The sequence below is a fragment of the Mercurialis annua genome, linkage group LG4 (genome assembly GCF_937616625.2).
Source record: "Mercurialis annua linkage group LG4, ddMerAnnu1.2, whole genome shotgun sequence".
NCBI lineage: Eukaryota > Viridiplantae > Streptophyta > Magnoliopsida > Malpighiales > Euphorbiaceae > Mercurialis > Mercurialis annua.
Window position 1 is genome coordinate 19,004,698 of NC_065573.1, and position 144,179 is coordinate 19,148,876.

Below are 144,179 nucleotides of genomic sequence, written 5' to 3' on the forward strand. Positions count from 1 at the left end.
ATTAATACCGTTAGTAACTTGCAAGCTCACTCAGTATTTCCCAAAATACTGACCCCCTCACAGTGTTTCCTTTCAGGTGACCGGAATCGGATCAGACAGACCATCTCCTTTGTGTTGGCAGCCTTTTGGCTTACACAAAGTACAAGTTTTATAGAGCTGCAGTAGTCAGTAGGTGTCAGTATAAGGTGTATGATTTAATTTCAAACGGTATTTGAAAAGTAAACTCTGATATAATTATATAAGTAAGTTGTTTATAAAGATGGCGTTTTATTCGTTTGAATTGTGTACCAATTGCCTTAAGAGGAATTGGTTATGTCTGTGGTCAGAAACAGGGCGGTGCTGGATATGAGATATCGCTCGGTAAGACCCTGGTTTCTAAGAATTTGTTCGCGAATGTTTTCAGAAAAGAAATCCGATGTTTTAATAATTGAATTATATTATTTAAAGAAGATTTCTGAAAACGTATTGTATATAGTAATATGTTTTAATCGCGAAAAATTTATAACGGTTTTAGGCTTGCTACGGGTTTCGGAGCAACCACTCCCATTCCCTAGCGCCGGTCTCGGCTCAATAATTTGGGTCGTGACACTACTGTATAGGTTGGGTTTTCCTTTATTCGATCTCTGTAAACTCCGTTTTTTTTAATATATTTGCTAATTTCTGGAAAAAAAATTAAGAAAAATAATCATAATTGATGTCTTTTAAATGAGTACTATTATGGAATCCCTTTGTAAACGGGTCGGAAAAAATAGTTAATCAAATTTGTCGCATGTTACTTGATTAATGTATTGATGGATACGCAGTTGACCCCAGTACATATAGTCAAACAAGCACAGCAGACAGCAGATACCAAACGGCTGTCATTAGTCAGTAGACGCAGATCCTAACTTATATGATCTTTGGAATCCGGAAAGATTGGGATTGACCTAATCCCTATTTTCCAGCATGAGTCCGAATTAAACACAATCACAAGAAGATGACCTTGAGTCGATTACTTGGAGAGGATTCTATATAAATAGAACGAAGACCAAAGGTAAAACCCTAATTCATTCTCTTAAAGCTACGTCATTTATCTTTAAACCTTACAAGGTATCTGACTTAGGCATCTGAGTGTGGTCGGACACAACGTCCGACTCATTCTAACATGTGTTTGTGATCTCAGGTTGACAAGAGAAGATCCTACCATTCGCAGAACCATCATTTGGCGCCGTCTGTGGGAAACTATTGTTCTTTCCTAAATAAATCAATTTTGGTTCTACGAACTAAAACAAATTCATGGACAACCATGATGAACCACCACCACCTGGAGTCGGAGTTAGAGATAGAGAGATGGCCGGAGGTAACAATCCAACTCTGCTAGCAAGAACAGACGGGATAGTCTTTCCCCTTCGCCCACCTCCGGTGGGGACTGCGGGAACGACAGGTCCTTTGAGGACAAGCTCTGGAATCCCAGTGGGAACTGGAGCCACAAGTGCGGGCATCACACCACCGGTTTCCATACCCGGATCAACAGCAGGATTAATGGGCAGAGGAGCGCAACTACCCGGAACTAGTCAGGTATTTCCTCCTTGGAATTATTATACACCTGTCACGACCCAAATTATTGAGCCGAGACCGGCGCTAGGGAATGGGAGTGGTAGCTCCGAAACCCGTAGCAAGCCTAAAAGCCACTAATAATTTTTCGCAATTAAAACATAATATAATATATAAAACATTTTCGGAAAAACTCTTTTGAATAATATAATTATAGATATTAAAATATTATATTAGAGTTTACATTCAAAACTAATTATTTGAAATCAATTCATCCATCTTATATTGACACCTACTGACTACTGCAGCTCTAGAAACTCATACTTGTGCAAGTCCGACGACTTCTGGCACAATGGAGGTGGTTTGTCTGATCCGACTTCTAATACCTGCAAACATCAGAGTGAGGGGTCAATATTTGGGAAAATACTGAGTGAGTATGCAACTTATTATCGGTATTATCAAAATACACATCGCATACTTAACATATATAAATTTGTCTCAATATAATATGAAAATAACATAATATTCACAAAAAGCAGATCCGACCGAAACCCTAATCTTAAATTCTTAACTTATCTTATTCCAAATATTCGAATCAAACTGATCCAAATGGTCCGACTCGGGAGTGTTCACACTCAACCACGTCAGCCGCGACCAATCTCTTAATCTCAAAGTGTGAGTCCAACTCACTGGTGGGTCCAATCCACTAGATACGGGGCTCAGGTTACACCGTAACCGAGTTCTCACTCGTATCACATGCATATCGTATGCGCATTTCATAATCTCATAGACAATCTAGACACGCTAGACTGACTCAAATACTTGTGATCACACAGCCTATTGACACCCAATAGGTAGTTGGTTTCTTCGGATCGCACACTAGATATTCATATTCAGAACAATGAATATAACAGCATTCATATAATCAAATTTATCGAACATAACATCTTATACGAACAAATCATATAAATGCGATGTATTGATAATAATATTCATAATATATGAAAATAACTTTAATAATAATAATACGCGAAAGTAAATTGCCACTCACAGTGACTGCTATCCCAAATTGCATTATCGTCCGATCACGTAGGTTCCATGCGTCATTCGATTACGTAGCTATTCCAGCTCGTCGGCCCGACATCTTGTCGGTATGTCAATTACCTATTCAAGTCACGCGTTCACAAACGTAACTTAGTATCAACATCCTAATCATACTCTTTATGTTCTAAGTCTAAATTTCACGTTTTCGGAGTCCGTAGGTAAAAATCAAGTTGAAACACTTCGTGTCGGAACTCGGGACACCATTTCCACTTCAAAACAGGCTTGGCATACCTTGCCAAGCCTTCCTCACGTGGTGAGGGGTCCCCTCACGTCGTGAGGCTTTCCCTCACGTCGCGAGGCACTCCCTCACGTCGCGAGGCACTCCCTCACGTCGTGAGGGAGCTCCTCACGTCGTGAGGAGCATTCTCACGTAGTGAGGATGTGTTTTCCGACTCCAAATACAATACCGACGTGTTCTCGACGTGTTTCCGACCTCCTAACACATATCCATTATCATAACAATACTCCAAACAACCAAAAACGTGATAAAAATATTCAAAATGAATCGAATACGCGAATTCAATAAAACCGCTCGATTCAAAACCTAGGCAGAAACTAAAACCTTATTTTCAGCAACCAAATATTGATTCTTACATTCATTTGATGCTCTAGGGTAATAGACAATCCTCTCCTCTTTCCAATGCAACGAGAATCGCTCAATTCAGAGTCCAAACGAAGGAGTTATGTCGCTTTTAAGTTTGATCACGTCGCGGAACTATGTCTCACGTCGTGAGACATTGTCTCACGTCGTGAGACTCCTGCCTACAGCTCTAAATCACATCTCGACATGCTTCCGACATCCCAAACTCACCTCGACATGATTCTACATCAATAATACACAAAACTCAACTCAATAACCATCAAAAACGTCACTAGAAACGCGATTACGATTCGTTCGATTCGTTAAAAAACAAAACATCGCTTATTCTCTAATTTCAGCAACAAAAACGTCGAGGTTACCTTAATTTGAAGCTCGAAGATGATAGAGAATCGAATTCTGAACAAAACGATATATAGAACGCTCGATTTGGACGAGAAACGGCGAAACGGCGGCGGAACGAAGTGATCGTCACTTTTCCTTCTATCTGCTTCCTTTCTTCTTCTCTCGATTCTTCTTTTCACTTCCTGATTCATATATATACTTTGGCCAAAAGGTCATTTTGATCCCTCACTTCTTTAACTTAACCCATTTCTCTTTTAAACTTTCTAATTTAACCAAACGGTTAAATTATCCTTTTAACTCAACTACTTACGTATTATTTATATCCAAATAAATAATACTAATTCATAATTATTATTTTCCGTCAATAATCTTCTAATTGTTATTCTCATGGCTTAATTGGCTAATTTGCACTTTGATCCTTGAACTTTTCAAAAATTGCAATTTAGCCTAAAACGCATCCGCGTCCAAATTTTAAAAGGTCTCCGATTGACCCGAAACTTTTACCACATATACTATAAAACATTTCGCGGACCTTGGCGAAATAATATCCCTTCGGGTTTTATATGGTTAAATTACCATTTTAGTCCATGTACTTTATTTTGCGACTTTCTTAACATTTTTCTTTTCTAATTTCAATTCCAACTTTAGAACTGGAATATGATATTAAATTTCCCGCGATAATCTTTTCAAAACCGTCCTGCTAAAATTTCAACATTTATCTTAATTTCTCGGAAATCTTTCCGATATCGCCACTCCGGCGACTTAACACTGGACACGTGGTCCCATTTACATACTTAAATATTTTGGGGTATTACAACACCACAGAACATGCACTATCCATCGCCCATGTATAATCAAAACGCGACGAGCTGGCCGCAGACTTATAGCCCGTGGGGCAGCCAGTATCACCAGGGATATCAAAGACCGACCGCACCAATTCCTTTTCCGTCCCTAGACGTAGAAGGAACTGTCACCGCTGCAACAGCTGGATACATTCCACCATATGTACCACCAGGAACCCAGCTACCACCGCTCTACCATGAGGCGGTGATGAAGAGTTTTAACGAGTTCCAAGATAGGCTGATTAGGATCGCGAAAGAGAAGACAGTAGAGGCAAATAAAGCACCGGCTCGGAGAAGGCAACAATCTGAACCAATCCCAAGAGGACGAGATAAAGATGCGCGGAAAGATAAAGAAACGGCTCCCCGGCGTGTTTTCACTGCACCATTCCCAAGAGACGCAGGAAAGGAAAAAGGAGATGACGCCGCACAGCAAGGCGAAAAAGCAAGAGACGAAGTCGCGAAGAAGCAGAGAGAATACGTAGATCTGGAGAAGGAAGAAGGGGGAAGCAGACGGAAGGAACGAGACGCAGAAAGCCACTCTTCAAACAGAAGAAGAGCGGCAGGGGAAAAGAACACTCTGGATGAGAAGATTAAACATGCGATGAGAAAATACCAGAAGGATAGCTACGAAGACGATGAAGGAGGGGACGATTTTTCACCACTGAAGAGGGAGGTATTAGACGTGAAATTCTCTTCTCGTTTTAAATTACCAACGTTCAAACCCTTTGATGGAACCGGAGACCCAAAAAGCCACATCTCAAAATTCAAAACGATGATGATGCTTCAAGATGTTTCGGATCCGATGCTGTGCAGAGTATTTCCTGCCACACTCAAGGGATCGGCACAGAAGTGGTACCTCGGACTGAAGTCCAATACCATCGGAACGTTTGCGGAACTGGCGACGGCATTCAAAGGGCGTTTCCGCACAAACATCCCTCTGCAGAAGAACTCAAGTGATCTCCGGAAGTGCCGACAAGGTGAAAGCGAGACGTTGAAGAACTTCGTGGACAGGTTCAATAAAGAAGCCGTCCAGATAGAACACCTAAACCACGATACAGCCATAGAAGCTATGAAGATGGGAACAAGGTTTGAACGACTGAGAGACAAGATCCTAATGAAAAAGCCTTCCACTTTCCAAGAGTTAATGGCAATAGCTCATAAGTATGTAGAACTGGATGAAGCAAAAAGAACGCTAGCAAAACAATACGAGGAAGGCAAACCGGAGAGATACCGCAGTAGAGGAGGAGATGATAGAACGCAGAGATTTGGAAGAGGAAATAAGCCGTTTGACTTTACGCCTTTGAACAGAGCACCAGTAGAAATATTCAGCTGGATGAAGAACAATAGAGTCATGTACAACGCACCCAGAAAGCTACACCCAGACAAAGAGAGAGACAAGAGCAAGTATTGTAGATTTCATGAAGGATATGGCCATGACACAGATAGATGCTGGGACTTGAAACGGGAGATAGAACACCTGATCCAGTCAGGAGTATTGAAGAAGTTCGTACACACGGAAGGAAATGCAGAAAAAAGGAAACCCGAGCATGTGGAAAAAGAAGAGGCGAATAAAAGATTCAAAGAACCTATGGGTGTGATCAACATGATAGAAGGGGGGGAACCCTATTTAAAGTCACAGAAGAAGAAGATTCGTAAGGGCGTATACTCGATAAGTACTAGAGCATCCGTGGAGGAGCTACCACTAGTTACCTTCGGACCAGAAGATGGGAGGCATGTACAGGAACCGCACAACGACGCGCTAGTAATCAAAGCATTGATTAACAATTTCAGAGTAATGAGGATCCTGGTGGACGAAGGAAGCGCAGTTAATCTCCTCACCTTGCAAGTCTTTAAGGGGATAAGGGGATCGGTAACGGATCTCAGGCAGGTTTCCGTTCCTTTGGTAGGCTTAGGAGGAAAGCCTATTAGACCAGAAGAAATGGTAGAGCTGGAGATAATTTTGGGAGAAGCAGAAGAAGGGCCACTGAAGACCATGACAGCAGTTTTCAACGTAGTGGATATTCCTTTGGTGTACAATGCCATTTTGGGAAGGCCTTTCCTGTACCAGTGTGGCGCGGTTACCAACATCAGATGGCTGACACTCAAGATTCCTGACGAAGAAGGGATAGTAACCGTGAAAGGGAGCCAGCTAGCTTCACGAGAATGCAATTTGATAACTGAAGAAAAAGGCGAAATTTTGAACATTGAGGCATTCCCTGAAGATCCAGAAGAAGAAGAAGGAGATAGGAATGCCTCAGTGGGTAACATGGTAGAATTCCAGATCACCCAGAAGAAGGCAGTAATGATTGGAACAGAAATACCAGAGGTTGTGGCGGTAGAGATCAAGAGCGTATTACAGAAGAATGGAGACACCTTTGCCGCAGATGCCTCAGAAGTTATGGGAATAGACCCAACAATAGCATCCAATAAACTGACTGTTTATAAAGATGCCAACCAGTAGTGCAGAAGAAGAGGCGGTTCGCAGAGGACCGAAGAAAGGTCATAGAAGAAGAGGTCAGGAAGTTGGAGGCAGCCAAGTTCATAAGGGAGGTAATGTACCCGGAGTGGGTCGCTAACATCCTCTTGGTGAAAAAAGCAAGTGGAGGATATCGTATGTGCGTAGATTTCACGGACTTAAACAAAGCGTGCCCGAAGGACAGCTATCCGCTACCGAATATTGATCAGCTAGTAGATTCAACAGCCTGCTACCAGCTGTATAGTCTCGCAGACGCAAAGCAAGGTTATCATCGGATACCAATGAACGAAGCAGATCAGGTGAAGACAGCCTTCACTACTGACTTGGGAACATATTGTTACAACGTCATGCCATTTGGGCTGAAAAACGCAGGAGCAACTTACCAACGGCTGGTGAACTTCATGTTTAAAGACCAATTGGGAAGGAACATAGAGGTCTATGTGGACGATTTGATCATAAAAAGCAGTACACCTGAAGAGCACGCCAAGGACTTGGAAGAAACCTTTGCGGTATTGAACAAATTTAACATGAAGTTAAATCTGGAGAAGTGCGCGTTTGGCATTAAAGCCGGAAAGTTCCTGGGGTACTTAGTGAGTCAGAGAGGCATAGAGGCGAACCCAGAAAAGATTCAAGCCATCCTAGACATGGTGGCACCGCGAAGCATCAGAGAAGTCCAGAAATTGAACGGAAGGGTGACAACGTTGGGACGATTTGTTTCTTCATCTGCAAAGAGATGTCTCCCCTTTTTCAAACAACTGCGCAACATGAAAAAATTCGAATGGAATGAGGAATGTCAGAAAGCGTTTGAGGAATTGAAGATCTTTTTGACCAGCCCGCCGTTACTCAGTCGGCCAAAGATAGGAGAAGTTCTGTACTTGTACCTATCAGCAGGTAAAGAAACGATCGCGTCGGTACTAGTAAGAGAAGAAGAAGAGCAGCTGCCCATTTACTACTCCAGCAGAACGTTGAAAGGCGCAGAACTAAATTACTCGACAATTGACAAGTTGGCATTAATGGTGGTAGTAGCAGCGAAGAAGTTAAGGCCATAATTTCAAGGGCATACGGTCATTATACGCACTAATTAACCTCTGAGGAAGGCATTGCAGAGGCCGGAAACTTCGGGAAGGATGGTTAGCTGGTCCGTCCAGTTGGGAGAGCATGATATAAGATATGAGCCAAGGAAAACATTGAAGGCGCAAGCACTTGCTTACTTTGTAGTAGAGATGACGGAGAAACCAGACACCGAAGAACCCAGAGAAGCAGTCACTTGGAATCTCTACGTAGACGGAGCGTCCAATGACCTCGGAGCCGGAGCAGGTGTTGTCTTGGAAGGACCGATGGGAATAACAATCGAGTATGCAGTACACTTGAAATTTAAAGCAACCAATAACGTGGCAGGTATGATATTAGTCCATCATTTAAATATAAATACAATTTATCGCAATAAACTAATAGTACTGCAGAGTATGAAGCTCTCATTACAGGATTGTCAATTGCGAAAGCAATGAAAACCGAAGTCCTACGAGTCCATAGCGATTCCCAGTTAGTCATAGGACAAATAGGAGGACATTTTCAAGCAAAAGAGGCGAAGATGGCAAGATATATGGGGAAAGCAAAAGAACTCTTGAATGACATAGAGAGATTCGGAGGTGAATGGGATATTTGCCCGATACCCAGAGAAGAGAATGCAGCCGCAGATGCAATCGCCAAAGCAGCAGCTGCGAAGAACCAGCATTTCATGGAGATGAAAATGAAAGAAGAACGCTCGACTTCTTCTGTAGACGCAGTGGAGGAAGTGTTACCTATAGAAGAAGTAGACACCTGGATGAAGAAACTATTGGCATACCTAACAGACGGCACTCTCCCAGAGCAAACAGCTGAAGAAGCAAAAGTAGTTCGACATTCGGCATCGTACTCAGTCTTAGAAGGAGTACTCTACAGGGCATCAGCTACGCACCCGTGGTCTCGATGCCTGACGAAGACAGAAGGCCTATATGTTCTGCAGGAAATTCACGAGGGATTCTGCGGGGCTCATGAGGCATCAGCAGCCTTGGTTAGGAAAGCATCCTTACAAGGTTTCTACTGGTTATCCATGAAGAAAGATGCAGAAGACCTGGTACTTAAATGTGACAAGTGTCAGAAGTTCGGCGCAGTGATACGAACACCCGCATCTGAGCAACACCCCATCGGTAGTCCATGGCCGTTTATGACTTGGGGCGTAGACATACTGGGACCTTTCCCCCCAGCGCGGGAACAAATAACGTTCATCGTGGTAGCCGTAGATCACTTTACCAAATGGGTGGAGGTAGAGCCAATGAAGACGATCACCACGGAGAAGATTCAAACTTGGCTATCAAGAGAAGTCATGGGAAGGTAAAACATTTTATTTTTTACCATATACTCATATAAAGTTGCATGTTACTAATATAAATGGACAGGTTTGGCATACCACATTCCTTAGTCACTGACAACGGGAAGCAGTTCGATTGCCGCAAGTTCAGAGCATACTGTGAAGGGTTGAACATAAGGCTGAAGTTCACCTCAGTAGCCCATCCGCAGACGAATGGACTTACAGAAGTCACAAACAGAACTATCCTCACAGGAATAAAAAAGAGACTTGATGATCTGAAGGTAAAATGGGTAGATGAGCTATACAAAGTCATCTGGGCGTATCGCACCACACCCAGAAAAGCCACTGGCGAAACTCCCTTCAGTCTGGTGTATGGCACAGAAGATGTGCTGCCAGTAGAAATCGGCATGCCTTCATTAAGAGTTCAAGTCTTTAACGAAGAGAAGAATGAAAAATCCATGCGATTATGCCTGGACCTGTTGGAAGAACGAAGACACCAGACTGCAGTAAGAGCAGAAGCGTATCGAAGTCAGATGGCTAAATACCACAATGCCAAGGTGAAGGGAAGAAGCTTTATGGTAGGAGATTTAGTACTCCGGAAAGAAGAAATTGGCAAGGGAGCAGCAGGAGTTGGCAAACTAGGAGCCAACTGGGATGGACCATTTCGAGTCGTAGAAGTAGTAGGAAAAGGGGCTTACAAAATCGCTCACTTAGAAGGGCAGATTCTCCCCCGAACCTGGAATGTCAATGACATGAAGAAGTATTTCCAGTAGATGTAATTGCTACCATTTTGAAATTTTAATAAAGCATCACATCTTTTTCTTTTAACATAGAAAGCATCAGTACTTAAGAAAAACAGTAGTTCTAAAAATAGTGGGCCAGCTCAAATAAAACATAAGTGCCCCGAATAAAAGAAAGAACTAAGAAGTTTTTGTCCCAAAGACAATTACAAAAAGAAAGCTAGCTTAACAGAACAAGTATAAAAAAGGCTTAAAAGCCTAAGCAACTTCATCTTCGGAAGGGGCAGTCTCTTTAGCAGAAACACCATCCTCTTCAGCAGACGGCACCTTCTCCGCAGCAGCTTCCACACGAGGAGTATCTTCTGGAACAGCATCAGCAGAACGCTCAATAGCAACATGAGAATCGGCGGTTGGAAGTTCTTCAGGGATCTCTCCTTCAATGTCATCTACGCCCTTAATAACCGCAGTCTCTGAGGGAAGAGGTTTGTCAAAAGCCAACCCATCTTCGGAAGTCGATGTAGCCCCAGACGCAGATCGGGGTGTAAGAGGCGCAGAAGAGGTCTTTTTATCCACAGAAGCTTCTCCAGACAGCTTCTTCTTAGCAACCGTCTTCGCCATAACACGTTGACCCAAGGCACGAAGGTAAATGGCCAAGAACTTCCCAATATCATAGTCGGGATAATCTTGACGAACCACCCCAACAGCAGTAGCACAAAAATCGGTTAAACAACCAGAAATATAGACATTCACATCCTTCCTATTTTCTTTTTGTTCAGACAACAACCTATCGCGAACCTTCTGCGCCTCCAAAAGAGAAGCGTCACGATCAGCAACTTTGCGCTCCAAAATCTTGCCTTTGTCAACATCAGCTTGCAAGGAATTTTTCAACTTCTGCGTCTCCGCTTGAGTAGACCGTCGCAGAGAGGCGAGCTCTTGTTCATGCTTTTCCAACAAGTGGTTCTTCTGCTGACGCAGAACAGAAACACCTTGAACCACCTAAATAAACGGTAGACAAGTCACGATGACAGAACAAGCAAAGTAAGAAGAAGTGGAAGAAATTAACAAAGCATACTTACATGCATCAAAGAGGCATCAAACTTGTCAAAAATATCATCAGCGGGTATTTGCCTCCAAGCATCCATATCACCGTTCAATTGAAGAAATTGGGAATACAGACCAGATACGTCCGCATCCTGAACTGACGCAGAACCAAGATGCTCTTCAATCCAAACACGAGGATCAGGACACAATTCCAGATCAAGTTTTCGACGCTTTGCAGACCCCTGTTTCAACCGAGGAGAAGGCTCAGACACCTTCTTAAAAGAAGCATCCCCTTTTCGCATAGGAGGCTTATTCGGCGTAGTCCGCGAAGCAGGCATCGTTTGAGAACCCCCAGAGACAGTAGGGGTAGAGGAAATAGGAGCAGACACAGAAGGCGTTACACCAGACAACTCCTCCACAACAATCTTGATATCATCCAGGTAGTTCATTTCTGTAAACACCACAAGAACAGATCAACATACGTAACAAAAATTACAAAAAAAGAGAAGTTAGCATACCCTTTTTAGAAGAACTTAGATCCATAAGTGAAGCAGATTCAGTAGGTTCATGGGAAAGAGATTGGCTACCCGCACTAGGATCTGTGGAGTCATCAGAGTCATCCGCAAGGGGAGCATACTCAGGAAACAGGCGAGTCAGATAATTATTAACTAAGTCTGGGGCATTGAAACATTTGATGCGCGCAGCACCAATGAGTTGTTCCAGGAGTAGCAGATCTTTCTTGGAGGGTTTAGTGACAGCAACCTTCAAAGGTTTTTCCAACCAGGCAAGGGGAAAAGAAGCAAAAGCATTTTCATGACCAACAAAGAAAAACAGATTTTGCCAGCCCTTGTTAAGTTTAGGGAGTCCAGCAAGCAGTCGTTTACCCCGGACAAAAGGAAGATACAGATAGAACTCATTGGCCCGTCTAGAAACATTAAACCTTCAGCCAATAAACCAAGGGTTGGAACAAGATTTTTGTTATGAATCAGTTCAGCAAAAGCGCACAACAATCGAATAGCATTTGGGTGAATTTGTCCTAGAGGAATTTTGTGGGTAATAATGAAATCACGAAGAAAAGTAGTTAGAGGAAAGCGAAGGCCGCCTCGAAGTTGTTCCTTATAGACGACGACACGATTGGTCTCAGGGCGGAAATTGGCACTAAACGAGGGATCACAAGAGTATAAAGTATAATCAAAAGGGATGTCGTACGTTTCGCGGATGCCAGAAAGCATACCGTCGTCGATCCTAGAAATAACTCAACCAAATCCCTACGATAGTCTACGGTGGTTCCAGAGGAAGGTGTAGCTACACTAGAACGAGTGCGAGTCATGATGCGAGGAAAATAAAATAAAAAGAGGCAAGAGAGTACCTGGTAAATATGGAGAGGAACGATCGCCAAGAAACAAAGAGAGGAGCAAGAAATTCGCACGAATACAAAGAGGTTTTAGAAAGAAGAAAGAAAGAAGTTTGCAAAAAACAAGAATAATTTGAACAAGAAGAAGGAAAGGAAGTTATAAATGCGTGAAAGGACACGTGGAAGAGAGAGGGTACGCATAGAAGAAACTGAAGAGACGGGTATTTCGATTTTCAAATTTTCGAAATTCAAATGCATGCCACGCGGCACGACATTAGATAATTACTTTGTAATTAAGGTTACCCTGCATTAGACTCATCCTGACAATACATAATGTTTTAAACAACCATAAATGATTGAACTGCGGAATAGAGAGAGGAGGGGCTAATGATGGATACGCAGTTGACCCCATTACATATAGTCAAACAAGCACAGCAGACAGCAGATACCAAACGGCTGTCATTAGTCAGTAGACGAAGATCCTAACTAATATGATCTTTGGAATCCGGAAAGATTGGGATTGACCTAATCCCTATTTTCCAGTATGAGTCCGAATTAAACACAATCACAAGAAGATGATTTTGAGTCGATTACTTGAAGAGGATTCTATATAAATAGAACGAAGACCAAAGGTAAGACCCTAATTCATTCTCTTAAAGCTACATCATTTATCTTTAAACCTTATAAGATATCTGACTTAGGCATCGGAGTGTGGTCGGACACAACGTCCGACTTATTCTAACCTGTGTTTGTGATCTCAGGTTGATAAGAGAAGATCCTATCATTCGCAGAACCATCATGTATAATTTATAATACGTGGAAGATTATAAGATTTTCTCATAAATAAGGCCAGGTGTTTATTAGATGCAATAATTTATATTTTGTTGTGACATTCATTAATTACTCTCTGAAATGAGTAGAATTGTCATTCATATCTATTCCTTAAAAGGCGCATTGATCATTGCACCTACTTCTCCTCTTCCATAGTGAAGACTAAAAATACATATTTTACTCCTCTTTTACCATAAAATTTGTTTTCAAATTACTGTTAAATTTGGAGATACAGTAACTTATAAAATTATTTGTATGGTTCAAAGCATGTATTTCGGTTTTTGTAAATCTATGAAATTGAAACAATTAACTAAATTTATACATCTGAATAAATTTAAGATGGAATTGTTAAATTATAATATTTTGCAAATTTGATAAAATTTAAAAATTTCATAAAAAAAAAATTCAACTTTTTTAACCAGTAGACCTTTAAGTGCAATCTTAAAATCGGTATTTTAACATCTAGGAGTTGGGATGGGTATTTGAACACAAATCCAATCATTTTTTTAAGAGACTATTATATACTTAGTAATTTTTTTGCCTAGTACGTTATAAATATTTTGATTTTCTTATTTATGTTTTGATTTTTAATTTTGTCAATTGTATTTTAATTTTAATTAGTATATTTCAATTGTAACCAACAAACTATATTAAAAAAATAATTATAGGCAAATCTAATTTTTTTCTAGTAAAACTATCCCTATTAAAATTAAGCTATAATTTACAAAATTAAAAAGATTTGATTCCAATAGGAAAAATGACTTGACGTTGTTTTGTAAATATATTTAGTTAACTTTAATTAGAAAATACTTACTGGAATTCAAAAGTGAAATGTTAGATATTTTTAAGTGACTAGCTTTTTTCAACAACTAGTCTCGCTTTGCGTGCTACGCACGTGGCTCGTAACGTGACTTGTCAATTCATGTATTATTATTTTAAAACAAAATTAAAAAATCAAATTAATTGTTTTTTGCAGTTTTATAAATAACTAACAAAAATTTGGACAATATTAATTATGTTGCTAGTGTAGTTAAATCAAAAGATTAATATTCCTATTAATTTGGAAAAGATTAGCTATTTTTTCTATACTCATTTGGTATTCCTCTGTCATGATACAATTTTATTTCAATTAAGACTCTAATTATAATATTTTTTTAGTAATTAATTAAATAACTAATTTGTTAATGACTATAAAACTGTTATTTAATATAAATTAAAAAGGATTATTCCGTAAATTTGCATGTCCCCCCCCCCCCATCCGTGCTTTTATATATAGTATAGATAGATATATGATGGAAACTAAATTTCAGAATAATATTATGAACTGAGTTACACAAGATTCACCCAGCAAAGTAAACCTAAAGACTCACCTAAACGAACTATAGCAGAATCACAAAGGATTCTCTCAATAAGGGTATAAGACCCGGATCTTTCGGATCTCGGATAATACTTTCCTATTTTGAATCATGTTCCTATTTACAAATTTCATTCTATTCAGGAGTCATCTCTAAATAGGACTCTAGCTAAATATAAATTATTTTTCTATTTGGACTCATCAGCTGAATAAGAATCACTTTTCTATTCCAACTCTACAAGATATTCCACCATACTCACCATAAATGGACTTGACGTATGTCTACACACAATACAATTACAATATTATGCATAATACTCCTTTAAGCTCATTCACTGATTTAATAATTGGAGAGCTCGTCGGACTACCACCGTCCGATCATCCACCTATCTTAACAAATTCTAAATTTTATATATTAATATAAAAAATTTATCCCTCTTAATTTTTATTTCTGACTAAACCCTTGAGACTATACGATCTAGTTATGAAGGTATTGATGAAGAAAGAATACGATTTATTAATATTATATCTCTAAGGAACTGAAATGTTATATCGTAATAATCAAAATTAATTTTATTTATTATTTGTTTTCTCTCAAATGTCTGCATGGGTCGATTCCCTCATGATGTTGGAGCCACAAAATTCCTTAGAGACACAACATTAACAAATTGTACTCTTCCTTAATTTGTAATTTTTTAGTGTTTTGTTGAATTGCTTTATTTTTTCTTAAATCCAAATTTCCTTGAAATTTTCATGAAAAAATTGTATTTATTTAATGACAATGATAAAAACTTTCTACTAATTCCGTCGGTATTACATTTCATTTTTCTACTATGTATAATTCTCATGTTTTCAAATGGGTATGCAGAATAGAGGTGTGTACCAAATTTCAGTCCATCACATAAATAAAACCAATTGATCAATGTAATTTATTTATTATAATTTTATTCTATTTTTTTAATAAATAGAGAGAAAAAAGTGCTTGTGAGAATAATTGAACATAACTGTCAAACGTTTATATCATTTTGAATTACAGCTAGTTGGTATTTATCATAAATATTTTAATTTTATTTATTTATTATTTTTAAAAGTCTAAAACTATTTATATATAGGCACATAGAGTAGGGTTAGGCGGGGCATGTGCCCTGCCTGAATTTGTTTAATTGTTTTTCTTTTACAGGAATGTTCAATCTCTAATTTTTAATAATTGTACTTTTTTTTTGTAAGCCCACCCGGTTTTCAAGGCTTCGCCTTGACTAATCCGGATCCGACCCGCGTCGCGCACGTGGCATGGTGGGTGAGTCTGCCTGTAATATCCCGTAAATTTTTAGCGTTTTTCCGGAAACTTTTCCGATCGTTTTGAAGTAAAATCGGTGTCATGGTCTGATTATTTTGGGTTGGGTTTGATTTGATTTTTATAGGTTCAACCATTCATTTTTTTTTTAATTAAAAAAAAAATATATGATTCCCGTTCGAGAAACAGGATTCTCGAACGGGAATCCTGTTTCAGGCCTGGTCTCGTTCGAGACCAGGTGGTTCTCGAACGAGAACCAAGCCCAAAAAGGCTGTTCTCGTTCGAGAACAAGTTGGCCCTTAGGACCCTTTCGCCAACCCCTTTTCGGACTCGATTACGGCCCGTCTCCACTCGTTATTTTAAGTCGTTTTCTAAATGGAAAACCTAGATCACGCTGCAAACAAACCCTAGCCGTCTTCCTTTATTTCTTTCGCTGAGAAATCGCTGTTCTTGATCGCTCTGAAGTTTTCAGAAAAATCTTGGGTAAGTTTGTATTGAATTTCAGATTTTTGCTTTTGAACGGCTTTCCGTATTTTGATTCGTTCTCCTTCGTTTCTTGGTCGAATCCAGTTCCGTTTCGTCGATGAGATTGTAGACACACGCCTCTTCAATTCCCATCTTTGTTTTCGTCAAAACGGTACGTAATTCTATGCGATATAGTCGCCGCCGTTTCATCGAAATTGTACGTGTATATTCTGTTCTTGATTGTCATGTTTCTGCCGATTGTTTTCCTTCCTCTTTAGCCATGATCTTGCTACTTTATGACCTTAATCTCTTGGCTTATGAATCTTTAAACATTTAACATTTAACTTGTGATATTTTAGATGAATCGATAAGGATGGAAACCGTGTTTCCTCGCCGTTCTTTCACCGTAATGAATGTGTTATGTGGCTGCCGTTCTTGTTCTTAATTGCTACTGTTTGGGTGATTTGAAAAATTAGGATTGTGAGTTGTTCATGAGTGTGTTGCATTAAATGATAGGAATCTTGACATGGGTTTTATGTTAGCTTGTTGATTAAGATATTGAATAAGAATTAGCTTGAGTTTATGTTTCTTCATGATTATGGTAGGCGGCAGTTTTTGAATCTGTTAAATGAGGAAGATGGTTTAATGTCCATTTTAATCACCATTTCATTTGATTTAAAACAAATAAGTTCCTAAGTTATTTCTACCTATGTTGTTGTTTGATAATAACTTTGGTAATTGTTTAAATTTTAAATTTATAACTTGAAGGCGAAAATTATTTTATAATCTAAATTAATATAATTACTCGGGTAATTATAGGTAATTTTTATTGAAATGTCTATTTTGGCTAATTGGCGATTTAGTCCCTAAAAGTTTCTAAAGCTATATTTTTGCTAAGTTATAACTTTTGGACTTCTAATTGATTTATTGTTTAGTAAATTAAGAACGGGAAATTAATTTGATTTTATAATTGACTAAAGTACCATTTAGTCCTTAATTGGCTAAAGTACAGTTTAGTCCCTATTTGGCTAAAGTACAATTTAGTCCCTAAACATTTATGACTTATCTAATTAAGTTTTTTGGTTGTAACTTGGGTTACTTGAATTATAAGATATTAAATTCTATTTTAATATAGATAATTGTTTTATCAAGTATTTTTAATTTATAAACTCGGGTTTATAAAATTTATAAGTTTCATTTGGGTTAGACTATGGTCACCCAACAAGTGGGAAGAAGTTTGGTAGTTTTTAATAACTCGGCTGACTCACTAATATGGATTTTAACTCGGATTTATTTAAATTAATTTATATACCATTTTAAATGTGATTATATGATTTGTACCTTATAACTTGGGTTATATTTTGGAATGCATTTAATATAAGTGTTTATTAAATGTGACTTGGTTTTGCATTATGCTAGTCCTATGTGGTGTCTAGTACTCTTTAGAGTTAGGGTCTGATTTTAATTATGATTTTAATATTTTATTTAGACCCGTCGACTGTTCGTACTTCAGAGGCGAACCAGAGTTAGATTGCTTGTCAGGATCACGTGGATTTAGCAAGCAGTGAGTTTATATCTCTATTTACCTCTTTATTAAGCAACTATTATATTTTGTATGTATATATATGTATAAACAGCTTTCGAACTGTTTTCCCGCATTGTGGATTTGATTTGGAACGTCCTACTCGATGGGCATCATCGGGACTGCGTGCGCACCGGTAATGATTATGGTAATGAGGTAGGTTTGAGATACGTCTCACCTTAGTGAGGGCACCGGTGGAAGATACGTCTCCTGGGCTCACTATTTATTAAGTGATAGTCGGGGATCGGTTATTGAGATACGTCTCACCGACACGACAATGGATTTAGAATTGTGGTTTAGGGTTTCATTGATAATCCATAATGAAAATGTTTTATTAAACGTTTTAAAGGTTTTTAACTTAATAAATGTAAATGGTTATATAAACTCTACTCAGTAAATCTGACCCCGTTGTTTTCCCAAATTTTCCAGGTTTATGATTTGAGCTTTGGTCGATCTCCGTTTCTTCATTCTCGGAGGTTCTTTATTTATTTCAGAAATAAAGTGTCGAACTATTTTAAACTCTTAGACCGCAGTAGTAGTTTCATATTATTCATGTCTTAGTCTTACATTTATATTTTAGACTATTGTTGTTGGATTGGTCCAACTATTACTTATCGCTTGTGGCATGATTACAGTGTTATGGCATTTATATTATATTGCCATGTTGGAGTTTATTTGAGATTAAGCGTACTTTAAATATATGCTGATTATCTGTACTGCTAGATTAGGCTGAAGTCTCGGTTGCCCCCGAGCATGTGATTTTCTGCAGGTACTTTGTTTTAAATGTATCTAAGTTGTTATCCGCAAGGCTTGCTACGGGTTTTGATACAACCATACCCATACCCTAGCGCCGGTCACGATTCATGAAAATGGGTCGTGACACTGCCAGTGGGAATTTTCTGCATTCACAAGGACTCGAAGCCGAGACATTGCTTAAGCGATACCAAACCGCTTACCACTTGGACCAACCCCCATTGGTTAATAATTGTACTTATTGGTGTGTCTTTTCTTAGTAAAATATGATATTTTCAATTTTTTTAGTTAAAATGTGTTTTGCCTTAGTAGCAAAGCCACGTATTGGAATATATCTCCTTCTCCTATTATGATTAAAGGTTCATATCTTTAGAAGTTCTTATTTGATTAGAACTATTCTAGTTATATATATATATATATATGCTTGTAATCAATCTATCATCATTCGATTCAATAATATATTTTCTCTTCTCTAATTATTTCACATGGTATCAGAGCAAAATTGATCCTTGATTTCCACACATATCTTACTATTTTAGGGAGGTGATTTTGGTTATTTTTTAACCAAAATCACCTCACACCTCTTTTAATTTTTCGTTTTTTTATTATATATTACTGTTTTGTATTCTTCTTCTTTTATTTTTCTACTCTATATGGACAAGAAAGATGTCGCCGCCGCCATACTTGCCGCCGCCACACTTCAAGTCTCCAATGATATTTTTTTATATGTTACTAGTTTATTGTTGTTTTCTATTTTTTTTCTTTTTTTCTACTTTATATGGAAAAGGAAGATGTCGCCGCCGCCGCCATACTCGCCGCCGCTGCCGCACTTCAAGTCTCCATGTTATCTTCACCCTTCGAATCACTCGGGTCTTAAAATTAGCCCGGTGGCTCAGAAAGGCAAAAACTACGAAGAATGTTCTTCGTCCAATTATTGATTGGGACCGACGCAAGTCCTTAAACTGCAAATATTGAAGGAAACCATCAAGTCTTAAAACTGAAATTGTTACTTGGGACCGACGCAAGTCCTTAAACTGCAAACATTAACGAAGACCATTAAGTCTTAAAACTGAAAATTATCGATTGGCCTAAACACAAGTTTAGTCTTATTGATGGTCGAATTGTTACTATGTTACTGTCCAAGTTGGGCATGATCGATCCTCATGCTCCAACTTGAGGGGGAGTATTGGAATATATCTCCTTCTCCTATTATGATTAAAGGTTCATATCTTTAGAAGTTCTTATTTGATTAGAACTATTCTAGTTATATATATATATATATATATATATATGCTTATAATCAATCTATCATCATTCGATCCAATAATATATTTTCTCTTCTCTAATTATTTCACACCACGTGTATTAGAAGGAGGGTATTTTCTCCACTTAATTTTAAAAAAATAAATTTGTTTAATTAAATTTAATTTAATTTGTACAAATTATTTACAAAAAGGCTTAATTGCTCCAAAAATCACCACTTTCGCATGTTTTTGGTATTTAACACGAACTTTTAATTTTGACATATAAATACACTTGAAATTGAACTGGACCCCCTACTTGAGGAAGAATCGGTAAGCCAAACAAATTCTAGAAATTGTGAACTATTCCCCACTATTTAGGTCAAGTAGACATACATAGTTTGGTACAGTTAAAATAGACATATACTGAATGCATTTAAAAGCTGCATGCACTCTCATTAAATGTACATAATAAATAATATTGGCCAAAAATTAAAAATCACACACTAGCTAGCTACCCACTATAAAAAAAACGCAAAATCTTGGGAGCTAGCTGAGAATGCCTATATAAAGAAAATCAATGGATATGGAAATTTATAAAAAAGAAGCAGAAGAAATGATTAGTTTGGTATGGGAAGATGTGTCAGTAATGCCTAGTAACTCGAAGAAGAAGAAGAAGAAGAAGTTTATTAATGGAGTTAGTGGGTATGTTTTGGCTGGTAGAATTATGGCTATTATGGGTCCTTCTGGCTCCGGTAAATCTACCTTGCTTGATGCTTTATCTGGTATTTCTCTCACTTCTTTCTCTCTCTAGATTTATATTTCTTCATATCTTCAACTTTTATTTCTTAAGTAATTGTGACAAGAAGAGCGTTTGCGGAAAATAGATATAGATATAGATAGTTATAGATAAATAGATAGATAGTATAAATAGATATAGATATAGATATAGATAGATAAACCAAAACAGAATCTACAAATTTCATATTTTTTTTTGTTCGAATTAACTGAATTTTATACTTCCAAAATCAAAACGAACCAAAAATACAAAATTTTATTATAATTACCTTGCTTGATGCTTTATCTGGTATTTCTCTCACTTCTTTCTCTCTCTAGATTTATATTTCTTCGTATCTTCAACTTTTGCTAATTTCTTTTATATGCTCATGTGAAAAAAAAAAATTATTGCAAAGATTTAAATGATTCATTTGGATGAATTGTAATGGGTTAGCTTAAAGTTAATTATTTGTAGCCAAGGTCTATAAAATTCAAGATTGAACAAAACAAACCAAAACCCCCATAGCTTATATTAGTGCATGCTATTTTATTTAAACCTATAATTTTAAATGTTAATTTTTCTATTATAATACTCCCTCTGTCTCAATAGAGTTGTCAACTTTATCTATCACACAGTTTAAAAAAAATTATGGTTTTATAAAATTTTTCTTACTTTTCTTGTCATACCCTTATTTAATATAGGGTCTACTTGTAATTTATTTTTAATTTACTCATTAGTGGATTTTAAATAGGGACAATATAAGAAAATTGAGTGAAAAAGTTAATTAATTTTTGAAAGTGAACAAGAGTTTTGGGACAAAAATATTTCTTAAAGTGGACAACTCTATTGAAACAGAGAGAATAATAAATAAACTACACCAAGTATCTTTACCTGGTTACTCATTAGATTTACATTATTTGTTAGTTTTTCAAGAGTATTTATTTCACCTAGCTAATGCTTGAGTCATATCATTGTCATAATTAGTCGATGAGCATTTGCAATAACGAAACATTTAATTATTGTTTATTCTTTTCATCATTAAATATAATCTCAACACTATGAACGTTTTATCAGTTTGTTGTATGATTAGTATAACGCAATTGTTTTTATTATATAATTATTAATTTTTCAATTAAAATCAAATGTTTTAATTTATACTCCCTCCATCCAATAAAAATAAATAAAATAGCTAGTTTCGGCATCTTAAAATATAGATAAAGTTGTTACATTTATAAGGAACTAGTAAAATATTTAGTGTTCAAAATGTTTAAAATAATAAATCAAAAAGTTTATATTTGTCTCCAATTGACATCGCCAAATATTTAGTGTTTAAAATGTTTAAAATAATAAATCAAAAAGTTTATATTTGTCTCCAACCGACATCGCCATGATTGAGTAGGTGTTGCAATGCATTAACTCCTCATGCTAAGTTGGTGGTTGTTTTTCTTGCTTCTGAAAAACATTTATTTTAGCTGTTATTAGGGGTGTAACTGAGTCAATCTCGCTCACGAGCTACTCGAAACCCGACTCGATAAAGCTTACTCGAACTCGAATTTTTAAGGCTCGTTTAATAAACGAGTCAATCTCAATCTCAGTGATACTCGACTCGAAAGCTCGCGAGTAAGCTCGTTTATATATTTCTATGCTAATTTGACATGATGTTATTTTAATTTTGAACCTTAAATATCTAATTCATATATCTTTCGTTAAGAAATATGCATAAAATAGGTAATATAAATTTATTTATATATAAAAAGAAATATAGTATTTAAATTTTTATTAAATTTTTATTTTTTATTGAAATTTATTAAATTTTTATTGAAATTTATTAAATAATAATAAGACTCGATTAAACTCGTTAAACTCGCGAGCTTTCGATAAACTCGATAAATACTCGATAAATTAACTCGAAACTCGACTCGAAACTAAACGAGTCAATCTCAATCTTCTCAGTACTCGACTCAGCTCGACTCGGTTACACCCCTAGCTGTTATCCTATTTTAAGTTGGAAAACTATAGTTGGAAAGAAAAAAAAAGCAATGGGAGCAATTACATACAATGATAGAAACGACAATAGGACGAGGTCAAATAAAATAAAATAAAAAAGGATTAATCCCATTTTAAGATTTCTAAAATATATAGTACATAGTAGTTTTTATTTAAAAAGTCCCACAGTCCTGACGGAAAATTTCCAACCAAAGTCTGGTGGTTAACAGTGGTCAATAGCACGGTCAACACGTACTATGTGCCCGGTATTTTTTTCGAATAGTTTTGTAAAAATTCAATCTTTTTGATTATTACAATTTATATCAATTTATTTTAATGAATCTAAATTAAATTTTAATTTGATTTGGCTCGATTATAGCTTATATTCTTACGTTCGATATTGACATAGAGGTGATAATATTTTTAGTACTATTTAATTTAATAATTTAATATAGTATTTAGTATTTTATTTACAATTTTGTTTAAATATATAATCAACTTGAAAAATAAAATTCAACAGTTTTATTATAATTGCTAAATTTATGGTAAACTTTAATTGTTATATAGTAAATTTTAATTTTTTTTTTAAATGAATTAATTTTCTGCGATATAATTTTAAAATCTATTTCTTTCATTAAATTTTAGTGTCAACCATGCAGCTCAATTAATGAATTTAATTGAAAAAAAAATAATTTAATTTACAAATATCAAGTACGTAAAAGTTTATTAAAACTATCATAATATTTTTAAAATAAATAATATTACGGATTATTAAATAAAACTTAAAAACTAAATAATTACAATTTTTGGTTTCCAATTTATTATATAACTATGTTAAAACCATTAATTCATAATAATTTTATAATAACTTATTTAATTAATTTGAGGACTTATTTGAAAATATAATAAAAATTTATTGAAATATCAACATTTTTCAAATTTCAATATAAAATATTTTAAAAATATAAATTTCATAAATATTTTTTAGTATTTGTTATTTTGATAATTGAGAGGGGAGCGCTTGTGAGGGAATTGAACCCACGACTTTGACAGTTTGCTATCTAGCGTGTATACCATTTGTTGCTTTGAAATTATATTTAATCATTTAATCTTTTGATAAAATAGTATAATATCTTTATTGACAGGAAGGCTTGCACCCTCTCTAATAATGACTGGAAATGTATTGCTGAATGGAAAGAAGAGAAGCACAAGCTGCAAAACTATTGTAAGTAGTTACTTAATTAAGCACAATCATCAATCTTGAACACAAACAAATACTAAGTCCAAATTAGTATTCTCCATTAATCTTCTGAAATCTCCTTATAAGAACTTAGTTTAAGGATAATTTATATTTATCCCTTAGTCTAGGTCTAAAATATAATTATTCTTATAATTTTTAAAAACACACTTGTTATTTTAGACGTTTGATCAAAGTCATTATTTTATTTGTCTGTCAGTTAAGTTTGTTAGTTGACTTGGTCAAAAGATTTGATTGTTAAAAATTAAGTTCAGTTTAATTCCAATTTTTCTTTTAAAAAAATCATAAAACTATTAAATTTTTTAAACAAAATTTAAAATTATTTATTAAATCATAACTTATTTATAATTATATATTTTCTTTTAAATTGGATTAATAAATTAAAATTAAATTTTAAAAAATGATCTATTATATTTTTATTAAGTTCCATTTTAAAATTAAATATTTCTATGTTATGATTCAATTTTGAATCAGAAAAAATGTAGAACTTAAAACCAAGTAGAAACATATTATAATTTATATTAATTAATAAATCAAAATATATTAGATTTTATTTTGAAATATTTTTAAAAATATTTTAAAGAAAAATTAAAAAAATAGCTATAGATATTTTTTAGTTTAATAATAATTTCACACTAATTTTAATATTTATTTGGATCTTTAATTATTTGTGAACTTTTTTTTTTTTGATAAAAGTAAATTTAGGAATAAATTAAACTTAACTTTTTAACAATAAGAACCTTTGACTAAATCATCTACTCCTTCCATCCCAAAAAATAGGGATCTTTCTTTTCTTTTTCTCCTTTCTTTTTCTTCCCTCCCACCACCGTCACCACTGTCTGACCACTGTCTGCCGCCACCCACTGCCCGAAAATCAAAACCGACAACCACCACCACTGGCCACCATCAAGGAGGATCTACTCCTCCAAAACGAGGAGTTGCAGATCTGTTCCCGAGGAGCAGATATGCTCCTCTAAAACGAGGAGTAGCAGCTCCTCCAAACGAGGAGATGTTGCTCCTCCGGCAAAGACCAGAGCTCCTTGTTTTGAAGGACCGCCAGTGGGGAAATCGGAACGAAGGGAGCTGATCGGAGAAGAAAGGAAAAAAAGAAAAAAAAAAGTCTCTCAATTTTTGTTTAAAAAACAAATTAATTTTTGAAGTTTTAAAATAAGGTGAATATTGAAATTTAAATATCATTAAGTGTTAACCAGAAAATGAGAAAAATACTGAGCACTATTTTGAATTTTTCACCATTCAAAACCGGAGAGTGTGTTTCACTCTCTGGGGAAGGTGCATGCTACGAAAGCGAGAAGTTGGAGGATTCGTTTGATCCAAAAGCATCGAAAATAACTTTTTTGATATTTTGTGTAAGTTGAGGGAGTGAATTTATCTTTTTTTTTCTTTTTTAAAATGCAGGAGAAAAAATATTAATTCTAAATAAATTTCAAGAGGGATATTAAAGTTAAAAAATATATTTTTTTTTCAACTGAAATTAATGTAAACAAAATACTTTAAAAAATAATAATCATGAGGGCGATAGTAATTAACATAAAAGAAAAAAATTAGGAATTAAAACAAAAAGAAAAGGCCTAATCACTCAAAAACCCCTCATCTTTAAAATTTTTTTCAATTCCACCCCGACGTTGAAAATTTGTCAATTTTACCCAATTTTGAATTTTCCGTTTTCAATTGTACCCCAATGTTTTAATTTTTGTTAATTTTTTTACTAAAATGATGAAATCATTCAATTAATTAAGTCTAAACATGAAATTAAATTCTTTTTTATTCAAAAAAGTACAAATAAGTCCTTTATTTTTACAAACTAACTAAAAACCATAATCAAATTAACACTAATTTAAATTCTTAATTAATTTAACTAAATTTAAATAAATTTTAAAAATATACAATTGATATATGCGAGACATGGAGAATGTTTTAAACAAATTTCCAAACGCAAAAGACGTTAATTTAATTTTTCAGGGTACAATTGAAACACAAAAATTCAAAATAGGGTAAAATTGACAAATTTTCAACGTCAGGATGTGATTGAAAAGGGGCTAAAAGGTCGGGGGTTTTTAATTAGGCCAAAAGAAAATACTACAAAAGTTTATTATTTGATTTGCATCTTCAATATGCAGATGACAGCATTTCATATGTTTTTCTTACTGAACTTTTGCAGTCATATGTTACTCAAGAAGATTATCTCTTAGGAAATCTTACAGTCAAAGAAACATTAACTTACTCAGCTCATTTAAGACTTCCTCGTACAATGACAAACCAAGAAATCAATTCTATAGTAGAAAATATAATCATGGAGATGGGACTCCAAGACTGTGCTGACAGTAAGATCGGAAACTGGCTTATAAGAGGAATCAGCGGCGGCGAAAAGCGGCGAGTTAGCATCAGTCTTGAGATGTTAACTCAGCCTCGTGTCATGTTTCTTGATGAACCAACTTCTGGTCTTGATAGCGCTTCGGCTTTCTTTGTTCTCAAAGCTCTTAAGAATATTGCGGTTGATGGAAGAATCGTTGTTTGTTCTGTTCATCAACCGAGTAGTTTTATCTTCGATTCGTTTGATGATTTATGCCTTCTTTCGGGTGGCGAAATGATTTATTTTGGAGAGGCGAAGACGGCTATTGAGGTAATTATACATCATTTGTATCAGTGGCGTAGTCAGAAAATATTGTCCAAGGCCGAATTGTAAAAAAGAATGTACAATATTTGTATCGGGATTTCTTTTCTTCGGAAATTTACATCTCCGATCACTGATTCGTACGATGCAATAAAATTTGACGGAAGGAATTCTGATTTGGTTTACTTGTACTACAGTTCTTCGCGGAGGCTGGATTTCCTTGTCCCACAAGAAAAAACCCTGCTGATCATTTTCTTCGATGTATCAATTCGGACTTTGACAAGTTATTTTCATTTCGAACACGGTCAGAAAATGATTATGTATGTAGTCTCACAAGCTCTATTTAGATCAAATTATAACGTTTCTACCATTAGACTATGTCTTCGGATACTCTATATTGTTTATTCTCATTTTTCATTATTTGTGTAACAGAGATCGTCAGATTCTGAAATGAAATTGAAAATAGAAGACATCAAAGCAATACTTGCCGAAAAATACAAGAACTCTGCATACTCGATACATACAAGGAAAAGGATCCGGGAGATTGCACTTGTTAGTGTAAGTAATCAAATTTAATCATATTTTAACTTGCATTATGTATTTGTCTTGGTACATAATTGATTTGAAGATGTTCAGGACGAGCATACGAGCGATATGAAGATGAGCAGAAGCAGTTGGTGGAAGCAGCTGAACGTATTGACGAAAAGATCATTTGTGAATATAATGAGAGATATGGCATACTATTGGATCAGGATATTGTTCAGTATTTTAGTATCGTTGGGCGCAGGAACAATGTTCTACGATATAGGCTTGTCATTCACATCGCTCTTATCAAGATCGAAATGTTACACTTTTTTTTACGACTTCATGCTTTGCTTATCGGTTGGAGGCTTGCCCTCGATCGCTGAGGAATGGAAGGTGTTGTCGTATGAAAGATTAAACGGGCATTACGGAGAAGGAGTGTTCGTGATAGCCAACTTCCTCTCGACGTTCCCTTTCATAGCGCTAACCGCTGTATCATCTGCGGGTATAATATATTACATGGTGAAATTTCATATGGGATTCTCCATTCTCTGTCATTTCTGTATCAACCTATTCGGATGTATCGCTATAATGGAAACTGTAGCTATGATTGCTGCATTGCTTCTACCCAACTTTCTGATGAGTGTAGGAGCTTCAGCTGCCATTATTGTAAGTAAAACATTCACGTTCATTCTAGTAATCTTTTTTCTAAATTCAAATTGTTCTTAAATATCCATAAATATAGTTCATTTGTCAAATATATCACGATTTTTGATCCATCATTTATTCAATGTGTCAATATACTCACGATTCCTTTGGAGTATCAAAACATTGCCGTTTGAAATGTCAAACGGCAACCTTTGATACTCTAAAAGAGCACTCGGTATATGTTTGGCACATGATAAATCAAACTGGCACGATTTTAAAATCGCGGTATATTTGACAAACAACCAATAGTTTAGTTGTGGGTATATATAAGAATATTTTGCCTTTTGTAAATGCATTGTCCTAACACAAACTAATATATATATGCAGATGTTTTTGACAATTCCAGCTGGACTTTATAGGCCAGCCATTTATCTTCCGAACTTCTTCTGGCGCTATCCCATGACCTACATCAGCTTTACTACTTGGTCTGTCCAGGTACATTCTGTTCAAACCGAACCGAATTGAAATTTTCATTTAACATTCATATTCCAACTAATCAAACCCCTCACATAAATGTTTTATAGGGCCAATTCAAAAACGACATGGTCGGACTTGAGTTCGACCCCATGGTGCCAGGAGACCCGAAGCTCCAAGGAGAGAAAGCGCTCGAAATGTATTACGGCATCGACTTAAAGTGGTCGAAATGGTGGGATTTGGGTGCAGTGTTATTGTTGCTGTTGATTCACAGGGTTTTCTTCTTTTTGGTACTAAAATACAGGGAAAAAATGGTATTACTATTGAGTAGAGTCCGTGTTAAGAAAAATATCAAACATTTGGCAGAGAAGTCTCCATCATTTAGAAGGGATAGTTTCTCTAAGAGACACCAACCTCTTCATTCATTGTCTTCTCAAGAAGGTCTTTCATCACCATTGCCTTAGCAATTTATTGTATGTATATTTCTTATATTTATTGTATGTTTGTATTATTAGTTACAGAGCAAATAATTGGCAAGATGCCTAGTTATTTGTTTTCCTGTATCTAATTAATTGTAATTACATTCATTAATATTGTATTGAGCCGGAAAACTGCAAATAATTTCCTTCAATTTTATCAAAGTCCAAGGCCTATCACATTTACTAAGAACTACTCTACCAATCAAGGAGTGTTGACAAAGATATAATCGTTTTTTATATAAATCTAAGTTGATCTTAACAGTCCGAGAAGCACCAGAAATATTAGATCGAGGAATATCTGAAATTGCTAAAATACCCGAAGCTTCTGGAAGGATGTTTGAAGTTCGTACAGCTTGGAAGATCTAGCCCGACATGTTAAAAACAGAACCACCATTGTTGAGAATACTTGCATATGTTTCTGGAAAACCGATATAAGGAATGGCACCGCTGTTTGTTGCAGCCGCCGAAACGGGTTGTTGAGCACTTACATGACCAGCGGCTGCAGTTGATTTTGCAGCTGCTGAAACAGATGGATCTGGTCAAAAACAACATGACTGGTGTTTGCTGATACACGACTGGCTTCTTCATTTGTTTTTGCAGCTGCTAAAACCGGACAGGCTGCCTCATAATTATTAGCAGCGTATTTTACTGCAGTAGCAGAAACAGATCTTTGATCACAAACCTGATGAGAGGAGGTGAACATATCTGCATGACCGTAAAAGGTCATCAATGCTCAGTTTTCTGTCAAAAAAGTATGCCATCAGCGGCACTTGAAGAGACATGCCGACTAGAGTTTCATCCAAAATCAGTCCAGTTTGGTTCTAGAACCACTGGTTTAAAACATAGAAACAAACAAGGAAATAATAATATGTTGACTATTTATGAGACAAGAAAATATTACAATAGACAAAGCTCATGTCAAATGTACAGATTGAAGGGAATACAAAGATTGGAGACTGAAACGAGTAAAATTTCCTTTGGAAGCTATGCATGTATAATCTACAATGTAATGGAACAATACAAGGTATCATTGTAAGAATTATAATGCATTATTGGGCTAACAAGTTTTTCTAGGAACAAAATTGAATTACAAAATGATGATGCATTGCCCCAACATCACCCTCATTTATTTGCATCAATGAATTCTCTGTACTCTTTCTTCATTTTAACTCCAGGTATATTCCTGTGCATAAACACACAAAAATTCAGCAGCTGAAAACAATCACCATTTCAATGTCCATCATTTGTAAACAGACTTTGAGAACTTATCAGCAGGTCTAAACAGGGGTGTGCAATATTCGGTCAAAACAGAATTTACCGACCAAATCAGACTCAATAAACTGAACCACGAATTTTAAAGCGCCTTCGTTATTATCTAAAGGTTATGGGTTTGAATCCTTACAATGCCACAAGAAGCCTTACTTTATCCGTTTTCCACTTAGACATGAAATCTTTGTGTTATATAAGGTACATATTTATTATTATGGTAAGCGATCAGTATTAACCGAACTGAACGAATTTTTCAGTTTGGTCAGGTTCGGTTAAATTTTTTAAAAGCTACTCCCAAACCGACAGATGCTCACCCCTAGGTCGAAAGACATTTACAGATAAGCAACATGGCAAACAACCAGCGGAGGGCGCACACACAACCAAAACAAAACAATACAAAATGAAGAATAGATGGCGGTGAAGCGCATAGTTACGAAAGAGGTTATAAGAATAATGCAAACCTGATCATCTCCTTGTTCTTGAAAAACTGCACGCATGGTGTACCCATAATTCCAGCTGCTTCTGCTATTTCTTGATCTTCCTCAATATCAATTTCAACAAAATGCACATTTTGATCATATTCATCAATTACCTGCCATAATGTCATCCAACAGTTCAAAACAAGGGTAACAGGCCAAAGAATTTTTTCAGCCCCAAATAGAAGTAAGAACCAATGGAATTTCATGAACATCTATGTGACAATACAAGATGTACTCAAAGTCAAGCAAAAGTAAGCATGACGAAAGGCACGATTCCAACAGTTTTTTGAACAGATTTTCTGTCACTGCAGTGTTGTGCGATTGAGATCCAAACAATGACTAACAAGTTGAAAACAACATACCTTGCTGAGGATTGGCTTCAAAGTCCTACATGGACCACAAGTTGGGGAGGTGTATAGTACACATATGAGCCTGGGACTCTCATGATACAACTTTCGTAGAGCATACTGTAGAATGATAACAAGAATAAATACGCTCAAGTTAAGAACTAAGAATACCTTGAATCATATAAATGAGAACTTGACTTAATGACATTTGAAATATGGAAAATAAATATTTGTAGCCGTTGCATAATTCAAATCATTAAGAACCATATTATTCTTTACTATTCAGTATAACAAGTATAACAAGTACCTGGCCCTTATGCTTTGTCAGTGTAATGTCGAAGCCCTCATTGACATCTCTATCAGTGAGTTCCTTCTTAACTTCTTCAGTAGGAGGCTGTCATATAGGATCATGAGCAAGATGTAAATTGAGCTGGGACTATAAGTAGACATATGACAGATATAAACGCAGACATAAAGAAAATTTCACAATCCAGTGTTCTGAAGCATAGGCTATGCGAAGAGAACTTAAACTTTTCAAATCAACCTCATGGAAGATTTTATCATTTCACGTACTGACTCCAACATCAGAGAAGAAATTTGTGTGTGAAATGTAAAAGATTTTACTGTTTATAATTGTAGCAGTCTATAAATATATGCAATAAGGAACAATTCCTTTCCTCTGTTGTTCTCTTGTTGCTCGTCTTGCACTTCTATTTTTTTACTCCAATTATATTTTGTTTTTACATTCATTCCTATTATTTATTTTTTCTAGATGTATGAAAAGAAAAATTACCTGATGAAACTCAACAAGTAGATCATTTCCAACAAGGTATCTCTCAACTGATAAAGCAGCAATACAACCGGATCCAGCAGCAGTTACAGCTTGTCTCCACTCATGGTCCTATTCAAAAAAGATATGATCAACTTACAATGTACAGAGGAATTACAGGGTTTTCCAAACAAATGACAATTACTGATTAAAGGTAACCAATAGTTAGGCAGTCACATAGGATAATTTATGTGGACAGGATGAGAAAATGTGATTAAACATTATTTTAAGCATCTGATTTGATTATAAAGCCAAAATATTTGGTATTTCATGAATATTTACTGAAGGAGCTGTACATAGAGAGAATAACAAAAGACTTCCGACTTGGATAAAATCTTACATAAGAGCATGAATGCAACTTGATCATTGTCACCAAATTCTTTAATATAAGAATATCAACAGTAGGAACTGTTCGAAAACCTAAGTAATCATATGGCATCTTAAGTTACAGCAGTAGCTCAAGAATCTTCAAAATAACAGGCCAGAAATCTTTCCAAAGAATTGCTGTCTGTTTCGTACCAAGAATTACCTTAATATCTTAATTAAACATTTGTATTTTCAGTTTTGCACCCTACATTTTGCTTAAATATTCTAACCTAGAACTAGATTCCTATTTGAGAAGTGCATGACTACACTAAAAAATGTCTGACCCATCAATTGGCTCTGCCTTAAAGCAGAGGTAATGTTTACTTGCAATTACAACTACTTCCAGCATATTCGCTGTGACCAGAATTTCCATCATAAATCTAATCTATGAAATTTTATCAAGATAAAGCAACAATGAAATAACCAAGATCAATCACAACAGAGTAATGATAATTACTTCAATAATTTACCTGCAAATCTCCAGCGGCAAAGACACCTTCCACGGACGTGTTTGCTGTACCTTCCTGAACTACCACATAACCTGAACTGTCAAGTTCAACTTGGCCTTCTACCAGTTGGCTATTTGGCGAATGACCAATGCCATAGAACAAGCCTTTTGCCTCGAGAACAGATTCCTCCCCAGTATCAAGTTTTCTGGTCAAAATACCAGACATCTGCCCTTTAGTATTGCTGACGACGTCCACAGTCTCTGTATTGTAGTGCACAGTGATATTTGGATTGTTGAACACTCTGAAACATTCGCGATAATGAACCTGTTAAACAAACATTCAGGGAGTTGAAAACTCAACATACAAATTTTTCATTAGTATTAGGGTATCAAGGCAGCCAATGACAGAGATTAAGATATATGGAATTTTACTATAATGTGATAGCGGAGTTTAATTACATATAGAGTTTCATACAGGTAGACGATCAAAATTTTCTAGATCCAAGTTCTAAATCAAAGCCTTTTCATGCAATTTACTTTCAAATTTATTATAGCGAAAATTTCAGAAAGGCATCTCAGAAAAATTTCAGTGAAGATTCAAGAATATTATAATGGAAAAGTTTATACATATATTCCAAATTTAGATGAATACAGAAAAATTAATGTTCAGCAACCTATTAACAGAGACAGAAGACTCCACGATATGTTCCCAAGTGCATTTCTAAAAGGAAAAAAAATTGACAAGTACAAGATACTATCGCTGAGTGCTAAAGATTTAGAGCAACCAGTATATGCCAAATGTAAAAGTGCATCGATTCAAACTCACCTATCTTGCATTGCTTTAGATGCCCTAAGTTGGTCCTTACGTACAAGCAAATGAACATGACGGGCGTATTTAGTCAAATAAATTGCTTCCTCCGTAGCTGTATCACCACCTCCAACAACAGCAAGAACTTGTCCTTTGAACAATGGAGATGCTCCATCACAAATTGCACAAGCACTAATTCCCCTACTCCAGAATTCATCTTCGCGAGGTAACTTGAGTCTTCTCGCAGTAGCTCCTGTGGCAAGAATGATGCTATGGCATTTAACCTGAAATAATAGTGCAACAGGAACTGATAACATGAGTATGATCTAGATCATTTTACCCTCTTTGAAGCATAAAATGATGAGAACCACAGCCTATTAAGGCGAACATAGAAAATCAGGAAACCAAATAAAAGAGACTGGAGATAAAACCAGACATGCTCATGGGTCCATGTCATATACCTGTACACACATACATGAAAGAACATATACAAAAGCATCCCTTAGCATGGGAGAAGAAAGCTCTATATTTTCGTGCCTGATTCCCACCCATACAACCCTCACTTTCTAACCAGCACAAAAAGATGAAAAGGAAAAGAAGTAATACAGAATCACATCATGCAGGTCATGAAAATTTATAGAATAACCAGAACAAGACAAAATTAAATTTTATTGTTCCAATGTAAGATGGAAATAGATAACAAACTTAATCAAGTTTGAAACTAGGCAAGGTCACTATTTATGCAGCTTTAAAAAACAAAGTCTTCAGCCGGCATTTATTCAAAATATGCGAACCTAAGATTACTGACGTAAATGGAGCTACATCACAAGTGCTTATTTAGCAGCATGACATGGAGAAAGAGTTTGACCGCTTAGAAACAGAAACTAATGTAACCATTCCATCAAATATTTACAAAAGTTTGCCTTAAAACCATATTATCACCTTACGTTCACTACTTTTCACAGTGAAAGGACTGTTGCTAACATCAACAGACTCAACATCTTCTTGATATAGTTCAGCTCCCCACCTTTCAGCTTGCCGCCGCATCCTAAGTACACAATACATAGATCAAAATTCCATCATACAAGTTTAGAAAGTTGTTCGTTTGTGTTAAAGATTACCTATCCATTAAATCTGGACCAGTAATTCCATCTGGAAAACCTGGAAAATTCTCAACTTCAGTAGTAGTCATCAACTGTCCACCAGGGACACCACCCATCTGATAACCTTCAAAGACTACAGGCTTCAAATTGGCACGCGCGGCATATATTGCTGCTGTGTAACCAGCAGGTCCTGAACCTATAATCACCACATTCTCAACTCCTTTGGCTGCAAGTATATATATAAACACAAACATCATCATCCAACAACTTCAAAACTCAAGTTTAAGATGGCCATCAATGCAAACAGAATAGCACATACTTTATGTAGGAACCTCAAAAAATTAAATCCTCAATAGCTTCAGACGATTTTGTTTGTTTCTCTATATCCCAAACAGATTGGAGGATTTTAACATATGATGTTTGTAGCGACTTAATCCTAAGGTTTAAAGTTACATATCAAATCCTAACATTTCGCGTTTTTACATTTTGTAGCCCAAATGGATGTTCCGGTAATTTTTCTCATACATGGCATACATCCATTAGATCATATAGCCATCTCTGGTATGCCAGATATGAGAAAAACTGACGGAGAAGGCATTTGGGCTACAAAATATAAAAACGCAAAAAGTCAGGATCTGATACCAACGTTTTAAACCATAAAATTAGATCGCTATATACATCATACGTTGGAATTTAATATGCCAATATTCTTTAAAAATGTCGAAATCTTCCCCAAAATTAAAATAAATCGAAATTCAATTCTTTTCAAGGACAAGTAGTAAAAGTAAAAACTAAAGTATTCTAAATTTCTAATCACTAAAAAAAACAGATGAGATACCTTCAATAAAGTAGTCAATCAAACCAACAAAAACCCAGAAAGAATTCAACTGATGTTCAGTTCTTGAAAAAAATTAAAAATAAAAACAAAATAACAACCATTTCAGTTGCAGCAGTAAGCATTTCTTAGAAGACGCCTTTAAAAAGTGCTTTATTTATTTAATTATCCATTTAAATTCAACATTGAAATAGTTGAATTCCAGCAACTAAACATAAAAATTGACCAAACCTTGAATTCTTGCATTTGCTCTAATTCTCTAAATATACAAGTATATGTAAAGAAAATCACAGGAAAAAAATCTTGCTCTTTAAAAATAGCTAATAAGCACGTGCTTAATTCGTATCTAGAGACCTGAAGAAGGCGGCGACTCGGCGGAAGAAGCTTTGACTCGGAGAGCTGAAGTAGAATGAGTAGCCGAGTTGAGAGGGAGCGCACGTCCGAAATTGGAGAAAACGGTGCCGTTTCGTTTAAGAAGTATAAGAGAGTGAGAGTAGTGAGGAGGAGGGAGAAGAGAGAGAGCGGCGGCTGCGGTAGTCATGGCGGTGAATCGGTGGTGAAGCGGAGTTGGAAAGGCGCCGATTCCGATACTTATCTTCGGACTCGTGGCCATAAATGGGTTTGAGAGTACCATACAATTGAAGAATATGGAGCAGTGAAGAGAACAAGTGTAGGCGTTGTCTTTTAGCGGTTAAAACGAAACCGTTTTTCTGTTCCGGCTATCTTTCTTTTCTTCCACACTCGCTAAAATTATCGACTGAACATCACCTTCCTCATTTATATTCTTTATTTTATTAACTAAATTTATTTTTCTCATTCTACTCTAAAATTCAAGTTTATATATTTAGAGTTTTAAAAAAAAATCAAAATGAAGAAGATATTAACTGTAATTGATTTGAAATAGCTCTTCTGATATATGTTATAAAGCATTATATTATAATTTATTGAAAAAAATTATTATAATTAATAACAAATATTTCTAGTTTTTATATAATCTATTATTATTTTAAATTTATTATAAATTTATCAGGCAACTGAAAAATAAATATTCAAATAGTATTGTTATCGAGCGAGTCAGTATAAATAAATACAATTTAATGTAAATTATATTTTATAATTTTATTGAATAATAAATGATGCTATAATAATAGTAAAAAAAATAAAGAGAAAATAAAGTATTTACGTAGAGATTTACGCTAAAATAAATTTAATTTAAATATATTATATATGTAAAAAAAATAAATTTATTTTAAAAAATAGCAAATTTTATTTTTATTGTGATTAGACATGGTCAAATTCGAAATTAATGTACTATTTTTATTGATTGTTTAAAATTTTATGCATTTTTAGAACTAAAACTATTATGGCGCGTTCAATCCACTAAAGCAGATTAGCAAGTATGATAGCACAGGGTCAAATTTCGTCGTTTTCCTCTTCAATGCCCCGTAAGACACTACGCTAGATAATTGCGATACATGTAATATACTGTATAAAAATAAAACGCATCGGTAAGTCCGGTATTAGTGAACTATACATCGTTAGATTAAATCAACGGTTATTAGTGGTCGTTGTACATCATTTTTGATTAATTCTCAAAAGAAAAATAATTCTTTCAGCTTTGATAGGCTGCGAGCACGTAATCTAATCTCCAGATAGGATAAAGCCGCAAGGAAATGTTTTCTATGGCCAATCATTGATTGCCACATCAGAAAAGAATGTCAATTTGCTTTTTATTTCCTGCTTTTTCTGACGGCTAAAGTAACTATTTTGCACCATGAACTTTGTGCTGACTGGCACAATAGTTCCCATTTAAAATTTTCAACAAATTCGAACAAGTGGTTATTAATATTAAAAATTATGGCGTGTACTGATTTTTGCAAATAAAAAATCCGAGTCGTATATTTGATAATACTTTTGAAATGTTAGTTATTTCTGTAAAAAGCCCGAAATAATGTGGAGTGTCATAAGAGGAGAATGTACGAATGTTATACTTGTACAATCTGTCATTATGTGATTTAGTGTTTCAGGCCAATGTGATCATTGTCAATTCAAAAATCAGCTCATAGATTATGATATTCAGTCATTGCTTGAGGTGCGAAAATTTAATATTCGATGATGGGTAAGTCTAAAAGTATATTTATAAATATGTTGAATATATATTAATTCAAACTGAGAAATTTAAACCTATGGATTTTACATTCCATGAATTTCAAATATCGTCAAATCCAAACGGTGCATATACTACAGGTAAAAGGTAATCTTTACATGGAAAGTCCCCAAAACCTCTGCCATAGATACAGATAAAGGACTTCAACAAGTACAGCAATTCAGTTGTTCATAAAAAAAAAGAAGCAAACATTGCAATGATGTTTGATCAAAATAATACCTCCGCTACTCGGCCTGGCATGAGTAGTAGCTTCTCGAAAGCATCGCAAGAACCCAATTCATCTGCTTTGTGACTGAGCTTTGCTCATCTTCTTGATTATGATGCCTGTAATTAGCTGTTAGTATACCCTATTGTTCCTTTTAGATGTATAAGAGTAATTATTTCTGCATCGAGAACACTCAGAACAGTCTCTTTGATCAACTCCTTGATTAACCTTGCTCGTGTAATTGAGCCCGACAAGAAGCTCAATAATTGCAGCCTCGGTTTTTGCTTGATCTGCATAATGAAGCGTTTGCACCAGAAGAATATTCGTCCTAGAAACTGCTTCTTCTCTCTCAAAATTCCGCTCAGATTGCCATTTTATCATGTTATGCGCCAGTGGAGACAGCCATTCCAATATGTTTGCTAGCGCCAGAATCCACTCTCGTCCAAGGGAAGCATCATATGTTGATGTAGATGGAGATCTTCCATAAGGCTCGAGTCTCTTTCTAAGAGCAGCTCTTATAGTTGTGGGTAACATACCGTAAAGGTCGTCTCGAGATTCACAGTCGATCATGTAAGGTGAAGAAACTAACTTCTCGATGAATATGATCAAATTTGCATAATGCAGAGCTAAAGCAGCATGACCAAGAGTAGAAGATGAGGCATTTAGCAACCCACACTTTGCACTGAATTGAGCTAATTTAGTATAAACTCTATTGCTACAAGTAAGAGACTTCACATTCAGGTTCTCCATTTTACCAACAATTTTCATATAGTCAAATGTGAACTTCGCTGAACCACCAATAGCTTGTTTTCCGTCCTGCAGAATAGGAGTTCCACTTCCAATTATCGCACAGTTTCTGAAAGGTCCAAAATGATTTAACGGGTTGATTTTCGAGTTAGGAAGAACGGATGACTGTTGAAGAAGTTGTTGCTGCTTCTTTTTTACTTTTTTCTTCGCAACTGCTCTTCCTGACTTTGAATCTAATCTACTAAGAGGTCCTGAAGAGATTCCACATAAGAAATTCTCTGAAGGATGTACCGCTGATTGCATGATAACAGAAACAGAATGGCTCCGTGCAAGACAAGCAGGATTCAAATGTTTCTTAACCATGTCGTCCTTCGGGAAAGGTAGCTGGCTAATCTCAAACACATTCATAATCCTTTGAAGTATTGTTAAAAGTGATCTTGCCAGAAGACGGACAATGTAATCATAATTTCTAATCCATGGAGACATTTCACGCATATTTCTCACTTCCTGACGTTGCCGCATCACCTTCTGCTGACTCTCGAGCAATTTTCTTCGACTAAAATCAGAATTTGCACGATTTCTCCTAAGTGTTTGCTCAAGTTCTGCAAGAACTTCAAGCTCTTGAGACAATTGCATTGTGACAGCAACAAATCTCTCCATTTTTTTCACTTTCCTTTCCATCTTCATTAATCTATAATCCCACCCAACCCATTCAACACTATACTCAAGCGGGTCATTAACAAAATGCTCAAAACGACGAAAAAGAGGATGCATGCACTTTTTCCCCAGCCGGGCAACAGATCTTGATACGAGTCCAAAATCCTCCATTATCTCACTTAGTGCAATATCCATAAGATAATTCTCGTCATCCGATACAAGCTTATGTATCCCGACAGAGTTCAAAATAACTTCTCTCAACCTAAACATTTCATCGTCTCTCAAAGAATGCCACAACCTAGAAACCTTGGACATCAAACCCGCAACTTCAAACGCCAAAACTCCAACTGCTGCCTTGTCAGGTTCTTGAGCATCCTTTTGAGAATTCCACCTAAAAGTACTAAACCATGACTGTGTTCCCATGTCTCTTCCAACCTAGGTGCATTCTACAAAATTAGACAGCAGCATGGTCAACAAACTGAAGTTGGGAAAGTATAAGAAATCAAATTTTATAACCTAAAATCTATTGAACCAATTAGGAACTCCATAAAAGCACCAGAAAGCTGATGATAAAATAACTGATTTATTTTCCCTTATCACTAAACAGCAAATTTTCAAATTTAATCTGAGTTTTTGTCAGCAACCAAATCAATTCTGTTTAATCCAAACTCAACATTTCCGAAACCGACAAAATTACCAACAATATATATAACATCATTAATATGCTCAGCAATTCCAAAAATACAAAATTCTTGAAGCAAACAGGCACTGCTCATAGTTTGAAGGATGTGAAAAAAACATCGAACTCTAGACCTAAAATACTAGAACCCCATAGATAATACCTATTAAAAAATACAAATGTAAGGTAGCACGGATGCAGGAAAAAAGGACGCTTGGACGCGAACATGGCGAAACAGTGTTAAAGTAAGGTTCCTATGTTAAAAATGAAGTCTGTGTTCAAAACACCAATTTTCCGACACGTTTGCAAAACAAAAAACGTTGATCGAATGAAGTGTCCGGACCACCTTAACTATAACAAGTAAAAAGGAAGTCCAAACAAAGTTTGTAGAATACTAATGACAAAACAAAAACAAAAACAAAATTTGAAGCTAAATATTCTACTTGTACGCAGATCCCAGATACAAAAACACATTAAAAATCACCAAAATTTTAACAATAATGCAGCAATTAATTACAATCATATAAAATACCCAGAAACCAAAACCTAACCTTTGAACCAGAAACGCACTTACAATTTTAGTGAAGCTTGTCTTGCAATTGGGCAATGGCACTGAAACTTAAGTTGAAACTAGACGGTGCCCACTCCATGCATCATATAGCAGACAGCAAAACGAAGCTGGACAAAAATGAAAACGTGGAGAAGTGAAACTCGGTGTGGCCGAGGTTAAGGAATTTTGGAATATAATGATTCCTATGGTGGGTTTATGCTTAAAAGTAGAGCGTTTTAACTTTGGACATCTCACCAGAGCAACGCCAACGATTTTCCACAGCTTTACCAGTTTTTGCAACTCTGATGGGTTTGATTGTCGGAAGGAAAATTACAAAAGATTTTCTTAGGAATTTCCCATCAGCCAGTACAGCAATAGCTGCGTATCCAACTCCCTTGTCCCATTTTATACGTAGGGATTTGAATAGAACTGAAAGTGTTTTTCAATTGAATCGAATTTGAATTCATAATTTTTCAAACTGAACTTCGTACTTGTTGGCTTGTTTTTGATTTTGGAACTTTTTATTATTAAAAATTAATTAAATTAAATTTTTTGATTCAGTTTTATTTTTGGGATTATTTGCGAAATATCTGTTTTTTTCAAAATATTTACACCATTTCTGGTTATCTATCCCTTATTTTCTACGCTATCTATTTTTGTAACTTATTTACAAAAATACCCACTATATATAATACCCTTATCTCATTTTAGGTTAAAATTTTACATAGTCACTCTTTTTTTCTCTTTCAGTTCTCTCTTCTTTTCTTCTTTTTTTCCTTTTGATTTTCAGTTTGTCTCTTCCGGTTACTTTTCCGTTCGTCTTTTTCATTCGCTTTTCCGTTCGCGCTTCTATTCGTCTACTTCCGATGGATTTCTCGTCGTTTTTCCATTCATCTCTTCCGTTCGCGCTAGTCCGTTCGTCTCTTTCGTTCGTGTTATGGATTTCTCGACATCGTTTTTAGATTTGTGTAATTTTTTATGTTTTTGTGATGATTTAAACATTTTGTAAATAGATTATTGTAGATCTATAAATTTTTTTATTAAATTGTTCTATTATTCATATAATTATTTTGTCTTTTTCTTATTCATATATTTGTTTATTACTACTGATTTTGTAAAGAACAAATTGATTTATGATGTATTTTTAGTCATTTTATAATATATTTACGTTATAGTGTATTTTGGGTATATTTATAATGTATTTTTGGTGTTTTTCGGGATATCTATGTTTTTTGGTGTATTTCTGCCGTTTTTTTAGTATATCTATGGTGCATTTGCAGTGTTTATGGTCTATATGCAGTGTTTATTGTGTATTTGCAGTGTTTCTATGGTATAGCCGCAAAAACACTACAAAAATGTCATAAATACACTATATATACATTATTCTTACACTATAAAAACATCATAAAAACACTAGATATATACTATTGTTACACAATAAAAACACGATAAAAAATAAAAAAAATCTAGGAAAAAAATCTATAAAAAGAGAATAAATTATTAAAAATTAAAGGGCTGTGCAATCGGTCGGTTTGGTCAACCGAATCGAAAAAAACCAAAAACCGAATTGGGTGAAAACCCAAAACCGAAAAAAGGTATTTGTGAAATTAAAAAAAGGTATTATTCGTAAATAAAAAAATCAGAAAATAAAAGTCAAAAACTGACATGTAAAAAGTGTAAATAAGTTACCGAAACATGTACTTTAGGAAATTACCACTTTATTCTTTTATTTTTATTCGATTTTTATATACTATTATAGGAGGTATTGTCATTTTTCCAATAATTTATTGGAGGTATGTGATATATTTTTTTTGAATCAAATAGAATTTTATTAATAATAAAAAGCAATTATATTTGTGAGAAATTTATGAAGGTGACTGACCACTACTGATGACTTGAATTAGAACGGAAATTCTGCGCTAAGACATGTGCTGTCTGATTCACAGATTGCCCCACGAACAAAAAAACAATGTTACTAAACTGCTTTACTAACTTCACACAATTAATCACCAACTATAGAATTTGTATCCATCAAACTTGAATTCCTAATCTCCAACACCGCCTCAATCGCATCTGATTCGATAACAAGATGTTGACAATCCTTTAGCCAACTTAACGCTTCTGTAATGCCTATTGCTTCCGTCAATCTCGGAGAAACATTACTAAGGAACATGATGTTTCTGGCTTGAACTAAGGCACCTATCTCATCCCTAACAACAATACCTATGTCATACCCATGACACCAGGAAAAAATCGCAACATCTACATTAACTTTTAACCAGCCATCTTACGGGGTACCTAATGGAGTTTCCAACCTTAAATGCACCACTCGGGATGAGCAATTTTCCAAGCCAATAGTTGTAAACAAGTTGCTTCCAAAATATCTCAACAGTACCTGATATCTTTTTTCAAACAACATTATTCCTATTCTGCCACAAGTTCCAGCAAATGAGGGCAATCAGATTTTTCTCGTCCTCCTCCATCGAAGAAATCCATCTAGACGTCCACTCTGAAACAGTTTCATCTTCCTCAAATTGTGGGACCTTCACCACTTTTCAACACGCAGCTGCTAACGAACAGAAGAACATCAAATGCCGAGAATTGTCAATACATGCTACGCACACTGAGCATTGATCGAAAACGAAGATTTTCGACTAGCAAGCACTTCCGCCATTGGAAGAAAACCTTTACACATACGCCACAAGAAATTATGAACATGTAATGTTGTTGCCAGTTTCCAGATTTTGTTCCAGAAAGCATTAAGTTGGCTACTCTCCTTTCCACAAGCTGCTCTGTAACAGCTCTTAACGGGAAACTTTCCCTTCGGTTCATACTTCCATAACCGGCCATCATCTACAGCTCTACTGCTGTTTGGGATGTTGAGAATATTTTCAGCATCTTTATTATCAAAAACTTCCTTCACCACAAGCCCCACATCCCACTCCGTATAATTAATCACAAGAAGACTACTAACTTTTGCATTTCTAAGGCTATCCGGCATAAATATTACCATTAAACTACTCTCTTCTTCAATAACCCACAGGCTGTCCCACATATTTGTCTTCTTTCCAATTCTGATTCTCACTCATAAACCTTTTAACATCACCAGTTGAGTTTCAAAGATACTCCTCCAAACATAGCTCGGATTTCAACCCAATTTAGCTTCAAGAAAAGTTGAATTAGGAAAATATTTTTCCTTAAACACTTTAACCATCGAGTTCTCTTCCATACTAATAAGAAGTCAAGCTTGTCGAGCTAACATGGCAATATTAAACTCCCAGATTTTTTTGAACCCCATTCCTCTGAACTTCTTTGGCAAACAAAGTTTATCCTACTTCGTCCAACTAATGTCTTTATTTTTCACTAAATCTCTGCCCGACCAAAAGGAGTTGATCATCCTTTCTACCTCCTCACAAAACCTTCAAGAAATTAAGAAAACGTCCATAACATAATTAGGCATAGATTGTGCTGCCGTTCTGATCAATATTTCCTTATCGTCTCTAGATAAAAACTTCGAATTCCACCCCTTACCTTGTTCCATATTCTTTTTTTTATGAATCAAAAAATAGTTAATTTATATCTTCCTACCAATGACGGGAGACCCAAGTATTTCCCGCTATTGCTCACTTCCTCCATGCCCATAACTAAATTAACAGCCAATTTGTCCACCATGGTAACATTCGGATTAAAGGTTATGTTCGATTTCTGAACATTAACCTTTTGACCTGACATCCTTTCGTACTCATTCAGAACACTCTTCACTACGGTCATCTCTCCAACGAAACACAAGAAAATGGAAACAATCATCCGCAAAACATGAGTGAGTAATAGACGGAGCACTTCTACACACGGACACACCATGAACTATCCACATAGCCTCCTCATGAGCTAATATAAGGCATATATAATAAAGAGATACAGAGATAGAGGATCGCCTTGTATCAAACCTCTACTCGGGATAATCGGCTCCATACTCGTACAATCACCAATACTCGTACACTTGACTAAGGATAAGCAATAAATTATCAACTTAATCCACTCATCATAAAAACCCAACCTTCGAAGCATCAACTCCTTAAATTCCCACTTCACTCTATCATACGTCTTGTTTATATCTATTTTAAGCGCTACCATACCCAGCTTCTCCCTCCTTTTGCCTCTCAAGTAATGACCTATCTCATAGGCAATGAAAATATTATCAGTAATGAGTCTATTTTCCACAAAAGCACTCTGATTCTCATAGATAATCTTAGATTAGATGTCATCTTTTTCATTCTATTAATCATTTCTTTAGAAATAATTTTATATGTCACATTGCAAAGAGATATAGGTCTAAGGTTAGTGACATACTCCGACTTACTCACTTTAGGAATCAAAACTAAAGCAGTATCATTTAAACCCTCTTTGAAAAAACCATTAGCAAAAAATTCCTTACACAATTTAATCACATCATCACCCACTACTCCCAAATAGGATTTGAAAAAACCAGGATTAAATCCACCAGACCCGGTCGATTTACCATTATGCATTACAAAAAGTTGTTTTTCTAACCTCTGAATATGAAATGTGACTCAATAAAAAATCATTGTCAACACTAGTCACACGGGGCACAACATCGAAAAAACCAATAGGATTCCAATGTGATAATTGCCAATCAAAAAAATGAGGTCACAGAATAGTTATTGCTTAATGCCATCTCCGACCTTGTAGGTGAGAAAATTTAAGGCTAAACCCATCTAGAGGCCCTTGTACTATATTATTTTTGATCAGAAAGTTCTTATACTATCTTTTTATTCTTCCGGTCCTTCTACTTAATTTTTGATTTTCAAGTCTTTTTTTTAGTTTTTTTCTACTCCCTCTACTTACAATTTTTTTGTTCTTCCAGTCCCTTAAAAGGATATGAAAATCGGAATTTGCCAAGAACAGGGACCCAAACATGAACAATTTTGGAGTAGGGGCCTCTCGAATAAAACCAGTAAAGTAAAAGGACCTCCGTATGTGTTTTGCCAAAATTTAAACATATCAATTTGTATAGATGATGGATAATTCTAATAATATTCTTATACGTATATTGAATTTTATATTCAATTCAAACTGTTAAAGCTTTAAATCTATGAATTTTACATTTCATGAATTACAAAAATCGTCAATCCAAATGATGCCTATACTATAGGTAAAAGGTAATCTTTACATGGTAAGTTCCCAAAACCTCTGCCATAGATACAGATACAAGACTTCAACAAGTTAAAGTACAGTAAATTAGTGGTTCATAAATAAAAAAAACAAAACAAAAAAAGCAAACAATGATATAATGTTTGATCATAATATCACCTTAACTTCCCGGCCTGGCGTTAGTAGTAGCTTCTCGAAAGCATCGCAAGAACCAATTCACCTGCTCGGTGACTGAGCTTGCGCATCTTCTTGTTTTTGAGGCCTGTAATTATCTGTTATACACTATTCTTCCTTTTGGGTGTATAAGAGTAATTATTTCTGCATCCGGAACACTCAGAACAACCTCTTTGATCAACTCCTTTACTAACCTTGTTCGTGTAATTGAGCCCTACAAGAAGCTCAATAATTGCAGCCTCGGTTTTTGCTTGATCTGCATAATGAAGTGTTTGCACCAGAAGAAAATTTTTCCTGGAAACCGCTACTTCTCTCTCAAAATTCCGCTCAGATTGCCATTTTATCATGTTATGCGCCAGTGGGGACAACCATTCTAATATGTTTGCAAGTGCCAGACTCCATTTTCGTCCAAGGGAAGTATCATATGTTGATGCAGCTGGAGATCCGCCATAGTGCTCGAGTCTCTTTCGAAGACCAGCTCTTATAGTTGTGGGTAACATACTGTAAAGGTCATCTCGAGATCCACAGTCGATCATGTAAGGTGAAGAAACTAACTTCTCGATGAATGTAATCAAATTTGCATAGTGCAGAGCTAAAGCAGCATAACCAAGAGTAGAAGAAGGGGCCTTTAGCAACCCACACTTTGCACTGAAGTGAGCTAATTTAGTAAAAACTCTATTGCTGCAAGTAAGAGATTTCATATTCAACTTCTCCATTTTACCAACAATTTTCATATAGTCAACTGTGAACTTCGCTGAACCACCAATAGCTTGTTTTCCGTCCTGCATAATAGGAGACCCGCTTTCAATTATCGCACAATTTCTGAAAGGTCCAAAATGATTTAATGGGTTAATTTTTGAGTTAGGAAGAGCGGATGATTGTTGAAGAAGTTGTCGCTGCTTCTTTTTTACTTTTTTCTTTGCAACAGCTGTTCCTAGCTTTAAATCAAATCTACTTAGAGGTCCTGAAGAAATTCCCCATAAGGAACTCTCTGAAGGATGAACCGCTGATTGCATGATAACAGAAATGGAATGGCTCCGTGGAAGACAAGCAGGATTCATATGTTTCTTAATGATGTCTTCCTTTGGAGGAGGTTGTTGGCTAATCTCAAACACAATTATGATCCTCTGAAGTATTGTTAAAAGTGATCTTGCCAGAAGACGGACAATGTAATCATAAGTTCTAATCCACGGAGACATCTCACGCAAATTTCTCACTTCCTGACGTTGACGCATCACCTTCTGCTGACTCTCGAGCAATTTCCTTCGACTAAAATCAGGATTTGCACGATTTCTCCTAAGTGTTTGCTCAAGCTCTGCAAGAACTTCAAGCTCTTGAGACAATTGCATTGTGACTGCAACAAACCTCTCCATTTTTTTCACTTTCCTTTCCATCTTCATCAATCTATAATCCCACCCAAACCATTCAAGATTATGCTCAAGCGGGTCATTGACAAAACATTCAAAACGACGAAAAAGAGGATCTACGCACTTTTTGCCAAGCCTGGCGACAGATCTTGATATGAGTCCAAAATCCTCCATTATATTATTCAGTAAAAGATCCATAAGATAACTATCATCATCCGATACGAGCTTATGAATACCAATAGAGTTCAAAATTTCTTCTCTCAAGCTAAACATTTCATTGTCTCTCAAAGAACGCCACAACCTAGAAACCTTAAACATCAAACCTGCAACTTCAAACGCCAAAACTCCAATTGCTGCCTTGTCATTTTCTTGAGCATCTTTTAGAGAATTCCACCGTAAATTACTAAACCATGACTGTGTTCCCATATCTCCTCCAATCTAGGTGTATGCCATAAAATTAGACAGCAACATGGTCAGCCAACTAAAGGTGGGAAAGTACAAATTATCAAACTTTTTAATCTAAAATCTATTGGAGCAACTAAGACCTCAAAAAAAAAAAAAAAAAAAAAAAACAGATCATAAAAAACTGATTATTTTCCCTCATCACCAAACAGCAATTTATCAAATTTAATTTGAGTTTCTTTCAGCAACTACCCAAATATGTTTAATCCAAAGTCAACATCTCAACAACCGACCAAATTACCAACTTTATATAGCATTAGCAGTTTTATATACACAGCAATTCCAAAAGTACCAAATTCTTGTAGTAGATAGACAATGCTCATCTACGGAAACGGCGAAATAGTGTTATTTCAAAGTTTCCAATGTAAAAAATAATAAAGTTTCTCGTCCGAAACGTCAATTGTCCAAAACGTTTTCGAAACTGGACACGTCGATTGAATGAAGTGTCCGTGTTACGCATAGACCTAAACTAGTAGAACCCTATAGATAAAAATGAAAAATCATACAAATGTAACTGAACTAAAAATCCAAACAAAAACCATGCAGCAATTAATTCCAGTCATATCAAATACCCAGAAACCAAAACATAACTTTTAAACCATAAATACAGTAATATAAGTAGCAGCTCAGCTCACTTACAATTTTAGTGGAGAGTGGCTATGGGACATTAAAGTTTGAAAATTTGTAGGAATGAGAGAGTACCCAGTTGATGCATCATATAGTAGAAAAGATTACACAAGACAAACATGAAGACACAAAGAAGTTGAATTTGGTGTAGTCGAGGTTGAAGAATTTTGGAATATAATCCTTCGTTTTCTGGGTTTACGCTCAAAACTACATCGTTTTAACTTTGGACATGTCACCAGAGGTCAAGAGCAACGATTTTCCACAGCTTTACCAGTCTCTGAAACTCTATTTTATTCTGATGTGACTCCTTGACAAAAGCAAAACTCCAAATGTTTTTCTTAGGAATTTCCCTCTCTTCACCAACAGAATGTCGGGTGACGTGTCGACCCATAATATCCAGTTGAGCTATATTAGAGACTACTACATGACCGAAAATTATTCAATGCAAATGCAAATGAAATTTTTGTGGTGTTAAGATATTAAATGTTAAAATTAAATATGTAAATAACATAAGCATTTTATTAGCTTCTTGTATAATTACATAGGACAACTTTTGTTTTGAATAATCATGGAAAATTCATACGGAAGTTCCTGTACTATACTATTTTTGTTCAGAAGGCTCCTACTCCAAACTTGTTCATGTTTGGGTCTTTTTACTTGAAAAAATCTAATATTTACATCCTTACGTGAATGGAAAACGAGGAGTGTGTCACACTTTCCGCCGGTGAGAGTGGAGAGAAAAAGAGCGTGACATGATATTTATTTATTTTTGATAAATAATGACATGGTAATTGTTTTTCTATATCAGTGGTGACATGGCAATTTTAAGTGAAAACAACAGAGCTCTCTTTTACTTTCTGGAATGCTTCTCTATTAAGCAAAAGTTAGTGATGTTTGTAAGGAAGAGAGATTGGCATTTCCTGATCCGATTGATACAGTAAGTAAAGAAGCCTGGAATTTCATAAGGAACAAATTTTTTTGATCAAATAACTGAAAACAAAATCTCTTGAAATCTAACCAAAACAGAAATACTTCAGCATCTCTAGCTTATCGAATGCAATCAGGAAAACCGATAGAAGAGTTAACCGATTCAATCAGGTTTGGAATTTATCTAACATTCCAAGCCAAAGTTCTATTAGTTGGATAGCTATCAAGAATAAGCTAGCAACAAAGAAGAGGGTATTGAAGTGGGGAATAATAATAGTAATTCAACTGAGTGCTGCCTCTATAACTCTGATGTGGAAGATGTGAAGCATTTGTTCTTCAAGTGCAGTTTCAGCAAAGAAGTTTGCAGCAGAATCCTTCAAATTTACAACTTTAGTAGAAATCCGCGGCATTCACAGCCACTATTTACTACATCTGGCAGGCAAGAAATTACAAGCAATTCAAGGACAAGCAATTGACACCTGAAGTAACTAAGAAGATCATTCTCATTAGACATATTAATACGAATGATGATAGAAGGGTAATGTTGAGTAATTGACGTTTCTTTAACCTCTTGATTGAATTGTTGTGTGTTTGATTGTAGCAGAGTATCTCAGCTGCTACTGCTGATGTATGAGCTGTTCTTAAAAGCATTTTAAAAGTCTTTTACAAGACATTCTCATCGTTTGGTAATCAAACTTTTTATCAAAAAACATTGACAGGGCAGCAAAATTACTCTGAAACTCTTATAATCAAAGGTAGACAGCTTTTGTACTTCATTTAACTTTTTAATTATTTTACTGATTTCATATAGAATCAGCATGTCATCTACCAAGACATAACTATTTCCCCCTTGCATACTCAAAATCATTTTCTGCCAAAACGACGGACAATCTTGGCGTAGAAGCCCCAGTCAGGATGATCAGATGTTATCGCAGGCTGTCCAAAAGGATTCTCTTCAACATAGGAAGCTACATCATCTGCTTCTGCTACCCCATCCAAGAACACCCTAAGCTCTCCATTTTCACCTATTCAACGAAGCAAACTCATAATTAGCATAGAATCACCAAAGCAAACTCATAATTTATCATCCCTTACCTAAAACATCATCATTTCCCAGGCCTGCCTTGTACTCATCAATAAATATTCCTGTGTTAGGCTGCAATAAGCAAAGAAACCATAAGCTAAGACAGGGTCCGAATAATAGAATATATATGAACTTTGAACTAGCCACTCCATTATAGTACACACAGGATTCAGAAGACATTTGTAAGGCTTATCATCAATCATTAAAGTGTTTGACGATGAAAATTGTCCCAAAGATGGTGACTTGCTCTCCCATAATTTCCTCAACTCCTTAAAAAACAAAGGCTTCTCGTTATTTTCCAACGATTTCAATCCGGAATCAGTGCATTCTTCTTGATCCTGTAGAACGCAAACTATTATAATGGGTCATAACTCATAAGGTAAGAATTGAATGAATATGTGTAGGGTTTAAAAGCAAACATTTCTTACCCAAGCAAACAACACCTTACTTCTCAACTCTCCTAGCAGACAACCCAGAACATTGTTCAGATTCTTTCTGTCATGTCCATCAACATCAAGATTCAAGATTACAAGTAAATAACAATGAATTAAACATATTTATATAACAAAATGAAAAAAAGTTTGAGTTTTGTAATTCTAACTCTATTGCAGACGACCAAATTCCAACTTCAAATCTTTCAAAACAAAATTTGACGAACTCATCGCAGTAGGGTCTCTTGAAAACTAAGAAAAAAGAGCAATCACATGGAATTAATCACATATATTTGCAAACGAACAAATGAAACAATATTGCTATATGATTAATAATTTATGAACTTCTTTTTACCAAGAATGGTGCCAAATCTAGCATCAGCAGTGCAGTTTCTTGGTTTGTTTTTGTCGAAAGTCCTGATCTTTTGACACAAAACTCCAGGAGACAGCACAAGAAGTTTCTTCTTCGGACCAAGATTCATCTTATGTAGTAAATTTTTCAGTATCAGGTCTTCTTCTTCATTATCAGTATTCTCAGCGTCACTGCCATTGTTGTCACTGCCATTGTCGTCACTGTCACTGTAGTAATACAGAGCCTTTTGCTTCAGGTTTGTGCTGCCGCTCTTTTCTTCCATCTTTGTGTGCTTCTGATTCTAAAATCAAAATTTGTTTTGTTCAGTGGATGGATTTTAGTGGGTATGGGCTGCCAACTTTTGAGCTTCTTTAAGTAATGACTTTTCATGTGCATCGCAAATGATGTTACTACTTCTTAGTGGGCTGTTCTTTTATGATCCTTAATTGGGATTCATCATTTATTATTAGGTTGAATTGAATTGACTATTTGAATTCGGATGGTTCAGCTTCCTCAACCTGTAAATATATTTCAACCTTTTGAGATAGGAATAGGACTGAATTATAATGAGAGAGTGATTCAAATCCCGCTGCTTAGAATTTTTTTTACCATTTCTAACGATTTTCTTCGGTGTAAATTGATTTAGGTAATTTACATAAATCATCCAAAAGTGCTATGGTATTATATTTTTATCTCATCATTTTAATTTTTGGCTAAAATCTTCCAAAAAAAGAAAAAAAAAATTCAAAAATCTCTTATAATGTAAAATAAAAAAAAATGAGACAATATTTTTCTTATTAGTATTTATCCACATCTCATTAGTCTATATTTGAGTCAATAAAATATTAACACATGGCAAATGTCGGTTTGGTTAGACCAACAAACCAATCGCAACCGAGCACCGGCCAAATTCCGGCCCAACCGTCCAGTCAACCCCCGGTCAACTATAGTAGTGAGATTTTAAAAGAACTAAATAAAACACATTTTATACTTTTAGTGGATTAGAACCCATGGCCTCTCATTTTAAGTCCATGTGTTTAACTACCAAAACAAGACATGTTGTTATCTTTATTTACTCTTTAATATATATGTATATATATATATATATATATATATATTTATTTATTTATTTATTTTTTAATAATGTATAAGAAAGCATATAAACTAAATATAAACCTATTAAAATGGTTGATTATAAATAATATATTATTATGAAACACTAATAAGATATTACGTTTGTCAAAATTTAAATTAATTTATTCTAATTAAATTAAATATTATTTAACTAAACTAAGTTAAAATAAATTTATAAATTAATGTAATAAAAACACAATCAACTTAATATCAACTAGATGTAAACTTAAAAATAGACTATATAAGTTAATTTAGTTGATATTAAGTTAATTTTTAAGATTATAATAATTTATTAAAAAAATTTACTTTGAATTGACATGTAATTTACATTGAGTCGACATTAGATTTAAATTGAGTCGACGTTGAGTTATTAAGTTTACAATTGAGTTTATATTAAGTTACATTTTAAAATTAAAATAATTTACTAAAAAATTACTTCAAATTGACATTAGTTTTATATTGAATTAACATTAGGTTTCAATTGAGTTGACATTGAGTCGACGTTGAGTTGATATTAAATTTACATAGAGTTGATATTTTTTTATGACAATCAAAAACAGCAAACATTAAGGATCACCAGCGCGTAATACATCGATAAAAAAGTATGGTGGACCATCCACCCATACCTTTCGTCCTGTCATGGAATACGTGGCTCTAGCGAGACTATGAGCAACACGATTCGCAGAACGATAAACAAAAATAACCTTGACATCAACCAAGGATTTCAACAAACTAACACAATCTAATAACAAACAGGAAAGAACAAAAGTAGAGCTAAGTTCAGCATTAAGAAATTGAACCACGTTCAAGCAATCAACTTCTACAATCACCTTCTGCTTCTCTTCACTCTTGATCCAAGAAAGAGCTTCCTTAAGAGTCCAGCCTTCAGCCACAACTGGAGATAAACAATCTGCCCTTCTATTCGTAAAAGCAGAAACCCAATCACCTGTCTGGTTTCGTTCAACAGCAGCATATTGAGTTGATATTAAATTACATAGAGTTGATATTTTTCTTTGACAATAAAAAACAGCTAACATTAAGGATAATCAGCGCGCAATACATCGATAAGAAAGTATGGCGGACCATCCACCCATACCTTTCGTCCTGTCATGTAATATGTGGCTCTAGCGAGACTATGAGCAACACGATTCGCAGAACGATAAATAAAAATAACCTTGACATCAACCAAGGATTTCAACAAACTAACACAATCTAATAACAGATAGGAAAGAACAAAAGTAGAGCCAAGTTCATCATTAAGAAACTGAACCACATTCAAGCAATCAACTTCTACAATCACCTTCTGCTTCTCTTCACTCTTGATCCAAGAAAGAGCTTCCTTAAGAGTCCAGCCTTCAGCCACAACTAGAGATAAACAATCTGCCCTTCTATTCGTAAAAGCAGAAACCCAATCACCTGTCTGGTTTCGTTCAACAGCAGCACATTGAGTTGATATTAAATTTACATAGAGTTGATATTTTTTTTGACAATAAAAAACAGCTAACATTAAGGATAATCAGCGCGCAATACATCGATAAGAAAGTATGGCGGACCATCCACCCATACCTTTCGTCCTGTCATGGAATACGTGGCTCTAGCGAGACTATGAGCAACAGATCTGCTCCTCCGACGAGGAGCAACAGCTCCTCCCCTGAGGAGCTTCTGCTCCTCCTCAGTCGAGGAGGAGCAGTGGCGCCTTCAATTTAAAAAAAAAGAAAAAAAAAATTATTTTTTTTGTAAAATATTGGCACATAAAATTTTAGTGTTTAAATTAGTTTGGTTGGAAAAAATATTCCGGCGACTGTGATCGATCGATCGGAAAAAAATGGAACGGTCGGAAAACGGGAGAGGCGGCCGAAAACGGTGTCAGTGGTATTTAATTGGGTAAAATATGTTAAAAAAATTTATAAGAATAAAATTGGTAGTTTTTTTAAATATTAAAAACTAAAATGCAATTTTTACCTTATAATTGCCATAGTGGCAGATTGTGTGGCACGCCACGTAGGCGCCACATCAGCAAAATTGAAATCAAATTGAGTGTTGGACAAAATCGAAATCAAATAATCGATTTTTGGCCAAAATCGACGAAATTGAAAGGTCAGGACTTTTGTGGAATTTTTGTGAAAAGTCTGGCCTTTTTGCAACATTTTTTATATATTAAACTTGTTTATTTTTATAGTTTTAGAATAAAACACGATAAATATAGATCTAATTTAAAGTACATGTAGTCTCTAGATTAAATTTTTTCATTTTTTTAATTTATTTTTTAAAAAACTGTTTTTTTTTCTTTCTAAAAATCATACAAAAAATATTACGGTTTTCGACCGAACCGAACCGAATCAAACCGAAATATTTTGATTTGATTAATACAGTTTTGATATAATTTGGTTAATACGATTCAGTGACCGCAATTTTAAAAAAACCGAATGGTTTTAAATTTTTGAACGGTTCGATGACCGAACCGACCGTTGCTCACCCCTATGAATTATAATGAGAGATTGATTCAAATCCCCCATGCTTAGAAATTCTACCATTTCTAACGATTTTCTTCGGTGTAAGTTGATTTGTCCACCTATAACCCATCAACACCAGTTTATGGCACAAATTTGGACAGACTCAGATTGGATCCAATGGAATTCAATAGAGAAATTTATTGCACAATTATTACGATAGTGCCATCATTTAATAAGGTGTTATATTATGAGTGGCTAGTTTACGGATGATGTGATAGACTCGGTCTACCTAAAAATTTCTCACAAAAGTATCCAATAATACTGCAACTTCACAAAAATGCTAACTAATTCTATTTATTACGCGTGTACCAAACAATAGAAAATATTTGGCCTAATTACTTAAAAAATTCCCACCTTATAACACTTTTTCGTTTATACCCCCACCTAGGAAAAAGTTCATTTGTACCTTTTTTTTAATTTTTTATTTTCATCTCTACCCTAAATAGCTAATTTGACCTCTTTTTAATTGAAAAAATATTCAAAATGATCCTTTATATTTAACTTATATTCTAATTATACATTAATATTATTAATTATTTATAATATTTTCATTCTTTAATAATTTAATTGTCAAAAATTTTAATTTTAGGGTAGAGATGAAAACAAAAAATCAAAAAAATGGTACAAATGAACTTTTTCCTAGATGAGGGTATAAATGAAAAAATGTTATAAGATGGAGTTTTATTTAAGTAATTAGGCCGACATATTTACATGTGTACCTTATCAAACAAATATTAACAGCACATTCCATAAAAAAGAGTGAAAAGGTATGTCGTGCATTAGCATGTGTCAATTTGCTGACACGCGCGTCAGCCCCATTCCCGCTGATTACTTTTACTTGTTTTATATAATTTATTTTTGTTTGTTTTATTTTTCCACTGTCAATATCATCACAACTTTAATTAAAAGGCATGCTTTGAAATTGGCGGCAAAATATTGTCCACTGTTAGTAAAGTTGGTATGATTCTCTAAGGGTTAATTACATATAAAAGCACCACTTTTACACGAAATTGTAAAAAAAACACGACCTTTAAAACGTGGCAATTCAAGGCACCACCTTTTATTTCTTTTCAAAAATAACATGAGTATATTTTTAGTGGCGTTTTTGCTGACGTGGAATGACACGTGGCACTCCCATTGGGTGTCCAAGTCAGCAAAATTTTATGTAAAAACGTGCCCATGTTGTTTTTGAAAAGAAATGAAAGGTGATATTCTGAATTGATATATTTTAAAGGTCGTGTTATTTTTAAGAATTCGTGTAAAGGTGGTAATTTTATATGTAATTAACCCATTTTTAACTATGTTCATCAATGTTGTCAAACTCGCTTTTTTAACATAGAATCGAAATAGATACTATAAACTCGTAACGTAAAATCGTATCGTAGAATCGTAAGATTTTATGACTCATATAAATATAATAATAAGATAACCAATATTGAAACATATCAATAATATTTTTGTGTAATTAAATTATTTATTATTTTTATATTTATTTTTATATTTATTTTTTATTTATATTTTGACTTCCTTATTTGAATATGAAGATGGTAGCAGAAATAAATATATGGACACAATAAAAAAGAAAAAACAATTGGGTGCAAATTTTATTTCAATTTCCGCGCATTTGCGCGGAATTAAATTAGTATTCAATTTAAATATTAATTTATTTAAAAAATATATGGAAAATGTAAAAAATCATAATTTGCAAACTAATAAAATAAATAATAAAATAAATACATATTATAATATTCCAGCAATGAATTTTTTTATTTGATATATGATACATTTTTTCTAATTTATATTCCACTTGTATTATAAAATATAATACAAAATATGTGCTTAATAATAAAGGGTTGCAAATTTATTCTTTCTTTTATAAGACTTTTTCGGATTATAAAATACTTGCACTAATTATACAAAAAATATGTTCAAAAAAGTTTATTCACTTCAATTATTGCACACTCTAATTGATATAATATTTAGATCAAATAGGTTTAATTGCTATAATATGGACGTTTGCAGGTGAAGTAAGAATGGACAATTTATCTTAAAAAACAATTTATAAAAACCTATTTTAAATAAAACACTTATTTTATTAAAATATTTTTACTAATGGATATTAAAGAGTCCCACATATGAAAAAAGGTCATAAATAGAGTTGAACCGAATAATATTATTACTAATAGAACACCTATTTATTCTCTAACCAATCTGAATAAAATACCTATTTACTCTCTAATTTCTCTAACAATGAAACTTTGCAGCACAACTCATACAAATCTTATTTCCACGGTTCTTTATTTGCTTCAATGGATAGCTACACAAAGTACGGTTTTCGACATTAGTTGTCAATAAGGAAAAATTACAAGCTAATAAAAATATTTCAGTATGGTATTCCTAAAAACTATACCTTCCCTTTATTAATTGGCAGATAACAATCCTATTTAAAAGATTATTTTGTCTAACTTTAATTAAAAGCTTATTTTATCTAACTTTAATTATTTACCCATGTCTAGAAAAGCATGAAAGAAGAGTTCTAATGGTATACAATTTACTCCCTCCATTCTGAAATAGTTGTCGCTTTAGGAAAAAAAAATTGTTCCATAATACTTGTCACTTTAGAAAACCAAGAAAGCATTTATTGCTATTTTTCCACATATATCCCTTATCAATTCATTGAAAGAATACAAAATACAAATAAAGAGTTATACTAATTAATGTTAACAAGTTTCAAGAAGGGTTAATTTAGTAAATATACTTATAATTTTAGACATATTTATTGATTTCTTAATTTGTGTGAAAATGGCTAAAGCGACAACTATTTCAGAATGGAGGGAGTATAATATATGAGATTGACTTGAGATCCAATTCCATTATACCAAATATATTAAAAAAATATGTAAATACCATTTAAACAATTAAATTAATTAAAATAAATATTTTGAAAAAAATAAAAATGCTTTATTTGGTGAGAATCAATGAAACTTCTAATTTCTTCCATATTTCATTTTCTTCTTGACATGAAAATTAACGAAGCTCATCAAATAATTCAGAAAATACACATTAAAAGAAAATCAATGAACCAAAACTATAAAGTCATCCCTATAAATTAAATCTCAAATCTCAAGAATACAAAATATAATTAAATACATTCATTTTAATTGGGAACAGATTAGATAAATTTTTAAATCAGTGCCCATTAAAGAACGATGGAACAATTCATAGAAAAGAACAATGGAAAAAAAGAAACAACATAAGGAAAATAAATAAATGATGTGTTAATAAAGAAGTTAATCAAAACTCAACACACTTATATGATACAAATATTATAAAAAAACTCAATATCTGATTGAAATAAAAAGATGAAACCTTGAAAGAAAAAATTTACATTTGTAAACAATATAACAAAAGTGATGGAGCATTAATTAGTTTAGACTCTTTGATCTTCATTTATGAGAAGTAATAAAAGATTTTTTTGTTTAGTGAAACTACAATGAAAGGCGGACGGATAAACATTTATATAAATTAATATGAAGAAACAATTTATATAAATTAAGAATTTAAGTGTAAGTTAAATAGCCATTTAAGAATTAAATTTAAATAGGTGTTAATATAAATTAAGAAGTTTTGTGTAAGTTAAATAGTCATTTAAAAATAAATTTAAATAGGTGTTAATATAAATTAAGAAGTTTTGTGTAAGTTAAATAGTCATTTAAAAATTAAATTTAAATAGATGTTTTTAAAAAAGTAAGTTAAATAGCCATTTAAGAATTAAATTTAAATAGGTGTTAATATAAATAGCCATTTAAGAATTAAATTTAAATAGATGTTTTTAAAAAAGTGGGAACTCACCAAAAAGCTGTATTTAGTGAGAATGAATGAGAGGCCTTCGTTGGTCCTTTCAATTATAAAAGAACAAATCAAAATTATTAACTCATGATTAATTTTTTCTAAAAACTTATAGATTATATTAAAACAAATAAAAACTATGATAATAATAAATTCAAAGAACTTTTTGGTCTAAATTTTTTGATTAAATAGATGTTTTTAAAAAAGTAAGTTAAATAGCCATTTAAGAATTAAATTTAAATAGGTGTTAATATAAATAGCCATTTAAGAATTAAATTTAAATAGATGTTTTTAAAGAAGTGGGAACTCACCAAAAAGCTGTATTTGGTGAGAATGAATGAGAGGCCTCCGTTGGTCCTCTCAATTATATAATATATAGATTTACAGCAAATTGATCCACATAAAAAGAAAATTATGAAATAAAACGTTACAAATAATAATCTTATGGCTATAATTATTGGTTTTAATAAGTCCTAATGACCATATCTATCTATCTAGAGAAAATTAGCCCAGATACGGGCTTAACCCATTTTATTCTCAAAATTACAGCCCTGAGTTTCATTATTGAGAAATACGATGGTCATCTTTTTTCTTGTAAATATAACTTTTATTCTCTCAATATTATACTTTTTCAATTTGACAATTACGATTACAAGAAATTGGAAAGGATTTTCATGTCTTTCATTTTAAATTGATTTCACCGAGATTCTCGGCAAATATTTCTCCATTAATTTTAAATTTGTAAACCCTCATTCAAACCAACTGCTATTGTCTCAAGCCAATCCTCTTCGTTCAAACCAATATTTCTCCATTATTTTTCGCCGCCAACCAGCTGCTATTGTCTCAAGCCCGCCGCAGGCGTTCGTGAAACTACGCCAGTCGCCGATGAAGTTGATGTCGTTCATGAAGAGGAAACAATTCTTGCCGTGGATTTCCAAGCCGCTGTAAGTCTTGAAGGAGCTGCTTTTCGCCGATATGGGTCTTGGCCGTTCGTCCTCTTTTCGCCGGTAGTCTTTCTTGTTCGAAACCAAAAAAATTAGGATTTCTTGAGTATTTTGGGGAATTCAAGATTCTGATAATGAGATGGTCGTTCGTCCTCTTTTCGCCGTTATTTTTTATATTGCAATTTTGTTCTGTCAAACTGATAAAAAAACGGTGAACGAAGGCGGTTTGAGTTGAACGAAGAAAGCAGTCGTTGGAGTGGGACGAAGATAGGCGAACGATGAACGAAGGCGCGGTGGATGGCAGCTGTTGTCTTTTTTTTTGTAATTGCGATATTAGCAATGATATAAAAATAATTAAAGTTAACTATATGTTTTCTAATAGTTAATTAATAGTTAACTAACTTTGTATGATTTTTTTATATAAAACATGAATATATATTGATAATTACTTTTTTTTAATTGCAGTTAACTAATATGTGACTAATAGTTAATTAACAGTTATTTTTATACGTATGATTATTTTTAAAATAATTAGGGGGTGATTATATGTTTTCTAACGGTTAACTATTAGTTAACTATATTTGTTTTGGTTATCTAAAACATGAATACATAATGTTAATTATCTTTTTTTATTAGTTATAATTAACTAATAAGTGACTACTGGTTAACTGACAGTTAACTAATTTGGTGTACTGTTAATTTTAGGATATATTATTGTTAGATTTATCTAAAAATGATTTTATGATGTTAATAATTTTTTATCTAAAAACCCATTAGTTAACTATTAGTTAACTAGCCACTGTTAATGGAATAATTACTTTTATTAAAAATTATAACAATTTCTAAATATAAATAAATCACTCAAAACTATTTAAAATAACTTTATTATTCTTAAACTTATAAGATGACAAAAATAAATTCAATTTGGAAGATTTTATTTTAATTCAAGAAAAAACTTACCCGCTTAGAATGATGCGTTTATGATTGTCTTCTTTTGCTGGAAATTTATAGTTCGACAGTTTGGTTGAGTTTATGAATTTCTTCTTTTGCTGGAAATTATATTTTTTGTCAAATCAAATCAGTTATTTAAAGAATCCTTTAATCTCCTATTTTCATGGTATTTTATTAGCATTTAAGGATTTTAAAAGATCTAGAGTTATCATATCAGAATCTTTCCATAATACAATCATTCCATAACAGTTCATATAATTAAGCATTTTAATAGATTCAGCACCTTTCCTATTCACCTATAATTTCCACCGTATTTTTTATATATACTAAACCTATTTGTGTAATTTATAATCTTTAAATTAATGTTGTCAACTTTTTTTTTGTCCACAGTAAATATCTAAATAAGTTTGCCTATGTTGGGTACTTGTTAATTTTTCTCATCTATCTATCTATCTATAACTATCTTATATGTGGGAAAGGGGAGGGACATGCAAAATTACGATAATAGGCTTCATTAAGGGTATAAATTAAGGGTATAATTTATAATTAAAAAAATAATATAAAAGGATTAGTATTTAGTTAAACTTAAAACACGAAAAAAAGGGAAAGAAATTTAACTGCAGTAAAATTGGTTAAAAAGATAAGCAAAATCAGCAAAACAAAATGCTTAAACATATAATACGGAAATTAAAAGGGAATATTAAGCTAATAGAACTCTTTTTCTGAAAGAAAATAGTTAATAGGACACTAATTTTTCCACAACTAATAATTGTTAATTATAAATAAAAATATGTGAATTTAAAAGGATTCTTGAGCTAACATATAGGACTGTTTTCATAATAAGAAAAGTTAATAGAGCACTCATATACATTTCTTTTTCTCTTCGATCATAGACGGTAAGTGTTTTATCTTAACATAATTTTTTTTAAAAGAAATAAGGATTAACATGTCCTCAAATCTTGAAAGGCTTAATCACTCAAAATCCCCCCACCTTTATCCCCTTTTACAAATATACTCTGACGTAGAAATTTCTCCAATTATACTCTAATTTGTCTTTTTATATTTCAATTGTACCCTAAAGTATTAAATTTACCTCTTTTCACCTATAAAAAGTTCAAAATATCTTTTATTTTTTATATTATTAATAATATTAGGGTCTAAGTTAAATAGAGCCTAAAAATGGAGAATTATTTTAATTTTTTTTTTCAAATATATAAATGTCGCTCACATGCGTAGCTGTAATACCCCAAAATATTTAAGTATTTAATTGGACCACGTGTCCAGTGTTAAGTCGCTAGAGTGGCGATATCAGAAAGATTTCCGAGAGATTAGGATAAATATTAAATTTTAGCAGGACGGACTCGGAAGGATTATTGCGAAAGATTAAATATTATATTTCAGTTCTAGAGTTGGAATTAGAATTGGAAAAGAAAAATATTAAGAAAGTCGCAAAATAAAGTACAGGGACTAAAATGGTAATTTAACCATATAAAACCCGAAGGGATATTATTTCGCCAAGGTCCGCGAAATGTTTTATAGTATATGTGGTAAAAGTTTTGGGTCAATCGGAGACCTTTTAAAATTTGGACGCGGATGCGTTTTTGGGCTAAATTGTCACTTTTGAGAAGTTTAAGGGCTAAAGTGTAAATTAGCCAATTAAGTCTCGAGAATAGTAATTAAAAGATTATTGACGGAAAATAATAATTTTGAGTTAGTATTATTTATATGAATATAAATAATACGAAAGTAATCGAGTTAAAAGAATAATTTAACCATTTGGTTAAATTAGAAAGTTAAAAGAGAAATGGTTTAAGTTAAAGAAATGAAGGACCAAAATGGACAATTAGCCAAGATATATAATAACCTTCCTTATGAGAAAGGGAATGAAGTGATGATCAGAGGAAGCGAAAGTTACAGAAGCTTTCGACGATCGATTACGATCCGTCGTCGTTTCGCCGTTTCTCGTCCAAATCGCGAGTTCTTTATATCGATTCGTTTAGAATTCGATTCTCTATCATCGCTAAGCTTCAAATCGAGGTAAGCTTGACGTTTTTATTATGAGAATTGATAAATAAGGGTTATTTCGTTTTAACGAATTAAACGAATCGTAATCGCGTTTCTATTGGCGTTTTTGATGATATTTGAGATGGTTATTAATGGAAATCGTGCTAGAATCGATTTTGGACGTTTAAGCACGTCGGAATTGGCCCGGGGAATGAACCCCGGAGCTGCACATCGGCAGCCGTTTGCTGCACGAACGTGCAGTACACGTTCGTGTAGCAGACTGCACGAACGTGCAGTACACGTTCGTGTAGCAGACTGCACGAACGTGTAGCACACGTTCGTGTAGCAGACTGCACGAACGTGTAGCACACGTTCGTGTAGGACACTACACGAACGTGGAGCACACGAACGTGCAGCGTACTGCACGTTCGCGTACTGCACGAACGTGCAGTACACTGCTGCACGAACGTGCAGTCCTTCGCCGAGTGAGGATTCCTGATTTGGGCTTTCTGGGCCCTGACGCGACGCGGAAACTCGATTTCAGACAATTTCAAATCGTGTAATCAATCGTGATTCGACTGAATATAAAAACGTAAACTAGGACATTTAAAAGAAAAGTGTGATTAAGAGATTATCAAGGTTAAGAGTCATATTTGAAATATGATTGTGTTAACCTAAGTTTATAACTTAGGAGTTTGAATACTAAGCCCACGTTTATGGATTAAACGTATAGGTAACTCAATTAAGTAGCTGACGTACCGACAAGCTACCAAGCCATTTAGCTGGAGTGGGCACGTGATTGGACAACGCATGGAGCTTACGCTTGCGGGATTATAATAATGCAGTTTTGGATAACGGTCACTGTGAGTGGCAAATTTACTTTCGTGTATTATATATATAAAGTTATTTTGCATAGATATACATATACTGTTTATAGGCATCGCATGTTATATAAATGACTGAAAGGTTATATGCTTTCTTAATTTCTATATACGAGAACTAGTATGCGATCCGAAGAAACTAGCTACCTATTGGGTGTCAATAGGCTGTGTGATCACCAGTACCGAGTCGGTCTAGTATATTTGCATATGAGTGATGAATTGATATAACTCAGCTGGGAGCTGATGATGAATATGATATTTACGATTGGGTTATGATTTCGATACGAGAGTGAACTCGGCTACGGTGTAGCCTGGAAGTCCCCGTATCTAGTGGCTGGGCCACCAGTGAGTTGGACTCACAACTTGAGATTTATGATTGGGTTGAACGATATATGATTATTCGAGAGATGTGTCGCATGCTAGGATATTAGTTTCGTACGGATCAAATACATGTTTATATGTTTTATAATATTGTTTTCTTAAGATGCGATGTTAGATTTTTATAATACTGTTAGTAAATGTCAACTCACTCAGTATTTTCCAAAATACTGACCCCCTCACAGTGTTTCCTTTCAGGTGACCGGAGTCGGATCAGACAGACCATCTCCTTTGTGTCGGCAGCCTTTTGGCTTACACAAAGTGCGAGTTTTTATAGAGCTGCAGTAGTCAGTAGGTGTCAGTATAAGATTTATGATTTAATTCCAAACGGTATTGGAAAAATAAACTCTGATATAGTTTTATAAATAAGTTGTTTATAAAGATGGTGTTTTATCCGTTTGAATTGTGTACCAATTGCCTTAAGAGGAATTGGTTATGTTTGTGATCAGAAACAGGGCGGTGCTGGATATGAGATATCGCTCGGTAAGACCCTGGTTTCTAGGAATTGTTTCGCGAATGTTTTCAGAAAAGGAATACGATATTTTTATAATTGAATTATATTATTTAAAGAAGATTTCTGATAATGTATTATATATAATAAAACGTTTTAATCGCGGAAAATTTATATTGATTTTAGGCTTGCTACGGGTTCCGGAGCTATCACTCCCGTTCCCTAGCGCCGGTCGCGGCTTAATAACTTGGGTTGTGACAATTGTGGTATCAGAGCAGTTGGTCCAGTTACCTCTGCTAATATGAGTTTTGTCAGTTAAGTGACCTAGGAACTACTGCAGCTATAGAGTTGAGTTCTGTCTGATCCAAGTGGTTTGCATTGTCGTTGTGTGATAAGTATGATTTATTGGTATGTAAAGTGCTTGTTTGTTTGTTGTGACATACGTATATGAGATACACGTGTATATTTTGTTTTCGATAGGATATGCATATGCGACATGCATATCCAGATGGAATCTCGGGGAGATGCAATGCCCCCTATGACTAGAATATAGTCGATGTTAATATGACTCGATAGTAACACGTATGTGGTTGGCATTGAATAACGCCAATATGCTGTCGAATTCGATCGATCGAAGTGTCAAAAAGGAGAATGAAGAAGAAATGCAAAGTTACAAAAGTTGAAGAACTTTCCAGATACAGAGTTTTAAGGTCTAGAGAGCTTACAAAACTTAAACTTTATAACTTTCTAAAGTTGTTTTGTTTAAACGATTTTGAAAGCATAATTGTGCCTAGACCCGTGATAGTCATTGTATATAAATGCCACGACATTGATAGAAGTGCATCACTACATACATTGCTAATGAAAAGAACAATAAATGAATACATGCATTAATAGTACATGCATCATATGCATTATGCTCAGACGAAAAGGTGAGCTGTAGCAACTCTTTGGGGATGAGAGACGTCATCACCCTAGTGCACAATTTTGCTAAGATTTGAATGAAATTTTGATTTAAATTTCGAAACAAGATGTTTTATGTGAAAGAGTTTTTAAAAGAGTTTTATTTTTATGTAAGTATACCTAGACCAGAACTCTGTGACGGAAGTGAAGTGCTCGCGAGAAAGCTACAATCGAGGCCACGAAACGAATGAATACGTATAGTTGCGAGAACATAGGAGTTATGCTTCTAGGATACGAACTTAGTTTCGAGTTAACGAGCTAGAATATAGCTATAAATCGCAGATGTATTGGAAAGTGATGCGTACCAGATTAGTGGTAAGCTAGAAAGTAAGTATCTCTTTGACAGGTCGTCAAAGATATTAAACTACGATATAAGGGAAGGAGTATATAAGAAGGATGAAGTCTATATACGAGAAGCGAATGGTAAAATGTATGTGAGTAGCAAAATGTAACTAATCGAACGATGAACTGGGATGTTCCTATCTTTAAACGAAGTGACTAGAGCATCATGCTACCACACCATAGAAGTAAGAAAGAGGATAGTCGAGCATAAAAATAGACTCACAGTTTGCACCTTGAAGATAGAAGATTACCCTTATGAAAGGATAATGTGAATATTGCGTAATATTAGAAAGTCGTTAGGTTTAATAAGATCGTGACAACTCTTTAGTGAACCGTTGGATCAAGTTGTCACTGGAACACGATGTCCCTAAGACGGTGACCTAAGTGTTAACCATTGCGATCGGCAAACCGAGAACATGAAGTAGATTTCATAAGAGTATCGATAATGGATATATGTCGATAAAGTGACGAGCCAAGTAGACGAGTGACAAGAATATGAAGTACGGAGCATGGAATTAGATCAATTAAGTATAGCTAACATCAAGTCCCCATAGAATGTAGTGATTGGAGAAGCATGATAAGAAAGATCAAGAGATAAACGACAAGAGTTACAATAAATGAATTAGGAGTTGGAACTTCCACCACAAAGTTACGATTATAAAGTGGATGAAAAGATTAGGACAAGTATAAGTGTGAATGATGTGCGCGAAGCACGGGATCTTAAGTTTTAAGTTCGACTAATAAAGAGTAGAGTGCATGGTGCGATTGATGTGAAAGATTAATAGTAGTCCCTGAATGGTTAGGATGCAATATATAGCATCAAACGTATTTGACACATAGATGAATCTTTATGCATCGAGGTAAGTAAAAGGATGTGAAGAAGAGATTCGATAACAAACTTGAGTTACATATATTGGATCAGTCGAAATATGACATAAGAGATGAAAGTAAGATACCTATGAGAAGGTATAAGAACTCGAACAAAGAAGTTAGTTACGAAAATCGATATAGAGAAAAATTTGCTTGCGTACGTTGCAAGAAACTTGATAAGAATGATCGAGGAAAGGAAAAGAGAAAGTCACATGGGAAAATTAACAAGAGGATTAACTAGATTGGACTCTATGTAGTCACGGACACATAACAATAAAAAGAAATAAAGATGACTCGAACATAGGATCGGCTTCACTGACAGTCAAGGTGTCAGTAAAAGTACGATAAGACGCAAGTAATCAAGAACGTACCATGTCGAGGAATTCAGACGAAATAAGCTACGATCACCACTCATGCTCGAGGTCGTGAATATTAAAAGAAGAAGTACATGATGTACAAGATGCAATGAAGAAGAATGCAAGAAATGTAACAAAAGATGATCGAGACACATGATAAGAGCGTGAATACGGAACACAAGAAAGGTACCATAGGGCTATAGCATTACAACTATTGATCCTATTGGTTGATTAGGAACAAGAAGTCAAGGAAGAGACATGAAGGAATATACCTACGTTATAGGTAGAAGAGTGAAGTAACGAGTGAAAATAACAAGACTATAGATAATAAGGAATAAACCTCACACCACGCTATGGAAAAGAGAAATAGTTTGGAAATTAAGAGCCAAACTAAGATACGATATTAGAAAAGAAGAATGGAATAGAATAGTGAATCGTAAAGATGAATGCTAAAAACATCCTTAAAGGTCGTAAGACAATCAATGTTAAGAAGACGACGAAAGAAGGAAGAACATAGGTAAAATGAAATGAAAAAGTAAATAAGAAGTTAAGGATAAATATAACCTAAGGGCTAATACTAAGGTCAACATTTAAGTTTCAAAAGATGGACTACCATGAGGCGGATAGTGACATACTCACTAAAAGAAGGAAGGATCAACTAATTGAAAGATTAGTAAGAGATATACGCGATAAGTGACGAAGGTAACAGTGACGACACTGTTAAAGGCAATACATGACGACAAAAGTGGAAAGAATCAAGGATCCTCATTGAAAATGAGTAAACTAGGTACATTGAATAAATCGGGAGTAAAACTCCAACGCGGCAACAATTGTTGTCCCTCTAGTACGAAATGTGGTATAAAGAAACACAAGGTGAGATTAACAATAAAATGAACGTAAAGGGGAGTAAAGGATAGGATAACAAAGACAGTTATCCAAGATTATAAAGGATGAAAGATAAAAAAGATTGATGTGAAGTAAGAGGAGATAGGAAGCTTCAAAGAATAGTACGTCATGCTTAAGAAAAGGAAATAGACCAATGGATATACAAACAAATATAGAGGTATACGAGATATTAAGACGCAAAAAGAAGGTTAAGTAAGCCATATAAGAAAAGTGAAGACCTCATAAAGATACGTCCTGAGGATTTACCTCATGGATAACCATAATAAATAACGTTAGCGAAAGAATCTTCCTACGAGAAATGAAGTAATGAGATGAAAGAGAATAACAAATAGTGGAATAAGCTTTTAGCACGACAACAAATAACAATCAGACGACGGCAACAGAGACTACGTAAGAAGTGAAGCACAAGTTGTTTGAGTGTCTACATCACTCAACAAGGAACGATGATAGGATTAAATATGTTGAACAAAAAGAAAAGGATCGAGAACGAAAATGTATGTGGGTACGACTAACATCGTTATAGAAAGAAGACTTGGAGATCAAGATCAAGTCGTAACCACGATCAAATAAAGCAAAGGAATCTAAGAGTACGAACTAATGGATCATCTACATCATTCGATTACGAATGAGTAATCTTAAGAGTGGAGATTATCGTTACTAGTAATCAGACATTACTAGAACAAACAAGTATTGAATATCAGTATTAAACTGAAAATTCAATTACAAAGATAAAAGCTCATAGTATTGAATGTCAAACAAAGAACAAACACAACAATTGTGTTGTAAAATTTAGAGAAGCAATCAAAGGTAAGAAGTTATAGTACATAAGAAAATGGCTAAAAACACTATGAAAGACGGAGACGATATGAAAGATCGTCAATGAAGATTAACATTAATCTGTAAGGAGTATAGAAATGGAGGGATGAATGAAGTTCAAAAGGTTAAGGGTTTAAGTTAAGTCAAGGAGTTATATGAAAATTCGAGGACGAATTTTTATAAGGGGGGAAGAATGTAATACCCCAAAATATTTAAGTATTTAATTGGACCACGTGTCCAGTGTTAAGTCGCTAGAGTGACGATATCAGAAAGATTTCCGAGAGATTAGGATAAATATTAAATATTAGCAGGACGGACTCGAAAGGATTATTGCGAAAGATTAAATATTATATTTCAGTTCTAGAGTTGGAATTAGAATTGGAAAAGAAAAATATTAAGAAAGTCGCAAAATAAAGTACAGGGACTAAAATGGTAATTTAACCATATAAAACCCGAAGGGCTATTATTTCGCCAAGGTCCGCGAAATGTTTTATAGTATATGTGGTAAAAGTTTTGGGTCAATCGGAGACCTTTTAAAATTTGGACGCGGATGCGTTTTTGGGCTAAATTGTCACTTTTGAGAAGTTTAAGGGCTAAAGTGTAAATTAGCCAATTAAGTCTCGAGAATAGTAATTAAAAGATTATTGACGGAAAATAATAATTTTGAGTTAGTATTATTTATATGAATATAAATAATACGAAAGTAATCGAGTTAAAAGAATAATTTAACCATTTGGTTAAATTAGAAAGTTAAAAGAGAAATGGTTTAAGTTAAAGAAATGAAGGACCAAAATGGACAATTAGCCAAGATATATAATAACCTTCCTTAAGAGAAAGGGAATGAAGTGATGATCAGAGGAAGCGAAAGTTACAGAAGCTTTCGACGATCGATTACGATCCGTCGCCGTTTCACCGTTTCTCGTCCAAATCGCGAGTTCTTTATATCGATTCGTTTAGAATTCGATTCTCTATCATCGCTAAGCTTCAAATCGAGGTAAGCTTGACGTTTTTATTATGAGAATTGATAAATAAGGGTTATTTCGTTTTAACGAATTAAACGAATCGTAATCGCGTTTCTATTGGCGTTTTTGATGATATTTGAGATGGTTATTAATGGAAATCGTGCTAGAATCGATTTTGGACGTTTAAGCACGTCGGAATTGGCCCGGGGAATGAACCCCGGAGCTGCACATCGGCAGCCGTTTGCTGCACGAACGTGCAGTACACGTTCGTGTAGCAGACTGCACGAACGTGCAGTACACGTTCGTGTAGCAGACTGCACGAACGTGTAGCACACGTTCGTGTAGGACACTACACGAACGTGGAGCACATGAATGTGCAGCGTACTGCACGAACGTGCAGTACACGTTCGTGTAGCAGACTGCACGAACGTGTAGCACACGTTCGTGTAGGACACTACACGAACGTGGAGCACACGAACGTGCAGCGTACTGCACGAACGTGTGCACGAACGTGCAGTACACTGCTGCACGAACGTGCAGTCCTTCGCCGAGTAAGGATTCCTGATTTGGGCTTTCTGGGCCCTGACGCGACGCGGAAACTCGATTTCAGACAATTTCAAATCGTGTAATCAATCGTGATTCGACTGAATATAAAAACGTAAACTAGGACATTTAAAAGAAAAGTGTGATTAAGAGATTATCAAGGTTAAGAGTCATATTTGAAATATGATTGTGTTAACCTAAGTTTATAACTTAGGAGTTTGAATACTAAGCCCACGTTTATGGATTAAACGTATAGGTAACTCAATTAAGTAGCTGACGTACCGACAAGCTACCAAGCCATTTAGCTGAAGTGGGCACGTGATTGGACAACGCATGGAGCTTACGCTTGCGGGATTATAATAATGCAGTTTTGGATAACGGTCACTGTGAGTGGCAAATTTACTTTCGTGTATTATATATATAAAGTTATTTTGCATAGATATACATATACTGTTTATACGCATCGCATGTTATATAAATGACTGAAAGATTATATGCTTTCTTAATTTCTATATACGAGAACTAGTATGCGATCCGAAGAAACTAGCTACCTATTGGGTGTCAATAGGCTGTGTGATCACCAGTACCGAGTCGGTCTAGTATGTTTGCATATGAGTGATGAATTGATATAACTCAGCTGGGAGCTGATGATGAATATGATATTTACGATTGGGTTATGATTTCGATACGAGAGTGAACTCGGCTACGGTGTAGCCTGGAAGTCCCCGTATCTAGTGGCTGGGCCACCAGTGAGTTGGACTCACAACTTGAGATTTATGATTGGGTTGAACGATATATGATTATTCGAGAGATGTGTCGCATGCTAGGATATTAGTTTCGTACGGATCAAATACATGTTTATATGTTTTATAATATTGTTTTCTTAAGATGCGATGTTAGATTTTTATAATACTGTTAGTAAATGTCAACTCACTCAGTATTTTCCAAAATACTGACCCCCTCACAGTGTTTCCTTTCAGGTGACCGGAGTCGGATCAGACAGACCATCTCCTTTGTGTCGGCAGCCTTTTGGCTTACACAAAGTGCGAGTTTTTATAGAGCTGCAGTAGTCAGTAGGTATAAGTATAAGATTTATGATTTAATTCCAAACGGTATTGGAAAAATAAACTCTGATATAGTTTTATAAATAAGTTGTTTATAAAGATGGTGTTTTATCCGTTTGAATTGTGTACCAATTGCCTTAAGAGGAATTGGTTATGTTTGTGATCAGAAACAGGGCGGTGCTGGATATGAGATATCGCTCGGTAAGACCCTGGTTTCTAGGAATTGTTTCGCGAATGTTTTCAGAAAAGGAATACGATATTTTTATAATTGAATTATATTATTTAAAGAAGATTTCTGATAATGTATTATATATAATAAAACGTTTTAATCGCGGAAAATTTATATTGATTTTAGGCTTGCTACGGGTTCCGGAGCTATCACTCCCGTTCCCTAGCGCCGGTCGCGGCTTAATAACTTGGGTTGTGACAATTGTGGTATCAGAGCAGTTGGTCCAGTTACCTCTGCTAATATGAGTTTTGTCAGTTAAGTGACCTAGGAACTACTGCAGCTATAGAGTTGAGTTCTGTCTGATCCAAGTGGTTTGCATTGTCGTTGTGTGATAAGTATGATTTATTGGTATGTAAAGTGCTTGTTTGTTTGTTGTGACATACGTATATGAGATACACGTGTATATTTTGTTTTCGATAGGATATGCATATGCGACATGCATATCCAGATGGAATCTCGGGGAGATGCAATGCCCCCTATGACTAGAATATAGTCGATGTTAATATGACTCGATAGTAACACGTATGTGGTTGGCATTGAATAACGCCAATATGCTGTCGAATTCGATCGATCGAAGTGTCAAAAAGGAGAATGAAGAAGAAATGCAAAGTTACAAAAGTTGAAGAACTTTCCAGATACAGAGTTTTAAGGTCTAGAGAGCTTACAAAACTTAAACTTTATAACTTTCTAAAGTTGTTTTGTTTAAACGATTTTGAAAGCATAATTGTGCCTAGACCCGTGATAGTCATTGTATATAAATGCCACGACATTGATAGAAGTGCATCACTACATACATTGCTAATGAAAAGAACAATAAATGAATACATGCATTAATAGTACATGCATCATATGCATTATGCTCAGACGAAAAGGTGAGCTGTAGCAACTCTTTGGGGATGAGAGACGTCATCACCCTAGTGCACAATTTTTCTAAGATTTGAATGAAATTTTGATTTAAATTTCGAAACAAGATGTTTTATGTGAAAGAGTTTTTAAAAGAGTTTTATTTTTATGTAAGTATACCTAGACCAGAACTCTGTGACGGAAGTGAAGTGCTCGCGAGAAAGCTACAATCGAGGCCACGAAACGAATGAATACGTATAGTTGCGAGAACATAGGAGTTATGCTTCTAGGATACGAACTTAGTTTCGAGTTAACGAGCTAGAATATAGCTATAAATCGCAGATGTATTGGAAAGTGATGCGTACCAGATTAGTGGTAAGCTAGAAAGTAAGTATCTCTTTGACAGGTCGTCAAAGATATTAAACTACGATATAAGGGAAGGAGTATATAAGAAGGATGAAGTCTATATACGAGAAGCGAATGGTAAAATGTATGTGAGTAGCAAAATGTAACTAATCGAACGTGGCCGAACGCTAACAACAATTTTCTCAAGATACAACAAAAAATCATCTTATTTAATATTTAATCTAATAATATCTATAATTATTTATTAAATATTAAATTTATATAACGGGTCACGTATATATCGCTCACGTGCGTAGCACGTGGCCGAACGCTAACAACAATTTTCTCAAGATACAACACAAAAAATCATTTTATTTAATATTTAATCTAATAATATCTATAATTATTTATTAAATATTAAATTTTTATAACAGGTCACGTATATATCGCTCACGTGCGTAGCACGTGGCGAAAAACTAGTAACTATTCTATAAGTGTGAGGGGGGGGGGGACAGGCAAATTTACGCTATTAGCCTTTAAAAATTAAAATATTTACAAAATTAAGTACAAAACTAATTCTAATAAAAAAAACTCTTAATTATTTTATAATTTAAGTATTTAAAAAAGTTAATTGTAATAGAAAGAGTAAGTTAGTAGGAGTGTAATGGTTTAAACAAATCTAATCCTAAAAACTCTACTAAATTATTTAAACTTTTATAGGAAAATGATGGATACCGAATCCTACTGTAAGTATAATGGAGCCGAGTTGCAGGAGATCTACTCTCAGGTGACACCGGACTCCCCCTGAAGACCGAAAAGGTATGAAGGAGATGCCGAATCTCTAAGATTCGGTAACACGCTAATAAAGACCGAATCCCACATGATCCGCCAAGAGCGCGTCAGGCCCGGGATTCGGGTGAACGACTAAATATGGAAATCTTGTCCTATTTGGACACAAACACTACATATGGAAGGATAAGCTCTACTTTAGGAAGATAAGACTATTTAGGAAGACGTTCCTAAATAGGACTCTTATCAGATTAAGGTAGATCCCGACAAATCAGGAGAATCTCTACGATACGGCCGAATCCCTACAAAGTAGGATTCACCTGCCTAATACAACTCTACTAGGTATATTCGACTACTATAAAAGGAGCACGAGGTATGCCTAGAATCACAATTACATTCATATACTCAAAACGCTGCTCAAAGCTCTAGACTGACTTTAGCATCGGAGAGTTAATCGGACAACCACCGTCCGGTTAGCTTCTACCCTGTTTTGCAGGTTCACTCACCGGTTCAGAAGGCAGACTCCATCAATTGGCGCCGTCTGTGGGAAAAGCTTAACTAAACTTCAAAAGAAGGAGCTTTTCTGAACTCAAAAACAAATCTCATTGAAGAAGATGACTTCTGAAAGAGTAAACCTGAAAGACAAACAACCAACGGACCCAAAAAGCACTCCGGAGATAATCAACGTGACGGAAGACGGGCTTCACAACTCCGGGGAAAAAAGCAACACCGGAGGACCCTCCTTCTCAACACCTCAGTACCAAACTAATCCGATAAGGGGAAGCAACCCAATTGCTTTCAACCTAAGCACTGAAGAACAAGCACCAAATACAGCGGCACAAGATCCACACAGCGAAATGCTGAAAAAGATACTAGAATCTGTACAGGCAAATCTTGACAGATTGGCTAATGAAGCCAAAAGAACAAACGACAGGCACGAAGAAACTATGAAAATGCTGAGGGAAAACTTCAGCCCTACAGCTCCCAGAAGAAGAGAAAGAACAGAAAATGCAAACCAAGGCCGACGAGAGACAAGGGCAGAAAACAACAAAAGCAAGGAACCTCGGACCAGAGGAAACGAAGAAAGGAACGAAGCAAGAAACCAGCGAGAAAATAAAACCAGCGACGAGGAAAGTCCTGACAGAGAAAAATCTAACGAGGAATCACCGGAGGCACCCAGAAATGAGCACAACCAGGAGGACGCCCGAAGCGGTCTGAATACGAAAAGAGACGAACGAAGGGAGAAGGAAAAAGAAGACGCCCCACCAAGGAGTAAGCGACAAGAAAGAGATGCAGGGAAAGAACAAAATAAGAAAAAACACCAAGAAGGAGAGGGCGAATCGTCAGAGACACCCCAAAAAAGCAAAGCCACATATGTGGTGGAAGAAGATTTAGAAGAGAAGATCGCCAAAGCGCTCAAAAAACTAAAATCTGAAGAATTGGACATAGATGACCTCAGGTTGAAAGGATCACCCCTCTCGCCCGAGATAATGGAGGAAACCATCCCGCACAGCATGAAGCTGCCGACCTTGCCAATTTTCAATGGGGAAGGAGACCCCCGAGACCATACCTCTAGGTTCACAGCAACCATGGGGCTACTCAGCGTATCAGACGCCATCCTCTGCAGGGTTTTCCCTACCACGCTCACGGGCACAGCCCAGAGATGGTATAACAAATTAAAACCAGGCTCGATCAAAAGCTTCGCTTCGCTTTCAACAGAATTCCTCAACAGATATCTCACAAACATCCCAGCTAAAACCACTACCAGTATCCTAAGAGCCTGTATCCAAGAAGAAGGAGAAACCCTGCGAAGCTACATCGAACGATTCAACAAGCAAGCTATGAAGATAGATAACCTGAACGTCGACATGGCGACAGAAGCATTGCGAGACGGGACGCGATTCGGAAAGCTGGTGGACAAGCTGCTAGTCAATAAACCCACAACTTTCTCAAACTTAATGGGCATAGCTCAGAAATACTTCGAGTTAGACGAAGGGCGAAGGGCGATTCGCGGAAAGGAAGCAAAAGGAAAAGAATCAAAAGAGAGATCCAGAGAAAAAACCAAGTCCAAACCTGATGACAGGAGAGGAAGACCCGAAGAGAGCAGACGATTCGCCCCCCAGACAAGATATGAATCGAGATACGATCCCAGAGATGATGAGAATAACTTCACTCCGCTAAACACCAGCCGAACTAATGTCCTCATGTGGATCAAAGAAAACATCAAAAACGTGGTATGGCCACCAAAAATGAAAGCAGAAGTAAGAGACACCAGAAAGTACTGCAAATTTCACGACGATTACGGACACGAAACGGATAGCTGCAGAGACTTGAAGGTCGAGATCGAAAGAATGATCGACACAGGCGAGCTGAGGAAATTTGTGGCCCGAAAAGAGAAGAGCAATGACAAGGGAGAAAAAAGAAACAGAGAAGACAAGCCGAAAGAAAAGGAAGACGAGCGCCCATCCAAAATTCTGGGAACCATACACATGATTAATGGTGGAGGGCATAGTAGCTCCACGATCAGGAGGAAGCAGAGGAAGGAAGTAATGAACATACGAGAAACTCACATGCCGCCAGTGATCTTCGATGTAGAAGACTATGAACACGTCAAAGCACCTCACAACGATGCTTTGGTAGTGACTACTATCATTGAAAATTGGAACATGGAGCGGATCCTTATCGACGAAGGAAGTGCAGTAAACCTCATGACAAACGCGGCATACAAAATGTTGGGAGGAACAGCGTCAAGGCTACGCCGAGTCCCAATTCCGCTATCAGGACTCGGTGGACCCTCCATCACCCCGCTGGGAGCAGTCACCTTGGAAGTAATAATCGGCCCAGAAAGAGGAATAAACAAGAAAATCATGTCACTATTTAACATAGTGGACATGGAATTGACATATAATGCCATCCTAGGAAGACCTTTCCTCCATGATTCGGCAGCGGTAACCAGCATCAGAGCACTGGCAATGAAGGTACCGACTGAAAAGGGAGTAGTGACGCTGAGAGGAGACCAAGGAATAGCCAAGAAGTGCTATGATGAGTCAGTGGTGGATCTCCAAGAAAACAAAACCGAAAAGAAGGAAGAATAGGAACGAAAAAAGACCCATCATCAGTAACGACTTCACGTCTTACCAGATGGCGTCAAATCTATCTTTAATTTTTGTATGCCATCTTTTATCAATAAAAGTTCAATTTTGCTACTATTTGATTAGCCAGACGAACCAATAAAGAAATGAAAATCAAGAACAGCCACGAACAAATTAAATCAAAGATGAAAGAAGAAAAAATAAAGATCAAATTCAAGAAAGGCTAAGAGCCAAGAAAATGAATTAACTCAAGGCAAAATCGCCGGAATAGGAGAATCGCCACCAAAGGTTAAGAGTCAAAAAAAAGAGTTTAAATTAACTCAAAACAAAATCGCCGAACCAGGCAAATCGCCACAAAAGGCTAAAAAATGAGTTTAAATTAACTCAGAAAAGGCAAATCGCCAACAAAGAGTTTAGATTAACTCAACAAAAACAAAAATAAAAAGAGTTTAGATTAACTCAACAAAAACAAGAATAAAAAGAGTTTAGATTAACTCTATAAAAAGCAAAGAACAGGGTTTAGAGTAACCCTCGAGGCAAATCAAGTACATAAAAATAAAGTGAGCACATTTCATAGAAAATATATTCATAAATTGCGAATTACAAAAAGCAAAATCAATACATCAGCAAATATAATCAAAAGAAAAACTACTAAACGCGGTCTTTAGACATCTTGGCGAGGAGATCACGGGCGATGGCCTGGGGATCCAACCCGTTAACCCCAGAAAGATCAATATTAGGATTCTGCTCTAGAAGCTTCCTCCCAATCACAAGGCGATACTCGCTTATCAAAGCAGAGTAGAAAGCCTTCGTATCTAGCAGACGGATGTGAAGACCCTTAACCTCCGATCTCAGATTGTCCCTCTCCCCACCAACAAGGGAATTGATCCGAATGAGCTCCTCAATCTCTTGAGTCAAGTCATCGGTCTTTTTCTCGATCACTTTCACCTGGCGATCATTAATCGCATCCTGCGCCTTGAGCTGCGCCAGGAGAGAATCATGCTCTTCCAAAGAGGCCTTCAATTTCGCCCTTTCAGACTCAGAAGTCGCCAAAAGAGAAGACAGACGCTCGACCTCCTCCTCAGCACACTGTCGGCGGTCGTTCAATACCAAAACAGATTGAAGAGCCTACACACACCAGAAATAAACAAATAAGAAAACAACTGAATACAAAAAACATATTATACTCAAGAAAGAAAGCACTTACAGAGAAACCATGAAAACAAGCCAGATCGGAAAGCTCTTGACCCGGCCTACCACAAAACCACGTGACATCAGCAGGAATCGCCAAAGTCCGGATATATTCCGCTAGCACTCTCGGATTCAGCAAACTGGCAGGATCCTGACCTTCGACCCACTGAACCAAGTCTGGAGCAGAAGAAGAGCTTCCAGGAAAACTCTCCCTTGTTGGAGAACCATCGCCAACTCGACGTCTTTTTCTAGACGGAGAATCTGGGTCTCGACCTAGAGAAATCTCTCCCGAATCAGCAACAACAGGCCCCTCTGAGGCCACACCCCCAACTCCCCCCGAGACGATAGATGATGCTAGAGGGGGAAGTAGTGACGGAACCGCCTCGTCACCTACTGGATCAGCCGATCCATCATCATCATCTACAATAATAATCTCAGGCAACGCCATCTCGGCAGGAGCTATGGGAATATCAACAGGAGCCCCATCCACGTCAATGTCGCCAGGAATAATGTTGGCAATAGGAACGTCAGGACCACCCATCGGAACGTCCAAATCTACTTGAAATCCGGAAAGGAAATCGTCAGAAGAAGAAGACATCCTACAAAAGAAACATTAAAAAGAACTTAAGCAAACTAATATACCTTGAACAAAAGAGTAGCAAAGATCCGCCAAGCCTCGAGGAGGATCCTCCAAAGGAAGCCATCGACGCCGAAGATGACTATTGACCAAGACATCTAAAATAGGACGCGATTCAACACTACAGGAAGATATGTCGAAAGCAAGTTTTGACTCGGATAAACTTAAAGGAGAAGAACAGCTCCGAACTGGATGAGAAGAAAAACCATCCGAAAAATGAAGAAAAGCAAATTTATGGTAGACAATAAAGAAACGCCTTCGCCAGCGACTGGTTAGGCAAGGAAGATAAATACGAGATCGCCCTTCTCTACCAAGGGCGAAAACGAAGCAGCCATCACACTTCCTAAAGTCTACAAAATGATATAACACTTTGAGAGAAGGGGCACAGCCCCGGAGCCTACATGCCTCCGAAAAGGCAAGCACTACTCTAATCGTACCAGGGTAAAGTTGCCCCAGAGCAACCTTTAAATCCCTACACACTTCTACTAAAAATGAATCTAAAGGAAACCTAAGACCAGCAGCAAATTGCTCTTCGAAGAGAACCGCCCTACAAGAAGATCCGGGAGAATCGGACGCAGCCATATCGGCACCGGGTAATATTACCCTATAATCGAAAGGAAAACTATACTTAAAATAGATATCTAAGACTTCATCCCTACGAAGCTTTGATCGGGTAAAAGCCATAGCAGCGCATGCATCTTCCACTCGACTAAGAGGCATCCTAGAACAGGAAATCACAAACATAAACACAAAATAAGGATCAAACAAAAAATATATTGAAGAACACGTTGAAGAACACATCGAAGAACACCAAGTACAGAAAAGGAATTTCCAGAATATAAACCATGAAGAATATATACAAAGAAGAAAGCCATATTAACATCCAAACAACGAAAGAAAACATACCTGAAAAATCTGGAGAAAACAAGTCACGGAGAATCAAATGATCAAACGAAGAACGAAAAGGGAAAAGCTACAAGAAATAAGAGTAAATTCGAAAAGTAAGTAAGAGGGAAAAGAAGAAATACAAAGAGATTAAATACAAAACGCTTTTGAATCATTAACCGTTGAAATCATTAAATGCCGACACGTGGCAACACAGAATCTTACTAAAGAAGAAACGTCACCCACAAACATATGAAACGACTCGCCCGGAATACAAAACGACTCGCCCGTATAAGAGAACTCAGCTCCAAAAGAGCCAAAATCCACTAAGGCATAAATGCCAAACTACTTCAGCTCACTTGCGGGGGGGCTAATGATGGATACCGAATCCTACTGTAAGTATAATGGAGCCGAGTTGCAGGAGATCTACTCTCAGGTGACACCGGACTCCCCCTGAAGACCGAAAAGGTATGAAGGAGATGCCGAATCTCTAAGATTCGGTAACACGCTAATAAAGACCGAATCCCACATGATCCGCCAAGAGCGCGTCAGGCCCGGGATTCGGGTGAACGACTAAATATGGAAATCTTGTCCTATTTGGACACAAACACTACATATGGAAGGATAAGCTCTACTTTAGGAAGATAAGACTATTTAGGAAGACGTTCCTAAATAGGACTCTTATCAGATTAAGGTAGATCCCGACAAATCAGGAGAATCTCTACGATACGGCCGAATCCCTACAAAGTAGGATTCACCTGCCTAATACAACTCTACTAGGTATATTCGACTACTATAAAAGGAGCACGAGGTATGCCTAGAATCACAATTACATTCATATACTCAAAACGCTGCTCAAAGCTCTAGACTGACTTTAGCATCGGAGAGTTAATCGGACAACCACCGTCCGGTTAGCTTCTACCCTGTTTTGCAGGTTCACTCACCGGTTCAGAAGGCAGACTCCATCAGAAAACAATGCATATTATATGCATTAACGGGTTATATTTTACTTCATTTGTTTGCAGGTCAGTTAATTATATGGACTTTTCATTTGTTTTAACAATCATATCTTGTGTATATGTTACTGTTATTATAACAGATTTTTTCTAATTAAATAATTAAAAGCTACATTTACTGCTTTTAATATTATATCTAATAGTAATAAAATTACAGTTTAATATATAAAAGGAGTCATGTAAATAACAATTATATTAATAATGTTCATAAGAAATTTTATCTTTAAATAATTTATAAAAAGATTAATTTTAATAAAAGTCTAATTGAAAGTTTAATTGCAATAAGATTAGATAAATAAAAGGAAGGAACAAAAAAATTTCCACCTTAATTAACTACATTTAATTATTAATATAAATACAACGAAGAACACTACATAATCACTGATTATTTCTTCTTTTTTAATTTATAAGTCATTCATTTTTCCTTAAACACTTGCATTGCCTATGTGTTATTTTTGCTGTAAAAAATGAAAAATGATAAAAATTCAACAAAACAATAATCTATCATTTAGTAAAGGGAAAAGGTGCAAAAATGACCCTAATGTATAGCCCGTGTCTCATGTTGGCACCTCATGTATTTCGGATCTCAAAAAGGACCCTAACGTCTTGAAAAAGTGTCAAAAATGACCCTTCCATTAACATTTCCGTTTAAGGCCGTACACATTTATGTTTAACGTCGTCCATGTTTTGTGTTTATTTGATACTTTTTCGCAACGTTAGGGTCATATTTGAGATCCGAAATACATGAAGTGCCAATAAGATACATGAGGTATACATGAGGGTCATTTTTGCACCTTTTCCCTTTAGTAAACATTTTATATTTGAATTTTTTTATTTTTTTATTATTTTATAGTTAAGAAGTTTTGGTGTTTTAGTTATACAATAAGTGTAGATAATTAAGCTTTGAGTTTTTTTAATAGAAGAAAATTTAATTTTAGATAATATATAATTAAAGAATAAACAATAGTAAGAGTTTGGTTCCAATGAAAGTTTTAGTTTAAATAGAATTCTAATAAAACACATAAGCTAGATTTGTATGAAAAGTTTAATATATAAAGATTGGATGTATTAAATTGCTTGTAGGTTTTTCGTCTCTTTCAATATAAAATATAGACTTTTACCTTCTTTTTTTTCTTTCTATTATACTGATTTTGTTTGTTTGATTTGTTAGTTTATAGTTTTATAGGATAAACTATTGATGGCAAAATTTGATCATGTAGAGAAGAAGGTGCTCCTCCATTAAAAAAGTATATTTATTTTCAGTCCCTTACAATTTCTGGCATTTTTATTTTAAATCCATGATAAAATTATCATCACTAATTTTCAAGGTCCCTTTCTAATTTATAACAAGATTAGCGATGCAATTTCTTAAATACAGTATGTGGATTTTAAAGTTTAGAATATCTATATAATTATAATTTTAATAAGAGCTAATTGTTATATCAATATATGTCTATACAATTGCTTTAATAGAGAAATAGTTAACTATTGTTAATTAGAATTAAATATCAATTGTCGTTCTAATTAAACAAGAAAGTAGAATGTTAAACTGGAATCTAACTTTAAAATTACAATAACTAAAGTTTGTCCATCATTATCTATATGCTATAATTTCAATATATATAAAATAATTTATAATAATTTATTTACTTTTTATATTTAATAATTCAATTAATATTCATCATATATAACGGGTCATACATATATCGCTCACGTGCGTAGCACGTGGCGAAAAACTAGTACTATATATAAAAGCACGGATGGGGGGGATAGGCAAATTTACGTAATAATCCTTTCTAATATATTCTAAAATAAAGGTATAATGGTCTTTAGTTAATTTATTATTAATTAATTACTAAAAATATATTATAAGTAGAGTCCTAAATAAACTTATATCCTTTCCATTATTCTATAAACTACAATTTTAGTTAAACTTAATTAACATAGCTTGCGTTTCGATAAAATTTGCTTTCTCTATTTAATTGGTTTTGGTTGTTGTTCATATAAGAATGCAAATACAGATGTTTTTGCCTACATAACAAAAGATATATTCTAAATTAGTTTTATGATCTTTATGTAGTGAACTTCATTCTTAGTGTAGATCTAGATTGTCTGTTTGAATATTATTAATTGATTATTGCTTGATTATTACTTCATCGCCATTGATTATTAGCCTTAACAGGCTTTATATTATGGTCATTAGGGAAATACTATTAGGATAAGTAAATAGTAATTTGATTTGAACAAGTAACTAATATATTAATTGGTATTAGGATAAGTAAATAGTGAATTTGATTTGAACAAGTAACTAATATATTAATTGGTATATATAATTCATTAAATTTTCTAATTTAAACTATTATTTGATATTTAATCATTAATACAATTTATAATTATTAAAATAATTATTAGTTAATATAAAATTCGACAAGTCAAATTACGAGCCACGTGCGTAGCACGTAATGCAAAACTAGTTCATAAAAAGGTCCTAATGGCCATGACTCATGTGTTAAAAAAGGTGGGACCCTTTCTTTTCCATTTCGATAAAACAAGCCCAGATATAAAAGAAATAAAAATAAGCCAATATCCGAAGCTCTTCTTTGAAAACTGCACCCAATTACACAGAAATTTGAAATCGTAGAAAAAGGTATTAAAATCGCTTTTTCAACGATTTTAGCTATTTAACTCGCCTTTTTAGACGATTTTAACAAAAAACGATTTTCTTGACTTGTTAAATCGTTTGAATGATTTTAACTCGTAAAATCATAAAATCGTATGTGTTAAAACGCGAGTTTAACAACACTGATGTTCATAGTATATGGTAAACAATCAAATGATAATTAGTACATATTTTTGAAAAAACCTCCACCTTATAACATTTATTCGTTTGTACCCTGACCTAGGAAAAAGTTTATTTGTATTCTTTTTTTGATTTTTCATTTTCGTCTCTACCCTAAAGAGCTAATTTGACCTCTTTTTATTTGGAAAAATATTCAAAATGATCTTTTTATATTTAGTTTATATTCTAATTAAACATTAATATTATTAATCATTTATAATGTTTTCATCCTTTAATTAATTTAATTGTCAAAAATTTAAATTTTAGGGTAGAGTTGAAAACGAAAAATCAAAAAAATGGTGCAAATAAACTTTTTTATACGTGAAGGTATAAACGAAAAAAAACTAAAAGGTGGGGGTTTTATAAGTAATTAGGCCTTTTGATTTTGGCATAAATCTCCAAAAAAAAGAAAAAATTTCAAAAATCCCTCATATAATCCAATATAAAAGAAAATGAGATAATTTTGTACTTAATATTTGTCAACATTTCATTGGTCATTTCATTGGTCTATATTTAAGTCAATAAAATGTTGACACGTGGCACATTTGGGCTTGGTTAGACCAACCAACCAACCGCTACTTGCCACTGGCCAAATTTCGGCCCGACCTACCGGTCAACGGCGGTAAACAGACAGTCAACGCTCGGTCAACGGCGGTCAACTTCCGGTCAATGGCAGTCAGCGGCGGCCAACCACGGTCAACAACGGTTGACTATAGTGGTGAGATTTTAAAAGAATTAAATAAAACACAATTTTGCTTTTAGTGGAGTTTGAACCCATGAGCTCTCACTCTTTGTCCATATGTCTAACCATAAAAGCAAGACATGCTTACTAAATTTATTTACTCTTTAATATACGTGCATGTAGTCTTTAATAATGCATAAGAAAGCATATCTAAATATAAACCTATTAAGATATTACGCTTGTCAAAATTTAAATTAATTTATTTTAATTAAAGTAATAGTAGTGTGAATTAAATATTAACTTAAAGTAAACTATGTTAAACTAAATTTATAAATTAATGTATTAAAAACACAATCAACTTAATATCAACTTGGTGTAAACTCAAAATAGACTATATAAGTTAATTTAGTTGATATTAAGTTAATTTTTAAAATTATAATAATTTATTAAAAAATTTACTTTGGATTGACATGTAATTTACATTGAGTTGACATAGAGTCGGCATTTGGTTTACATTGAGGCGACGTTGAGTTATTAACTTTACATTGAGTTGATATTAATTTACATTTTAAAATTAAAATAATTTACTAAAAAATTATTTTGAATTGACATTAGATTTACATTGAGTTGACATTAGAATTACATTGAATTGACATTAGGTTTACATTGAGTTGACATTGAATCGTCATTAAGTTGACATTAAGTCGACATTGAGTTGATAGTAAGTTAATTTTTAAAATTATAATAATTTACTAAAAAATTTACTTTGGATTGACATGTAGTTTACATCAAGTTGCCATTAGGTTTACATGAGTTGACATTGAGTCGACGTTGAGTTGATATTGAGTTTACATTGAATTGATATTAAGTTAATTTTTAAAATTATAATAAGTTACTAAAAAATTTACTTCAGATTGACATTTATTTGACATTAGGTTTACATTGAGTTGACATTAAGTCGTTATTGAGTTGACATTGAGTCAATGTTGAGTTGAAATTAAATTTACACAACTCAATGCAAAAAGTCTTAAATTATTTACTTACAATCTACTATTAGTTTATTTTCAAAAGTATAAATTATAAAAAATAATTTTACTATTATAATAAAAAATTATTTCATTTTAAATTTATAATTATTTATTAAAACATTTACTTTAAGTTGACATTCAGTAAACATTAAAGTTATATTAAGTTGACATTGAATTTATATTTAGTTCGCATTAAGTGTAATATCCCGTATTTTTAAATTATTATTATTTTTATTTAATTTTTGCATTCCGTCAAGTTTTAGATAATTTATTATTATTGTTATTAAATATTTTTATTAAATATTATTTTAGTCGTTCGTTGATTCGATTCGTGGTTGTGTGTATTATTAAATTCTTTTATAAGAAAAAAAAATGATAATAGGTTGCCATATGCATGGACTTAATCCATTTTGATATCCACGTAAAGCCCATCCTATTCCCTTATGCATGAAGAGCCCATCTTTTGTTCATCTTTTGAAATATATGAAGCAGTAACTAAAATTGCTCCTATTATTCATTTTACTGCTATTCATTCGTTTGCCTCTTAATCATATAACACCCTATTTTTATAAAACCCTAGCCGTCTTCCTATCTCAAAAAAACGCTAAAAAAACACTACGCTAATCATTCTTTTTCCTTTCGATTCAAGATTCGGTAAGTATTACGTTACTTTGTTTTTTTGATTTCGATATCGTCAAATACGGTTCTTGATTCCTATCTCGTTGTTTTAGCTTTAATCTGATTGTTCTTCGACGGTTCATATCGACTCTACGATCTCTTCGAACCTTACGTGTTGGAATCAATAACGGTACGTTCAATTCCTTCGTTCTACGGTTCGGTTTATCACTTAGCTGTTGTTTTGATGACTTGTGACTGCCGATGGTCTCCATGGAATTGATGCTATCTATTATGTTCCTTGGTTTGAAATTACTGTGTGTTGCCTTGGCTTGTTTGAGGGCCCGTTCTCGGTTCGAGTCGAGTCGAACGTGGCGACCTCGATCGTCGTTTCCAGCCATAGCTTCTTGTGCTCTTATTCACGTAAATTATGTACTGTTGGTTGTTTATGATGATTGATTGCCCTATGCTAATTAGCTTTCAAGTTGTTTAATGATTGGATCTTAAGATTCAAGTAACTCAAAAATTGTTTGGTTTGTTACTGTAAATGGTTCATAATTGATGATGATGGTAACTGTTTGGGTTTTGGCGGTAATTTTTCCTTTCATAATGCTTGGGTTTTTCTTATTGATTTATTTTGGAATTTGGGTTTGTTAATCATACGTTGAGCTTTCTTATTGATTTATTTTGAGTTAAATGAGATATGGGCAACATTGAATATTTTATTAAGTTTCTTGTTTGATTTTCATAATTTCTTTTGGTTTGGTGTTGGTGGCAGTAATGTCAAATTCTAATTAATGGATTATGATGTTCATTAGTTGATTTCTTATTATTAAGATGTTGATTTATTATAAATTATTATTTTTGCCGATTTTGATTTTGGAATTTTGAATTTCGTTTTGACTTTTAATTTGGTAATTTGATAGCATTATTTTAAATTTAAAAATGATATTAATTTTATTTTATAATTTAAATTATTTTATCGAAAAACGATAATTATAATTTTAATCAATAATTTATAATTACTCAGGTAATTATTATATTTTGGAATTATTGACAAGACGTGTCAATTTGACGTTTTAGATTGTAAACGTTTTTCTTAATTTATTTTAATTAAGTAAATTGTTAGTAACTATTGGTTACTTGAGTTTTAAGTTATTGAGTTCCGTTTTAAACATTAATTTTTTTTTTGTATTATCAAATGAGTATTTTTAAATTATAAACTATGGTTTATAGTTTTGGATAAATATTTGGGTGGGGTTTGACTTGGGTCACCCGACATGTGAGGTAGCTTGGTAGTTATCGGTAACTCGGCTAACCAATATTTGAAAATTGATTTATTTTACTATTTAAATATTATTTAAATAATATTTTCTGAAACGGATTTTTAAGCGGGAACTCAATAGACTGGAATTGTTTATGGCATTATAATTTATTTGAGTATTGTCTTTACTCTGTGTGATTACTCTGACTTGAGTGTACATTGACTTGTCGTTTGTGCTAGTCCTATGTGGTGTCTAGTACTCTCTAGAGTTAGGGTCTGTTTTTAATTGTTATTTTAAATCTTATTTAGACCCGTCGACTGTTCGTACTTCAGAGGCGAACCAGAGTTAGATTGCTTGTCAGTTTCACGTGGAATAGCAAGCAGTAAGTTTATATCTCTATTTACCTCTTTATTAAGCAAATGTTATATTTTGTATATTTATATGTATAAACAGCTTTCGAACTGTTTTTTTCGGCATTGTGGATTTGATTTGGAACGTGCTACTCGATGGGCATCATCGGGACTGCGTGCGCACCGGTAATGATTATGGTATTGAGGTAGGTTTGAGACACGTCTCACCTTAGTGAGGGCACCTGTGGAAGATACGTCTCCTGGGCTCACTATTTATTAAGTGATAGTCGGGGATCGGTTATTGAGATACGTCTCACCGGCACGACAATGGATTTAGAATTGTGGTTTAGGGTTTCATTGATAATCCATAATGAAAATGTTTTATTAAACGTTTTAAAGGTTTTTAACTTAATAAATGTAAATGGTTATATAAACTCTACTCAGTAAATCTGACCCCGTTGTTTTCCCAAATTTTCCAGGTTTATGATTTGAGCTTTGGTCGATCTCCGTTTCTTCATTTTCGGAGGTTTTTATTTTATTTTCAGAATAAAAGAGTCGAACTGTTTTAAACTCTTAGACCGCAGTAGTAGTATCAGTTATTCATGTCTTAGTCTTTATTTCATATTTAAGACTATTGTTTGTTGGATTGGTCCAACTATTATTTTATCAGCTTTGGCATGATTACAGTGTTTATGGAATTATATATATAATACCATGCTGATAGACATTATTTTCAGATAAGTATACTTTGAATATATGTTTCTTATTGTACTGCTAGACTAGGCTGAAGTCTCGGTTGCCCCCGAGCATGTGGTTTTCTGCAGGTACATTGTTTTAAATGATATAAGTTGGTTATCCGCAAGGCTAGCTACGGGTTTTGGTACAACCATACCCATACCCTAGCGCCGGTCACGATTCATGAAAATGGGTCGTGACAAACTTGGTATCAGAGCCTGGTTTCAAACCAAGGCCTTTTATGCGTTAAATGTTTAATTGTTTTGGCATGTTAAGTGGTTAACTTTTCCTAGGAACTACTGCGGAATTAGGATTCGAGTCTTGTCTTTGAAACGTCATCTTTTGTTTTCAAAACTTTCTGCCTACTCCTATAGGAATGTTGTGAGTCAGTCGTGTGAATTTATTGTTTTATTGTTTATTATATGACTGTTTCATTTGTGATTATTTGTTGGCTTTGTGCTTGGATAATTTTAATTATATTGGATTACTTATGCCTTGTTGGTAAGCACTTTTAGCTTTGGCCTTAATCATTAAGGGTTTTAACGATAATATGATAGGCATTGGCTTTACTTTGTTTTTAAAGAAATAGTGTGTTAAATCTTTAAACATTTTTTTGTGGTTATATATTGTTTGGCCACGTGTAAATTTTTATATTAATTATTGAAAAAATATTTTTGAACTGAGTTATACTTTGGCACAAGAGCTATTGAGTAGTATGGTTATAAAACTTTAAAAATGTGATTTTAGTTATTTTTCCAGTAAAATAATTTTTTCTCGTATTCGAAACTTACTTTTGACAAATGATTTCAAAAGAGTGGTTTTTTTAATAAAATTAGTTTGAAAGGTGATATCGCTTTTAAGATTTAATATTACTTTTGTAATTTTACCATGTTGTGGTTTGTCTACACCTTGTTGTTGTTGGTTTTATACTCGATTTGCTAGTTATGGCCGGAGTATGTGTTTTCGAAAAGTTTGTTAAAGATTAATTGTTTCCTCACTTAAGTGGTGAGTCCTATGTTGCTATTTGGGTGATGTCGAGCTTCCTATTTTAAAAAATTGAGATTTTGTTTTAAGTGCATTTTCCGGATTTACAAATATTTAGAATACGTTTTATAAACAATTATTTTTGGTTTGACTTGGGTCACCCAAATTTAGGAGTTGGGTTTGGAAGTTGTAATGACTCAGCTAATTCGATGGATTTGGTGTTTTGTTTTTGAGTCGAAATCTTTGGGTTTCGATATCGAAGAAGTGTAGGGATTTTTTTTTTTTTTTAAACGGTTGGTGGTTTCTGATTATACTGAAAAAGGATATTGGAAATCCTGACCCGAGATTATAAATTGGTGTATTTAATATGCTGGTGTTTTTATTAAGTTGATTCGGTGTGATGCGGGAACTGGTGGTAAGTTTTGTAGAAATATATGTGATCTGTTGTTTTCTCTGAATTAAGTTTCAGTTTATTTGGAGTTTTATTAAATATTACTTTACACTTATGAGTGTTAGTGAAGATATCGTTTTGAATTATTTTGGTAGCATCATATAATTTGATAGATTGTAAATATGAAATTGGAGGAATATTTTAAGGTTGCGTTCGAGAATTTTGTTAAGCTAAGTGCGGTATATAGTTATATGTAGATTAGAAAATTTTCTTAGAAATTTACGATTTTGATTTGAGAATTGTTAGATTAAGGGATTTGGTTATGCTCCATTTATTTTTATTTTTTTTACTCTGGAATTTTAAAAGTAAGTTGTTTATATAGATTCGATTTTTATTCAAATGTTTCGATATATTGATATAAATGTGTTTTCGTAAATAAAGAGGTTTGCGTTGCTAAATTTTTACGCCCTGACAAAAAGAAAAGAATTTTATCAAATTTGATTTAAAAGGGGGAATAATAAATTTTTTTGTTGAACGATTTCTTCAAATCGTGTTTTTATTTAAACTTGACTTAAATTTTGGATGTTTTGAAACTTCAATATGTATTTTGAGTATGGTGGATTTTTCCATGGTTTGATTTTTACGAAAAAGGATAAATTATTTTAGCAAGTTGATTTAAAGATAACATAAGTTTTGTCAGTTGAAAGGTTTCACAAATTGCAAACTTACTTAAAAGTAAGGGAAATCTGCGAATTTAAAAATGCAAATATTTTGAAAATTTTCAGGGGTTTATAAAACCCATAGTTTTCCAATTGTAAAGGTACTTCAATATTTTTATATAAAAAGAAGGTGTAAAATTTAAGTCTTTTAAAAAAAAGAGGTGGAAAATTTTGAATATAAAATGTTTTGCGTAATTGAAAATTTTATACTTTCATAGGTTGGTTTTGAGTATAACTAACAATCCGATCGGGTAAATTGGTTGTAGTGATTTCTTGTTGTATACGAGGTAATAGTCAATCGATGGAATAATTTTGAGAATTTATATTTGATTTGGGTATATGAACTAGTTGATTGAAAAAAAATCTGAGGATTGTGTTTAGTGAGTTTTCGACAACAAAGTTGGTTGGTCGACACTGTAGATTGAGGGTTAAATTATTGAGAGTTTTGATATCGTTTTGTTCGGATATTAAAATCTTTTTGTATGGAATAAAGTTAAGTTTGTGAGACATAGTTAGGATGTAAGTTGATGATTAATACTTAGATTATTACGACCTAATTTATTTTTAAATGATTGGAGAAATAACTAGGATTGAGATTTTGTTGCTAATCTGGAGATTCTGTTATCATGAGTTAAGTTTAAGTATTCTTATGAATGACGGTAAGAGTTTTGTGTTTATGATTCATGAAGTTAATGGTATTGTCGAAATTGGTGTTAATCGTTGGACCAAATGATTCAAATAGTGGTTGTTTTTGGCCAAAATATTATTTAGTTGTTGTGGAGTATTGTTATCGATTGCTTTGAGTGTTGAGCTCGTCATAAGTGGATAAGTGAGTAGGTGTTGTAGAACACAATATTTTATCAGCTTGTGTTTTCAATACCCTATATGATACGATAGAGTTTGGAATTGTAAGAACTATAGTTGAGCATAGGGCTTGTTCTTGCACTTTGATAATGTGGAGTTAGTTTTCATATAGATTTAAGTTAGTTTTGGGAACCAGCTTGTTAAAGAGTATCTGTGGCTCTCAATTAGATAATTGTTGATTATTTACATTATGTTGATCGAGTGATCCCTAGGGCACTAAGTTGTTAGAATCAAAATCTTGCGCATAAGTATGTTGTAACTGTTTAAACTGCGAGTCAGTTTCAGATTTAAAAATTCGACGTCGAGTTTTTTTTCAAAGGTTGGGGAGAATGTAACACCCCATATGTTTTCGGCGTGTTTCGTCTGGTGTTGACCTTCTCGAGTGGAGATCTTGTTTGGAAATTATCATTGCGAGAGGTTCGAGGACTCGTTCAAGATATTTTAAGTTTTTCAGTCAAAACTTTAGTGGGAGAGTTTGTTTTCCTTCGTTGATGTCACCAAGATATGGTGTTATCATTTATGTCAAGTGAAATTTAGTGTTATTACTTTTTGTGACCATTTGAGATCGTTTAGTGTGTGAGTTGTACTATTGAGTTATTGTTCGAGGAACAACCTGTTTAGTTTTGGTTACGCAAGCACTTAAGTTTTTAAGCACAAAATAACTATGTTGTGGCTTGTGGTGCCATTTTTAGCATGTTTGTTATTTTGGATTTTATCGAACACTCTGGGTGCGCGTTTTTAATTGTTGACTAGTTAAGTAATGTTGAGTTCCGTTACTTTTCAAATTTCATGTTGTTTTATCAAATGAATTTTTAGATTTTAAACATCGGTTATATTGGGGTTTCTTTGGTTCGGGTTGACTTGGGTAGCCCGACACGTGATATTAAACTTGGAAGTCTTGGTTGACTCGGCTAAGTACTATTTTGTTTTGTTTTAAGTTGTTTTACCAAATGGTTCGAAAAGGTTTCCGAATTATATTTTCAAATGAAACTCGATAGGGCTTAACTGCTATATAGTTTTGGTTTTATTGGTTACTTGGTTGAGGAATGTTCTTAAGAGACGGAGTTCGTTACGCAAAATTATTATTATTATTGTCCTTGATTACCTTGGGTATCTGGTTCGTGAGTTTTACGTGGGTTATATGCATCTTGTATGTAATATTATGTTGTGTATTATGTTAATCATTTTTGCATTCTAAATTCGAGGACGAATTTTTAATTAGTTGGGGAGAATGTAATATCCCGTATTTTTAAATTATTATTATTTTTATTTAATTTTTGCATTCCGTCAAGTTTTAGATAATTTATTATTATTGTTATTAAATATTTTTATTAAATATTATTTTAGTCGTTCGTTGATTCGATTCGTGGTTGTGTGTATTATTAAATTCTTTTATAAGGAAAAAAAAATGATAATAGGTTGCCATATGCATGGACTTAATCCATTTTGATATCCACGTAAAGCCCATCCTATTCCCTTATGCATGAAGAGCCCATCTTTTGTTCATCTTTTGAAATATATGAAGCAGTAACTAAAATTGCTCCTATTATTCATTTTACTGCTATTCATTCGTTTGCCTCTTAATCATATAACACCCTATTTTTATAAAACCCTAACCGTCTTCCTATCTCAAAAAAACGCTAAAAAAACACTACGCTAATCATTCTTTTTCCTTTCGATTCAAGATTCGGTAAGTATTACGTTACTTTGTTTTTTTGATTTCGATATCGTCAAATACGATTCTTGATTCCTATCTCGTTGTTTTAGCTTTAATCTGATTGTTCTTCGACGGTTCATATCGACTCTACGATCTCTTCGAACCTTACGTGTTGGAATCAATAACGGTACGTTCAATTCCTTCGTTCTACGGTTCGGTTTATCACTTAGCTGCTGTTTTGATGACTTGTGACTGCCGATGGTCTCCATGGAATTGATGCTATCTATTATGTTCCTTGGTTTGAAATTACTGTGTGTTGCCTTGGCTTGTTTGAGGGCCCGTTCTCGGTTCGAGTCGAGTCGAACGTGGCGACCTCGATCGTCGTTTCCAGCCATAGCTTCTTGTGCTCTTATTCACGTAAATTATGTACTGTTGGTTGTTTATGATGATTGATTGCCCTATGCTAATTAGCTTTCAAGTTGTTTAATGATTGGATCTTAAGATTCAAGTAACTCAAAAATTGTTTGGTTTGTTACTGTAAATGGTTCATAATTGATGATGATGGTAACTGTTTGGGTTTTGGCGGTAATTTTTCCTTTCATAATGCTTGAGTTTTTCTTATTGATTTATTTTGGAATTTGGGTTTGTTAATCATACGTTGAGCTTTCTTATTGATTTATTTTGAGTTAAATGAGATATGGGCAACATTGAATATTTTATTAAGTTTCTTGTTTGATTTTCATAATTTCTTTTGGTTTGGTGTTGGTGGCAGTAATGTCAAATTCTAATTAATGGATTATGATGTTCATTAGTTGATTTCTTATTATTAAGATGTTGATTTATTATAAATTATTATTTTTGCCGATTTTGATTTTGGAATTTTGAATTTCGTTTTGACTTTTAATTTGGTAATTTGATAGCATTATTTTAAATTTAAAAATGATATTAATTTTATTTTATAATTTAAATTATTTTATCGAAAAACGATAATTATATTTTTAATCAATAATTTATAATTACTCAGGTAATTATTATATTTTGGAATTATTGACAAGACGTGTCAATTTGACGTTTTAGATTGTAAACGTTTTTCTTAATTTATTTTAATTAAGTAAATTGTTAGTAACTATTGGTTACTTGAGTTTTAAGTTATTGAGTTCCGTTTTAAACATTAATTTTTTTTTGTATTATCAAATGAGTATTTTTAAATTATAAACTATGGTTTATAGTTTTGGATAAATATTTGGGTGGGGTTTGACTTGGGTCACCCGACATGTGAGGTAGCTTGGTAGTTATCGGTAACTCGGCTAACCAATATTTGAAAATTGATTTATTTTACTATTTAAATATTATTTAAATAATATTTTCTGAAACGGATTTTTAAGCGGGAACTCAATAGACTGGAATTGTTTATGGCATTATAATTTATTTGAGTATTGTCTTTACTCTGTGTGATTACTCTGACTTGAGTGTACATTGACTTGTCGTTTGTGCTAGTCCTATGTGGTGTCTAGTACTCTCTAGAGTTAGGGTCTGTTTTTAATTGTTATTTTAAATCTTATTTAGACCCGTCGACTGTTCGTACTTCAGAGGCGAACCAGAGTTAGATTGCTTGTCAGTTTCACGTGGAATAGCAAGCAGTAAGTTTATATCTCTATTTACCTCTTTATTAAGCAAATGTTATATTTTGTATATTTATATGTATAAACAGCTTTCGAACTGTTTTTTTCGGCATTGTGGATTTGATTTGGAACGTGCTACTCGATGGGCATCATCGGGACTGCGTGCGCACCGGTAATGATTATGGTATTGAGGTAGGTTTGAGACACGTCTCACCTTAGTGAGGGCACCGGTGGAAGATACGTCTCCTGGGCTCACTATTTATTAAGTGATAGTCGGGGATCGGTTATTGAGATACGTCTCACCGGCACGACAATGGATTTAGAATTGTGGTTTAGGGTTTCATTGATAATCCATAATGAAAATATTTTATTAAACGTTTTAAAGGTTTTTAACTTAATAAATGTAAATGGTTATATAAACTCTACTCAGTAAATCTGACCCCGTTGTTTTCCCAAATTTTCCAGGTTTATGATTTGAGCTTTGGTCGATCTCCGTTTCTTCATTTTTGGAGGTTTTTATTTTATTTTCAGAATAAAAGAGTCGAACTGTTTTAAACTCTTAGACCGCAGTAGTAGTATCAGTTATTCATGTCTTAGTCTTTATTTCATATTTAAGACTATTGTTTGTTGGATTGGTCCAACTATTATTTTATCAGCTTTGGCATGATTACAGTGTTTATGGAATTATATATATAATACCATGCTGATAGACATTATTTTCAGATAAGTATACTTTGAATATATGTTGCTTATTGTACTGCTAGACTAGGCTGAAGTCTCGGTTGCCCCCGAGCATGTGGTTTTCTGCAGGTACATTGTTTTAAATGATATAAGTTGGTTATCCGCAAGGCTAGCTACGGGTTTTGGTACAACCATACCCATACCCTAGCGCCGGTCACGATTCATGAAAATGGGTCGTGACATTAAGTTTACTTTGAGTTTATATTGAGTTCACATTAAGTTTTCGTACACCACGGTGTGTCCCACTACCACGTATCTGACCACGACCGCCTAGGGTTCGACCACCAAACTATTATATTTTTAAATTTTAACAAGTGAAATATCTTACTAGTCTTACTCATGTATTAATAATGAGTGAAATATAAATATATGTATATTTTATTTTTTTATTGTGTAAATATTTAATAAATAAATTAAATTAGAGTAATTTAATATTAAACTTATAATAAATTTAATTTAATTTGAAATTAGTTTATATTTAATTGGCACTATAGAATTAATTTCATTCTAATAAGTAAATTTAAATTTATAATCAGTTATATATATTATAGAGCAAATATTGATACTAATGAGCCTTTGCCTTGATGACAAAGCACAATATCTTATTACAAGAAGATAAGGGTTCAAAATTTGTTAACCACAAAATAATGTTTTATTTAATTATCTAACAAATATTGGTCCAACCATTAAAAATGGTTAGACCACAAATCACTGTTAGTCCGACTAGTGGTGTTTCGACCATTGGTGATCCGACCGGCCGCTGGCCGCCGTTGACCACGGTTGACCGTCGTTGACCACTGATGGTCCGGTCAAAAATAATCCGACCAATGGTCCGGTTTATTAAAAATGAGGGAAATTATTGAGTGTAATAAAAACACAATAGGTAAAATACAACATAAGAATAAAATAGGAAGAGTAATTATAAAAATGTAGGCATGAAAAGTATTTTTTAAATTTGAGAGATTTTTGCAAAAAATGAAAACATGGGTCACTAATATAAACAATTGAGATTTTAGGGGATTCCATGCAATTTTATCAATTTAATTATCTTAGAAAAATTAACATACATATATTCCAAATTTAAGTATATACTATATAAAATAAATACCACTGTAATAAATATTAAAAAATATTCCGCATTTTTAGGATTTTTATATTTTACTCTAAAAATATTTTTTTTACTTTAATATCTAAATTTTTAAAAAAATTACTTTAAAGTGTTTCACATATAGACACTTCTTTTTGGATAGTAAAAAAAGGAACTAATTAAATGTTTAATATTGATGATTTTCAAAGAAATATCGGTCCGCTTGAAAAAGTCAAAGAACCAGATGGATACATAGCTCTAAATTTGAAAGACTGAATTGTTATTATTGTGAATAGTCCATTAATGTCCAAATGGACATGATTATCAGAAGATCATGTATGAAAATTAGTTAAGATTCCTCCATATATTCAGTTTTTCATTTGGCTTCTTTCTAAATATAGGATTTCATCAAACCAATTTTTATTCAGCCCGAGGTTATTATCGGAGGATCCAATTTTATGCTCCATTATTTCGACGCCAAACGCATATATGGATTCATGCACTATCACTTTTCTCCAATTTGAATCCTTACACTAAAAATGTGTAATTATTCCCTACACTATCAAAAAGTTTTAATGTAAATCCCTATATCACAGCGAGTTAACAGACAATAACTCCGTTAACAAAATCAATATAAACTCATATAATTGCTTATGTGGCAATAATATATAATTTTCAAACAATAATTCAATTAAGTGGGCCCATTTTATTGCACGTCATCTCCTCTCTAAATTATTTCTCTACCTAAAAACCAAACAAACAGCTTTACTCTGCCACTGCTGCTTCTCAGAAATTCGTTTTAAGAACACCACAACTGATTTTCTAGTAAAACAATAACATAATTAAGCGCCTTTTAGCTAAATCAAGCATAATAATTTATTTTAGCCAAACCTACAATCAGCAAACAAAATATCTCACAGCAATTTCATCAAACACTTCATCTACATTCTTAGGCAAACCCCATTTAACGTTAAAAAGTATTCATTCAAACCAGAAATTACAAGAACAAACAATTTGGACCTCTCAAATTCGATAAGAACTTACAATAAGCATTCTTATACTGTTAAACTTACAGTAAATTACAATCCATACCTTTTGCTGCTGCTATCCCCTTGGTTTTTCCATTTTTTTCTTCACATAAATCCAGCCATGCTCATGGTTTCTCCATTTCAATTTTTTCTAAGAACTAGTACACCCTCATGTTAAACATACCAACTGCTTCACCACTAACCATCGTCGTCGGTGTGCCCACAAGCAAAGCACCTCCAGCGTCGCCGCCAGAAATCCCCAAGCAAACAGGCAAAGGTGGTGGAGTTGACGAAATTACCATCAACACTAATCTGAGCAAATTGATCCTCAATACCCACAACGTTTTATTGTTGAAATGCAGATGCAGAAAATCAACCCAACATCAATAAAAAAAGGAATACCCATATGGAAGAAACAGAGTATGATGAAAATAGTTTGCAGCGGCATCGAAACAAATGGCGGCGGCAGCGTTAAGGATCTGACGGCGTGGAGGAGGTGGCGTGAAGGAGCTAACATCGTGAATGGTGGCGGTGAGAACAAGGTGGGGGTTGGTTTGCTGATAATGAGAACAAAAAATGGTAGTTGGAAGCATGGAGTTGGAGAAGTTGAATCTGCGGAAGAAAATGTTTTCTTTTACCAAAATGAGAACCAAATCTTGAGGAAGATGAGGTATTGAATGGCAAAAAGTAAGAAATGAACCATAGAATTATTTCGAATTTTCTCTAACTACAACTGTAATACCCCAAAATGTATAATTATCCAATTGGACCACGTGTCCAGTTTAGATTCGCTGGAGTGGCGAAATCGGAAAGTCTTTGATAAAAATCGAGATAAATGAATTTTAGTAGGTCGGTGTTAAGGAAAATAATTAAGCGGAAATTAAGGTTATATTTCAATTCTAAAGTTAGAATTGAAATTAGAAGGAAAAATATTAAGAAAAGTCCAAAATAAAGTACAGGGACCAAAGTGGTAAATTAGCCACTTTGTGTCGAAAATAGAAATATTGAATTTTGACGGGAAAGTGTTAATATCGAGTTTTGTATTATTTATCGGATATAAATAATACGTATAAGTTATAATAAAAGAAGTTAGAGGTTTAGTTATGGACTAAATCGTACGATTGAAAAGTTTAATGAAATATGATAAGAAACAAAAAGAACAAGGATCAAAGTGAACCTTTAGCCATTCCATATATTGAAACAAAATTTGAAAGAAGAAGAGCAGAGAAAGAAGAATCCAGAAACGAAGAAAAACCACCGATCACGATCGTTTCGCCGCCGTTTCTCCGTTCGACGTCCGATTCGAGCGATTCAAGCGGCGATCTCTTCAAAATCGAAAGCCCTATCGTCTCCGAGCATCAAATTAAGGTAAATATTTTGAGAATTGATGTTAAATGGAGTAAATATGGGCTGTTTTGGATTGTTTCGATACGGTTTGAATCGAACGTGCGTAAAACATGTTAAAACCGTTGTTTTTGAACGTTTCGGAGTTGGGTTTTATGGTTTATGCGTATATAAGCATGTCGGAATGGTTTTGGACGGATTACGGTGTAAAAATCGACGTTTGAGGTCTGAAAACGGGTGCCTCACGTCGTGAGAAATTGTCTCACGACGTGAGACACATCTCGCGACGCGAGATGATGTCTCGCGACGCGAGACTGACTCTCACGTCGTGAGACCCCCCTCTCACGACGTGAGAGCAGCTAGGCACGATGTGCCTAGCCGTCGCCAACCCCCGTTGGTCGTGTCGAGGTCCGACACGTCCTAGCTCGACCCAGAAACGTTATATGGACTCCGAAAACATATGAAACGAGCAACAAACTTAACGATTAGTAATATACCTCGAAGGGTATTAAACGTGTATGGGATATTGATTAACGCTTAACGATATACGAATCGTTTTACAAAATAAAAGAATGGTAACTTAGGGTTTAAGTTTATAAAGTTCACTTTTAGGTACTAAACGCGTATTTGACTTATTAATGTGTCAGAAGCGTCAGCGAGCGGTGAGGGCACCAGACGAGGTCTAGTGCAAGCATATCATTACATAGATCACCTCATTGATTGGATAACGGTCACTGTGAGTTGCACTTTACTTTCGTGTATTATGCATATAAAGTTATTTTGTATAGATATATATATATATACATACTGTTTACACGCATCGCATTATATATAATTGATTGAAATGTTATATGCTTTATTAATTTTTATATACGAGAACTAGTATGCGATCCGAAGAAACTAGCTACCTATTGGGTGTCAATAGGCTGTGTGATCACCAGTATCGAGTCAGTCTAGTATATTTGCATTTGAGAAATGACTCGACACAGCTGGTAGCTGTTGATGATTATAAAATTTATGTGGCTGGGCCACCAGCGAGTTAGACTCGCGATTGATATTTACGATTGGGTTTTTGATACGAGTGAGTACTCGGCTACGGTGTAGTCTGGAGTCCCCGTATCTAGTGGCTGGGCCACCAGCAAGTTAGACTCGCGATTGATATTTACGATTGGGTTGAATGATAATGATTATTCGAGAAATGTGTCGCATGCTAGGATATTAGTTTCGTACGGATCAAATACCTGTTTATATATTTTATATTATTGTTTTATTGAGATGCGATGCTATGTTTTTATAATAATACCGTTAGTAAATGCAAACTCACTCAGTATTTTCTCAAATACTGACCCCTCACCTTTGATGTCTTTCAGGTGCTTAGCTTGTGGACTTAGCTAGAGGCCGATTTTGAAGTCCAGAAGTCAGCTGTATATGTTAGTTTCTGACTTCTGTGAATGCTGCAGTAGTGGTCCTGTGTCGGTAGAACAGTAGCCTAGACAGCAGTTTATTTTTATTGTATATATTAACTGCTGTTATTGTTTTATATGCTTTTTAATAGGCTACGTGTTTTGTATATGATCCACGGCCCCAGATGCCGGTGTGATGTTTTGAGACACTAACTGATGTATATAGTACCGCGAGGCTAGTTCGTACAGGGTACGGTAACTAGAGCCCGCGAGGTTAACGGAACAGTTAGTGTAAATGTTTATATATGTTATATATTTGCTTCTGTTGTGTTACGCTGTTTGTTTATATTATTTGCAAAAAATTATTTGTGATTTTAGGCTTGCTACGGGTTCCGGAGCTACCACTCCCTTTCCCTAGCGCCGGTTGCGGCTCAATATTTTGGGTCGTGACAATGTTGGTATCAGAGCAGTTTGGTCCAGTTACCACTGCTAGAATTGTTTGATTGTCTGTTCGACTGGAAGTATTTTGACAGTAAGTATACCTAGGAACTACTGCAGCAAGAGTCAGACCGTAGTTGTTTGTTATGGTGTGATATATGCATTGGTAATATGTAGTATGACGCGCGCGCACCAGGACTGTTAAGTTGGTAAGTGAATAGTAATTGTTTATATGAACGACTAAGGCAACTAAGTATTTGTTGCTTGCGCTAAGAGATAGAAAGTGGTTATATGTTTTCAAATTATGAACGATTGAGGTAATTAAGTGATTATTTGATCGTCAAATGTTTACGGCATTTATAAGTTAATATTGGAATTGCGTGCAAAAAGGGGCTCAGATGGTCGCTTACGTTTGAAATTGTTTCTTTTCAGCATGTCTGGGCAAAACGGAGCTCAGTCGCATGCTGAGGAAGAACGGGAGGAAGCGCCTCCTATATTTCAAAACGGGTTTCATAATGAAGTAGGCGAACCATCTGGGGTCCATCAGAATGGATTCCACGCAAATAATGGAGCATCGCCAGAAATATATCAAAATGGTTTTATGTCTGTGTCGGAGATAGGTAGTTCTTCCAGAAACAGAGTTAGAGTGCATCCACCGGAAATAGAATACAGCGAAGAAGAGGAAGGAGAACCGGAGGAATATCCGGAAGAGGATCCTGAAGAAGATCCTGAGGAAGATCCTGAGGAGGATCCTGAGGAAGATCCAGAAGAAGAACTAGAAGAAGAAGCAGAGGAGGAAAATCTTCAGGAGGAAGAGTATGAAGAAGAAGAAGAACAGTTAGATGAGTTAGACGTCGAAGAGTACAGAGGTGACTATTTCTGGTCTAGTGTGCGGAGATACCGCAATTTGAGGGAAGATGCGGACATAGCTAACGGTCAGACGCAGAGAGCCCTAAACCAGGTTAGAAGGCAGATGCGTTCTTTTTCTAGAGGGATGTTGACTGTAGGAGCGTACTCTACTGATTTTCTGAGGATGGCAGAGGGAGTCCCTGATCTGAACGAAAGCAATAGAACCATTAATCGTAGGTATGTCAGGGGTTTAGGACCTCAGTTTGATGAGCTGTATGAGCATGTGGACGAACATTTCAGCACGCTTACTACAATGGCCCGTAGGATTGAAACAGAGCATGAATGGTCGGGTGATCCGGTACGACCCTATTACTTTAGACGTGAATATCATCCAGACTATGTTAGTACCTCTTCTAGAATCAGAACCAACCCTTATTTTGTGCAAAGAGGTGGAAGAAATTCTGGTAGAACAATTAGGGGCCGACATACAGGCATAGTTATTAGAGAACCTAACGTTCCGCATCAGGCACCTCCAGGTATTAGTAATTTATATGCTTTGAGTATTGTGTTTATATGTTTGCATTATTGTGTTTATATAATTGCTGCATTGCATAATAGAATGTCAGTAATAGGTTATGCCTATAGGATAAAGCCTCGGAAAGCGAGAACCTATAGGAAGCGTTGTAGTTAAACACGCGCTTAATAAAAGAACATATAAACATAACTCACAAAAACAATAATATATATATATATATATATATATATATATATATATATATATATATATATATATATATATATATATATATATATATACTACATAATACATTTGTAGTGAACATAATTCCTATATTACGTTCAAGAAGCTGTAAAGGGAAATCGATGTGGGACATCGACACCTGTATCTGTATATGACGTAGATTAGAATATTGCAGAAGTGGATAGGATGATTACAGCAATAGAGAATTTTGAATTTGATTGAGATGTTGAGGATATGAAGAAAGAAGTGATGTGACGGACGAATAGTCTGTAAATGACAGAAAAATGACAGCAGTACAAAAATTTGAAATATACTCAATAAGTATAAAGAAAGCCGTTAATAGTCGCAGAGTGTATAATCTAGAGTAAGACTTACGATTTTATGAAGATTTTGAAAGTTTTTATGATTTTTTTTAAGGTACAATTATGCTCAGACATCGCACGTGACATTGCATAACCACGATAGAAATGCATAAAAGAATGATTTTCAAAATTTTAGATCATGCATCATATCTTTGTAATGGAAAAAGAAACTGCGATTTTGAGCAACTCCTTGGTGATGAGAGATGTCATCACTCTGAGCAACAATTGTACTAACGATTTTAAATGATTTATGAAAAGTGGTTTAGAAAGAGCTGCGCAGCCAAAAGAAGTTTTGAAATCGTTTTGTTCAGTAAGTAAACTCGGATATAAAGCCCTGCGACGAAGAATAAAAGATTCTTATTAAATAATAATAATAATAATAAAAAAAAATTGTAAAAGAAACTCCAATAACAGAATAAAGCCATGCTAAAAATTTACTACAACGAAGCTAATGGAATTAAAGAAGAATGTGAATAAGGATTTATCGCCGGAGAGCATATGCAGATAAGCTGCAATGCACTGGCAATACTTGAGGATACGATATTTATCCTTATGATAAAACGAAGGATGAAATGACAGAGAGTTGTGTTAGGTGAAAGAAACGTACAAGTACGCAAGGATGAAGAATATAACGATTGTTCTTATAGAGAAAGTAGCAACCCAAAGTCATAATTGGAGGAAAGAGATTAAAAGTATGAAGGACGAAAAGATGGTAATATAAATGATGAACATCAAGTGATATTTAAAGGATATACAACCTTATAATACCAGTGTTCGAAGAATACAAAAGTAGAAAGAAGAAGAGATATAAATAAATCAAGAAAGATAATGATGCTATATGACTGATATTAGGTGAAGTAACTAATATCAGCATCATGAACTATAAGTTGCGTTAACAGAAAGAAGAAAGGTTAAGCGTAAAATTCTAGCCTAAGCAGAAAAGCACACGTATAGGTGTATGTGTTAATAAATGTAAGAGATACGTCAGAAGGATTGTTAGAATAAAATAGCAATAATGGAGCTATTATAAACGAAGGAAAGATACAGTGAATACAGTAAGTAAAGAATAAAGTGATATTTTATTACTATTGGACAGATAAGAGTGGATTGTGTTTAGATGATACCTTGGGAAATGAGAATGAAGTTATGAAGCTAACCGAAAGTAAGAAGAAGAAGTATAAGATGAGAAAGGAAGTTGATTGTATACTAAGAAAGAATGACAATTAAGGAAATAAATAAGTTATTAAGGATCTAATAGATCCGTTGAAGATGAAGTTAGTTAAAAGTTAAGGATAAGAAAGAAGTTAAACGAAAGCTAATTAACGAGAAAAGTTCTCGAAAAGGTTAACTGTTAAAGAAACCTATAAGGTTCTTAAGAGGTCAACAAGAATAAGGAATTAGTGTTAGTGATATGCACTAGGTCAATCATGTTTGACCATGTTTTGACTTTATCATTTTATTATTTATTGATTGGCAGTTTTTATCATTTTATATTAATGATTAAAATACTTGAATGGTTAATTCTTTCTAAGGTCATCGAGTATGTGACTTGATAGTAGAACCCTTAGGTTTAATAAAAGAATTATATACCATCTATCCCTAGTCTTAATAGAACATTGAGACTAGTATGATGTTGACTGATGATTATGTTTTACTAATCATGTATATGAGATATTAAGTCAAATCATAGGTGCTATTTGAGAAATAAGGCACTGGATGACCCACTGTGAGAATACTACATAGATCACTGTCATAAGTAATTCTCATTATAGTTCTATTAGTATAATCCTTTGACCTTGAAATCATTATGGATTTCTACATAGCTATTTCATATTTTGATACAGTCTTACATTATCTTTAACAGGATAATGGAATAGATTGTCATTGGATATGAAAGTAACTATGTGAGAAATGTGACTGACTGAGAAGGAATTTGTCCCTCATTTATTTGAGTAAGATATCTATGGGCCCGTTGAAGAAGATAGACTGAAGAAAATGCATGGCCATGCTAATTGATAAGAAGTTATCATTTTCAGTCTACTTAGAGTCAAGAAACTAATGATTGAATGTTATAAGGATGACATAACTATGCCTTATATTCAATCTGGATATCGAGAGACAAAGGGATTAAAATATTATTGTAAATGGTTAAATCGGATTATCGATATTCATATAACTTGGGTAGTCATAATGTCTTGCTAGAGGCCACTTATGACTTGTGGGCTGAAATAGGGATTTCGAGCTTACTGCCAACGTTATATGAACCTACAGGGTCGCACACTAAGAACAGGCCCAAAACAGTTATGGGTTGTACAAGCCCAATGTGATTAAGTGATTAATTATATATATATATATATATATATATATATATATATATATATATATATATATATATATATATATATATATAATTTGTAATATATATATATTAATAAATATATATATTAATTCAAAATTTAAGGATAAGTGTTTTCCTTAATTTATTATTTTTGGAAGATAATAAATATAGTAATTAATATATATGGATAATTATCAAAAAGGAGTTTTTGATAAACATAAACTTGTAGAATTGCAATGAGATTGAAATTCGAATTTGTCTCAAACCCTAGTGTTATTTATCACTATAAATACTCATTAAGCAGTTGGTTTGAGAATTACGAAATTCATTATTCACTAAATCACTAAAATTCGAAATTGCTTGTGAAGCAATAGTGCTAGCACACAAGCACTAGTTTTGGCTAAGGTCTGTTCGTGTGGATACTCGTAGAGGACGCGTTCTTTTGGAGGCGTTTCTGATCCGAGGCCAGGTATCACCAAAGTGAACCACCTCCTTCCTTCCTACATTGCTGTTGAATTCGACATACAAGCAAGTAATTATTCTGTTAATTCGAATTACATGGATCCTGGTTTGGGTTTTTAGATAAATTTTTGAAATTCCGCTGCGTTATGAACCTATAAAACCCAACAATTAGGATGTAAAGAAGAGACAATTTTAACTGATAAGCCAATTAGAGTAATTAAAGGGTAGGTGAAGAAGATAAGAAAATGAGGATATGAGTAGTATCAGCCAAAGAAGAAGGCTGTATAAGTTACACTATTAAGGGTAACGTGAAGTGGAACGTTTAGGGTAACGGAAAAAGGAATGAAAGATCATAGTCAACAGGTGACATGAGATTCACGATAAATCAGAAAAGCAAAAGAAGGAGAAATCAAAGATAGTAAAGGATGTATGAGGCTTAGCTATGTAAGAGATAGTGAATGTGTTAGACGTAAAGCAAGTTGAAGAAGATTGAATAATAACGAACGAAGTGTCAGATAATGACAGCAAGGAGTGAAAAATGACAAGAACCAGTTAAGAAAGGAAGGTGATAACTACAGATGATAGGAAAGATCATAACTGCAAGTTATGATTACAAGAGAAAATATTCATAGGAATATGCATAAAGTAAGTACGTTATTAAAGATGGAGTCAATACGTCGTGACTATTCACGTATCAAGGAGACAAGTAGCAACCCTATGGCTACTAAGAATGAAATGATGAATTGAGAAAACATTAGACTATGATTAGTGCCAGCTAGGTAGCAATGATGCAAGGACTACAATATCAAGAATACGTCCAAGGATCATACTGTTTTGGAAAAGATAATAGATAAGACGAAGGTACCAGTAAGAGAATTTTCAACGAGGTGACAGCAAACAGCTATACAAGACAGGAAGCTATGAGAAGAGAAGTAAAACTTAAAGTACAAGAAAAGATACAACTAATATGTATTAATGGACGCTAAGGAGGCAATAAGGATAAGTTAAGATCCCAACAGGATTTATGAAAATTCGAGGACGAATTTTTATAAGGGGGGAAGAATGTAATACCCCAAAATGTATAATTATCCAATTGGACCACGTGTCCAGTCTAGATTCGTTGGAGTGGCGAAATCGGAAAGTCTTTGATAAAAATCGAGATAAATGAATTTTAGTAGGTCGGTGTTAAGGAAAATAATTAAGCGGAAATTAAGGTTATATTTAAATTAGAAGGAAAAATATTAAGAAAAGTCCAAAATAAAGTACAGGGACCAAAGTGGTAAATTAGCCACTTTGTGTCGAAAATAGAAATATTGGATTTTGACGGGAAAGTGTTAATATCGAGTTTTGTATTATTTATCGGATATAAATAATACGTATAAGTTATAATAAAAGAAGTTAACGGATTAGTTATGGACTAAATCGTACGATTGAAAAGTTTAAAGAAATATGATAAGAAACAAAAAGAACAAGGATCAAAGTGAACCTTTAGCCATTCCATATATTGAAACAAAATTTGAAAGAAGAAGAGCAGAGAAAGAAGAATCCAGAAACGAAGAAAAACCACCGATCACGATCGTTTCGCCGCCGTTTCTCCGTTCGACGTCCGATTCGAGCGATTCAAGCGGCGATCTCTTCAGAATCGAAAGCCCTATCGTCTCCGAGCATCAAATTAAGGTAAATATTTTGAGAATTGATGTTAAATGGAGTAAATATGGGCTGTTTTGGATTGTTTCGATACGGTTTGAATCGAACGTGCGTAAAACATGTTAAAACCGTTGTTTTTGAACGTTTCGGAGTTGGGTTTTATGGTTTATGCGTATATAAGCATGTCGGAATGGTTTTGGACGGATTACGGTGTAAAAATCGACGTTTGAGGTCTGAAAACGGGTGCCTCACGTCGTGAGAAATTGTCTCACGACGTGAGACACATCTCGCGACGCGAGATGATGTCTCGCGACGCGAGACTGACTCTCACGTTGTGAGACCCCCCTCTCACGACGTGAGAGCAGCTAGGCACGATGTGCCTAGCCGTCGCCAACCCCCGTTGGTCATGTCGAGGTCCGACACGACCTAGCTCGACCCAGAAACGTTATATGGACTCCGAAAACATATGAAACGAGCAACAAACTTAACGATTAGTAATATACCTCGAAGGGTATTAAACGTGTATGGGATATTGATTAACGCTTAACGATATACGAATCGTTTTACAAAATAAAAGAATGGTAACTTAGGGTTTAAGTTTATAAAGTTCACTTTTAGGTACTAAACGCGTATTTGACTTATTAATGTGTCAGAAGCGTCAGCGAGCGGTGAGGGCACCAGACGAGGTCTAGTGCAAGCATATCATTACATAGATCACCTCATTGATTGGATAGCGGTCACTGTGAGTTGCACTTTACTTTCGTGTATTATGCATATAAAGTTATGTTGTATAGATATATATATACATACTGTTTACACGCATCGCATTATATATAATTTATTGAAATGTTATATGCTTTATTAATTTTTATATACGAGAACTAGTATGCGATCCGAAGAAACTAGCTACCTATTGGGTGTCAATAGGCTGTGTGATCACCAATATCGAGTCAGTCTAGTATATTTGCATTTGAGAAATGACTCGACACAGCTGGGAGCTGTTGATGATTATAAAATTTATGTGGCTGGGCCACCAGCGAGTTAGACTCGCGATTGATATTTACGATTGGGTTTTTGATACGAGTGAGTACTCGGCTGCGGTGTAGTCTGAAGTCCCCGTATCTAGTGGCTGGGCCACCAGCGAGTTAGACTCGCGATTGATATTTACGATTGGGTTGAATGATAATGATTATTCGAGAAATGTGTCGCATGCTAGGATATTAGTTTCGTACGGATCAAATACCTGTTTATATATTTTATATTATTGTTTTATTGAGATGCGATGCTATGTTTTTATAATAATACCGTTAGTAAATGCAAACTCACTCAGTATTTTCCCAAATACTGACCCCTCACCTTTGATGTCTTTCAGGTGCTTAGCTTGTGGACTTAGCTAGAGGCCGATTTTGAAGTCCAGAAGTCAGCTGTATATGTTAGTTTCTGACTTCTGTGAATGCTGCAGTAGTGGTCCTGTGTCGGTAGAACAGTAGCCTAGACAGCAGTTTATTTTTATTGTATATATTAACTGCTGTTATTGTTTTATATGCTTTTTAATAGGCTACGTGTTTTGTATATGATCCACGGCCCCAGATGCCGGTGTGATGTTTTGAGACACTAACTGATGTATATAGTACCGCGAGGCCAGTTCGTACAGGGTACGGTAACTAGAGCCCGCGAGGTTAACGGAACAGTTAGTGTAAATGTTTATATATGTTATATATTTGCTTCTGTTGTGTTACGCTGTTTGTTTATATTATTTGCGAAAAATTATTTGTGATTTTAGGCTTGCTACGGGTTCCGGAGCTAACACTCCCGTTCCCTAGCGCCGGTTGCGGCTCAATATTTTGGGTCGTGACAACAACTTAGATGTCATCCATTTGACAATTCACTAATTATTTAAATATGACCAGTCTCGGAGAGACTCGTGTGCAACTCACGCTCTAACAGAGATTGACATAAGGATCTAAAATAAATTTTTCTAATAGTGTCGGGAATAATTACACATTTTTTTAGTGCAGGGATCCAAATTGAAAAAAAGTGATAGTGCTGGGATCCATATAAGCATTTGGCCTTATTTCAAATGTCGAGCCAGACAAAAATATTATTCTCCATTGCATCTTAGCTTGGAGAGTGTTTTATCCCACAAAACCGTTACGCCACGTCATTTTTAAAACAAGCCAATGATAGTTTGCGATAGAGAATATTTTAATTATTACTTATTTTTTTATCATTAATTTTTCCACATGTCTTACCTCATGATTGGTTTGTTGCACGAATAGCATGGCGCTAACGGTTGTAATCAATAATTATTCTAGCTTGGAGGCTTTGGTCTTTGTTGCTTCAGAAAATTGGCGTAGCTGCTTGGACAATGTCGGTTGATATTGGGAGTTTCTACTATCAATAGATGGCTTTGGCTAGTTACATATTTAGTAAACTTTGGGGAACAAATTGGTTCATTTGTGTTTGGGAGATTTAAAAGGTCTAAAACAAGATGATTTCCTGACAACAAGCAACATACTGTACAAATTTGATTTTTATTTGTATTAATAAATTTGTGATTCATTTCAAGTATCACAATTCTAATTTTATCTATAGTTGTAATGATGTATTTTGAAGTCTAGTTTTCTTCACTAAAAACTAGTGCTCGCTTTACTTTTTGCCTTCCACATTTTATGGTCGTGCTAATATAATCATTATTTATGAAAAAAATAATGATAATTAAATAATTAGAATAAATTAAAATAACCAATAAATCTTACATTTTTTGATTCAATTTTTTTAGAATATATTCAACTTTAATTATATATGTTTTCCAAAACAAGAGGTGTATCCATTTATCAATCTAATTAAATTGATGTCGAGTCCTAATTAAAAAAAGTATTTCGACTTAAAAAAAAGACATGTTGTCCAACTAATTTTTTTTGTCCCCATTGATTATAATTCCTGGCTTCACCACTGCCACAGGTGGACCAAATAATTCACCAAAAAAATCCTCATGGCTTGATAAATTTGCATATTGTTATTTAGATATATAAATTTTCACAAATAAAATTAACTATAATTTATGGAGCTGTATAAATGAGTAAAAAGACTGGAGCCGTGTGTGTGTATATATATGGTGGTTTAAACTTATACTATTAGTATTACTCATGCCTTAGGAGAATTGACTTTTGAGATTGATCATTTATTAATTCTATTTAATTTTTTGAATGGAGTACAGATCTAGACTAAGCATTTAAAATTATTATTATTATTCAAATAGAGAAAGAGTAAGAAGAAGTAAGAAAAGAAGATGTTGAATGAGAAAAGCATCCCAAGTATTGATGTCTCAGATTTTCCAGGAGAATCCGAAACACTAAGAAAAGCAGGCGAAGAATGGGGCTGTTTCAGAATCTTGAATCATAACATCCCATCATCTCTCCTGTTGGAGATGAAGGACGTGGTCCGATCTTTGCTGGACCTTCCGATGGAAGTTAAGGCTCGGAACACTGCTGTGATAGCAGGCAGTGGCTACGAGCGACCCCAACAGATTAAACCTATTTATGAGGCTCTTGGTATTTATGACTTCACCTCCTCCGAAGCTGTCGATACGTTTTGCTCTCAATTGGATGCTTCTACTCATCAAAGGTCTTTTAATATTCGTATTTGATCTAAACTGCCTATCAATTTGTAACAGACGAAACATCTTTTATAAATATCATTTTAGCAATTTATTTGTGTGCTGATGGTTGGTATAATATACAGGAAGGTGATATCCGAGTATGCGAAAGTGATCTATGAGCTTTCGTTGGATTTAGCGGGGAAGATAGGTGGAAGTATGGGCGTGGTAAGAAATGATTTATTCGAGGGATGGGGTTCTCAATTTAGGTTCAACAAGTATAACTTCAGTTCTGAAACGGTAGGCTGCTGTGGAATTCAGATGCACACAGATTCTGCATTCTTAACCATACTTCAAATTGATGAGAATGTTAGCGGTCTTGAAGTGATGGACAAGTCTGGTGCATTTATTCCTGTTGATCATCAACCCGGAACCCTCCTCGTCAATCTTGGCGATGTTGCTACGGTACGCATTTATCCCTTTTTTGTTCATAGTATTGCAAGATGACTCGACATTCATACCTATAATCAAGGGCGAAGTCAGAAATTATGTAAAAAAGGGGTAAATTTTATAATTTAGTATGAACATTAAGGTGGTCAATTTACAAAAAAAGAAAAACTATAAATATAATTTAAACTAATTATAGGTATTAATTAAATTTTTTTTTTGGGAGAAGGTGGTCAATTGACCACCTTCCCCACAAGGTGGCTTCTATAATCGAATCAACAGATATATTATTCAAAATGTACCTACAAATTAAACATGTTTGTCAAATATATAAATTGTTGATATATTAATGGTGAAAGCTGAAAAGATGATGCTACATATGACATTAAATTGATCGTAATGTATATAATAAGACTAAAGTTGTGGATAAAGCAAAATTATTATAAGAGTTAATTGCAAATTGATACACAAACTTTACTCTAATTTGCAATTACAATACAAATTTTAAAACTTGGCGAATTGGTACACCGATTTTAATTTTTTGGCGAATTAATAAACCGAACTAGAAAAACACTAACGTGGACATTGTCATATAAAGCCACGTGTTGTTGTATGATTGGTCGGTGTACTAATTTGCCAAAAAAATGAAAGTTGGTGTATTAAATTGCCAAGTTTCAAAGTTCGTGTTGTAATTGCAAATTAGAGTAAAGTTCGTGTATTAATTTACAATTAACTCTTATTATAATATATAATGATTAAAATAGGAAACAAAACAATTTTATCTATTCATAATTATCCCTAGATGGATAGACATATTCCTAACAAAGTAATTCAACAATTGGATTTGTCAATTTTTACTAATCCATATGATTATACGCAAGCAGTGAATTTAAAAATGGAGGATCTATTTAATAATAAAAAAATATTTTAGTCATTTATCTTATTTTTATAATAAACTATTCCATGATTGAAAAAGAAATTCTACAATTTTCGGAATTTGTCCTTCTAATTTTATTAGATTTTTTTATGATTAGATATGTTTGTTATTATGAACAACTTCATAAAATATTTCTTCAAATATGGACTAATTTATCTTAAAAATTATATAAGATGCATAATTAATTATATCAGAATTTTATTAATAAGCTCTTAATCTTTTTCAAACTTTATCTTAATTATAATTGTAAAGACTCGCAAAATTGACAAGTCAGTGTTGAAATTATTTTTTAGGAATAATTTTGTCAATTTAGTAATAATTATGAATAGACAAAATGCCAATAAAATATTGTGACATATTTGGTCTAGCAATTTTATATTTTGAATCAACTATTCCAAACAACATAAAATTAATAAAAAATCTAATCAATTTCTTATTAGCTTTATTAATTTACGTCTGAACTACTGTTCTACCCTTCAATTATAAAAGATTAGTATTATTCTCTTGAATTTTTGGTTTTATACAACTGAAATCCCCTTGAGGATTATAGTTGAGGAAAATTAAAATGTGTAGAAATAATATAAGTTTTTATAATTTATGGGAAAACCAGTAGTTCGATTTTATCATAGGGAAAATATTAATTAATCCTACATAAAAATAAGACATACTATAAAATCTTAATTTACTCTTATGATAAATTAAGTTTTATTTAAAAAAAATTAAATATCTTTGATAATAAAAGAAAAATTCATAATATTTTTTAATTATTGACTAGTTTATTATAAAAATAAATAACTAAATTAAATTTTATCATTTTGTTAATTGAATTTTCAATCTCTTTAGCTTTATGCGTCGATTTAATTGATATACATCATAAACTCAAATGGATCAAACAAGTATAATTTTTTGTTTAAAATTTATTTTATAATTTTGAATGTGTTAAGTCATTTTGTATTTTTTTAATGATTTCCTTATGATATTATATATATATGAACAAACAAAAGGCATGGAGCAATGGGAGTCTGTGGAATGTAAAGCATAGAGTGCAATGCAAGGAAGCAACAGTACGATACTCAATCGCTTCATTTCTCCTTGGACCGAAATACTCTGTTGTGGAAACTCCGCCCGAACTTCTGGATCCTCAAAACCCTAGACTTTATATTCCTTTCACTTTCAATGATTACAGAGAGTTGCGTCTCAAAACTAAACTGATAGCAGGCCAAGCACTCGAGCTTATGCGTATTAACTCATGAGTCGTCACACATTTTACTTATTTAATAACTTTTTCCTGGATCATATAAGTGTAGTAGAAAGATTCAAATTGGTCACTGTATAAACAATTCTATTGAATAAGTCTTCATTGTTTGATTCTCAGTTCCTTGATATTTTTTGTTCAAGGTTGTTTATGTTAATGGCAAATATTTCTCCTTGCGAGCATGCCCATGAAGTGCTTTCCCCGGGTGATAGTTGTCCATCAAAAGCATTTTGGATGTTTAGGCTGATTCACCCATAATTCCTTCTCCGGAGATAGAAATATTCAATGGTTTGTCTAAATTCGATGATAGCAATTCTCCTGGCCTAAATGGTTTTAATTTTTTCTTCTACAAAAAAGCATAGAAGATATTAAAAGGTGACATTATGGATTTGTTTGCTGAATTTTATAACACAGGTAACTTCCCGGTCGGTCTAAATGCTGTTTTTTGGTTCCTTTTCCATGATTTAAAGGGGCTTCTGATATTGCCGACTTTACGCCGATTAGTTTGGTTAATGGTATTCAGAAATAGGTCTCTAAGAGAGACTTCTACTTTTCCTTCGATTGTTTCAGATTGTCAATTTGGGTTTGTTGAAGGGAGAAATATTCATTACTGCCATATGATCGCCTCAGAACTTATGCACCTGGTTCACTCTCGCAAAGAGAAGGTTCTTATAATTAAATTGGATTTTAAGAAAGCGTTTGATTCAGTCTCGTGGAACTTTATTATTTTTATGCTTAAAAGAATGTATTTTAACTGTTCTTGGATTCAATGGATTTCTTTTCTTTTTAAATCTTCGCAGTTAGCTGTGTTGATTAACGGCTCACCTTCTGAAAACTTTTTATGAAAAAAAGTGTCTGCCAAGGAGATCCGATTTTGCCTCTGCTGTTTGTGTTAGCTGTAGAAGGCTTGCGTGCTATCTTTGATGAGGCTATTTGTGAAGATTTGTTGATGGGGTTCATATTGATGGGTACGTTAATCCAGTTTCTCTTTTGCAATTTGCTAATGATACCTTGGTGTTTATTCCATATGATTTGGAAAAACTTAGGAATTTGCGTCGGATTTTGATTTGTTTTGAATTGATCTCTATCCTTCAAACGATATTAACTTGAATGATTATTCTATGAGTTTAACTGTAATACCCTGTATTCTTATAAGCCACGTGTAAAGATTTTATTAGCCGGGAATGTGTAAATTAAATTTAAGCGTAAATTTAATTTATAAGTATCCCTAAAAGTATATCGTAATAATAAGAGTTTAAAATTCAAATCGAGGATTTAAATAAAAGGATATGAACGGGATTAATAGAACTGAAAATATGACTGGAGTCGTAAGATAAAATATATTGATAATTAATATATCAATATACCACTCTAATTGGAGAGTTAAATATTTCGGATAAAACCCCGAAATTTAAAATGTCGAAACTCGGAAGTCTCGACGTGTTATTAATGAATATAAATTAATATATATATATATATATATATATTAAATAAATAATGATAAGAAGAAGAAGATTTGGGCGGTGGAGTAGTAAAGAAGTAAAGGAAAAATGTTCCTTTTGATCCCTAAACTTTTACTTCAATTAGTTTTCAATTATTAAGTAATTAAATGTAATTCGTTAGTCCAAATTAAAATATATAATAAATTATAAATCTCGTGACGGATTTTATTTCGCCAAGGTCCGCGAAATATTTTATAGTATATGTGGTAAAAGTCTCGAGTCAATTGGAGACTGTTTAAAATTTGGACACGAATAAGTTAAGGACTAAATTGTAAGTTTTGAAACGTTTCAAAGACCAAAGTGCAAATTAGCCGATATATATATATATATATATATATATATATATATATAAAACCTCTTCGATGAAGGATACAGATCCTTCATTTCATCCTTCTTTCTTTCATTTCATCTCTCGTCGTTTTCAATACGGTTCCGACGCTCGATTCCGTTTCTCGTCCGTTTCCGACGTTTTATAACTCGAAACGATCGTATTTCAGTGCGTAATCACGTTAAGCTTGTCGTTTTATCGTTTAGACGGCTAAATTTTGAATTATATCGATTCAAAGTTTTATGCCATGAAACGATTATATCGTTTTAATCGATATTAGAATTGGATTATAGCGTTTTGAATATAAATTAAGCGTTTTGGATGTGTTAGGATCGTTTTTATATCGAAAGCACGTCGAAAACGGAGCCGGGGTGAAAACCCGCGGCTGTGCGCCGCACGGTCCAACTGTGCGAACGCACAGCAGGACTGTGCGAATGCACAGTCTTGAGAGACTGTGCGAACGCACAGTCAGGGACTGTGCGAACGCACAGTCCTGTGTGCGAACGCACAATCCAATGTGCGGACGCACAGTGAGACGTGCGCTCGCACAATCCACTGTGCGGACGCACAGTGAGACGTGCGCTCGCATAGTGTTTGGCCGATCGATATTTTTGAAGAATTTGGACGTTTTCGCGTAAAATTATCGGAATTGATTAGTTTATCGACTAATTGTCGATTAGTTCGAATTATTTAACCTAACGAGGTTAAACGCGAATGGATTTTGAAATGATATACGATCCGTAAACAAGTTTGATATCGTTTATCGGGATATACGTGAGAAGCACGACGATTAATAAAAGTAGTGTGTCGTGTCGCGAGTCTAGAGTCAATCTTAGAATAGGATTCTGACGTGAGTCAATTATTTTAAAATAGTTTTAGATCCGGCAAGGCAAGAAGCCGCTGGACCAGGAACTCGGGAAGCTAGACGTTTCGGAGCATCAGAGTATTTTTGGAATAAGCGGTCACTGTGAGTTTATACGATTTGCTTTTAAAGTATCTATTTAAGCAATTATTTTATATTGCTTTATGTTTGATTTGCATGATTGCAACGCGAATTCTTTTTTTATGAATTGCATAATAGTTTGATTTGAAACCAGCAGCGATCCGATGGAACGTGCTACCTATTGGGAGACAATAGGACTGTGTGATCACCAGTTTTGATTCGACATCAGCTGGGAGCTGGTGATGATTATGAAATATGAGCCTAAAGATTTAGTCTGATACGAGTGAGTATTCCTCTACGGTGTAGTTGGAATCTCCGTATCTAATGGGCTGGGCCCACAGTGAGTTGGACTCACAATTTGATATTAACGATTGGGTGGCTCGATTGGTTATTAGTATGTTTGAGAATTAGGGTTTCAATCGGATCATATACTTGGCTACACGAGGTTTGAACGTTATTGCATTGTTTTATGATTTATAAAATACTTAGTAGTAAATGTATGAACTCACTCAATATATTCCCATATACTGACCCCTCACAGTCTTTCTTTCAGGTGAAAACATTTTGAAGGACGGACTTCCTTTCCTTGTTTCGGAAGTCTACAATAGTGAAAGAGTATGTCAGGGATGTTTTCTTCGTAGAGTTGCAGTAGTCGGTAGATGTCTGTATTAAATGTAAGATATAAATTCAAACGGTATATTTAAATGGGCAACTCTGATTTGATATAAAAGTATATATCTTATTTAATTATAAAGATCGTATTTTAACCGTTTGATTTCCTTAACCAATTGCCATGAATGGAATTGGTTATGATATTGATTAGAGACAGGGCAGTGTTGGACATGAAATGTCGCTCGGTAAGACCCTAGTCTATAAGAATGATTTGCGATGGTTTTCAGAAAGCAATAAAGATATTTTGATAATGTTTCAAATGATTTTCTGAAAACGTTTTATATAGAATAATATATTTAATTTGCGAAAAATTTATAGTGGTTTTAGGCTTGCTACGGGTTCCGGAGCTACCACTCCCGTTCCCTAGCGCCGGTCTCGGCTCAATAAATTGGGTCGTGACATTAACTGCTGAGATTTTATATTATAAAATAGAAGACTTTCTTATTATGTACCAGGGACTGCCTTTGTCTTTAAAGAAGTTGAATGTGAAATATTGGAATCCGGTTGTTCAAAATTTTTCTTCGCAACTTTCCACTTAGCGTGGTAGGCTTTTGTCTCCTGCAGGTCAGTTAACTCTTATTAAGTCGGTTCCAAGTAGTTTACCGGTCTACTTCATGAGCTCTTTTTATGCTCCTAATTCTGTGATTAATTGTCTTGAGAAGTATATGCGCAACTTTTTATGGAATGGAACTGTCGAGGGAATATACTTCAGTAAGGTGGCATGGAAAGATGTTTTGCTCTCCTTTTTTCGACGGCGGTCTGAATATTGTTCCTCTTCGACTGAAGAATAAATTTTTGTTATTCAAGTGGTTATGGAAATTGATGAATGTTAGTTTTGTGGTACTCTATTGTTTTCAATAGTTGTGATATTACGTATTGGTTTGATCTCGATCCGAGAATTTCTCATAAACTATCTCATTTATGGAAAGGAATTATCTCTAGTTGTATGTCTCACAATGAGGCTTGGGATATCTTTAATTTAAATGTTGCGGTTTCTGTGGGGAATGGCAACAGACTTCGTCTTTGGCAAGACATTTGGCTTGGAGAAACTGAGCTTTCTTCTTCATTTGCTAGTCTTTTTAAAATCTCTAAATCGTCTAACATCATGGTGCAATAGGTAATGGGAAGTTGGCAGCTCTCTCGGTCTGCTCTAAAATGGCGCAGGTTGCTTCGTCTGGGAGACGTTGAAGCTCTAAATCGTCTTTAGTTAATGGCTGATAATGTCTTTTTGAATAATTTGCAACAAGATCGGTTCATTTGGATGAAGCAGAATGGATATACGTCGATGTCGATAGCTGGTATGCATTGGAATAATCTGCCACTAATCAGGTTGGTAATACAGATCTTAGTTTCTTTCGAATTATTTAGAAATCGAAGTTACCTCATCACCTTCAGTTATTTGTTTGGTTATCGGCTAGGGATATTGTCATGACCCGATTTCACAAATTGCGAATGGTGTTAGGGTATGGGTATGTTTGTACCAAAACCCGTAGCAAGCCTCGCGGATAACCTTATATACATATAAACCTGCAAGAAAACCACTGCTCGGGGCAACCGAGACTCCAATTTAAGTCTAGCAGTTTATACAACATTTCTAATATCATAACTTGATAATAATCCGAAACTATGGATCATGCCTCAAATATAATAATCCAAAGTAATATGCCAAGGTAATAATAAAATAGTCGTACCAATATGACAATTCAAAGTATAATGATATAAAGACAACTTGTTCTATTGCGATGTAAGAGTTTAAGCAATAGACTAGTTTTATTAACATAAAAACCTCCGAGGAAATCAAAGAATCGGAGTCGACCAGTTTTCAAATCATAAACCTGGAAAATTGGGAAAACAACAGGATTAGATACACTGAGATGAGCTTATAATGCTATTTACATTTATTAAGTTTAAAACTCTTAAAACAAATCCTTTTATACTAATATATATTCGATTATGGAATACAGTATTGAAATGAAATCCCAAAGTATATAACCCAAAGAATTATCCAAAGTATATGGAAACAAATCTTCATCGATTCCCAAAGTAGGCCAGACATTGGTCAACCAATCCCAAAGTACTTACCGATACACACAGTCTCGATACAAGCCTATCGAGTATCTCGTTTCAATCCAGATCCATAATCCTTAAAGCAGTTCATAAACATTTGATATACTAAAATAATTTGCGGTACTTAATAAAGCGGTGAATAACACTACAAATTCACTACTTGAGTATCCACGTGATAATCTTGGCAAACAGCTAACCCTGCGTAGACTCCGAGGCACGAGCAGTCGACGGGTCTATAACAAGGTATAAGTTAAAATTGAAACAACCCATAACTCTACGATTACTAGACACCACATAGGACTAACATCTTAATACACAACCAAAACATAACCAAAGTATTCCATTCAAACCAAATAGCAAAGTTAGGCAAGTTACGCTTAGGTGAGTTCTTATTCTTAAAACAAAACCAAAGCTCTTGAATACTTAAATAGTCCTTTCAAATCCAAAGAGTTTTCGAAAGTAGTGTGTTAGCCTTAACTGCAGTTTAGCTGAACACAACATGTCGGGCGACACAAGTCTAACCCGACCCAACCGTAATCTAAAGTGAAAACCAAAGTTTTACAAATCCTTAAATAAAACCCAAAGTCATTTGAAATAAGAACTCATACCCTAAATTAGATAACGCCAAAACATAGAAAGCAATGAAGCCAATTAAACTTGCCAACACTTGGCAAGTAACACCCAAAATACACTTAATATTTCACTTTAAATAGAATCAATAAGATTTAAACATCTTTCAAGTATCAACTTGAAACTAAAATAGGCTCATCAAACACAACATAACCGTTGAACACCTTACATGCCTTATATCTCATTTAACTAAAAGTTAAACCACAACCTAAGATAAGTTAACGTCTTACATACGCTTAAACAATGAATTTCCAGCCCCTTATATTTGATAAAGATCATCTTAAATATGCCTTAAACATTTGGCCAAAACGTTGGTTAGTTCTTCAACCCAACAACACCCAAAGTAGCATCACAATTACTTAAAAAAAACATTAAAATAATTTCCAGCAAGTTTACTAAACATAAAACATCGATTTAAACCTTTAGAAAACCTCGATTAACATATGACTTAACCTTAAATATTTTAGATCAAATCAACCAATGTATTTGTTGTTGACTTACAACCCCTTTATCATTTAAAGAAAATTCCAGCAAAAACATTAGCCAAACGATATATTATTCCATATAATCGATTCTTCTAAATCACCCCATGTACAAATGACATCTAAGCAACCTAAGATCAAACCCTATAACATTTTCAGATTTTAAATTAACATTCAATATAGATGTTATAATCCAAAACATTAACATATTGATACACCTATAATTCTCCTCAAAGAAACCAATCCACCCGATGTACAATAAACATTCAAAAGCCAAAATCAAAAATCAAAAACAAACTAATGTTTCCAGATTTGAAAATTCAAGCAAAACAGAAAATACATGCCCAAACACCCAAAGTATTGAATCAAACAATAATTTAACAATCTCAACAAACAATAACAATAGATTAGAGCCACATACCTCTAGATAAGCCAATACAATCAAAAACCCAAAAAAATATAGATCCAAATCAGCCTACAAATGAACAATAAACCAAGCTAATGATGACACACACCCTAGAATTGATAAACCATGAAATAAACCATAAAAGAATGATGAAAAAACTTACCTAAGATCAAAATATGATAAGAATGAGTGGGAATGGATTTTAATAAATGTCTCAGCCGTTCTAGGGTTTTAAGAATGAAAGAAAACGTTTTTAGGTCGAAATAAGGGGGCTTAAATAGAAAGTGGCGGACTCATCAGTGTTCTGTCACGCCCGTGATAGACATGTCGCGCCCGTGACATTCTATGTCGCGCCCATGATATAGCTACTGCTCCAAAAAATAATTATTGTTTTGAAAATGAAATCGAAACCGCTCTAAACTTTGAGGCCACACCCAAGACATCTCAAAACACATATTAAAACGTTTGGAACTCGAAAGCCACTATTCTAAGTGGTCGAACCACCTGAACAAACCCCAAGATATAGGATAGGCTTAACGAAACTACTTGAAAAAATACGGGGTGTTACAGATATGATCTCTTCGAAGATGTCTCTTGTAATGAGAGGATTGATTCTGTCATAATATTATGTTCTTTTTGTTTAGAGGAGTAGTCATCTATTCATATAATTTGTCATTGCTTATATGCTTGGAATACTTGGACTAACATATTGGCTAGGAGTAATAGTCCCTGAGTTATTTCGTTTTCTTTGGTTCATTTTTATTGACAGTGGCCTTTTCTTGCCAATAGATAATTCAAAGAACTTTGGATGTTGATTTGGTTCTTTACGATTTGGAAATTATGTAAGGCTAGAAATCATAGATACTTCAACAATGAATTTATTTCTCCAGAGAAGTTATCATTTATGATTATTAGAAAATCGATTCTTTTTTATATATGTGGGCATCTAGGATTTCCTTATTCTTGTGCCGATGTTGCTAGAAATTTTTGATTTGATTTGTAATCAAACTTGATTGTTTTGTTTTCTTTTCCTCCACTGCTTGTGGTGAGCTAATCTATTAATCATTTTTATCAAAAAAATAATAGCTTTCTCATTGTCATATGATCGTCTTCGTCTTTGTTGGCCTCCCACTTCAACAAATTTGGTTCATAAACTGCGACTCCATTATTTGTTTTATGAATAAGATGTATATTAAAAGCCAGGAGAAGTGGCAAACTAAAACTCTAAAATTTCGCATAAAAAATGGCACACTCAAAGTGGCACACTAGAGCCTACGGAAAAGAGAGATGGCCAAAAAACGATCAAGGTTCAAAGTACAAACAGTTAATTATGGTATACCTAAGAGACCTCGGCGTAAGTTTCTCATAAAAATACAACCTATTCATTTAACCAATAAATAACTCGCTCTCACGATATTAAAAACCGCATTAAACAATGAAATAGCAATTATTAAGCAAACTCTACTGATTACCTAAAATCTTACTCGCTTTCATTACATTATCTTTTAGATTTTCGATTACTTATGTTTAATTATCTCTCAATTAGTTAAGTAAACACCAATCATGAAGTAGATGATCAATCTAATCCAAGCATTAAGAACGTTAATCAGAACAAGATAATAAACACCAATTAATCCATATCCAATCAATTACACAATTATAATTTTATAAAAACTCTCGAATGGAGAATTTAACTACTCATAGCTATAAAAAAAATAAGTAGATAAGATGAAGAAGAAGAATTCATAATGAAATGATAAATACCCGGAATTGTCTGAATAATAAAACTTCGATTAATAGATAATTCTTTAATCTTGTCGCAAGAACAATAAACAATAATTCTAAAAATAAATAATAAAAGCAAAAGTTATGAATAGAGGCTAACCCTAATACTAAGCTAAAAACAATCTAAAAACTAATTACCATCTAATTCTAAAATTTACATAAATTATTAATAGAGTACTTGCAAATAGGAATAAAACTAAACCTTTTACAAGTCACATTAGGAAAAGTTGGAATAGGGTCAAGGTGAAGCCCACAAATGAATCAATCCCGTAATCACGTCTTTCATTAGGTTAGTAAATGTTTCGAACGAGACATTAGATGTCTCGAACGAAACCTGAGCAGTTTTGACATGTTCCCAATCACCCTAACCAAAAAATTATAGATAGAATTTTTTATTAAAGGTCATATTCGAGACATGATGTGTCTCGTTCAAGACCTTCCTATTTTTTTTCCATCTTGAACGAGAATGGTTGTCTCTAATGAGACATTCTTTTCTATTGCGCAACTACTATCTTAAAAACTTCATAACTCGATGTAAAAACCTTCAAATGAGTTGGTTCTTGATTCCTTTGAAATCTTAGGATATTTACTATGTTTCTTATGTAGAATACAAACTCGTTAGAAGTCTTTAGGTTTTTCAAAATCGTCAATTAATAAACTAAGGTCAGATTCTCATGTATACAAATGTGCTTTCCGCATCTCTTTACTTCGAAAACCTTCGGAATGTTCAAATTAAACCCAAAACTCATCGGTTTTCATGCATTTATCCTGAAACACTCAGACACAACAATAAAATACAAAAATCTCAATTATAACAATAAAAGCACATTAGAAAGATAAAAAACGACAGAAAATATGAATAATTTTACTCATATTAGATGTAGCAGTTATGGTTATAACATATTAACCATAACAGAATGCTAAAAATAATAAAATCCTACTTAGTTAACACTAAAGGTGGAACACGTCTCTAATACTCCACTCTCTCCTTGGACTAATCTTCCCTACTAGTAATCACTCTTTCCAGAAATATTTTGTCTCTTTAAAGAACCACAAAGAATGCAAAACAGTTTCAAGTTTTGCATATAGAAGGGACAATAGTGCTCAATTTGCATTCATCTACTGATAAGCTTAGTTTCAATTGGGATCCACTCGTGGTAAAATTTCTAGATAAAAAATTTTTATGTTCGAAGAGATGTCCAACTTCTAAAGAAACTTCACTTCTCATAATGCATAAATCAGACCTGGCATAATGCCACCTCAAAGTATCCTTTTAGTTAGTTATAGCCAAAGGAATTTTTTTAATACAATCCACATCAATTGCTATAAAGGCAGAATTCAAAATGTCCATCCTTCAAGTTCCTCCATCTACAATTAAACCGCTGACTTTTGCATTCCACCCTAATATTGGATTACTAATAACTTTAAAATTTGATTCTCTATTGATCCATCTGTCCTGGTAAAAGCAGACATCTCTACCAAAGTTAATTCTCCACTTAAGACCAGTAGTTAACACATCTCTAACCCAAAGAACACTTTTAAAAGTATAAGACCCCATTCTACTACTATTAGAATTCATAAAATTTGTATCTTTAAAGGTACTGTTTTCAGATTCTAAACAAGAGGCAATTAGGCTCAGTAATCATCTTCCAACCTTGTTTAGCCAATAAGATTTTGTTAAAATCTCAAGGTCCTTAAACTCCATACCACCTCACATTCAGCTTTACAAAGTGTACTCCATCTAACCCAATGGATTTCCTTCTAACCGTCATATGACATCCCAATCAGAATTTATTGCACATTTTCTCAATTCAATCAAACTTTTAGGCAACTTAAAACAATTTATATAGTAGGTCGGTATTAACTGTATAACGACCTTAATGAGCACTTCTCTACATCCACAGGAAAACATGTCTCTCTTTCAAAGTTGCAAATTTTTCCTATATCCTATCCTTGATAGCTATGAAACTATCTCATTTCCTCCTTCCTATTATAGATGGGTGTCCCAGATATTTTTCATGACACTGTATAATGGAAACTTGAAGAATTTGCTAAAGATCCTGCTTCAAATGCCCACTAGTGCCTTTGCCAAAACACAAGACAGACTTATCAAGATTAACAATATGGCCTAATTTATTATGATTGTGTTTGTTTTATCAAAATTGACATAGAAATGACAATAGTAATATATAAATAATGTATTTTGAATTCATCAAAAAAAAATTCATCAAAAAAATAATGTATTTTGATTCAAACCGAACCAAATTAAAAAAAAAATCATTTTTACAAAACTGAACCAAAACTTTAAGAAATTAAATTGTTTCCAATCGAACAGGATATGTCGTTATGGTCATTATTATATAATTTTTTTTTAACTATCAAATCAAAACTAACTGAAATGCTTTTTTTAAATCGATTTGAACTAAAAATTTAAAAATTTAAATTTTTCAAATAAAACCTGATTTTTAGGTAAGGTCGGATTTTTGGTTTGATCGATTATTTTGGTGCGGTTTATATAGAACATAATAAAACTATGTCCAAAATCAATTTGAATTGCAAATTATTATTATTTTAAATCAAACCAAGCTAAATTTTGTTTGGTCTTTTTAATTTGGTTCGATTAGTTAGGGTTGGTTAATATTAAACTTAACTGGCAAAAATAATATTCAGAATCGAATCAAACTAAAAATTGATTTTCCTGAACCGAATAAAAATTTTATATTTTTAATAACCTAATTAAATTGACTAAAATTTTCTATTTTTTAAGAATGAAGAAATCCAAAATTTGAAAGAATTAAATTTTTTCATATCAACTCAGATTAATCAGTTCTGTCAAATATTTTCGGTTTGGATATATTTTTAGTTTGGGTTATTATAATTTTTTTAAAAAATTATATATAAAACTAAATCAAACCGAAAAAATTAATTATTTTATAATATTAAATCAAAATTTTATTTTGGTTCATACTTTTTACACTCATTTTCATTGTCATTTTTATTCCTATAATAGTTTATCAAATTAAATAACATATACAATTTTCTATTTTCATTTTTATTTTCATTTTCATTCCGATAATATATTTGAACTTATCATCTACTAGTTAAATTGAAAGTATAATGAAAAGTTCATTAAAAAAAATTGGTTTAACTTTTATTTTTAATTTCTGTATTAGCTTAATTTTGGCTATTTTTATATTAAAGGAAAATTATCATAAAAATTCACCAACTTTACACGTTTAATTTAATAACGTTTTTTAAAAATTTATCATAAAAATAATTTTTTTTAATTCATACACAATATTAAGGTGATATTCATTTATTAGTGTAATTTTTTGAGGTAAAAGTCATTTTTAACCAATAAATGAGGGTCACTTTAACACTATGTATAAATTTAAAAGAAAAATAAAAATTAATATATTTTTATGATGAATTTTTAAAACGTGATTAAATAAAAAAAACATGTAAAGTTGATGAATTTTTATAACAGAACTCTTTATTAATGAATTTTCTTCTAGCATTTTCTTTAGATTATACCTTACAAAAAGTAGGGACTCCATGAGCTTCTTCTACATCTTACTAGCAAATACACTACACCTGTGAGATAAGAACAAATTCAAAAAACCACGTCGCATCAACGTTATACCTCCATCTGTACTTTCCAGCACATTCCACAACCTAAAACCCTTAAACCACTATATAAAAACACTCATCATCCAACATTCTGATCAAGAATTTATACAGTGAATCAAAAAAATGAAGGCCATAGACGACAAGAAAGACAAGGTGGTGATCAGAGCAGTCTCACACGATGAAGAAGGCAAAAAAAGAGTAGAAAAAACAGAGCTGGACACACACAACATAGACACAATCAAATACGTGGAGAAGAAGTTGATGGATAAAGGAGTCCATCGCATGGATCGCCACCCGGTTAAAGGGAAAGGTGTCGGTGGTATTGGGAAACCGCCGCCGAAGTCCGGTCACGGTGGAAAATATACATGGGAAGGTCCTGCTGATGTGGTAGATTATGAGCTTGAAGCTGCACCGCCTGCTCTTGATGAGAAGGATCCAAATTATGTTGATGAACCGGAGGAAGAGAAGTCTCGTTTAGAGGTTTAGTTTATGATGATTGTGGTGGTGATGAAGCTGTGTTGATGTTTGAATGTTTTTTATTTTACTTTAATAAGATTATTCAATAATTAGTTGTGCATAAATATATTTACAAATGATACGATTGGTTATGTTTAAAGATATGGTAACTAAGAGATTTGAGAATTTTATAAATAAAATATAAAGCTTTTGAACAAATTGAATCAAAAGTTAAGAATGTTACTCCAACCCATTTGGTTGGATAATTCACAATAATTTACGTGAATTATTTTGCAGCGTAAACTGCATAAATAAATTAGAGTAAATACTTTAGTCTTTTTTGTTTGAAAACTAAATTATGTGGTCTTTCATTTTTACTTTTGTCAACATTTTAGTCCTGAGATAGACATTCAAACTAACCTCGCAAACGATTGCTCAAAATCTTTAGCTTAACAGAAGGATTATAAGAGTTCTGAAAGAGAGGTCATAAAACATCCATAAAATTCCCAGCCTCCAATCGAGATCCAAAGGTAATTAGAATAAGATTAGCTCCCATGACACTCATCTTCTCACAGATAATATTCTGATTAATAACAAATACTTTGCCTTTAGGACGAATTCGATGTCAACGACCCTCGCAATAACTGATCTTAACATCCAATTGTTAGTATCTCGGATAACCTTCTCACTGGTAATAGATATCAACAGGTCCAGATCATGAACCTTAACTACCGAGACTTTTTCATCAGAACAAGAATCTGACGTAACCGCTTTATATGAACAGTTATCCCTCCACACGTGCGATGCAACAGCTCTTATCGAGGACTGAAAAACACGGGCACCAACAGCATTAGTTTTAGGTTATCCGACTTCTTCTCGGAAAACCTAGAACGAAAAGCACTAAGTTTGAATTTGCCAATGGCGATCTCATTGAGCTGACCCACAATGCATGATAAATCCTTCTCCGAATCAGGTCTAAGAAAACCAAAACTGCAGTTATGCTTGGTGCGTTTTGTTGCCAACAAAACTCGACCAATAACGTCATACCTTGCGAACACCTTCTCCAAATCACGGTACCTCTAAGTACGTGGAAAATTCTCAAAATATATCAAGCTCCTAGAGGATGAGTAAGAATCTGCTCCCTTATTATCCGAGATAACGTGAGAATTGCTAGGAATCGATCTTTGAACATGGTTAGAGTTAGGGGTTTTATCATGATTTTGATATTGTGGACGTAAGTGATTTGCCGAACTCACATATATCTTGTACATGTTGATTTGATTTATTCTTTTTGTTGTTTATTTTTTTTTATTCGTTTAACTGCGCATAACCTCACACTAATATTTCGTGTAATGTATTATCATATGATTTAAAGTTCTGGTTCAGAACATGTTTAAGTTTATGATTTTTTTTGCAATTAATCTTTTTTTCTATTTAACCTTTTCAATAATTACATCAGAAATCAAATAATGTTTTATGGATTTTTATCAATAAACCAAGAGAAAATGATATTATTGATATTTGTCTCCTCTTATAAAAGAAGAAATATTAATAAAAAAAGGACTAATTACTTAAAAAAATCCCACCTTGTAATATTTTTTCGTTTATATCATGACCTAGGAAAAAGTTCATTTGTACCCTAAAACTCATCAGTTTTCATGCATTTATCCTGAAACACTCAGACACAACAATAAAACACAAAAATCTCAATTATAACAATAAAAGCACATTAGAAAGATAAAAAACGACATAAAAAATAGGAATAATTTTACTCATATTAGATGTAACAGTTATGGTTATTCCAAATTAACCATAGCAGAATGCTGAAAATAATAAAATCCTACTTAGTTAACACTAAAGGTGGAACATGTCTCTCATACTCCACTCTCTCCTTGGACTAATCTTCCCTACTAGTAACCACTCTTTTCAAAAATATTTTGTCTCTTTACAGAACCACAAAGAATGCAAAACAGTTTCAGGTTTTGCATACAGAAGGGACAATAGTGCTCAATTTGCATTCATCTATTGATAAGCTTAGTTTTGACTGGGATCCATTCGTGGTAAAAAATTTAGATGAAATTTTTTATGGTCAAAGGGATGTCCAACTTCTAAAGAAACTTCACTAACGCATGTTCCTTTTATTATCAGAATTGGATGAATGATTTTTCAACTCAATTGTCATTCTGTGTTAACTTTTAACAATGCATAAATCAAACATGGCATAATGCCACCTCAAAGTATCCTTTTAGTTAGTTATAGCCAAAGGAATTTTTTTAATACAATCCACATCAATTGCTATAAAGGCAGAATTTAAAATGTCCATCCTCCAAGTTCCTCCATCTACACTTAAACCACTGAATTTTGCATTCCACCCTAATATTGTATTACTAATGACATTTAAAGTTGATTCTCTATTGATCTATCTGTCCTGGTAAAAGCAGACATCTCTCCCATTGTCAATTCTCCACGAGACATCTCTCCCATTGTCAATTCTCCACTTAAAACCAGTAGTTAACACATCTCTAGCCCAAAGAACACTTTTAAAAGTATAAGATCCCATTCTACTACTATTAGAATTCATAAAATTTGTATCTTTAAAGTACTTCTGTTTCCAGATTCTAAACAAGAGGCAATTAGGCTCATTAATCATCTTCCAACCTTGTTTAGCCAATAAGGTTTTGTTAAAATCTCAAGGTCCTTAAACTCCATACCACCTCACATTCAACTTTACAAAGTGTACTCCATCTAACCTAATGGATTTCCTTCTAACCGTCATATGACATCCCAATCAGAATTTATTGCACATTTTCTCAATTCAATCAAACTTTTAGGCAACTTAAAACATTTTATATAGTAGGTCGGTATTAACTGTATAACGACCTTAATGAGCACTTCTCTACATCCATAGAAAAACATGTCTCTCTTTTAAAGTTGCAAACATTTCCTATATCCTATCCTTGATAGCTATCAAACTATCTCATTTCCTCCTTCCTATTGTAGATGGGTGTCCCAGATATTTTTCATGACACTGTATAATGGAAACTTGAAGAATTTGCTAAAGATCTTGCTTCAAATGCCCACTAGTGCCTTTGCCAAAACACAAGACAGACTTATCAAGATCAACAATATGGCCAATTTATTATGATTGTGTTTGTTTTATCAAAATTGACATAGAAATGACAATAGTAATATATAAATAATGTATTTTGAATTCATCAAAAAAAAATTCTTCAAAAAAATAATGTATTTTGATTCAAACCGAATCAAATTAAAAAAAATCATTTTTTACAAAACTAAACCAAAACTTTAAGAAATTAAATTGTTTCAAATCGAACAGGATATGTCGTTATGGTCATTATTATATAATTTTTTTTAACTATCAAATCAAAACTAACTGAAATGCTTTTTTTAAATCGATTTGAACTAAAAATTTAAAAATTTAAATTTTTCAAATAGAACCTGATTTTTAGGTAAGGTCGGATTTTTGGTTTGATCGATTATTTTGGTGCGGTTTATATAGAACATAATAAAACTATGTCCAAAATCAAATTGAATTGCATATTATTATTATTTTAAATCAAACCAAGCTAAATTTTGTTTGGTCTTTTTAATTTGGTTCGATTAGTTTGGATTGGTTAATATTAAACTTAACTGGCAAAAATAATATTCAGAACCGAATCAAACCAAAAATTGATTTTCCTAAACCGAATAAAAATTTTATATTTTTAATAACCTAATTAAATTGACTAATATTTTCTATTTTTTAAGAATGAAGAAATCCAAAATTTGAAAGAATTAAATTTCTTCATATCAACTCAGATTAATCAGTTCTGTCAAATATTTTCTGTTTGGATATATTTTTAGTTTGGGTTATTATAATTTTTTAAAAAATTATATGTAAAACTAAATCAAACCGAAAAATTAATTATTTTATAATATTAAATCAAAAATTTATTTTGGTTCATACTTTTTACACTCATTTTCATTGTCATTTTTATTCCTATAATAGTTTATCGGATTTAATAACATATACAATTTTCTATTTTCATTCTTATTTGTATTTTCATTCCGCTTGTCATTCCTAATCTTTGAACTTATCATCTACTCAAAATATTTCGTAGTTAAATTAAAAGTGTAATAAAAAGTTCATGAAAAAAATCGGTTTAACTTTTGTTTTTAATTTCTGTATCAGATTAATTTTGGCCATTTTTATATTAAAAAAAATATCATAAAAATTCACCAACTGTACACGTTTAATTTTAATAACGTTTTTTTAAAAATTGGTCATAAAAATATTTTTTTTTTAAAATTCATACACAATGTTGAGGTTACATTTATTTATTAGTGTAATTTGTTGAGGTAAAAGTCATTTTTAAAGGGTCACTTTAACACTATGTATAAATTTGAAAAAAAAAACTAATATATTTTTATGATGAAACTTTTAAAACGTGATTAAATAAAAAAAATATGTAAAGTTGACGAATTTTTATGACAGAACTCTTTATTAATGAATTTTCTTCTAGCATTTTCTTTAGATTATACCTTACAAAAAGTAGGGACTCCATGAGCTTCTTCTACATCTTACTAGCAAATATTCTACACGTGTGAGATAAGAACAAATTCAAAAAACCACGTCGCATCAACGTTATACCTCCATCTGTACTTTCCAGCACATTCCACAGCCTAAAACCCTTAAACCACTATATAAAAACACTCATCATCCAACGAAACTGATCAAGAAATTATACAGTGAATCAACAAAATGAAGGCCATAGACGACAAGAAAGACAAGGTGGTGATCAGAGCAGTCTCACACGATGAAGAAGGCAAAAAAAGAGTAGAAAAAACAGAGCTGGACACACACAACATAGACACAATCAAATACGTGGAGAAGAAGTTGATGGATAAAGGAGTCCATCGCATGGATCGCCACCCGGTTAAAGGGAAAGGTGTCGGTGGTATTGGGAAACCGCCGCCGAAGTCCGGTCACGGTGGAAAATATACATGGGAAGGTCCTGCTGATGTGGTAGATTATGAGCTTGAAGCTGCACCGCCTGCTCTTGATGAGAAGGATCCAAATTATGTTGATGAACCGGAGGAAGAGAAGTCTCGTTTAGAGGTTTAGTTTATGATGATTGTGGTGGTGATGAAGCTGTGTTGATGTTTGAATGTTTTTTATTTTACTTTAATAAGATTATTCAATAATTAGTTGTGCATAAATATATTTACAAATGATACGATTGGTTATGTTTAAAGATATGGTAACTAAGAGATTTGAGAATTTTATAAATAAAATATAAAGCTTTTGAACAAATTGAATCAAAAGTTAAGAATGTTACTCCAACCCATTTGGTTGGATAATTCACAATAATTTACGTGAATTATTTTGCAGCGTAAACTGCATAAATAAATTAGAGTAAATACTTTAGTCTTTTTTGTTTGAAAACTAAATTATGTGGTCTTTCATTTTTACTTTTGTCAACATTTTAGTCCTGAGATAGACATTCAAACTAACCTCGCAAACGATTGCTCAAAATCTTTAGCTTAACAGAAGGATTATAAGAGTTCTGAAAGAGAGGTCATAAAACATCCATAAAATTCCCAGCCTCCAATCGAGATCCAAAGGTAATTAGAATAAGATTAGCTCCCATGACACTCATCTTCTCACAGATAATATTCTGATTAATAACAAATACTTTGCCTTTAGGACGAATTCGATGTCAACGACCCTCGCAATAACTGATCTTAACATCCAATTGTTAGTATCTCGGATAACCTTCTCACTGGTAATAGATATCAACAGGTCCAGATCATGAACCTTAACTACCGAGACTTTTCCATCAGAACAAGAATCTGACGTAACCGCTTTATATGAACAGTTATCCCTCCACACGTGCGATGCAACAGCTCTTATCGAGGACTGAAAAACACGGGCACCAACAGCATTAGTTTTAGGTTATCCGACTTCTTCTCGGAAAACCTAGAACGAAAAGCACTAAGTTTGAATTTGCCAATGGCGATCTCATTGAGCTGACCCACAATGCATGATAAATCCTTCTCCGAATCAGGTCTAAGAAAACCAAAACTGCAGTTATGCTTGGTGCGTTTTGTTGCCAACAAAACTCGACCAATAACGTCATACCTTGCGAACACCTTCTCCAAATCACGGTACCTCTAAGTACGTGGAAAATTCTCAAAATATATCAAGCTCCTAGAGGATGAGTAAGAATCTGCTCCCTTATTATCCGAGATAACGTGAGAATTGCTAGGAATCGATCTTTGAACATGGTTAGAGTTAGGGGTTTTATCATGATTTTGATATTGTGGACGTAAGTGATTTGCCGAACTCACATATATCTTGTACATGTTGATTTGATTTATTCTTTTTGTTGTTTATTTTTTTTTATTCGTTTAACTGCGCATAACCTCACACTAATATTTCGTGTAATGTATTATCATATGATTTAAAGTTCTGGTTCAGAACATGTTTAAGTTTATGATTTTTTTTGCAATTAATCTTTTTTTCTATTTAACCTTTTCAATAATTACATCAGAAATCAAATAATGTTTTATGGATTTTTATCAATAAACCAAGAGAAAATGATATTATTGATATTTGTCTCCTCTTATAAAAGAAGAAATATTAATAAAAAAAGGACTAATTACTTAAAAAAATCCCACCTTATAATATTTTTTCGTTTATATCATGACCTAGGAAAAAGTTCATTTGTACCCTATTTATGATTTTTCATTTTCAACTGTACCCCAAAGTACTAAATTGCTCTCTTTTCATATATAAAAATGGTTAAAATAATTTTTTAAATTTAACTATTATTCTAATTAGACATTAATTATATTAATTGTACAAAAATACCTTTTTTTTTCAAAAAAAATTGATAATAAATTTTTAATTTATATAATATAAAATTATTTTAACCGTAATAAAAATTAAAATTTACGTAAAAAAATTTATTTAAAAAAAAAATATTCCAGACTCCCCCTCGAAGAAAGAGCAGATCTGCTCCTTCCTCCATGGGAGGATGGAGCAGCTTAGCTCCTCCTCCCATGGGAGGGGGGAGCAGCTCGCTCCTTCCTCCATGGGTGCTCCTTCCTCCCAAGGAGGAAAAAGCTGAGCAGCTTCTTGCTGTCATGGAGGAAGGAGAGCTCCTCCTTCCGAAAGGAGGAGCATTAAAACGATAAAAAAATTAATAAAAATTTAACGGGTTCGATAAATCGGATGAGTACGATGGTATGCCGGAAATATTTTTTTAAATAATTTAATTTTTATTAAAATATCTAAAAACAATAAATTAGAAGATTTATTTGAATATTTTTAAATTTAAAAGACTTATTTATATTTTTTAAATAAAAAAAATATGATGGAACCCTTTTATTTAGTTGTTATTAACATTTTTATCCTTAAATTTTTTATATAGTCAATTGTACCCTTTTTGGATAGAGATGAAAATGAAGAATTAAAAAAATGGTACAAATGAACTTTTTTTTACGTCATGTTATAAATGAAAAAATGTTATAAGATGAGAGTCTTTTTAAGTAATTAGGCCATCAATAAACATGTCTTTTTTTTAAGTATAAAAATGATGAATTGACCAATTATGAAACTCTTTATCACTGATTAGCAGATACAAAACCTATTGAGAATTTCACTCACAACGACCTTTGAACAAAAGCTTGTTATCTAAGTTTGGGTTGTTGAAGGTTAAACCACCGACACAAATGACACAAATAGTTAACTCAGGTTTTAATGCGTCAAATAATCAATAATTTAAAAAAAATTGTTAAATGAGATTTTAATTATAATTTATTTTTGTATTGAACACGCTATGTGTGTAAATATTTATTGAATTTGAAATGCAAAATATATATACACATATTGAAAAATTTATTTAATTAAATAAACTATAAGAAAATTAAACTACAAAAAATTTTATCACGTAAATTAAGACCTTATTCGTCTAAAAATTTAATTAAAAAACAAAAATAAAATAAACTATAAATTTTAGCATATTTTTTAATTTTAATATAAATAGTAATTTTACAATTCAAAATATAAACTATCAAATCTTTACGATCTAAAATATCGGACAATTTTCTATAAAAATGTTGGTATGCATGCCAGAACACTATATATTCTGATGTTCACTTCAATGTATTCTTATTAATAAATTATTCATAATTTTAAAAAATATTAGTAGCTCGTATTTTAAATCGTTAAAATTAAAAATTCGTATTTAAATCGTAAGTTCATGATTTATTTTATAATTAACTTTTTAAATGAATAGGTAATTAGAATTAGACTATAATGTTGTTTTATATTCAAATAAATAATATATCTTGTATACATAAAAATTAAGTTCAGAAAGAAATAAAACTTCATGAACAAGGAGTGTTAATTAAGTGTAGATTATTTGCTTTAAAGATGTTAATCAATTCCTTTCAAAAAGAATGTTGATAAATTGGAAAATGCTATTTAATTCACTTTATTATATTATATTACTTGATAATTTTTAATTTATTCAACCTTTTTAAAAAGAAAAGGTATTAATTTTTCTATTTAAAATTATCTACTTGACTGACATAGTGTATTAAATAATAATATTTTAATAAATAAATGACTATGTATATAGGTGGCTCATTGACTGAAAATTGCATCCGAAAAAGACCTAGGAGACAATGTTAGATGGTACATCATTTCCATTGCGACATGGAACTTGGCACATCTACTCTAACTTAATTATGTCTTTTGATTAATACTTAAGTACTTAAATAAAGCAGTAATGTATGATTAAATTAATAAATTGGAAGAAATGGACAACACCAAAATCCTTTTTATATCAAAATTAAGGTTTTGTACTAAACGAATTAGAGGGAATAAACTGCTTTTAAATAGACAGATTAAAGTATTAAACAATTTAAATCATACATCAATCAACATATTTTAATAAACAAAAGGTCAATCCAGCCATTAAATTTTTGTCTCATCGTCAAAAAAAAGTACATTTTAATTTTTAGGATTAATTAGATCCCTAAATTTATGTTTTCAGAGTCAAATAAGTCATTTTAAGTCATTTTTAATTTTATAAGTCAATAGTAAAAGGTCAAGCAACTCTAAAATTGTATTACTCAAACGTGGATTTATTTAATTCTAAATATAAATTTGAGGACAAAATTGACTAAAGTGGTTTATTTGACCCCAAAAATATAAATTTAAAATCTAATTAACCCAAAAAAAACTAAAATATACTTATTCAACTCCGAGCACAACTTTTTATGTTGAAAATTTAATTTAATTTTATTTGCTTGGATTAATTGACAAATTTCAGCTTATATAGTACATCAAATTACCTTCTATGGTCAAATTATTTAAATAAGTAAGAATTTTGTATTATATTTAAATCAGTTTATGACATATTTAACATATTAATAATAGAAAACTGAGCTTTAATAAATTATTGTCTTTGAGAAACACTATGTACAGTCCTCTGTTAAAAATATAGACAACAGTATAAGTTTGTTTTTAAGTCAAAGCGTTTAAATGGTGATGAAACCATATTTTCAATTAATGATTCTCTTGTAGCTCCTAATTAATTCAGACGTTGACAATTCTCGAGTTTTAGCAACATCATTATATTTGATATTAAATGGCCCCTCTAGCTTAAACATAGAGATTATCAACATCATTCCAGATGTGTTTATACATTTTATTTATGAGATTATCCACTACAAAATTGGGGATATAATAAGGAACAGATCACAACGGAACTGTAAAATACTGAAAGAAATGTGAAGAACGGTATTCAAAAACCATTTTCATCTTTATATATTTCTGAACTTGTCAATTTATTCTATGCAAATTCATTAGATACGTCAATTTTTATCATCGAAGATGTGCCGACATGCTCTATGGAAACAAAAGTAGCCTTTCTAGGAGGTAACAAACGAACCGTTACAAACCAAAATTTAACAAAGAAAAGAAGAACGGAACAGAAAAATATCAAACAAATGACCCAGAGTTTAGAAGGAATTATAATTTTAGAAATACTTATCAACTACTCACTACACCAAATAATGCCTATAGGGGCGGTTTAAATTGACTGTAGGGGCGGTTTTAACCGCCCCTACAAGTTTTAGAGACGGTTTTTAAAACCGTCTTAAGAGTGTCGCTGTTGTAGCCGTAGCTACAATATAATGACGGTTTTAGCGAGCGCCGGGGTAAGCGTAACGGTAGAGACTATTTCGTAGGGGCGGTTACAACCGCCCCTACAAGCTAATATGCTTACACACAATTTAGAGACGGTTATAACTCTTATTTATCTCTGTTTTTAGGGGCGGTTATAACCGTCTCTATGGGCTAAAACAAATCATTTCTAATACCCTTCAAAACATTAAAAGTCTCTGATATAGGTCACATTTTATAAAATATCACTAAAATATGATAAGAATCTCAAAAGCTGAAATGTTAATAATCGATAAAAATTCATAAAATTGAAATTATAATGTCTACTTTGTACCTCAAATTAACATATTCATCTAAACTAACTAAAACTAAAAACACTCATAGTTATATGTTTAATCTATTTCTGATTCATCAAAAAAGAAAAAGGTAATCTATTTCTACTTCAAATCTATCAGCTTTTGGTCCCTGGCCTTGTATGAGTCTTCAAGTTGATCTCACACCTTATTTATCTTTGACAACAAAGCAAATCCTACATTAAAAAGAAAAATGATGGATTAAAACCATACACTATACAATGCCAATATTCATACACCATAGCTTGTTTAACTTTTTTAAACCAAGTCAAAATATGAACAAGAAAACAATAATTCTGGATTGTGAGTTTCATACCCAGACAATATTTAACCCAATTTAAGTAAGAGCTAAAATAAACTGTACTCACAATATTAAAAACAATCTAGAACACAACTCTCAGGATTACTCACTAATAGTGTTCCCTCATCTCCTTCAAACAACCTTCGCAGCAGAGAATGTATATATGCTGCGGAAAAATAGAAGATGGAGGAAGAATTGATATAACTTACCTCAAAAGAAACAGGGTAGTCATGGTGCACAGTGCGCTGACAAGTATTACGTATCTTAACTAATAGCTGACAAGTATTACGTATCTTAACTAATAGCTGCACGATGATAAGCAGATGAGACAAAATGTATTAAATTAAAAACATAAAAAAATATGATTGAATTTTTGTTGCATGGCAATTAAACACGGTCTACCTTCAAATTCATCAAAATGAATACAAATTAAATATAATTATGAGCTATAAAAGCATTAGTCACTTCATTTTACAAATTTATTCACTAATCAGTAGATCTAGCCAAAAATGAGTAAAACACTGAGATAATTGAATCAAATATCACAGGAGACTTACTAGCTCTTTAACCTCAACTGAGATCCCAAATTCATCATAAAACATATCATCCAAAGCCTGAAGTGTCAGTTGTTACCCTAACAATCTTTGTACATTCATCTTTACGTCTCTGACAGAGAAAATAAATAGGAGGATTATAAATCATCAATAATAAAATCATTAAATTAAAATTTTGATCATAATACAATATATATAATCAACTCACTTGCATTGTTAAATTCCGTTTTCTTTCCACTCCTAAAATCTTCTCTGTTTTTAGTTTGAGATTTCTAATTCCATGTGCAAAACCCTGTTTCCAATATTTTTTAAGAAATCTCATTATTATAACATAAGCAACAATGAGATTTCAAGCATAAGAAGCAGATGCACTTTATGAAAACTTAAATATGAAACCTGAATTCCACACTGTCCTATATGATCTATTATGACTACAAAATACCCATTGTGCTAAATCAATCCTAACTCTTCGTATATAGAAAGCCGTATCTTAGCGACTCCTGATTATATCATTTGTTAAAGTTGGTGAAATGCTCTAAGATTGCTACAATCTGAAGTTGATTTGGTGTGAAAAAAGGAAAAAGGCAATAAAGTGGCTAGCTCGTGTAAAGTAGAGATTTAAATTATGGCAAGATACAACTAAACAGCAGAGAACTAAGACATTTAAATGAAGGGAAGCATCTACAAACAAGTTCAAAACAGAAAACTAACCACAGATAGCTCATATACAAGAACAAATCTGGAGAACCCAGTGGGCATAGCTCAAGAACCTTGCAACACCCAAGCAAATACATAATGACCTGTGAATGGTTCAACTATCTGAAAATAGAAAAGTAAGATCAGCATCAATTTGCACACTTTTAAAACTTAATCTTCCATCATAAGCAATTGTGTACCTTTGTATTCTGCATGACTCGCAACTGTGACCAATCGTTTTACCATAAGCGGATACTTTAGACCTTCCGTCCTGTGACGAAACAAGAGAAAACAAATATAAGATTAAGAAATTATATATATAAAAAAAGCAAGTTAAATCAAATGGGTTTCTTTAAAACTTCCAGACCTGCAATAACCATCGAAACCTGACCAATCTGTTTTTGCCTCTACATCGAAACCATCACAGACTAAATGTACTTCAACTTCATTGTAGGTTTGCAAACAGTGATTGACACAACTCCTACAAGGGCACATAATTCTTCCATCTTCTGATGCATGATGGAAAGCGAAATCGAGGAAGAGCTTCACCCCACTTCTATATATATCACTATTTCTCGGTTGGACCATCCAACTTTTGTCCACCAACCAACTCATTGAAACAAGATCTAAAATGTTTAACAGCCTAAATGAAGCAGCATCACTTCTTTTACAACTGTTATCAAAAATGATAAAACATTGCATAAGAGATATGACAGATTTTAACTAGGAAAATTCAGCATGGACCAGAAAAAAGCTTGAATAAATAAACATTAACCGACACTGAAGATTCATGAACATACAAGTCTGATAAGTACAAACTCATAAAACTGAATTAGTTATTGGATTTAAAGTCTGACGGGGTTACTGAACTACACATATTTTATATAGCGATTACCATTTTCTAATTCGTCACATTTTCATATCTAATATTTTATTACATCAACGTAAAGTTAATGAAGCAAGCAATACAGGCCAATAATTGCTTATGTGATGAAATTATTTTATCAGGTGTTAATAATTTTGTTCCAGGAAATAGTTGATTAACATGTTATGCATTGATACTTTGATGACATAATCACACTCCAACACTAGCAAGCCACTTAGCATATTTAAACTCGTTTGATTTAGTTTTCAAGCACATGGTTTGTCCTTGAGCAAACTCATATCATTATAACATTTTTTTATTATGTATAATTGAAGATAAGAGCTACAGCACACAAACAACCGAGCATTATAGCAACACTGAAATGACAGCAAGCAAAGTTACCTGATGGTAATCTTGATCAGAAGCACAAGTTAGCAGTCTTAAATCATGATGAACCACAAGTTAGCAGTTTAAATCAGAATTCAGTTTTTCACCTGAAATGAGGTAAATCAGTATAAACTATTAACTTCACCTGAAAATTGTTGATATTAAATTCGAAACTCAAACTTAGAAACCCAACACTAAAATCAACAGATCAAAGCCTAAATTCTGTATCAAATTTTATCAGTAAACAAAGAAGAAATCAAGTTCAGCTGTCATCCAAAATCAGAAACAAAAGATGAAACCTAAAATCAAAATCATAATCAATCTATAAAACCTAAAATAAATACTAATTGGAAAAAAAAGCTTCAAATTATAATTTACAAGTAATGATTTCTATCAAAACCAATAGAAATTACCTCGAATCGATGAAAAAACGATCGCTGATATTTATTGATCTCTAAATTCAATCGATGAAAAAAACTAATCAATCGCTGATATTTATTGATCTCTGTATTCAATCAATGAAAAAAACCTAATCAATCGCTGAATCGATAAAAACCTAATTTCTAATCCTTGTGCAAGTTGAAAAATCGATCTCTGTATTTAATCACTGAATCGATTAAAACATTTACATTGTATGAATCATGAATAAATCAATTTGTGTTAGAATGAAAAGCGATTAAAGTGAAAGGGACTGAAGTAAAAGCAAGAATGAGAAAAATGATTAAAGTGAAAGTGAGAATCAGTATAGCTGAAAGAAATTTTAAATTCCTATTTTAACCCTTAATATATATAGAGACGGTTTGAACCGTTGTTATCTACCTACGGAATATAAAACCATCTCTAATTACGTTGCTAACTCTATTAGTGTTATTAATTAGGGGCATTATTTAAGACCATCACTATCTCTTTGCCGCTAAAACATGTTTTTGGTGTAGTGACTACAAGTTAAAAACTAGTTTTGATTCTTGACATAATAGATTGATATAGGAAAATGTTGTAGAATTCATTCATGTATTTAGATTTTAAATTTTCTAGTAGATTATTAAAAAACAAAACTAAATAAATAAAAAAGCCTGTCAAATAGATGCTCTATAAAATCACATACAGTTGCCAGATTCGGGATCTTTATGAAAAGAAAAACAACATAGTTTTGAAAAATCTAAAAGTTATATAGATAGAAATAACGGTTCCTTTTATGAGTTTGTGCCCTTCTTATAGCATGTGTTATCTTAAAAATTTATTTTACTTTTGTAAACAATTCCCGTTATCTGTGGATAGCTAGGCTTAGTTTTATTAACTTACATGTTAAGGTTGATAATAGTAGTTCAATAACTTTGCACTTTCACTATATGTATTAGTTTTCTTAAGTTGTTTGTTATTTAATTAATTTTAATATGTTATGTGTCATGTAAACGTATTACTAGTGTGAATTCTGTATGTGATAAGTATGCTAACTGTAATGGTACAGTTATAATAAATTTCTTTTAGAAATGTACTCTTTAATAAGTATATTAATCTGATACTTGTAACAAAATTTTCCTTTTGATCTAAAATTAAAGATGTTTTATGGAATAATAAATTTTCTCTCCTTTTGTTTTGCATATATAGATCTTTTACATGAATGGACAGCCTTAGAAGTGAACTCCAGAGCATTACATGAATTTTCATATGCTCACGTGTTAAATAATCAATCTTCGATTATAGATAATGGATCATCTCGGCAGGTACAACGGTGGAGGCCTCCACCGCCTGGAAGGATCAAAATAAATTTTGATGCGGCATTAAATATCAGTAACCGTATTGTAGCTGTTGGTTTGGTTTGTTCAAATTCTTCGAGGTACATCACTTATTGTTGTTCTCATTGTTTTCTAGGGATAGTTTTTCCTGCAATTACGGAGGCACTGGGGATGCGGCATGCCATTATGATTGCTTCTCAACTCGGTCTAAAGAATATTATTATTGAAGGTGATTGCTTAAATGTGATTTTTGCAGCTCAAGGCAAGAAGGATATTTCATCAACAATAGAAGTCATAATTTTTGATACCGTTCGCTTATTATCGTCGTTTATATCTTGCGACTTTGCATATGTTAAGCGAATGTGTAATTGGATGGCCCATGAAGTGGCTAAAAAGTCCTTAAAGCCTCCTTTTTAGGAGTAATTATTGTAATTATCTAGCTCTGACAAACAAACATTATGTACTTCTATTTCCTGATATTAATACAACTGCTATTTTGCCAAAAAAAAAAAAACTCCGAGCACAAGTTTAAAAACCAAAAAAATAAAATTGAGTTATTTTTCTTTCATAAAGTTAATTAGGCTTTAATGCAATAAAAATATTAGTTAAAAAAGAACCCTAAGCGACTTGGCGGCACCACCAAAGAGTTTTCTCAAAATTCTATATTGATCGCCATTTACTATCTCGAAGAAGAAGAATAGAAATAATCGTCAATTTAATTTTCTTCGTTTAAACAATGATCAGTGCGTGTATGATATTATTATCCAATTGAATAAGGTTAACGTTGGTTCGAAACATATTAGAGTTTTCATCCCTAAATTTTCCAAACCCTAACCCTAATCTCATGTAATGTAATTCAATGATTTGTCCTCCTTCTAAGCTACTGCCTTTGTAGAATTTTCGTATTGAATTAATCAGAGATTCTAAATCTTATCCCAAGGTTGTTTCTTCCAAACCGGTGGTTCTCAATCCTCCTTAAACTGCTTCACCGTCTTTTGCAAGTATTGTGCCAGTTAAGAGAATTATGGATCTGTTTAATATCGAGTCCTTTCTGAAGGAATTTATTCGTTTAGAGTCAATTTCTTTTCTGAATGATTGCTATATTTTGATCAGTTTTGATTCCGTAGCACCTCATGTGCAGGTTTTTTCTACTTTTTTAATTGATTTGTTTGATATTATTTTTCCTTAGGATAATTCTTTCTCATTCAAGAAGAGATTTGTTTAGATCAATTGTTTGGTATTCCTCTTTGTGCATGGTTTGAGATATTCTTTATGTCAATAGGAAATAGAATTGGGAAATCGATTTTTGTTCATTTGATGATTCATTCAAAGGAACCTTTAGACTATGCTTTGGTTTTAATCTCAACGGATTATCAACATATTGATTGTTCTCTCCCTATGATAATTAACGGATTTTTTTTTTGTTTTTTTTTTTTTTGTCAAAGATGGGAATCGACTCTTTCGAGTCTCATTTGTTAGTTGTTAGTTACCAAGGCGTGGTTCGAACCCACAACCTCTTGATGCACTTAGAGGTGCCTTAATATTTATGAATTTGACTTTCCATTTATTTTATCCCTTTTATTAGATTCGAGTGGTTTTTCTTATTCCTTTTTGGATTCTGGTTCATACAATAAGGTAGCAGACTCGGTTTCCTCAAGGATGGACTCTGGTTTTAGTATACATGCAATTCCGGTCTAACTTCACCAATCTGTTGATATTTGGCAAGACTCCTCTTTTCAATTCCAGAAGCTATTTTTATTTTCCAGAGAATAAAATTTGAGCACATTAATAATGCAGGGAGCTTTCAAACTGATGTCCAGTCTCTAGATGTTGAATCTTTTTTGTAATAACTCTAAGATTTAAGATATCGAATTGTTCCACGAATCCTAAATATTGAAATTTAGGTCAAGTAGGTGTCGGGAATAGGGACTCGACTTACGAAGTTGTAGACACCTATTTTCGGACAGGTAAAAAGTGATAAGAAACTGAAGCGTCCAATGATGATTTTCAGAGAAATCCGTCCGGGCGACGAGTTTTTGATTTACTTGCTGGAATCTAAGCAGGCGTAATCTGTGCACAGTTGTAAACATGGAGGGTTAAAACGTATTTAGGCTTAAATAGCCCATAAAAATCCAAATAAATTGTAATCTAAGTCTATAAATTGGACTAATTGCCATATCTTAGAAGTTTATGGGCCAATTTGCAAGTTTGACGGATTGAAATTGACCTTAACCAAACCTATAAGGCCCGAGGAACCTTTTTTAACACTTTCGGGCACCAAAACGCTCCTTTAGCAATCTTTTACTTTGCCACTAATCTTTAATACGAATTTAAGTAGAAAAATAGAGTTTAAAGCTAATATTAACACCTAAAAACTTATCACTTCACACACTTTCACCCTAGAAAATTCTAGAATGTTCTAGAAGATTTTAGTAAACCCTAGGTCATCACTAACCACTATAAATATAGCCTTAAGCCAGCCTGGGTAAAGGTGGCACACAAACTTTAGAAATCAGACACGGTGGCACACAAACCTTAGAAATCAGACACGGTGGCACACAAATCCTAAAAATCAGACACGGTGGCACACAAACCCTAAAACTAAACCAGAAAATATGGCCATCACACATGCACACACTAAATTCCAGTCCTGAAAACACCTATACGCTTTGATTCTCTAAGAATGTGCCCTACACAGATTCAAAGCTGTATTACGCATCCACTTCGCTAGTAAACGGGCCAAGGACTCAGAACGGTACTTCTAAGGACCCTCATTATTCTTTTAATTTTGCCATAAATATTGCATATATGATTGCCATAATATCTGTACTTATGTTTAGTTTGCATGTTTAGATTATTTTGTTAATTTTGCCATTAAAATAGCCATAAATAATCAATTCGATGCTTTCAATGATTGCCCTAATATTCGATGAAAAAGCATGCTAATCACTATAATTGACTGTTTTTTATGTTCAAAACCAGATAATCATCAATTAGACACCTTAGAATGCATGTTTCTATGTGTATTTTAGCTAGTTTTGCCCAAAAGAAACCCTAAAATAGTTGTTGCCCAGAAAATTAAATTCGTCTAGATGAGCTTTAAACACTCCAATTTTTTTATGGATTCCTTATTCGATTTTATGATGTTTTGACTACTTTTGCATGAAAAACGGAGTTGAATCGAGTGAGAACGAAGCAAAACAAAATCCCGGAACTATTGTCGACGAACTGTCGTCGCTGCCGCTGCAACCGGCGGCGCCGCTGCCTTATCCTGCCGGTGCCGGCACTATGAACCGGCAATGTGTTCTTCCCTTGCCAGATCCCAGACTTGCTTCCCAGATCTTCCAAACCTCGATCTGAACTTCAAAACGCGTTTCCAGGCCCTCCAAACACCAAATCAGGCTCAGTTTGGACCCAGACGTAGAGAATTTAGTGTAGAATCATGTTCTGTATTGTAACGGGCCAGACCCGATGTAAAACGGACTCAGAAGTCCATATATGTAACATAGTGTATAAATCGGGCCCACGAGCCCAAGGCCCAGCAAACCAGCAACTTCTGGAGCCGAATCCGGGCTAACCCGAACTCAGAATTGACTTCGGATCAAACTAGTAGAACCAGATTGACGAGACGTACAACTTCCGTGATCTGACCGAGAGCCCGTTCTGACCAGACCGATGGCCAAAACCCGCGCGAGTGCCAGGCACTCAAAGTCAACGAGGTTTAAAAGTATCTCTAACCTTGTATGTATATCCAACTGCCCCTGAGCATGCCTGCAATGTTTACTGCTTTCCAAAAACATCCAAATCTAATAATAACCGGTTAAAAGACTAATCACCTAAAATTGGCCCATTAATGCAAATTCAGCCCATCACTTAGACATCGCAGGACTAATATGAAAAAGTAGTAACGGTTGTATAGGTTTTTCAAGACTCACCTAATAAAATCAATCAATCACACTTATACATCCGGTTTTAGGCTTTGTGCATGCAATCAATCCAGACCAGTCAGACTTATGCTACTT

The 144,179-nt window shown here is 33.7% G+C and overlaps 11 protein-coding genes and 2 long non-coding RNA genes across 19 annotated transcripts; 5 read left to right on the forward strand and 8 right to left on the reverse strand.

Annotated features, from left to right (window-relative positions):
- Nucleotides 1-17,767: 17,767 nt before the first annotated feature.
- On the forward strand, nucleotides 17,768-18,588 carry LOC126679197 (uncharacterized). The gene is made up of 2 exons (XR_007640831.2): nucleotides 17,768-17,891; nucleotides 18,339-18,588. It is a non-coding gene; the product is annotated as an uncharacterized LOC126679197 (long non-coding RNA).
- A 1,802-nt stretch (nucleotides 18,589-20,390) lies between these two features.
- On the forward strand, nucleotides 20,391-28,842 carry LOC126676906 (ABC transporter G family member 15-like). Of its 2 annotated transcripts, none has more exons than XM_050371239.2 (8): nucleotides 20,391-20,688; nucleotides 23,813-23,892; nucleotides 26,105-26,566; nucleotides 26,755-26,877; nucleotides 26,990-27,115; nucleotides 27,194-27,748; nucleotides 28,115-28,222; nucleotides 28,312-28,842. In XM_050371239.2, the coding sequence occupies exons 1-8, from the start codon at nucleotides 20,484-20,486 to the stop codon at nucleotides 28,663-28,665; spliced, it is 2,013 nt and encodes a 670-aa protein (XP_050227196.1). In that variant the 5' UTR covers nucleotides 20,391-20,483; the 3' UTR covers nucleotides 28,666-28,842. The 2 variants fall into 2 exon arrangements, with proteins under 2 accessions (XP_050227196.1, XP_055961612.1); XM_056105637.1 differs by lacking the exon at nucleotides 20,391-20,688 and adding an exon at nucleotides 20,906-20,990.
- Nucleotides 28,843-29,537: 695 nt separating this feature from the next.
- Nucleotides 29,538-35,827, reverse strand: LOC126676907 (NADPH-dependent thioredoxin reductase 3). The gene is made up of 10 exons (XM_050371240.2): nucleotides 35,519-35,827; nucleotides 34,348-34,555; nucleotides 34,169-34,274; nucleotides 33,245-33,510; nucleotides 32,441-32,720; nucleotides 31,569-31,676; nucleotides 31,083-31,169; nucleotides 30,791-30,895; nucleotides 30,411-30,541; nucleotides 29,538-29,863 (listed from the first exon to the last, which is right to left on the reverse strand). Exons 1-10 carry the CDS (start codon nucleotides 35,796-35,798, stop codon nucleotides 29,803-29,805), a joined length of 1,632 nt encoding a protein of 543 aa, XP_050227197.1. The 5' UTR covers nucleotides 35,799-35,827; the 3' UTR covers nucleotides 29,538-29,802.
- Nucleotides 35,828-37,334: 1,507 nt separating this feature from the next.
- Nucleotides 37,335-40,664, reverse strand: LOC126678039 (protein PSK SIMULATOR 1-like). Its single transcript, XM_050372899.2, has 3 exons — nucleotides 40,425-40,664; nucleotides 40,194-40,297; nucleotides 37,335-39,386 (listed from the first exon to the last, which is right to left on the reverse strand). Exon 3 carries the CDS (start codon nucleotides 39,361-39,363, stop codon nucleotides 37,669-37,671), a length of 1,695 nt encoding a protein of 564 aa, XP_050228856.1. The 5' UTR covers nucleotides 39,364-39,386; nucleotides 40,194-40,297; nucleotides 40,425-40,664; the 3' UTR covers nucleotides 37,335-37,668.
- A 1,913-nt stretch (nucleotides 40,665-42,577) lies between these two features.
- LOC130015408 (uncharacterized) lies at nucleotides 42,578-43,224 on the reverse strand. The gene is made up of 2 exons (XM_056105498.1): nucleotides 42,792-43,224; nucleotides 42,578-42,720 (listed from the first exon to the last, which is right to left on the reverse strand). Exons 1-2 carry the CDS (start codon nucleotides 43,222-43,224, stop codon nucleotides 42,578-42,580), a joined length of 576 nt encoding a protein of 191 aa, XP_055961473.1.
- Nucleotides 43,225-43,500: 276 nt separating this feature from the next.
- LOC130015409 (uncharacterized) lies at nucleotides 43,501-45,387 on the reverse strand. Its single transcript, XM_056105499.1, has 5 exons — nucleotides 45,361-45,387; nucleotides 44,534-44,722; nucleotides 44,117-44,399; nucleotides 43,765-44,011; nucleotides 43,501-43,588 (listed from the first exon to the last, which is right to left on the reverse strand). The coding sequence occupies exons 1-5, from the start codon at nucleotides 45,385-45,387 to the stop codon at nucleotides 43,501-43,503; spliced, it is 834 nt and encodes a 277-aa protein (XP_055961474.1).
- On the reverse strand, nucleotides 45,258-48,348 carry LOC130014714 (uncharacterized). 2 transcript variants are annotated; one of them, XM_056105647.1, is made up of 2 exons: nucleotides 48,047-48,348; nucleotides 45,258-47,320 (listed from the first exon to the last, which is right to left on the reverse strand). In XM_056105647.1, the coding sequence occupies exon 2, from the start codon at nucleotides 47,306-47,308 to the stop codon at nucleotides 45,617-45,619; it is 1,692 nt and encodes a 563-aa protein (XP_055961622.1). In that variant the 5' UTR covers nucleotides 47,309-47,320; nucleotides 48,047-48,348; the 3' UTR covers nucleotides 45,258-45,616. The 2 variants fall into 2 exon arrangements, with proteins under 2 accessions (XP_055961622.1, XP_055961621.1); XM_056105646.1 differs by having other exon boundaries at nucleotides 47,984-48,348.
- A 1,254-nt stretch (nucleotides 48,349-49,602) lies between these two features.
- LOC126678872 (uncharacterized) lies at nucleotides 49,603-51,092 on the reverse strand. Its single transcript, XM_050373783.2, has 6 exons — nucleotides 50,769-51,092; nucleotides 50,584-50,665; nucleotides 50,411-50,477; nucleotides 50,147-50,320; nucleotides 49,994-50,054; nucleotides 49,603-49,923 (listed from the first exon to the last, which is right to left on the reverse strand). The coding sequence occupies exons 1-6, from the start codon at nucleotides 51,046-51,048 to the stop codon at nucleotides 49,763-49,765; spliced, it is 825 nt and encodes a 274-aa protein (XP_050229740.1). The 5' UTR covers nucleotides 51,049-51,092; the 3' UTR covers nucleotides 49,603-49,762.
- Nucleotides 51,093-76,641: 25,549 nt separating this feature from the next.
- On the reverse strand, nucleotides 76,642-79,648 carry LOC126678395 (uncharacterized). The gene is made up of 4 exons (XM_050373292.2): nucleotides 77,824-79,648; nucleotides 77,198-77,736; nucleotides 76,762-77,118; nucleotides 76,642-76,689 (listed from the first exon to the last, which is right to left on the reverse strand). The coding sequence occupies exons 1-4, from the start codon at nucleotides 78,617-78,619 to the stop codon at nucleotides 76,642-76,644; spliced, it is 1,740 nt and encodes a 579-aa protein (XP_050229249.1). The 5' UTR covers nucleotides 78,620-79,648.
- A 29,571-nt stretch (nucleotides 79,649-109,219) lies between these two features.
- LOC126679372 (2-oxoglutarate-dependent dioxygenase DAO-like) lies at nucleotides 109,220-112,285 on the forward strand. The gene is made up of 3 exons (XM_050374391.2): nucleotides 109,220-109,556; nucleotides 109,674-109,992; nucleotides 111,916-112,285. The coding sequence occupies exons 1-3, from the start codon at nucleotides 109,222-109,224 to the stop codon at nucleotides 112,162-112,164; spliced, it is 903 nt and encodes a 300-aa protein (XP_050230348.1). The 5' UTR covers nucleotides 109,220-109,221; the 3' UTR covers nucleotides 112,165-112,285.
- A 4,316-nt stretch (nucleotides 112,286-116,601) lies between these two features.
- On the forward strand, nucleotides 116,602-125,192 carry LOC126678397 (uncharacterized). Its single transcript, XM_056105638.1, has 2 exons — nucleotides 116,602-116,940; nucleotides 124,723-125,192. Exon 2 carries the CDS (start codon nucleotides 124,735-124,737, stop codon nucleotides 125,095-125,097), a length of 363 nt encoding a protein of 120 aa, XP_055961613.1. The 5' UTR covers nucleotides 116,602-116,940; nucleotides 124,723-124,734; the 3' UTR covers nucleotides 125,098-125,192.
- A 4,468-nt stretch (nucleotides 125,193-129,660) lies between these two features.
- LOC126679374 (uncharacterized) lies at nucleotides 129,661-130,287 on the forward strand. Its single transcript, XM_050374393.2, has one exon. The coding sequence runs from the start codon at nucleotides 129,830-129,832 to the stop codon at nucleotides 130,190-130,192; it is 363 nt and encodes a 120-aa protein (XP_050230350.1). The 5' UTR covers nucleotides 129,661-129,829; the 3' UTR covers nucleotides 130,193-130,287.
- Nucleotides 130,288-135,540: 5,253 nt separating this feature from the next.
- On the reverse strand, nucleotides 135,541-139,361 carry LOC126679540 (uncharacterized). Of its 5 annotated transcripts, none has more exons than XR_008790642.1 (10): nucleotides 139,316-139,361; nucleotides 138,835-138,926; nucleotides 138,437-138,528; nucleotides 137,537-137,842; nucleotides 137,370-137,440; nucleotides 137,185-137,292; nucleotides 136,682-136,765; nucleotides 136,477-136,585; nucleotides 136,129-136,224; nucleotides 135,541-135,794 (listed from the first exon to the last, which is right to left on the reverse strand). It is a non-coding gene; the product is annotated as an uncharacterized LOC126679540 (long non-coding RNA). The 5 variants fall into 5 exon arrangements; XR_008790640.1 differs by having other exon boundaries at nucleotides 139,241-139,355; XR_008790641.1 differs by having other exon boundaries at nucleotides 137,655-137,842; nucleotides 138,835-139,355.
- Nucleotides 139,362-144,179: the final 4,818 nt, after the last annotated feature.

Excerpts from the sequence above, each read along its gene's own strand:
- LOC126676906 (XM_050371239.2), top strand. The coding sequence starts at position 20,484 with ATGGATATGGAAATTTATAAAAAAGAAGCAGAAGAAATGATTAGTTTG. Across the intron at positions 26,567-26,754 it reads AGGCGAAGACGGCTATTGAG|TTCTTCGCGGAGGCTGGATT; the intron begins GTAATTATACAT and ends CTTGTACTACAG. Across the intron at positions 26,878-26,989 it reads CACGGTCAGAAAATGATTAT|AGATCGTCAGATTCTGAAAT; the intron begins GTATGTAGTCTC and ends TTTGTGTAACAG.
- LOC126676907 (XM_050371240.2), bottom strand. The coding sequence starts at position 35,798 with ATGGTACTCTCAAACCCATTTATGGCCACGAGTCCGAAGATAAGTATC. Across the intron at positions 32,721-33,244 it reads TCTAAAGCAATGCAAGATAG|AGTGTTCAACAATCCAAATA; the intron begins GTGAGTTTGAAT and ends CGAATGTTTCAG. Across the intron at positions 30,542-30,790 it reads TGAAGCCAATCCTCAGCAAG|GTAATTGATGAATATGATCA; the intron begins GTATGTTGTTTT and ends ACATTATGGCAG.
- LOC126678039 (XM_050372899.2), bottom strand. The coding sequence starts at position 39,363 with ATGGGAACACAGTCATGGTTTAGTACTTTTAGGTGGAATTCTCAAAAG.
- LOC130015408 (XM_056105498.1), bottom strand. The coding sequence starts at position 43,224 with ATGTGGGACAGCCTGTGGGTTATTGAAGAAGAGAGTAGTTTAATGGTA. Across the intron at positions 42,721-42,791 it reads GTTTTCGATCAATGCTCAGT|TGGTGAAGGTCCCACAATTT; the intron begins GTGCGTAGCATG and ends CGTGTTGAAAAG.
- LOC130015409 (XM_056105499.1), bottom strand. The coding sequence starts at position 45,387 with ATGGCAGAGGTTTTGGGAACTTACCAT. Across the intron at positions 44,400-44,533 it reads CTTTAGTTTTGATTCCTAAA|AGTGCTTTTGTGGAAAATAG; the intron begins GTGAGTAAGTCG and ends TATGAGAATCAG. Across the intron at positions 44,012-44,116 it reads GCCGATTATCCCGAGTAGAG|AAGTGCTCCGTCTATTACTC; the intron begins GTTTGATACAAG and ends GTCCGTGTGTAG.
- LOC130014714 (XM_056105647.1), bottom strand. The coding sequence starts at position 47,308 with ATGGGAACACAGTCATGGTTTAGTAATTTACGGTGGAATTCTCTAAAA.
- LOC126678872 (XM_050373783.2), bottom strand. The coding sequence starts at position 51,048 with ATGGAAGAAAAGAGCGGCAGCACAAACCTGAAGCAAAAGGCTCTGTAT. Across the intron at positions 50,666-50,768 it reads TAGATTTGGCACCATTCTTG|TTTTCAAGAGACCCTACTGC; the intron begins GTAAAAAGAAGT and ends CTTTTTTCTTAG. Across the intron at positions 50,321-50,410 it reads GTAAGGTGTTGTTTGCTTGG|GATCAAGAAGAATGCACTGA; the intron begins GTAAGAAATGTT and ends TGCGTTCTACAG.
- LOC126678395 (XM_050373292.2), bottom strand. The coding sequence starts at position 78,619 with ATGTGTTCTTCAACGTGTTCTTCAATATATTTTTTGTTTGATCCTTAT. Across the intron at positions 77,737-77,823 it reads TTGCTACTCTTTTGTTCAAG|ATTTGGACGTTCCGATGGGT; the intron begins GTATATTAGTTT and ends GATTTCAAGTAG. Across the intron at positions 76,690-76,761 it reads TGATAAGCGAGTATCGCCTT|GCCATCGCCCGTGATCTCCT; the intron begins GTGATTGGGAGG and ends TTGGATCCCCAG.
- LOC126679372 (XM_050374391.2), top strand. The coding sequence starts at position 109,222 with ATGTTGAATGAGAAAAGCATCCCAAGTATTGATGTCTCAGATTTTCCA. Across the intron at positions 109,557-109,673 it reads GATGCTTCTACTCATCAAAG|GAAGGTGATATCCGAGTATG; the intron begins GTCTTTTAATAT and ends TATAATATACAG. Across the intron at positions 109,993-111,915 it reads ATCTTGGCGATGTTGCTACG|GCATGGAGCAATGGGAGTCT; the intron begins GTACGCATTTAT and ends AACAAACAAAAG.
- LOC126678397 (XM_056105638.1), top strand. The coding sequence starts at position 124,735 with ATGAAGGCCATAGACGACAAGAAAGACAAGGTGGTGATCAGAGCAGTC.
- LOC126679374 (XM_050374393.2), top strand. The coding sequence starts at position 129,830 with ATGAAGGCCATAGACGACAAGAAAGACAAGGTGGTGATCAGAGCAGTC.